Source organism: Dendrobates tinctorius, unplaced genomic scaffold, assembly GCF_039654945.1.
Source record: "Dendrobates tinctorius isolate UK_male_01 unplaced genomic scaffold, ASM3965494v1 ptg000223l, whole genome shotgun sequence".
NCBI classification, from domain to species: Eukaryota; Metazoa; Chordata; class Amphibia; order Anura; family Dendrobatidae; genus Dendrobates; species Dendrobates tinctorius.
The window spans coordinates 21,495,631-21,639,809 of NW_027361890.1; the positions used below are offsets into that span (position 1 = coordinate 21,495,631).

Sequence of the window (144,179 nt, forward strand, 5' to 3'; positions counted from 1 at the left end):
AGAGTCCGCATGGAAAGCCGGAACCCGATGGGTTGGGGAACAGTAATAATAATAATAAATAATAATAAATTTTATTTTTATAGCGCCGACATATTCCGCAGCACTTTACATTTCAGAGGGGATTTGTACAGACAATAGACATTACAGCATAACAATAATCACATACAGTAGATTATAACAAATACCAAGAGGAGTGAGGGCCCTGCTCGCAAGCTTACAGTCTATGAGGAAAGAGGTAGACACGAAAGGTGGGTGGTAACAGTTGCCCTGATTGTATGGACCAGCCATAATGTTAAGTGTGTAACAGTACAGACACAGAGGGCTAATGGATGCATAAAGCATGTGGGAACATGATGCTGGAAACCTGGTTATGGTAAAACTTTTGGCTCTGCCACACAGGGATAGGTTAGGTTAATGTGTTGAGGCGATAGGCCAGTCTGAATAAATGCGTTTTCAGGACACGCTTAAAATTGTGGGGATTGGGGACTAATCATATTGACCTGGGAAGTGCATTCCAAAGAATTGGCGCGGCACGTGTAAAGTCTTGGAGACGGGAGTGGGAGGTTCTGACTATTGAGGATACTAACCTCAGGTCATCAGCAGAACGGAGGGCGCGGGTAGGGTGGTATACTGAAACAAGGGAGGAGATGTAGGGTGGTGCTGAGCCATGGAGGGCTTTGTGGGTGAGGGTAATAAGTTTATACTGAATTCTGGAGTGGATGGGTAGCCAGTGTAATGACTGGCACAAGGTAGAGGCATCGGTGAAAAATAAGCATCGACCTAGAGAGAGGATGAGGTTTAATCCATGACTCGAACAACGCACCCGATCTATTTGTCAACCGGCGGGATGTGGAGTCCCATCTCATCAGGGGACAACCAGAACATGACCTCTTCCCGGGACAGCGCGTCTCTTTCACCAGGCACTATGGTGAGAGGGGATGGTACGCTCTTCACGTGCGCCGGATCATCGCGGAGCTGAAAGCCCATAAGGAAGACCAGGGGGCAGCAGTGGCCGTGGTACTACCATCCACCATTTTAACAACAACAGCAAAATCTCAATCGGCAGAATCTACCCAGGCTGCTACCACAGCAAAGTCACCAGTTGTGACCGCAGCACAAGATATCTCTTCCCAGTCAGGAAGACATCCCATCCAGCCAGAGTGAAACAACCTCCTACAAATATGACTATAAATAGTTAAAAGTTTAAAGTTAACCCAGGAGGGTTCTTCAAGTTTTTGCACAAGTTTCCCCAGTTATACAAACTATATGATCATGAACAATGAATGATCCAAAACTCTGTTTGTAAATAGTTTAGCACCTCTTTAGGTGCTTCCTCTTGGTTTTACATGTAACCTTTAGAGTCAAAGGTTTATCTGTTTTAAAATTACCACTGAACAAAAACCCATTTGGTGTGGCCGAATAGGTGGTCCAGGAAGGAGACCAGCTATGCCTTGCAGCACACCCAAGACCTACACTAGAGGTTTGGAACGGGTCCTCCATTTTGCACTTAGGACATAAGGACATAAGAAGACACCCCGGATGGGGATAGCAATTAAGAACTACCTCATTTTGATAACAGTTTGATTGTGTTCAATAAAGATATTTTACTGCACTTATTGCACTTAATGTATAGAATGTTTTCTATTATGATGCAAAAATGTATAAGTAATTGATGAAGGCTACTGATCTTTTATAAAGAAGAATGTTTTGATAGTGTGGTAGAGAACCTTGAACTAAGAGCGGTTTCTACCCATAGTTTTCCAAAAAAAAAAAATAGTGATAATATTTTATTGGAATTGATAGCACTTAAAGGTAAAAGTAAAGTGTAGGGTAGTGTAATGTTATAATAGAATATAGGATGTTTATTGACAATAGCGCTAATGATGTCTATTAAGGAGAATACCTGAAAACCTTATGCTAAATGTAAAAGTGTTATGTTTTGTAGGGAATAGCTTTATATCTTCTCATAGTGACTGTTACGTAACGTTGGAAGAAAAGGTGCCTCCCAGGAAGGGAAATCGTGTTTGAATATGTTTTATCTGCTGACATATGTCTAAAAATTGTTTTGAAAGTTCCAGTAACACCTATGTTTTATTCTGTTTCAGCATGAGGACATGCTGCATTTAACGGGAGGGGGGGTTTATGTGGCGCCCCTGAGGGTTCAGTCGCCACAGAGGTAATGCACCTCATCCAGAGGTGTGGTATCCCACTTCCCAGGTAAGGTGGGGGCACCTAACAGTACTCTTATACCTGGAACCAGCACACACCCTAGAGCAGCCGGGCTCCCTGAATGGACCTTACGGGAGGAGGATCTCAACACCTTCCTGGGTAGCAAAGGGTGTTGGGAGGTGGGTGGAGCTTGAGGGTTCAGAGCGGAAGAGTAGAGCTAGAGTTAGAACAGTCTTCCCGTAGGGGAAGAAGTGGACAGGCGTGTGTGGAGCAGCTCCTGGTCAGGAGGAGCTGCTGGAAAGGACAGAGACAGAAGGAAGCTCCCTGTGGAGGGAAGGGATCCTAGAGGCATGGTGCAGCGACCATATTGCCCGTGGGGCTCATTCCAGCTGACAGACGTCGGGTGGAGGGATCAGGTCGCAGTGGGATACCGGCCCCCTAGCCTAGTGGAGATATCATCTGACTCAACTAGCAAGAGGCACCTTTAGGTACCTTAGCTACAAGCTACAGTTATCTTCTCCGGAAAGGCAGCCATAAGGGAGCAAGGGAACGCAGTGAGGACATTACCCAACAAGGTCCGCGGCTGCTGGCCTGGGACACTGACTCTGAAGTGTTGGGAAAGAAGAGGAGTAGGAAAGCCAGCACAGTGAGACGGACAAGGAAAGGCACATATTGAAGGGAGTACTGGAAAGGTGTTCTCCATCTTCCTGGGAGTTGATTGAGCCCCTCACCTGGAGGACGCAGCACCAAGCGGGCATCTGTGCGCAAAATAACTGTGAGTAAAGCTTTGTAACTGCACCCAGCTGTGTCCTCTAATTCTTCCTGCATCACCTACTCAGCACTGCTACATCTCTTGCTAAATACTACATCTACCATCATCAAACATAACATCTTTACTACCACAACTGCCCTGGGACAAAGCTCTGCCTGTGAAGAGCTATACCAACTCTGCTGCATCATCATCAGTCCCAGAGGATCTGCACTGCAGCGCTGGTCGCCTCTGACCAGAAACCACAGGTGGCATCACGAACACTTTATATACTATTTATTTAATCCCTTGTAAATATCCCCTTTCATTGGACGCCCAGAGCCACGGACCGAGTCACTGCCGCTGTGACACTGCCCCTTTACGAAGCGGCACAGTACCGAGTATCCCCACTGCCCTGGCGGGCGATCCATTACCATGTAACGTACTGTTGCAAATAAAAGTCTATATATCTGCAAACTTTCTAACACAGATCTCCAATACCCACCACTATAGGTCGTTCTGGTGGATTTTTTCCATTTTTATGTATTTTGACATTAAGTAAAATGTGTGGACTATTGGTAATTCTGTGATTAGTCCTTCGAACATTTTTTACAGATATAATACCAGTCTGCAACCCTGCTTGTAAGAGTCTAGCTGTAACTTATAATTGTGAAGTTGGTTACAGTCTAATATTTTATAGCACTGAGTCGTATTTAATTGCCTAAACGCCTTGCATTTGTACATATCTGTTGTCGGCCACATCACCACATTCCCCCCTTTTTTAGTCAGTATTTTAAATCATGATTTGTGAGTAGTGTTAAGCATTCCGATACTGCAAATATCGGGTATCGGCCGATATTCGCTGTATCGGAATTCCGATACAGAGTACCGATATTTTTTCAATATCGGATACCGGAATCGGAAGTCCCCATAATGCAATGAACCACTGTTGTGGCTGTGATTGGCTGCTGGAATGATGTCATCATGATGTGCGGTCTGTGCCGACTGCCGGGGGTCTGTACAGGCCTGCCGGGGGCATGTGCCGGCTGCCGGGGGTCTGTACGGGCCTGCCGGGGGCCTGTGCCGGATGTCGGGGGCCTGTACGGGCCTGCCGGGGGTCTGTGCCGGCTGCCGGGGGTCTGTACGGGCCTGCCGGGGGCCTGTGCCGGCTGCCGGGGGTCTGTACGGGCCAGCCGGGGGTCTGTGCCGCCTGCCGGGGGTCTGTACGGTCCTGCCGGGGGCTTGTGCCGGCTGTCGGGGGTCTCTACGGGCCTGCCGGGGGCCTGTGCCGGCTGTCGGGGATCTGTATGGGCCTGCTGGGGGCCTGTGCCGGCTGCCGGGGGTCTGTGTGGGCCTGCCGGGGGTCTTGTGTGAGTGCAGGCATCGTCCGATGGGACTACAAGTCCCATCGGGCTATGCCTGCTACAATGACAGTGATTGACACATTAGCCAGTGATGGGACAGTAGTAGTCCCATCATCCGGCTAATGTGTTGAATGTAAAAAAAAAACAAACATACATACTACATACATACTACATATATACAACATTCACACAACATACAGTACATACATACTACATACTACATACATACTTCATATATACTACATTCATACAACATACATATTACATACATACTACATATATACTACATTCTTTCAACATACATACATACTACATACATACTACATATATACTACATTCATACTACATACATACTACATACATATATACTACATTCATACAACATACATACATACATACTACATACTACATACTTACTACATACATACAACATACATACAACATGCTACAGACATACATACATACTACATACATACTACATACAACATACATACTACAAACAATACATTCATACAATACATACATATAGACATACAGTACATATAACATAGAGTACATACTCACCATTACTTGTCACTTTGTTGCCCGAAGCCAGTGTCATCTGTGAAAAAATATGAAAATAACAAACCCATATACTTCCTGATCCGCAAAAATCCACGAGTGTCCCACGAACCACGACAATCTCCTGCACTGCATCACTGAGAGGTTACTATCGTTCACTGGTCTCACTTTATGGCAAAAGCTGCGTGGGAACTTTCTCACACAGCAATGCCAAAAGTGAGACTAGGGACTATTTTTTTACAGTGGTGGAGGAATACAGTGCGGAAGGATACCTACCTCCCGTCATTGTATTCCTGGAACCCCCTAGAGAGCGGTCGCATCAGCTGATGCTGCTGTTCTCCATGGGAGAACGGCGTGGGACACTCGTGGATTTCTGCGGATCAGGGAGTATATAGGTTGTTTGTTATTTTCATATTTTTTCACAGATGACACTGGCTTCGGGGATCAAAGTGACAAGTAATGGTGAGTATGTACTCTATGTTATATGTACTGTATGTCTATATGTATGTATTGTATGAATGTATGTACTGTAGTATGTATGTAGTATGTATGCTGTATGTCTGTAACATGTTTTATGTATGTAGTATGTATGTAGTATGTATGTTATATGTATGTTGTATGTATGCACTATGTATGTAGTATGTACTATGTATGTATGTTGTATGAATGTAGTATATATGTAGTATGTATGTATTGTATGAATGTATTGTATGTAGTATGTATGTTGTATGTATGTTGTATGTATGTTGTATGTCTGTAGCATGTTGTATGTATGTTGTATGTATGCAGTAAGTATGTGGTATGTATGTATGTTGTATGAATGTAGTATATATGTATGTATATTGTATGAATGTAGTATATATGTAGTATGTATGTATGTTGTATGAATGTACTATATATGTAGTATGTATGTTGTATGAATGTAGTATACAGTATATGTAGTTTGTATGTAGTATGTATGTTGTATGAATGTAGTATATATGAAGTATGTATGTAGTATGTAGTATGTATGTATGTTGTATGAATTTTGTATATATGTAGTATGTATGTATTATGTAGTATGTATGTATGTATGCTGCATGAATGTAGTATATATGTAGTATGTATGTATGTTGCATGAATGTAGTATATATGAAGTACAAGTGTTCAAAAGTCCTGCATAGGTGTGAAGAAAACTATATGTTTCATACTTCTGCATCTCTACAGTGAAACTGGTGGAACATATATGTTTTTGTAATCCCTCATTGTATGCTATACTCATTTTTGAATGTCCTAAGTGTATAAATTGTTACAGCATGCGCATTTTTGATAATTTTTTTTACAGCATAACCATACCTACACCAGTACAGTGTGTAGAATGGTGAACAGGTTTCTAAGTTGTGGGAATAGATAGCTCAGCTGGGATCTTTGCTTTGGCACAAGCATGTGGCTATGGAATCACTACAGCAGACTAGCAGGTTCCACAAGGATATGGACACGGCATATTTATTGTGCACACTTGTTATTCAATAAAAAAAGGAAAAAATGCCAGCTTACCCAGTTGGTTCAAACCATAAGCTGCTATACTGTATAGGCTCTCAGCAGCGGATAAATGACAGGAGCTCTTGCCAACAATAGATGCGAAAAGAAGATGAATCCAGCGAGCCAGGTTTGAAGTACATAAAAAATCTTTTTCTTTATTTCAAACGTAGATTAAAAATATTTATCCATAGCAGCATATTATAAATATAGGCAGAGATAGGAAAAATTACTGCTGTAAAGCGCACGGCAAGACACGTTTCGGCTAAACCTTTATCATTGCCATGATAAAGGTTTAGCCGAAACGCGTCTTGCCATGCGCTTTACAGCAGTAATTTTTCCTATCTCTACCTATATTTATAATATGCTGCTATGGATAAATATTTTTCATCTATGTTTGAAATAAAGAAAAAGATTTTTTATGTACTTCAAACCTGGCTCGCTGGATTCATCTTGTTATTCAATGTTACACATGCCAAACATGAAATAAAACATCTAAGGCCGTCTGGCCACTAACTAACAATAGCAGGCTAACTACAAAATAAACCTATATAACAGCAAAGAAGTCCATGTAATCTTACTGTGTCAGCTCCCAGATCAGCAGACGAGATAGACCAGAGATCCCAGCTCCTCCTGATTATATCAGCTGGACCAGCCAGGAAACCAAAACCTGGATTGAATTAGTGAAGGGGGAACTACCAGTCCTTTCCATGCTGATCACTAAGGAAACCAGGACTGAATTACAGTGAAATAAACTGGCTTCATCATCAGTACAGGGAGACATATGAAATGAAACGGGGAGAAATATACCTGTTTTCTAGTACCTCTCCTCTTGGCACCTCACACACCTCCCTCCTCTGTTCGAGCCCGTGGGGTCGGACACGACGAGTCACCAAGCAGTGCATTCTAGACAACGCATCTGCATTTCTGTGCGCTGTGCCCGCCCTGCGCTCAACGGAAAATGTAAACCCTTGTAATGCTAAGAACCAGTGTGTCACCCGCGCATTGCCTTCTTTTGCCCGGGACATCCACGTTAGGGGCGAATGGTCCGTCACTAGCCTAAACTGGCGACCTAGTAAATAATAGCGCAAGGTGCACAGGGCCCATTTCACAGCCAGGGCTTCCCGCTCAACTACACTGTAGTTCTTTTCTGCTCTCGTAAGCTTTCTGCTTAGATAGGCCACTGGGTGTTCCTCGCCATTTACTTCTTGAGACAAAACCGAGGCCCACCCCAGAGGCGTCCGTTTGGACAATAAACTCCCGTTTAAAGTCTGGTGCAACCAACACTGGTTGGTCACAGAGGACTGTTTTCAATCGCTGAAAGGCCTCCTCTGCTTCTGCGTTCCACTTTATTGTGACAGATTTTGACCCCTTAGTAAGATCTGTGAGAGGAGCTGCGATGGTCGCAAAATGTTTGATGAACCGCCTATAATAACCAATGATCCCTAAAAAAGCTCCAACCTGTTTTTTGGTTACCGGTCATGGCCAATTTTGAATAGTGTCCACTTTATTGGCTTGAGGCTTCACGACGCCTCTCCCTATGCTATATCCCAGATAGCGAGCCTCTTCCAATCCCAACGTACATTTCTTGGGATTGGCAGTCAACCCAGCTGTTTTTAGGGAGTCTAAGACGGCTTGTACTTTTGACAAATGCGTGTCCCAGTCATCGCTAAAGATAATGATGTCGTCCAAGTATGCGGACGCATACTGGCCATGGGGTTTTAAGACAATATCCATTAGACGTTGGAAGGTGGCTGCGGCACCATGCAACCCAAATGGCATATCTTGGTACTGGAATAATCCCTGGGGCGTAACAAAGGCAGTTTTCTCTTTGGCTGATTCCGTGAGGGGAATCTGCCAATAACCTTTTGTTAACTCAATAGTGGATATGTACCTGGCCGAACCCAGTCTCTCTATCAGTTCATCGACTCTTGGTATCGGGTAGGCATCGAATTTCGATAATTCATTTACTTTCCGAAAATCGTTACAAAATCGGATAGTCCCATCGGGTTTGGGCACCAGTACGATAGGGCTAGCCCAATCACTCCGGGACTCCTCAATGACCCCGAGCTCTAACATCTTCTTCATTTCCTGGGCAATGGCTTGTCTCCGAGCCTCCGGAATTCGATATGGTTTTAGCCATACCCGCGCCTGTGGATCAGTAACAATGTCATGTTTAATTAGGTGAGTCCGGCCAGGAAGTTCCGAGAAAACATCTGCGTTCCTCTGTATGAACTCCCTGGTCTCTCGTTTTTGGCTTTCGGATAGCGTGTCTGCAATACCCACTTCTGGCGGAGCTACCTAGGGGTCCTTTACCTTAGAAGGTGGTGCCCCTCGAGGCCCATCCTCAAGAGCAGCTCCTGCCACCAGACTCTCCCTGTCCCGCCAGGCCTTAAGCAAGTTTATGTGGTATATTTGTTCGGGCTTTCTCTTGTCTGGTTGGTGTATCTTATAATTTACTTAACCTATTCGTTCTAGTACTTCGTATGGTCCCTGCCATTTCGCAAGAAATTTATTTTCTACGGTAGGTACCAATACCAACACCCTGTCTCCGGGTTGAAAGACTCTTGTTTTAGCCGCTCGGTTGTATACCGTGCTTTGGGCATGTTGTGCGCCCTCTAAACACTCTTTAACTATTGGCATAACTGCTGCAATTCGGTCCTGCATAAGTGTTATGTGTTCAATTACACTGCGATAAGGAGTCACCTCTTGTTCCCAAGTCTCCTTGGCAATATCTAACAGACCTCTAGGACACCGCCCATAAACCAACTCGAAAGGTGAAAAGTCTGAGGAGGATTGGGGTACCTCACGTATAGCGAACAGGAGGTATGGTAGTAGGGCATCCCAATCTCTCCCGTCCTTATCCACCACCCTTTTCAACATTCCCTTTAGGGTTTTTTTTAAAGCGCTCCACCAAACCGTCAGTCTGAGGGTGATATACTGAGGTACGCAAATGGGAGATTTTTAGTAGTTTACATAAATCCTTAAGTATACGAGACATAAAGGGGGTCCCTTGATCCGTAAGTATCTCTTTCGGAATGCCGGTGTGGGAAAACATAATAACCAGCTCCTTTGAAATTGATTTCGCATTGGCATTCCGCAAGGGCACTGCTTCGGGATAACGCGTGGCATAATCCAATACTACCAAAATGTACTGATGACCCCTGGCAGATTTAACTAACGGACCGACTATAGCCATTGCTATCCTCTCGAAGGGCATCTCTATTATTGGTAAGGGCACTAAGGGGCTTCTAAAATGTGACATAGGTGCGGTCAATTGACACGTAGGACATGACCGACAGTACTGGGTCACGTCTCCCACTAGACCCGGCCAAAAGAAACGTTGCAGAATACAGTGTTTTGTCTTTTCTACCGCCAGGTGTCCTCCCACGGGATGTTTATGTGCCAACTCCAAAACTACCTGGCGAAAGGACTTAGGTACCACTAGTTGTTCTACCACCACTCCTCGCACCTTGTCTATGTGATACAGCATATCCTGCTGCACCGCGATGTGTGGGAACTCGTTTTGAGCCCCTGGGTACAATGGTCTTCCCTCGGAGACCTTTACGTTTTCCCACGCCCTTGCTAGAGTAGGATCCTGGTGCTGAGCAGTCCCGAACTTACCACGGGCCACCTCAAGATCAGGCATTTCTAAAACATCCTCTAGCTGGTCTGCCTCGCCTGCATACACAGCCAGAGGAGAGTCCACAGATTTTAGTACTTTCTCTGAGATGGGTTCTCCGTCGTCTTGCTGCAATGGTTCAGGGGCTAGCTCCGGAGTACCGTTTTCAACTAGAGGGTTCATGCCACTTTTGAAGATCCACAAGTCCCAAAATAAGGGAAAGTCTCTCCCCAGGATTACACTGTGTCCCATAGAATTTATGACTGCCGCCTGATGTCTTTTGGTCCCTACTGGCGTGGCAAGAGTAACCCAGGCAGTGGGGTAGTTCTTAGTATCCCCATGGATGCAACTAATGCCCATGGTTAAGTTCATTAGGGCGCTAGAGTCCACCAAACTGGCATGTACCAAAGTTACTTGACTGCCGGAATCCAAGACGGCATTCACACTATAACCGTCAACCTCGACGTGGCACACGTGTTGTTCATTTCCCGTGAGGGTCTCCGCCACACAGACTGACTGCACATATAACGAAAGACGCCTCATAGCGTTACAGTCCATTGGCTCTGTAGTCATTGGGCAGTTAGCTGCTACATGGCCAAGCCCGCGACATCGCCAACATTGTATAGGCCCTTGCCTCCTCAATGGAGATCCCAGATGAGGTCTGCTGGCTTGATGTGAGCCCGTACACCTCCATAGTCCTTTGTAGGTCTGCTACCCTTCATTGTGACGTTGTTTTCTTTTGAAGATGAAGTAGGTTTCGCAGGACTCTCCAGCGATTTCTTGGGGAGCCAGTGGGGTGCTAACGTCCCTTGGAGTAGGCTTTCAGAAGCATTGTAGCGTTCGACTATATTCACCAACTGGTCAGCGGTAGTTGGGTCACCCTGTCCAACCCACCTCTGGATCTTAGCGGGTAAGGACCGCAGGTACTTGTCTAGAACAACACGCTCCACCATCTGTGCGGACGTCAAAGCCTCTGGTTGCAGCCATTTTTTTACTAGATGGATGAGATCATGCATTTGTGAGCGGGCTGGCTGATGCTCCACAAAAGTCCATAAATGCACCCTCTGTGCCCGTACATACGTGTTTACTCCCAGCCTTGCCAGGATTTCGCCTTTGAGTTTGATATAGTCCATAGCATCCGCTCCACTCAGATCATAATAGGCCTTTTGTGGATCTCCGCTCAGAAATGGAGCCCATCTGTCCAGCGGTAAGTGCTCACGTTCTGCAATACGTTCGAACACAGTGAGGTATGCTTCCACATCATCGTCTGCGGTCATTTTAAGCAAAGTTTTCTGTATGGCTTTCTGCGCACTAGCAGCGCTTTGTGCACGGTCTACCTCATCTCGGGGTTGCCGAACCAAGGCCTGTTTTATTGCCTCCAACTGCTCTTGCTGCATCTGGTGTTGCTGCTCCAGAGCCTTCTGGAAGCAAGTATTAGTCTGCTGTTGTTGCACATTTGCTTGCAATAACTGCTTCACTAGTTCCTCCATATTACTGGACTCTTGGCTCTTCAAAATGCAGAAGCTTTCAGCCAGGACATACACATCGTTTTCTCTGCAGTCACAGTCCAGCATCCACAGATGCCCGCATTCGAAACACCATTTGTGGGAATAGATAGCTCAGCTGGGATCTTTGCTTTGGCACAAGCGTGTGGCTATGGAATCACTACAGCAAACTATCAGGTTCCACATGGATATGGACACGGCATATTTATCATGCACACTTGTTATTCAATGTTACACATGCCAAACATGAAATAAAACATCTAAGGCCGTCTGGCCACTAACTAACAATAGCAGGCTAACTACAAAATAAACCTATATAACAGCAAAGAAGTCCATGTAATCTTACTGTGTCAGCTCCCAGCTCAGCAGACGAGATAGACCGAGAGATCCCAGCTCCTCCTGATTATATCAGCTGGACCAGTCAGGAAACCAAAACCTGGATTGAATTAATGGAGGGGGAACTGCCAGTCCTTTCCATGCTGATCACTAAGGAAACCAGGACTGGATTACAGTCAAATAAACTGGCTTCATCATCAGTATAGGGAGACATATGAAATGAAACAGGGATAAATATACCTGTTTTCTAGTACCTCTCCCCTTGGCACCTCACAAAGTTCATTAACTTCCAATGCAAGTTCACACAGACTTAAATTTTACTTTTTAAGATTTATTATTTTTTATTTAATTCAGAGTCCTGAAAAGGGCCTTTTGAGTGCATCTTTAGCTTCTAATACTTTATTGGCCAGCCTTTGCTCTTGAGCACCAGCTTGCATCTCTGTGGCATTGAATGAACAAGTTTCTGCAGATGTTCACGAGTGATGATGTGGTTCAAGGCCTGTATCAGAGCTTCAATCAACTCACTCTTGGTCCTTGGCTGTTTTCTAGATATCTCTAATGATAACTTGTGCCACAAGTTTTCAATTGGATTGAGGTCTGGGGACTGAGCTGGCCAGTCAGTAGTAGCCACCTTGTTCTTTTTTTTCCATTCCGTTACTGTCTTAGCTCTGTGACAAGGAGCATTATCATCCTGGAAGATATAATCCCCTGAAAACAGGTGTTGAGCAGAAGGCAGCATTTTCTTATTAAGGATGTCTATGTATTTTTTTGCATTAACCATACCCTCCACAATATGAAGCCTTCCAACACCATTGGCTGCCATACAGCCCCAGACCATTACTTTCATCGGATGTTTCACAGAGAAGCTCAAACACTCTGGCTTGTACTCTTCATGTGGGAACCTTCTCACATAAGACTTGCCATCATTTCCTAAAATGCAAAAAGTGCTTTCATCACTAAATAGCACTTTTTCCCATTCCTCCTTCCTCCATTTTAAAAATTCCAATGCCCACAGTTTTCACCTTTGTCTTTTTATGGCTGTCATCAATGGCTTCTTTCGCGCCTTGCACCCTCTCAATTCTGCTTCCAAACATCTCTTCCTAACAGTTGATGTTGCTACCTCAATATTGCACTTTTCTTGCCATTCTCGCAGAAGCTGAGGAGAGGTGAGCTTTCGATTGGCAAGGGATGTTCTTATCAGTACTCTATCCTCCCTTTTAGTTGACTTTCTGGGCCGACCAGATCTGGGCCTGTCCTAGGTAATTCCAAGCTGCTTATGTTTCTGCAAAATTCTTACGACTGTACTCTGATTACAGACGACCTTCCTTGCGATCTGGGTGCAAGTATAACCCTCTTCATGTAGCACCACAACTCGCACACGATCCTCCGCTGACAAAAATCTGAAGGCTCCCATCATAAAACTCTACAGTATGATTCACTAGATAGACCAACAGATAAAACAAACAAACAAAGCAGCAGATGTGATGCAATGTAATTGGCTGCCATATCAAGGTTATAATTGGTCACAAGAACCTCATCTGTGATTGGCTAATTTTGGATCTGAAGCTGTACAATATTTAGTTGTGCTTTCAATTCCCATATTGTTGCAATAATTTCAGGCAAAACTGCTTCAAAAGCTAAACATATTACAGGGAGAGAATGCAAAATTGTATTCTGAACAAAACCATATATAATATGTCATATTAGCATCGAAGATATTCGACAGAAAACGTTTAAAACTTGAAAAATCAATTTATCCTATGCCTATGCAGGACTTTTGAACACCATTGTATGTATTGATACACCAAAAAGGTCCTTGATAATCAAAAATTCATTAGTCCACTCTAAACAGCTTAATTTACAATGTCACAAACTTCTTTTGAAGAAAAAAGAGTCAGACTTTTTATAAAAAATATAAATGTACAACTTTATTAGTTCATTAATCAGACATTTCTTAAAGCAAAAAAGGTGTAGAAACAAAACAAGAGGGACAATGGGTTTCAGATATTAATCATATGCTACTTAGTAAGTGACCATGTTCAAAAAACAATTATAAGAGCCCTTACTTATAATATATAAACAGTGATGATGGAACACAATGCCGCAAAGAAAACCATTCACCATATTGTAATCCATTATATTATATTAGATCAACCAATTAGATATTTCCCTGCTGCAAAATTACTTCAGAATAAAGGAAAAAAACAAATATTTAATTTAATCTGCACCATCACAAAACTGTTTATGGGTCATTGTTTTTTATATATATATATATATATATATATATATATATTTTAGAGGTCCATGTGCAAATGAATTGTATCAATCTAGCTCAAAGAGAGCCAGTGTATTACCACATATGAAACCCATATGGACACCATTTAACAAAAATAATCATGGACACATTACCTGGATCCTGGAAGCTAAATCGCTGTAATGGAGAACCCAGTCCCTCTGCCCTGACGCGCACGTTTCGCCCAGCTTCTTTGGGGGGCATGTCAGGGCAGAGGGTGAACAACCTTTAAATAACAACCAGAGCCACCTAATTAATTACTTTAATTATTCATCGGGTGCCCGAGATATCCTGCGCGCAGGCGCCGATCACGCCACGCTCATATAAAAAGACACAGGCGCGCGGTCCCGATGGAGCACCCATAATCCACCTCACCTGTCAGGCGATCAGTGGGCGGGCACGCCAGCGTTCTTGGCCGCACGTCTTGTATCAGGAGCGAGCTTGAATCGGCGCATGCGCACTCAATCACAGCACCCGGGGAACAATACTAAGAGGAAGTGTCCAGAGGGAAATTTCATTTTAAATTTTCAATCACTGCTCACAAAATCAAACGAAAAGAAACTACCTATAATTCTATAATAAAGTGATGAAGTGCTGATGATGTATTATAATATTATACTTATATGATGGCAAAACCACAGATTTTGCATCATATTTTCTGTGCACTATAAAACAGCATTATCATTACATGGTAACATATATAATACTTATACAAAACTAAACATCATATTTTTTGTGCATTATACAACAGTATTAAAATTACATTATTTAAAAATAAAAAACATATCAAAAACCACTAATAATCCTAAAAAAGTGATATATGCAAAAGTGACATAGTATCATATTGTGTACTAAATTCACTTATAATACAATATAGTATCAAAAATTTACATTTAATATATTAAAGTGCATAGTGATACGATATTACATATTATGTTATCATAAAACCATTGTATGTATGTAGTATGTAGTATGTATGCATGTTCTATGAATTTTGTATATATGTAGTATGTATGTAGTATATACACTCACTGGCCACTTTATTAGGTACACCTGTCCAACTGTGTGTTAAGACTTAATTTCTAATCAGCCAATCACATGGCGGCAACTCAGTGCATTTAGGCATGTAGACATGGTCAAGACAATCTCCTGCAGTTCAAACCGAGCATCAGTATGGGGAAGAAAGGTGATTTGAGTGCCTTTGAACGTGGCATGATTGTTGGTGCCAGAAGGGCTGGTCTGAGAATTTCAGAAACTACTGATCTACTGGGATTTTCACGCACAACCATCTCTAGGGTTTACAGAGAATGGTCCGAAAAAGAAAAAAAATCCAGTGAGCGGCAGTTCTGTGGCCGGAAATGCCATGTTGATGCCAGAGGTCAGAGGAGAATGGGCAGACTGGTTCGAGCTGATAGAAAGGCAACAGTGACTCAAATTGCCACCCGTTACAACCAAGGTAGGCAGAAGAGCATCTCTGAACGCACAGTGCGTCGAACTTTGAGGCAGATGGGCTACAGCAGCAGAAGACCACACTGGGTACCACTCCTCTCAGCTAAGAACAGGAAACTGAGGCTACAATTTGCACAAGCTCATCGAAATTGGACAGTAGAAGATTGGAAAAACGTTGCCTGGTCTGATGAGTCTCGATTTCTGCTGCGACATTCGGATGGTAGGGTCAGAATTTGGCGTAAACAACATGAAAGCATGGATCCATCCTGCCTTGTATCAACGGTTCAGGCTGGTGGTGGTGGTGTCATGGTGTGGGGAATTTTTTCTGGGCACTCTTTGGGCCCCTTGGTACCAATTGAGCATCGTTGCAACGCCACAGCCTACCTGAGTATTGTTGCTGACCATGTCCATCCCTTTATGACCACAATGTACCCAACATCTGATGGCTACTTTCAGCAGGATAATGCGCCATGTCATAAAGCTCGAATCATCTCAGATTGGTTTCTTGAACATGACAATGAGTTTACTGTACTCAAATTGCCTCCTCAGTCACCAGATCTCAATCCAATAGAGCATCTTTGGGATGTGGTGGAACGGGAGATTCGCATCAGGGATGTGCAGCCGACAAATCTGCGCCAACTGTGTGATGCCATCATGTCAATATGGTCCAAAATCTCTGAGGAATGCTTCCAGCACCTTGTTGAATCTCTGCCACGAAGAATTGAGGCAGTTCTGAAGGCAAAAGGGGGTCCAACCCCTTACTAGCATGGTGTACCTAATAAAGTGGCCAGTGAGTGTATGTATGTATGTTGTATGAATGTTGTATATATGTAGTATGTATGTTGTATGAATGTTGTATATATGTAGTATGTATGTAGTATGTATGTTTTTTTTTTTTACATTCAACACATTAGCCGGATGATGGGACTACTACTGTCCCATCATTGGCTAATGTGTCAATCACTGTCATTGTAGCAGGCATAGCCTGATGGGACTTGTAGTCCCATCGGACGATGCCTGCACACACATAAGACCCCCAGTAGGCCCGTACAGACCCCCAGCAGCCGGCACAGACCCCTGGCAGGCCCGTACAGACCCCTGGCAGCCGGCACAGGCCCCCGGCAGGCCCGTACAGACCCCCGGCAGCCGGCACAGACCCCCGGCAGGCCCGTACAGGCCCCCGACAGCCAGAACAGACCCCCGGCAGCCGGCACAGACCCCCGGCAGGCCCGTACAGGCCCCCGACAGCCAGAACAGACCCCCGGCAGGCCCGTACAGACCCCCGACAGCTGGCACAGGCCCCCGGCAGGCCCGTACAGATCCCCGGCAGCTGGCACAGGCCCCTGGCAGGCCCGTAAAGACCCCTGACAGCCGGCACAGGCCCCCGGCAGGCCCGTACAGACCCCCGACAGCCGGCACAGGCCCCCGGCAGGCCCGTACAGACCCCCGGCAGTCGGCACAGACCCCCAGCAGCCGGCACAGACCCCCGGCAGGCCCGTACAGACCCCCGGCAGGCCTGTACAGACCCCCCCGCACACACAGACACGCACAGTGTCCGCCCACGCACCTCACTATTTGTGAGGCAATACCAGGAGTGGGTGAAAAATTCAGAAGTGGTTTATAAAAACAGGCTTCATAAACCAGTACAAACAAAATAAATGGACATATCCAGTCTTCTTGACATAATCAAAAACAATGGCACTCACTATAGTCCTTATAACTGTGGGGTTCACCCGTACAGGATACAGGTTTCAGGTCTGTTTACCAAGAGCCCAGCTCTGGAGGTCCCAATTCCTCCAGAATACACAAACACTGAATAAGCCCAAAAGCTCCACCTTTACCTTCTGCATCTCACCCTAGGGAAGGAAATATGGTGAACAGCCTCCAACCCACTCTTCAGATGTTCACAAAAAAAACCTGCCCTTAACATGGCTGATTAACCCCTCTCAGCACTTAGCATGCTGTAGCATCTTTCCAGGTTCATATCACTGAGGTTAACATCCTGAGTGACACATATCTCCCCTCCAGTATTTTACCAGTGATCTTTTCTTAGTGTGAACTTGGCCTTATTGAGTTTTTGCTCCTTTTTATGCCTTTTCCCTCTTACTTGATGCATTATTGGTGCAAATTTGAGGAAGCACTTTTAACACTTTTTTTTAATACTACATGCATCTTACGGTATGTTGCCACATAGAAAGTTATGGAGAAAAAATGCACCCAAACTGCACAGGTTCATCAGTGTCTTTAGATGCACTATTATCAGGAGCTTTCATGAAATTACATCCAATTTGCTTGGCAAATGAGGTTGTGTTCACATGCCGCTTTAATGCACATATAGAAAATGAAGCTGGGGGCATACACCCAGCTTCAATGAGCATGCCTGGGGAGCTGGTTGTCTGCTCACAGGCAAGGTAATTCCTTGGAGATTGGCATGATGTTGGGGCAGTCTGGCCCATTAATCACATTCCGTTGGGCACGACTACTGTCTATGACTAAATTTACAGCGCCACACATATGACTGAAAGCCTGTGTCTTGTAGGCAATTGAGAAAAGATTGAGTTTTTTTATTTGTATTCTGGGATGTTTAGCTTGAGAACAACATGTTGGTGGTGCACATTACATGATCTGTAAGACATTGGGGGCAGTTTAGTAGGGATAAATGACATGACCAATTCCCTTTAAGGCCAAGTTCACACATTCAGTATTTGGTCAGTATTTTACCTCAGTATTTATAAGCCAAAACCAGGAGTGGGTGATAAATACAAAAGTGGTGATGTGTTTCTTGCGCCCCTGAGGCTCAGTAACCAAAGAGGTACTGCACCTTCTCCTAAGGTGTAGTGCCCCACCATCCAGGTAAGGTGGGAAATCCTGACCACGCTCCAACACTCGCATCCCACACAATAGAGTAGTTCAGCAAAGCCACATTGCGGCTCTTTTCCTCACTCCTAAGTAGCAGTGCACCTTTGGTGGCTCCCTGCTTGGAACACTAAACGTGCAGGGAGGCGGGTGGAGTTAGAACATATAAAAGAGCGGGGAGGTATAGAATTACAGTTCAGTCTGGAGTAGGAGGCTGAGGAAGGAAGCCACTCAGAGAGGAGTGGGGATCCCTGGAAGAAGGGATGGAGGAAGGAGTGCTGCAGCTGCCTCAGTGACCTGAGCCAGCTGGCACGGGAAAGGAAAGAAGGAGAAAGACATTGAACTGTAACCTAAGCTTCCATAAGAGAGAAAGACAAGTATGGAGCGAAGGAGTATAAGAGAACAGAAAGGACGTGGGTTAGAGCAGGGGTCCCCAACCGCCGGTCCGCGGCCCAGCACCGGGCCGCTGCAGTGCCATTGCCGGTCCGCGGACACAAGGGGAGCCAGGGGCGGTCAGTGGCGTAGCGGGGGCTGGGGCGGCGCGCAGCAGTTCTTAGCGGCAGCCAGGGAGCAATCCAAGCAGCTCCGCTGCCTGCAAGAGAGAATAGCAGGAGCGGAGCTGCAAGGACCCGTCCAGCTTCCTGCGCCCGCCGCCCGCGCTTCCTGTCTCTGACTGACACAGAGAGGAGAGCGCGGCCGCTGCTGTGTCAGAGCGAGGAAGCGCAGGCGGCGGGCAGGTGAGAGGAGAGCGGTGGTGTCTGTGTGTATGTATAATGTGTGTGTGTGTGTGTGTTGGTCTGTGTTTGTGTAGCCTGGCCCTGGAGGAGATGGGGACATGAGGAGAAGGCCATGAGGGGAGAGATGGAGAGACGGCAGTGATGGGGTGAAGGCAATGATGGGGAGAGGGGAGTGATGGGGTGAAGGCAATGATGGAGAGACGGCAGTGATGGGGTGAAGGCAATGATGGGGAGAGGGGAGTGATGGGGTGAAGGCAATGATGGGGAGACAGCAGTGATGGGGTGAAGGCAATGATGGGGAGACAGCAGTGATGGGGTGAAGGCAATGATGGGGAGACAGCAGTGATGGGGTGAAGGCAATGATGGGAGACAGCAGTGATGGGGTGAAGGCAATGATGGGGAGAAGGGAGTGATGGGGTGAAGGCAATGTTGGGGAGACAGCAGTGATGGGGTGAAGGCAATGATGGGGAGAGGGGAGTGATGGGGTGAAGGCAATGATGGGGAGAAGGGAGTGATGGGGTGAAGGCAATGATGGAGAGATGGCAGTGATGGGGTGAAGGCAATGATGGGGAGAAGGGAGTGATGGGGTGAAGGCAATGATGGAGAGATGGCAGTGATGGGATGAAGGCAATGATGGGGTGATGGAGCAGGCAAGGATGGGGTGATGGAGCACTTATTCAAAACCTATGGTGAGTTGAGTCACATTATAAATGTTATTTAATTATAAGTATGCACTGCTACACTACAACCGTGTCCATAGCCCCGCCCCTTATGACCAAAGCCCCGCCCCTGCCACACCTCCATCCCCGCCCTGCCGGGCCATGGAAGAATGGTCTTGCTTGAAACCGGTCCCTGGTGCAAAAAAGGTTGGGGACCACTGGGTTAGAGGAAGAACCCTGCCTATAGGTTCTAAGCGCAAGGCCGGGGCCCGGTCCCCGAGGTTGTATGGACACTTATGGTTCTGCTGCAAACACCGGTGGAGTAGTCGGCTGTAAATGCACTACTCCCATCTAAGACTTGAGGGCACAACAGCAACTTGGATAGTGAGCCGGGACTCAGGAGAAGGGAGTCCCCGAAGCAGGCTACAGCTGTCTGCCATACAAGTAGAGTTCTTGGGAACATCAGTCAGGAGGAACTCCAGTGTAACTCAGTACTAGGAGATCTTCACACTTAAAGGCGCATTAGAGGAGACGTTCAGAAAGGTACATGTTGGCGGAGTGTTGGAGGGGAGCATTCAATCTTGCCTGGAGGTTGACTGAGTCTCTGAACCGGAGGACACGGCATGGAGGCAGGCACCTGTGTGTACTACAGACTGTGAGTAAAGCTTTGGATCTACAAGCCCCTGTCTCCTCCATTCATTCTTGCGCTAACACACTCAGCACTGCTACATCTGGGTACCATCCTCTACACCGCCTGCGCCTCTCCTCATCCATTACACCTACAGTGGGGAAAAAAAGTATTTAGTCAGTCAGCAATAGTGCAAGTTCCACCACTTAAAAAGATGAGAGGCGTCTGTAATTTACATCATAGGTAGACCTCAACTATGGGAGACAAACTGAGAAAAAAAAATCCAGAAAATCACATTGTCTGTTTTTTTTTCATTTTATTTGCATATTATGGTGGAAAATAAGTATTTGGTCAGAAACAAGCAATCAAGATTTCTGGCTCTCACAGACCTGTAACTTCTTCTTTAAGAGTCTCCTCTTTCCTCCACTCATTACCTGTAGTAATGGCACCTGTTTAAACTTGTTATCAGTATAAAAAGACACCTGTGCACACCCTCAAACAGTCTGACTCCAAACTCCACTATGGTGAAGACCAAAGAGCTGTCAAAGGACACCAGAAACAAAATTGTAGCCCTGCACCAGACTGGGAAGACTCAATCTGCAATAGCCAACCAGCTTGGAGTGAAGAAATCAACTGTGGGAGCAATAATTAGAAAATGGAAGACATACAAGACCACTGATAATCTCCCTTGATCTGGTGCTCCACGCAAAATCCCACCCCGTGGGGTCAGAATGATCACAAGAACGGTGAGCAAAAATCCCAGAACCACACGGGGGGACCTAGTGAATGAACTGCAGAGAGCTGGGACCAATGTAACAAGGCCTACCATAAGTAACACACTACGCCACCATGGACTCAGATCCTGCAGTGCCAGACGTGTCCCACTGCTTAAGCCTGTACATGTCCGGGCCCGTCTGAAGTTTGCTAGAGAGCATTTGGATGATCCAGAGGAGTTTTGGGAGAATGTCCTATGGTCTGATGAAACCAAACTGGAACTGTTTGGTAGAAACACAACTTGTCGTGTTTGGAGGAAAAAGAATACTGAGTTGCATCCATCAAACACCATACCTACTGTAAAGCATGGTGGTGGAAACATCATGCTTTGGGGCTATTTCTCTGCAAAGGGGCCAGGACGACTGATCCGGGTACATGAAAGAATGAATGGGGCCATGTATCGTGAGATTTTGAGTGCAAACCTCCTTCCATCAGCAAGGGCATTGAAGATGAAACGTGGCTGGGTCTTTCAACATGACAATGATCCAAAGCACACCGCCAGGGCAACGAAGGAGTGGCTTCGTAAGAAGCATTTCAAGGTGCTGGAGTGGCCTAGCCAGTCTCCAGATCTCAACCCTATATAAAACCTTTGGAGGGAGTTGAAAGTCCGTGTTGCCAAGCGAAAAGCCAAAAACATCACTGCTCTAGAGGAGATCTGCATGGAGGAATGGGCCAACATACCAACAACCGGGTGTGGCAACCTTGTGAAGACTTACAGAAAACGTTTGACCTCTGTCATTGCCAAAAAAGGATATATCACAAAGTATTGAGATGAAATTTTGTTTCTGACCAAATACTTATTTTCCACCATAATATGCAAATAAAATGAAAAAAAAAACAGACAATGTGATTTTCTGGATTTTTTTTTCTCAGTTTGTCTCCCATAGTTGAGGTCTACCTATGATGTAAATTACAGACGCCTCTCATCTTTTTAAGTGGTGGAACTTGCACTATTGCTGACTGACTAAATACTTTTTTTCCCCACTGTACACTGCCCTGGGGCTACAGCTCCACCTGTGGGGAGCTTCACCATCTTGGCTGCAACACACCACCAGCCCCACAGGATCTGTAAGCAGCGTCGGCCTAACACCTCACTTGCCGAGCACCACAGGTGGCGTCACAAACTATTCATTAAACTACATTACAAACCCCCCATTGATTTGGGCACCCAGGTCCACGGACCGGGTCACCGCTGCTGTGACACGTCCCGCTGACACCGGCCCGGCTCTGAGTACCCCACGGCCCTGGGAGGGCGACCCAACTTGGCGTCACGAACAGGATGAAGAGACCCGATGCCGTCGGGTTCTGTGCGCCTAAGATTTGTTGGACTTAAAAATTTTAAGAATGTGCAGAAGACCCAATTTAATAGACTGTGACATGAACATTAAAAATGGCCGCTGGCGCGGAGAAGAAGGGTGTGAAGATATAGGAGGTCCTAGGAAAAGACTGCGAAGAGTCTTGGGCCTCCCCTGCCTGAATTACTATGTGACAGCAACATGGCCCACCCCCGAGGGGTTTGTATACTGGCTTGGTATGGAGGCGCTGGAAGAAGACGCCACCCCAGGAAGGAGGGGCAGAAGCCAGTGGCGGGAAAGAGGCCAAGGCAGGAAGAAGAATGCCAGAACGCCATTATGGAGAGAGAAGGGAGGAGGCTTGTAGAGCGCGCGGAGGTTAAGTCAGATCTCCCCGGCGCCATGGCTGAAGGCTATGACCTCGTCTCTGAGATGAACCGCCAGCAGCTGGAGGATGAGATTGCCCGGCTGACGCACCGCCTGCAACTGAGGCAAGAAGCGCTATGGACATTGAATCTGCAGCGCGCCCAGGAGGGGCCTACACCTGCGGTACCCGCCACTGCTGCACCAGACCTCTTCCAGGCAGACCCTGCGGAGCCTGCAACCGCTGCCGGTAGCGTACCTTGCTCCCTCCCTGCCGCTACTACCAGAGGACTTGTACACAGCACCGGAAGCTGAAGCGGAGGAAGAGAAGCCCCCGTCCGGACCTGGCGCGGCTGCGCTGGTTCCTACAGAGACCCCCGCGGATCCAGAGCCGCCGGTAGCTCCACCGCCATCCCCTGTGTCCCACCGGACAGCGCCCACTGCCACTACGCCTGCACCAGAGCAGAGACCGCACCGCCGGGAGGCATCAGGGATATACCCCGGCCCTCCTAATGGGTTGCCCTCCGAATTTATGTTGTCAGAGGTGAGTTTGTGACAACTCGAAATGGGGCAGTTGGAGGAATTGGCTGGGGACACTGGGCTGTCAGAGATGGGGAGGTGGAGGAGGTCCCTACTGAGAAGGGTACGGCTGGAACAAGCGCGCACGATTCGACATCTTCGGGGATTGGAGGAATCTAGGTCGCTTTGGGACAGTGATCTCGGGATCCCTTGGCTGCCGAGTCCCCATGTAGTCACCTATCAGCGCCAGCAAGCTGCGGCATCTCTTGGTGCTAGGCCACGTACTGGAGCAACAGAGCCATCCACCCAGGAGGAACAGTTGATGGGCATTGAGCTGCATCATGGGTTCCCTTTACCACAGCTTCAGTGCCCTAGAGCAAGCAACCAACAACAGGATGAAGATACCCAAAGTATTACATCTGGTAGCAGTTCCCCATCGGCTTCCAGAACTCCAGGAGGGGATCACCATTAGTAAAGCTTCATAATAACTCTCGTTACCCAGGAGGGTATTTGCACTTGTTTTTCTATTTTTGCACCAGTTTCCCTGTTTTTGGTTATCATGTCCTAGTTTGTTTTCCCAGTGTTGCCCTGTTTTTGTTGGCAGCCTCTTCACTTGAACTGAGGAGATCATGAACGCTGTATGATCCAGAACTGCATTTGTAAATAGTTGCACCTCTTTAGGCGCCCTCTCTTGGTTTCACATAGGACACTTTTCGAAGATAGCGTCTACCTCATTTGGAGCGTGACTCCAATCAAAGGACACTGCAAGAGATCTCCGCTGGGAGCAGTGTCCAGCACTTACAAGAATTGTTGAAAGGTTTACTGTGAAGTATTTGATAATGATGTGTCTTATAACAGTATTAGTAACTGAGAAATTGCTTTTATAAAGAATTAAGAATGTTTTGATACAGAGATGAGAGATTTGAATAAAGAATTGAAAATGTAGATGATGAACCAGGTATTTAAGGTTATTACTTTAAGAAAGTAGAAAATGAGCACTAGAGATGGAAAGAAATGTGTTGATGAAGACTACTGAAGTGATAGAGAGTAACAGATGATAGCACATTGAATTAAGTATTGTATTAAAATTTGCACTTTTGGCTTAAGACTTTAGATAGGTAATTAAGAACTGTTTGCAACGTTCAAGAATGAGTGCCTCTCACATTGGGAAGTTTAGTATAAGAAATGTTTATTCAGCATTGCAAAAATTTGTATGTTCCTGTATTGTCAACTTTGTTTGCCTTGCAGCCCGCGGATGTGCTGTGTTTAACGGGGGGTATGTGGCGTCCCTGAGGCTCAGTCGCCACAGAGGTACTGCACCTTCTCCTAAGGTGTAGTGCCCCACCATCCAGGTAAGGTGGGAACTCCTGACCACGCTCCAACACTCGCATCCCACACAATAGAGTAGTTCAGCAAAGCCACATTGCGGCTCTTTTCCTCACTCCTAAGTAGCAGAGCACCTTTGGTGGCTCCCTGCTTGGAACACTAAACCTGCTGGGAGGCGGGTGGAGTTAGAACATATAAAAGAGCGGGGAGGTTAAGAATTACAGTTCAGTCCGGAGTAGGAGGCTGAGGAAGGAAGCCACTCAGAGAGGAGTGGGGATCCCTGGAAGAAGGGATGGAGAAAGGAGTGCTGCAGCTGCCTCAGTGACCTGAGCCAGCTGGCACAGGAAAGGAAAGAAGGAGAAAGACATTGAACTGTAACCTAAGCTTCCATAAGAGAGAAAGACAAGTACGGAACAAAGGAGTATAAGAGAACAGAGAGGATGTGGGTTAGAGGAAGAAACCTGCCTATAGGTTCTAAGCGCAAGGCCGGGGCCCGGTCCCCGAGGTTGTATGGACACTTATGGTTCTCCAGCAGACACCGGTGGAGTAGTTGGCTGTAAATGCCCTACTCCCATCTAAAACTTGGGGGCACAACAGCAACTTGGATAGTGATCCGGGACTCAGGAGAAGGGAGTCCCCGAAGCAGGCTACAGCTGTCTGCCATACAAGTAGAGTTCTTGGGAACATCAGTCAGGAGGAACTCCAGTGTAACTCAGTACTAGGAGATCTTCACACTTAAAGGCGCATTAGAGGAGACGTTCAGAAAGGTACATGTTGGCGGAGTGTTGGAAGGGAGCATTCCATCTTGCCTGGAGGTTGACTGAGTCTCTGACCCGGAGGACACGGCACGGAGGCAGGCACCTGTGTGTACTACAGACTGTGAGTAAAGCTTTGAAACTACAAGCCCCGGTGTCCTCCATTCATTCTTGCGCTAACACACTCAGCACCGCTACATCTGGGTACCATCCTCTACAACGCCTGCGTCTCTCCTCATCCATTACACCTAAAATGTCCTGGGGCTACAGCTCCACCTGTGGGGAGCTTCACCATCTTGGCTGCAACACACCACCAGCCCCAGAGGATCTGCAAGCAGTGTCGGCCTATCACCTCACTTGCCGAGCACCACAGGTGGCGTCACAAACTATTCATTAAGCTACATTACAAACCCCCCATTGATTTGGGGAACCAGGGCCACGGACCGGGTCACCGCTGCTGTGACACGTCCCGCTGACACTGGCCCGGCTCCGAGTACCCCACGGCCCTGGGAGGGCGACCCATGTTTCTATTATACTTTTCCTCTGATTGTTCCACTCCTGGTTTTGGGTTACAAATACTGAGGTAAAATACTGACCAAACAATCAACGTGTGCACATGTTCTTAGAGGCAGATGAAAGCTGAATAATTCAGCCATCATGAGACCCCCACGAAGGAGGGTTATGGTGGCACAGACCTCAGTTTTATAAGGCTGGGTGATTTGTGTTTTCATGGTATTATGCTTGGTTCCAGGTTATGGAATTAAGTTGCATGCTTGCACGGTAACAGGGTCGGCAACCAATGGTGGTGAAGCCTGCTGCCCTAGGATCCAGCTGATTGGAGAGAGAAAAAAGTGCGGGAAGGATGGGTTTATAAATAGCTCTATCAGACAGGTCAGCTGATTGTCTGACAGGAGTCAAAGAAGAGACGCCAGGGGCGAGCAGTGGCTTAGGAATTGTCTGTCTGCTCCCTATGCTACACAAGATACTGTGTCTGGTGAGGAGGATTCTGCCATGGAACAAGTTTTGTGTGGATGCTGTTCCTATCCTGTCAGAGATGCAGACCAGAGTGTATATTACGAGAAGTAAGAGGAAGATCAAGGTTTTACTCACCCCTTCCTGTAGTCCGAAGGCAGGACAGCCACTTATTACAAGGTAAGGAGAAGGCACCAAGAAATGATCTGCAAGTACAACTGCAGCCGGTGGCCTGTCCAGAGCGGTGCTGGCTGCCGAGAACCTGCGAGTTTTACAGGTCTCCTCACACAGTGCTCTCCTGATCGCACAAAAACTTGCAGCGGGACCAGGACCTCTCTCTGAGTCATGGAGGATGGGAACTGTCGAACATGGGAGCGGAAGAGGGGCACGGCCCTGAAGTTGCTGAAGTCAGATCCAGCCGCAGGTTACTAAAGCATCATCCCTCTTTGGAGCACCGTGGGATTGCTGCAGCATTGAGAGCGTGGAGGTCTCCGGGGCAGTCATCTGTGGAACTCCCGGAGGACCAGTGCCCAGGCACATCTGTCCCCTGACACGGGGCTCCAGCCCGGATGGACCAGTCCTTAGGAGGTTGTGAGCACACATGTAATGATACCGTTTTAGCTGATGTTATTTTGCATGGTTTGATTGTGCGTATTGTGTGAGAGGTGCTGAAGCAGGGAGAAGGGGTGCCTGCTGGTGTGTCTGCCCCTGGGGTGGACAGAGCGAAAGGGGTGCCTGAGTCTGGTCACAGGGAGGCATTGACTGGCAGGGTGGCACCTCTTGGGTTCACCTTGGTAAGTCAGTGATGGAGAGCATTTGGAGTGGGTAGTATGTGGATGTCTTTTCCCTGCTTCCTTCTGGCCGGGAACAGATGCTAAAAACTGTTTCAGACGAGCCTGAGGCTGAATGGGATAAGAATATTTTAAATTCTTTCATAACTGGCTGCAGGCATTCTCATTTTTGGCATCTGTCCTGGGAGAACGTTGCCATGAGTCTGTCAGTGGTTTCTTTTGGCATTTTAATGCTATCTTAGATTCACGTTGCAGATTTGGCGGGAATGCATGTCTGTTATATGACGAGTAGTGTTGAGCTTTCCGATACCACAAGTATCGGGTATCGGCCGATATTTGCCGTATCGGAATTCCGATACCGAGTACCGATACTTTTTTCGTATCGGATACCGGAATCGGAAGTCCAAAATGCAATGAGCCACTTTTGTGGCTCTGATTGGCTGCCGAAATGACGTCATCATGATGCGCTGTCTGTGCGCATCATGATGCGCCGTCAGTTCGGGCCTTTCGGGGGGGCTGTGCCGACTGTCCGGGGGTCTGTGCCGGCCTGCCGGTGGTCTGTGCAGGCTCCGGTGGTCTGTGCCGGCCTGCCGGGGGGCTGTGCCGGCCTGCCGGTGGTCTGTGCAGGCTCCGGGGGTCTGTGCAGGCATCGTCCGATGGGGCACCATCATTCCAGGTAGTAAGGACCTCCCACCTTCGGAATTTTTGACAGTATAACTCTGCAGAATCCCGACCCTGGCTCAATGCCACGCAGCAATGGCATAAAGTGAGACTAGGGACTTTTTTTTTTTTTTTAAAGTGGTGGAGGAATACAGTGCGGAAGGATACCTACCTTCCGTCATTGTATTCCTGGAGCTGGTAGAGAACGGTAGCATCAGCTGATGCTGCTGTTCTCCACGCAAGATGGACGTGGGACCCTCGTGGACTTCTGCGGATCGGGGTAAGTATATTGGTGTTTTTTTATTTTGATATTTATTCCTCAAGGGGACAATGGCTTCGGGGATCAAAGTGACAAGTGACGGTGAGTATGTACTCTATGTTATATGTATTGTATGTATGTATTGTATGTAGTATATATGTATGTTGCATGCATGTAGTATATATGCAGTATATATGTAGTATGCATGTTGCATGCATGTGGTATATATGTAGTATGTATGTAGCATGTAGTGTGTATGTATGTAGCATGTATGTAGTATGTATGTTGCATGTATGTAGCATGTAGTATATATGTAGTATGTATGTTACATGTAGTATATATGTAGTATGCATGTAGTATATATGTTGTATGTATGTTGCATGCATGTAGTATATATGTATTATGTATGTAGTATGTATGTTGCATGTATGTAGCATGTAGTATGTATGTTACATGTAGTATATATGTAGTATGCATGTTGCATGCATGTAGTATATACAGTGGGGCAAAAAAGTATTTAGTCAGTCAGCAATAGTGCAAGTTCCACCACTTAAAAAGATGAGAGGCGTCTGTAATTTACATCATAGGTAGACCTCAACTATGGGAGACAAACTGAGAAAAAAAAATCCAGAAAATCACATTGCCTGTTTTTTTTTTTCATTTTATTTGCATATTATGGTGGAAAATAAGTATTTGGTCAGAAACAAAATTTCATCTCAATACTTTGTGATATATCCTTTGTTGGCAATGACAGAGGTCAAACGTTTTCTGTAAGTCTTCACAAGGTTGCCACACACTGTTGTTGGTATGTTGGCCCATTCCTCCATGCAGATCTCCTCTAGAGCAGTGATGTTTTTGGCTTTTCGCTTGGCAACACGGACTTTCAACTCCCTCCAAAGGTTTTCTATAGGGTTGAGATCTGGAGACTGGCTAGGCGACTCCAGGACCTTGAAATGCTTCTTACGAAGCCACTCCTTCGTTGCCCTGGCGGTGTGCTTTGGATCATTGTCATGTTGAAAGACCCAGCCACGTTTCATCTTCAATGCCCTTGCTGATGGAAGGAGGTTTGCACTCAAAATCTCACGATACATGGCCCCATTCATTCTTTCATGTACCCGGATCAGTCGTCCTGGCCCCTTTGCAGAGAAATAGCCCCAAAGCATGATGTTTCCACCACCATGCTTTACAGTAGGTATGGTGTTTGATGGATGCAACTCAGTATTCTTTTTCCTCCAAACACGACAAGTTGTGTTTCTACCAAACAGTTCCAGTTTGGTTTCATCAGACCATAGGACATTCTCCCAAAACTCCTCTGGATCATCCAAATGCTCTCTAGCAAACTTCAGACGGGCCCGGACATGTACAGGCTTAAGCAGTGGGTCACGTCTGGCACTGCAGGATCTGAGTCCATGGTGGCGTAGTGTGTTACTTATGGTAGGCCTTGTTACATTGGTCCCAGCTCTCTGCAGTTCATTCACTAGGTCCCCCCGTGTGGTTCTGGGATTTTTGCTCACCGTTCTTGTGATCATTCTGACCCCACGGGGTGGGATTTTGCGTGGAGCACCAGATCGAGGGAGATTATCAGTGGTCTTGTATGTCTTCCATTTTCTAATTATTGCTCCCACAGTTGATTTCTTCACTCCAAGCTGGTTGGCTATTGCAGATTCAGTCTTCCCAGCCTGGTGCAGGGCTACAATTTTGTTTCTGGTGTCCTTTGACAGCTCTTTGGTCTTCACCATAGTGGAGTTTTGAGTCAGACTGTTTGAGGGTGTGCACAGGTGTCTTTTTATACTGATAACAAGTTTAAACAGGTGCCATTACTACAGGTAATGAGTGGAGGAAAGAGGAGACTCTTAAAGAAGAAGTTACAGGTCTGTGAGAGCCAGAAATCTTGATTGCTTGTTTCTGACCAAATACTTATTTTCCACCATAATATGCAAATAAAATGAAAAAAAAACAGACAATGTGATTTTCTGGATTTTTTTTTTCTCAGTTTGTCTCCCATAGTTGAGGTCTACCTATGATGTAAATTACAGACGCCTCTCATCTTTTTAAGTGGTGGAACTTGCACTATTGCTGACTGACTAAATACTTTTTTGCCCCACTGTATGTAGTATGCATGTTGCATGCATGTAGTATATATGTTGTATGTATGTTGCATGCATGTAGTATATATGTAGTATGTATGTTGCATGTATGTAGCATGTAGTATATATGTAGTAAGTATGTTACATGTAGTATGCATGTTGCATGCATGTAGTATATATGTTGTATGTATGTTACATGCATGTAGTATATATATATTATGTAGCATGTATGTAGTATGTAGCATGTATGTAGTATATATGTAGTATGTATGTTACATGTAGTATATATAGTATATATGTAGTATGCATGTTGCATGCATGTAGTATATATGTTGCATGCATGTAGTATATAGGTATGTAGTATGTATGTAGTATGTAGCATGTATGTAGCATGCATGTAGTATGTAGCATGTATGTAGTATGCATGTTGCATGTAGTATATATGTAGTATGCATGTTGTATGTATGTAGCATGTAAATTTTTTTTTACATTCAACACATTAGCTGGATGATGGGACTACTACTGTCCCATCATTGGCTAATGTGTCAATCACTGTCATGGTAGCAGGCATCGCCCCATGGGACTTGTAGTCCCATCGGACGATGCCTGCACAGACCCCCGGAGCCTGCACAGCCCACCGGCAGGCCGGCACAGCCCCCCGGCAGGCCGGCACAGACCACCGGAGCCTGCACAGCTCCCCGGCAGGCCGGCACAGACCCCCGGAGCCTGCACAGACCACCGGCAGGCCGGCACAGCCCCCCCGGCAGGCCGGCACAGACCCCCGGAGCCTGCACAGACCACCGGCAGGCCGGCACAGCCCCCCGGCAGGCCTGCACAGACCACCGGAGCCTGCACAGACCCCCCGGCAGGCCGGCACAGCCCCCGAAAGGCCCGTACAGACCCCAGAGAGGCTGTACAAGGCAAAAATAGGGTTTTTCTTATTCCGATACCGGAAGTCCCATAGACTTGAATGGGACTTCCGGTATCGGAATCGGCGATACCCGATATTTTTTTTAGATCGGCCGATACCATCCGATACGATACTTTTAAGTATCGGACGGTATCGCTCAACACTAATGACGAGGCTTTTAGTCAGAAGATGACCGTGCATTCTTCTGCCCAATGAGGGCTTTAAAAGATGTAGGCTTATGGCTTACCCTAATGTTACCTCAGCGCTCAGGCTTTGTTAAACTGGCGGGGAGTCAGTCTATGAGTAATGGGGCCTGTTTTGCCTACTATGACGGTTCATGTAAGTGGCAGGGGAATTGCCACTTTAAACACAAATGCTCCTTTTTTGGTGGCTGACAGGACATGGCGAAATGTTTTCAAGAAACATGGTCAGCTTTCCATGGCTAGGATGATACCCCGACAGTCGGATGGCCAATCTGCTCAGTAATGGTGTTGAGGTTGGTTTTTGGGTACCGAATTTTTAAGGCCAGGGTGTCAAGATGGTTGATAACTTGTCTTCTGTGACTCCTCCGGTAGAGGTGGTTTCTGCGTCATAATGTTAAAGAATTGGAGTTGGATAGGATTGCAGGACCATATTGTCAGCCTCTTTTCAGTGATTTTCGGATCTCTCCTTTAGGGGTAGTCCCCCCCCCCCCCCCCCCCCCCCCAAAAAAAAAGGCAGGTAGTTTTTTTCGTATTATCCATCACCTGTCTTTTCCATACGGACAATCTTTGAATGATGAAATTGGTGCAGATTTGGTCACAGTAAGTTATGCAGCATTTGATGGGGCTGCTGAGTTGTTGCGTTGGTTCGGTAATCGTGCCCTTATGGCGAAAGCCGATATTAAATCTGCCTTTCGATTGCTTTCGGTGAACCCTTCTGGTTTTTGATTCCCCATGGTTTTTCGTTTTCCTGTTTCTATTTTGAATCTTTTTCTGTTTTTACATTGGGTTGTGCAGGATTAATTTCCCATGGGAGGGGGGGGGGTGTTACATTATTTAGATGATTTTTTGTTTATGGATGTTGCTCATTCATCAGTTTGTAGTGTTATGTTGCATAAATTGTTGACCTTATGCCATTGTTTTATGTGCCTTTGGCTGCCGAGAAAACTGTTTTGTCGTGTGAGCGCTTAGAATTCTTGGGTATTATTATGGATTCCAGGACAATGGAATGTAGTCTTCCTTTGGATGAGGTGTCAAGATTGCAGAAGGGGATTATTAAAATTCTTGGTAAAGATAAATGTTTATTGCGTGAATTGCAATCTTTGTTGGAGTTTTTAAATTTTTGCGCTACGCATTATCCATTATCCTGATGGGGCATGTTATTCCCCGGCGACTGTACGATGCCACCAGGGGTATTCGGTCCCTCCGAGCCCACATCAGACTTTCTGCAGGCATTAAGGATGACCTTAGGGTTTGGCTGCATTTTTTGGTATTCGTTTAATGGTCGTTGTGTCATTCAGAAAGATTTTGTTTCCTCTGATGAGGTGATGCTTTTCATATTTGCTACTGGCAGCTTAGGTTACGGTGCTCAGCTGAGCTTTCATTGGTCGGCAGAGGCTTGGCATGTGGCCTGGCACAGGTCAGGCTTGAATAAAAAAATATAGTGCTACTGTGTTTGTTCCGGTCCTGTTGGCTTTGACACTGTGGGGTTAGGTATTGTTGATCAGGTTAATCCTTTTTTCAGATGCTATGTGGGTGGATTTTGTGTTGACTGTTTTATCTTATAAAATGCTCACGGGTCCCTGGTCTGCTCAGGAAATTGGCCCTCGTCTGTTTTGCAGTGCAACACTTGGCTGAGGGCGCGGCATATGCCGGGCGAATATAATGTATTAGCTGAGTGTCTTTCTCACCAGCAGGTGTGGGAGCTTCACCCAGACGCAGATCCAGAAGGCTCCCCTTGCCCACCACACCTGTGGGATGTAATGGGGATATAATAGAAAGGCTTATTAACAGTTCCTTGGCTCCGTCTACTTGGGTAGCTTATGCTTCAGCCTGGGGCCGTTTGGGTGGAGTTTTTATAGTGCGAGAAACTTTATTTTTAATAGTGGTAATTTAAGGGTGTCGCTTCTTTTTTGTGAAGTGGTCGGTTGCTAAGGGAGTGAGCCATGTCTCTTTGGCCAAAGCCTTGGCCGGAATTTCATTTTTTCTCAATACTGTGCTGTTATGCGGATTTGTTTGATTTTTTCCCCATTGAACAACGTCTTAAGGGACTTAAGTAAGCTACCTTTAAGCCAGACGTACGACGGCTGTTTTCCATTCCACTGCTTTTCAAGTGATGGGTTCCCTTAAGCTTGTTTGTATGAATGAATTTGAAGCCTATTTGTGCAAATCAGCCTTCGTTCTTGCATTTTTTTGCAGCTTTACGAGTCTGGGAACTTCTTTCTTACAGCAGGCAGCGTATTTCTGGTTTGCTTATAAAAGATATCTCTTTTTGTAAAAGCGCAGTCTTGCTTCAAATTTTTCTATCCAAGTTGGATCATTTGGCCAAGGGAACCTGGATTAGATTGTGTACCATTGAGGGGTTTTGTCTTGACCCAGTAGTGAACCTCAGGCGATGGTGCGTAGTAGGGCCTTTTGGTTTGGGCCTCCTTGTCATACACCAATACGGTGTTCCTGCTGTGGGGTTTGCAGGTACGCAGGATGCAGTGACGAGTCGCGAGACAGTTAGGTGCTTTTTATATTAACGTTTAAAAGACTAGAGGGAACTCTCCTCAGTCACGGCCTGACCAACAAAAGGGGACCTATGGGGACCCGACCGATGTGGGGGAACTGAGGACTCAGATGTTTAGACGCATGCAGAAAGGGGGAAACAGTGACCCAGTATATGAATGTTTTGCAGGAACTGTTTTTAGCCATTGAAAGGAAGGGTGGGGACCGTGGACATAACATTACATGACCTGTTAGTGACTGGGTTACGAGACACCTTGACAAGACAGGCTTTGCGAGAGCGGGTGCGAGTGGACCCACATCTGACCTTTTCCGAAATAGGGAAGGAGGCATGGGTTCGGGAACAGGAGCAAGAGGTAACGGTCCCCATGGGGATGGCTCGGAGTATCAAAGCATCCGTAAGCTCCCTGAGAAAACCCCACTGGGTACAAGAGGTGAAGCAAGAGATACAGAGTATTAAAGGTGAACTGGCCGAGGCCAAGAAAGCGGCCACAAGGAGTCGGCCAGGGCCAGGTGAAGGAGGCATTGAACCATCGCGGCCCTCGCCCAAGTTGTTCCCCGCGACCATTCGCCTGTTATGAGTGTGGAGAATTGGGGCACTCCGCCCGAGAGTGCCCGCGTTCCAGGGGGAACCCGCCCCGCTGGCTAAGAAGAGCAGAAAACCCTGAGCCGTGGAGGCCTCGCCCAGAGCTGGAGCCCACCACACGGGGTGGAGGGAGTCATGAAGACCTGGCCGCGCGGTGCCCAGTGGTATGGGCAGAGATCGAAGGCCGTGCTGTATGATGCCTAGTAGATACGGGATCGCAAGTAACAACCATGCCAGAGACTTACTTTCGGCAGCATTTTCCCGAGGCAGTGAGACAGTGTGGGACCATGATAAAGTTGGTAGCCGCCAACCAGCTACCAATTCCTGTCGTCGGAGTAGCCAGGATGCAGATTTCGATAAGCGGCAAATCACTCGGCCGCCGGAGAGTGGTCTTGACCCGGGGAGACACAAGCAGCAAACATCCGGTTACCCTGGGTATGAACATACTACAAGAGTTCGGCAACCTCCTCCTCAATGAGCCCACACAAGAGACTCTGAGCCACTGGGGTTCTCGCACGGCCCAAGGGCAGGTCTTCCAGCGGTTGGTGCGGGAGGCGCAAGTGCTCCAGGAGTGCCAGGAGGGTGAGGCACTGGGCAAAGTCGTCGCGCTGGCGGCTCCCCCTCTTATGCTTCCTCCAGGGCAGACGGTGGTGGCCCTGCCGATCCGCACCCCGATGCCACTGGAGGGCGTGGAGGTGCAGGTGGAACCCTGCTACTCAGAGCGTCTGCACCCTGGCATACTGGTAGCCCGCTCCCTGGCCACGGTGCGGGAGGGGACCGTCCTGGTGCATTGTGTCAACCTGGAAGAGCAAGATATCGCCCTGAAGCCGCAGGCCGAAATGGCCAAACTAGTGAGGCCTTTGGAGGAGATGTTGCCGGACCCCTCGGTCCAGTTGAAGGTGCAGCCCAAAGATCCTTGGGCAGTAACGGTACGAACCCAACAGACTGCCGTATCCTCGACCCAGGAGAAAGGTCGAGCCATCCTGGAGAGAATGCGGGCCGAACACTTCTTGGACAATATTACAGTGTCTTCACCAGTCATGAGGATGACTTTGGATGTACCACGGCGATATCGGCAAATACCAACGCAGCTATACCAGGAAGTGAAAACTCTATTAGCCCAAATGCTTCGGAAGGGGGTCATATGGGAAAGCCAGGGCCCCTGGGCAGCCCCCATTGTTCTGGTTCGTAAAAAAGATGGCACTCTGCGTTTTTGTGTGGATTATCGAAAGTTGAACGCCTGCACCATCAAGGATTCATATCCACTGCCCCGCATAGAAGAGTCTCTGTCCGCCTTGGGGAACGCGACATACTTTTCGACTCTAGACCTGGCCAGTGGGTACTGGCAGGTGCCGATGTCAGAGGAAGACAGAGCCAAGACGGCATTTATCCTTCCCATGGGACTGTTCGAGTTTAATCGGATGCCGTTCGGGCTGGCCAACGCCCCAGGAACCTTCCAGCGGCTGATGGAGAGGTGTCTAGGAGACCTCAACTTTGAAGCCACGTTGATATACCTGGACGATATCATTATCTATTCCGCCACGTTCGAGGACCACCTGCGGCGGTTGGGGCAGGTGCTCGGCCGGCTGCAGAAGTACGGGTTGAAGGTAAAGCCCCAGAAATGCCACCTGTTTTGCACTCAGATCGAATATCTGGGGCATACCGTCTCAGTGGAAGGTGTCAGACCATCCCTGGAAAAGGTTGCTGCCATCCAGGGGTGGCCTACCCCCGAAACGGTGAAAGACGTGTGGGCCTTCCTGGGGTTGGCAGGCTACTACCTTCCGGTTCGTGAAGAATTTTGCACGCCGAGCCCGAGCCCTGCAGGACCTGCTGAAGGGGGCTCCAGCTGGGGCGAATGAATGGAAGGTCCAGAGGCATCAACCGCAAGAGGATGCATTTCAAGATCTCAAAGTTGCACTCTCGGACGCCCCGGTATTGGCACATGCGGATTTCTCGCTACCGTTCATCCTGCATACCGACGGGAGCCTCCAGGGACTAGGAGCTGTGTTGTCACAGGTGCAGGACGGCCGAGAGAAAGTGATCGCCTATGGTAGCCAGTCGCTGCATGACTCCGAACAAAACCCGGACAATTACAGCTCCTTTAAGCTCGAGCTCCTCGCGGTAGTGTGGGCAGTGGCGGGCTCCGAGGTGGTGGTGCGGACTGATAACAGCTCATTAGCCCATTTGGAGAATGCCAAACTGGGAGCCCTAGAGCAGCGGTGGGTGGCTCGGATGGCCAAGTTCAACTACAAGATCATTTACAAACGGGGAGCTGAAAATGTGCACGCTGACGCACTCTCCAGAATCCGACACACCACCCCAGGGAGGAATCGAGACGACGAATTAGATGGGGAAGAGACGCCGTTCGCCCTCACCACCGCTGCGCTTACTGTTAACGCACAAGAAGCGCCTCCTACGGACCCGTAGGGGGAATATTAGAACAGCCACGCGACAAGTGGATTCAGCAGCAACAAGAGGATGGAGAGATTGGACTCCTGCGCCGATGCGTGGCCACCGGCAAATTGCCCACTGGCTCACAGAGACAGACTTTGACCCAGGATATGTTGCTGATGTTGCCAGTGGGAGAAACTAGTTATCAAAAAGGGACTTTTATATCAGAGAGCCGTGTCATGAACAACGTCGGTGACAGTATGGCAGGTGATCGTGCCCGGAACCCATCTCAGCCAACTGGCTTGGGAAGCCCACGAAAAGGGGGCTCACTTTGGAGCTCAAAAGACTTTGCAATGGTTGCAGCAGATAGTGTACCATCCACGCTTGCACGCTGCTGTGGAAGAAGTTTGCTGAACCTGCCACCCGTGCGAGCTCGCTAAGCCTCCCACGCAACGAGCCCCGGTGCAGACAATTGTAACATCAGCTCCTCACGGTGGACTATCTGACCATAGGTCCTGCCTACCAGGGGTATGAACATTGCCTCGTTATGGTGGATCATTTCACCAAGTTCGCCGTGGTCACCCCCACCCGAGACCAAACAGTGGAGTCGGCTGCCTATGCGATTTGCAAAAACTTTATCCAAGTGTACGGCTGCCCGCAATGAATACATTCGGACCAAGGAGCGTGCTTCCTAGGAAGAGTCATGGAAGAACTACATTGTCTCTACGGTATTGATAAGTCTCGGACTACACCATACCACCCGCAGGGGAACGGAGCCTGCGAACGATTTAATCGGACACTAATCCAAATGCTGCATACCCTAGAGAGTGACCGAAAGGCCCGCTGGCCTGAATGCGTCCCTGAGCTGGTGTGGGTATATAATAACCGGGTGCACTGGGTGACTAGTTACACCCCCTACTCATTGCTATTTGGACGGGAGGGCAAAGGAATCACGGAAGTGCATTTAAACCCGGAGGAAACCCAACCCTGGACCGGAGTATCCTTGTGGGTCGAAACCACCGGCACCGGCTGCAGACCCTCCACCGAATCATCCATACAAAGCTCCAGGATCTAGAACACCCGGGGTGAGCGCTGCCCCCACCAATTGACTTCCAGACTGGGGATCGGGTACTCGTACTAGATCAGCGCCCCAGAACAAGTTGGAACCACGGTGGGAGGAGAACCCGTACCGAGTGTTGTGCCTGATAAGCCCCGACGGGTCTGTGTATGAAATACAATCCGAAGGAAACGACGCACCTCTCACTCGTACTGTGCACCGAAATATGTTGCGCCCCTGTGCCCCCGGGGCCTCAACATTACAGTATCCCGGGCTTCCCCGTCTAACGCCATCAGGGCCACCTCTGCTTCTAGGCCAGGGGCAAGCGGATGCATCCTAAATAACCCACGCATACGCTCCGTCCAATTCCACGGCATCGTACTGCTGCCGGACAACCTGGGTAGATTACTTAGCATAGCCCCCAAAAACATACTGGGTGGGGGGCCTTCGTTGTCCGCGCTCGGAGACTGCATCCTGCTGACTACGCCAAATGTGGGGTTTGCAGGTACGCAGGATGCAGTGACGAGTCGCGAGACAGTTAGGTGCTTTTTATATTAATGTTTAAAAGGCTAGAGGGAACTCTCCTCAGTCACGGCCTGACCAACAAAAGGGGTAACACGGATTGCCATCGCAGGGGCTCTATACAAGCAAACACAAATGCGTAGAACACGACTACTTCCGGCAACAGCCGGTCACTATAGGGCCGCGGTATGGCCGACTACGGGTCCTTAATTATAAAGTCAACTTAGCCGTCCAGACGTCCCTCGCCATTCGGGTTGGTGGTCTTTCGGCATAGTAGTTGCTGGGCCCAGTTGCTGAGGCGATGACGAAGACTCGCTGATGACACTGGAGCCCCACAGGCTCCGGCGTAGTCCTTGGACGGTTGGGCCGCAGCCCCTGGACTGGGGCAAGCGGCCGCGATGTGTGATGGCGAATGACAGGCCTCCTGCGCAGCTAACGGCTGCGACGGGGAGTTCACGGTCAGCAGAGGCCCGGCCCCTGCTGCGGACCGGAGCGGGACAGAGGTGGCTGCCGGTGGTACTGTACTTGCCGCAGCCACTGGTGAGAACAGGGCGGCTGCAGGTGGTCGGGAACAGGCCGCAGCCGCGAGCTGGAGCGAGACGGCAGCGGCCGCAGGTGACCGCGGGTAGGCCGCAACCGCGGGCTGAGGGGAGGTGGCAGCTGCCGCGGGTTGAACTGGGGCCTGGCTGTGGGCTGGAGCGGGGCAGCAAGTCCTGGATATTCGTCTCGGTACCGTCCCTCTGGAGTCCTCGGTGAGCGTCCTCCCTGGCACTGGTGAGTCGCTCTCGCTTTCAGCCGCTCCCACGGTCTCCTGCTGACTCATCATCCTGGGAATTCCCCACCTCCTTTATATTGGTCCCTCCCCCAGCCCATCTGTCTGTCACAACGGTCCGTCCCCGAAATCTGTCCCCCGGGGACAGTTTCCCCCAGAACCTAGATGACGGCTCCCTTGGTTCCGGCCCGGACACTCGACGGGGGCCGTTCCTCCCACACTGCGTCCGATTTTCAGTTTAAGTCAGTGTTTGAAATGGTGTTTAATCCAATTGAATTTAGATTATGAAAGGATCACTTCTCACTCCTTTCGTATTGGGGCTGCGACGGTCGCAGCCAAGTTGGGCTTGAGTATCCAAAAAATTCAGGACTTAGGGAGGTGGAAGTCTGAATGTGTGTTGCTTTATATAAGACCTAACCTGTTAAGTGTTTATTTTCTTTTTGATGTTCTTTAGGCCAGAGGAGTATTTGGATTTTGGGACACTCGTACATCGGGCTCAGGTGAGAGATGCCCGAAGAGTTTACTCAGAGTCTCTTTCGTGTGATCTGTCACAGGTGTCAGTGGTACGGTATGGAATGTGATGGGAGGATTTGGTTCTTATTGTTAAGAAACTTTCTTTCTTTTACCCTTCTCCTGATTTACTCATAATCCTTTTTGAAATCTTTTTAACTTAACTGTTGTATTGTTTTTTCGGAGATCGTTCCGAGACTTTTTTTTGAAAACCGTTACTACAAAATTTATGGAAAAAATCTGGAGAAGGGTCAATAAGGCATTGGAAAGGTTATGAAGGATGTGGGTGATGGTTCATACCGGCACGTGGTCCTTTGAAGGTTTCCTGGACGGCCTGTATAGACAGGATGGGGGTCAATTATCGGTTGTCGGTTTAAACATTTTTAATTTGGGTTTTCAAAATATTTTGGAGAAAATGGCTGTGGCGTTTTGGGGTGGGGACCTAGCATATTCTATGCTAGTCCGTTTGGAAAAATCCCTCAACGTGCTTGGGGGGATTCTGGTTATGGTATATGGTAATTTAAAGTTGGTGGACTGGTATTTAATTTAAGTATGGATTAAAAGTGTTATTTAAGGTCATTTATTTATTCATGGTTATTAAAAATTTTGGTAACCCTTAATAAAAATGCCACGGCCATTTTATGCCAAAGAAATGTCAATGTGTGTTTATTTCAGGTTAATTAAAATTCAGTAGTTCATGTAGGTTTTGTGCTACCATGTGCCGGGATAGATGGAGCTCAGCGTACGTAGGACAATGGTGTAATTATGTACGCTGTGACCACAGGATTTATACAAACATTGATGTCAAATTATACAGGTCAAACATGCAAAAAAGCAGTCACCAAATAAATTGTAATATAAAAAAACTTACAATGATGTATATGTCCCATGCAGATCATGCAGCCAGGTATAATACACATGTGAAATTAAAAAGTAATGCGGCAGTTAATAATGCCGGGTATCAGTAACTATGGGTCTCCATAGAAAAACCTTTCAGTGGAGCAGTGTTCAAGTTTTTTTTTTTACCTTTCATCTATAGTCATCACTACAGTAATTGCACCCTTCTCCTAGGTGTAATTGGGTCCCCTCAGATGTAAGGCTCTAGAAAAAGGTGCCATATTTTCATCTTTGGTAGTTCCATCCATAAGGTGAAATTTGAATCATTAGCTATTGTCTGCCACTAGATGTCCCTCTGAGCCTTTACTAGCATATTACACTGTTGCATAAAATGCTGTATACCAGACTCCAAAAACTTTTACGTCTTTTTAGTGGATGTTTAGGACTGAGTCCACCAGATAGCGTACTCACCCTCATTATTGGATACTTGGAGCGCTATTCAACCCTTTGCCATTTTTACATGTTTGATTTTGTAGGCGGTACTATGCATTGCCAGCGCTTTGCCTGACAGTCCTATAGACAACCAGACAGTGCTCAGTGGCAGTGGTGTACTGCTAATAGCAACATACCACACGGCCACTATGGGGACTAAGAGTTCGGTGGGCCCAGTGCTAGCGTCGGGATCTTCCCCCTCCTGGATACAGATGCCGTTGAAAGCAATAATGTAACAGGGATCCAATCCTCCTCTATTGTGCACACTGTGCATCTGAGCTCTAATATCTCAGCGCAGAGGGCGCTAGGATGTAACTACATTGTGCCTGTTGTGCAGAGATTTAGATTGTGCCCTGCAGAGACTGGAGCAATGGGGAACGTGGAGAGGTGAGTATATATTTTTCAAATCAATAAGTGCTTTGTGGGGCTGCTATTCTGTTTGGATGGCTATGTGGGTGCCAATTATACTGTTTGGAGGGCTATGTGGGAGCCACTTTACTATTTGGAGGGCTATGTGGGGGCCATTATATGATTTGGAGGTCTGTGTGGGTGCCATCAAACTGTGTGGTAGCCATTTCACTGTTTGGAGGGCTATGTCAGGGTCATTATATTGTGTGGAGTCAATTATATTCTTTGGAGGGCTGTGTAGGGGCCAATTATACTGCATGAAGGGCTTTGTGGAGTCCAATTATACTGTTTGGAGAGCTATGTGGGCAGGGCCACCATCAGGGCATTACTGCCCTTACTGCTGCATGGGGCCCGTGAGCAGCAGTACAGAAGGGGGCCCGCACTTATTGGGCTCCAAGTGCTGTGTGCTGCGGGCCTGCGGTGCTAACCTTGACGGCTGCACAGCTCCTGCTCCCTCTGTGTTCTCTGTCAGGTGACGGTGCATCTGAACAAAGGATCTGAATAATAATAATAATCTTTATTTATAGAGGGCCAACATATTCCGCAGCGCTTTACAGTTTAACAGTTTCAAAACACAAGTCATAAGTAACAACGTTAACAATACAATAATTAAAGCAAAATAAGACGACCCTGCTCGTGAGAGCTTACAATCTACAATGAGGTGGGGGAGCTACAGAGTACAGGTGTGTATTTACAATTGTGTATTTACAATGAAGGTCCAGCCATCTTGAGGGAGTGTAGGATGGATGGAGATAGTGAATGGGCTACACACGCACACTTACACATAGAATAACTTTGATTAGTGAACGTGATAGGCCGCTCTGAACAAGTGTGTTTTGAGGGAGCGCCTAAAACTATGCAAATTGTGGATAGTCCTGATTTCTTGGGGTAGAGCATTCCAGAGGATAGGAGCAGCATGAGAGAAGTCTTGGAGTCGGGAGTGGGTGGTACGGATTAGTTCAGAGGTTAGTCGAAAGTCGTTTGCAGAGCGCAGCGATCGGCTAGGCCGATAGACAGAAATGAGGGAAGAGATGTAAGGGGGTGCCGCAGTGTGGAGAGCTTTGTGGGTGAGAACAAGTACTTTGAATTGGATCCTATAATGAATGGGCAGCCGATGTAAGGACAGGCGAAGAGCAGACGCGTCCGAGTACCGATTAGCCAGATGGACGATCCTGGCTGCTGCATTAAGTATGGACTGGAGAGGGGATAGTTGAGTGACGGGGAGACCATTATTAGAGCGTTGCAGTAATCCAGGCGGGAGTGGATCAATGCAACAGTGAGGGTTTTTGTTGTTTCCATAGTGAGAAAAGGGCGGATTCTAGAGATGTTCTTTAGGTGTAAGTGGCAAGAGCGGGCAAGAGATTGTATATGGGATGTGAAGGAGAGATTGGTGTCAAACATAACACCCAGACAGCGCGCCTGCTGCCGGGGTGTTATTGTGATACCACCCACGGAGAGGGAAATGTCAGATTTAGGGAGGTTAGTAGACGGCGGGAGGAGAAGAAGTTCAGTTTTAGAGAGGTTGAGTTTTAGATAGAGAGTGGACATTATATTGGAGACAGCGGACAGACAGTCACTGATGTTCTGTAGTACAGAGGGGGTAAGGTCGGGGAATGACGTGTACAGTTGTGTCATCAGCATAAAGATGGTACTGAAAGCAAAATCTGCTGATGGTCTGTCCAATTGGGGCCGTGCAGAGAGAAAAAAGAAAGGGGGCCAAGGACTGAGCCCTGAGGTACCCCAACAGCAAGAGGAAGAGGAGATGACGTGGGGCCAGAGAACAAAACACTGAAGGAGCGGTCAGAGAGATAGGAAGAGAACCAGGAGAGTGCAGTGTCCTTAATGCCTAGTGACTGGAGCCTAGAGAGTAGGAGATGGTGATCAACAGTATCGAAAGCTGCAGATAGGTTAAGAAGAATGAGCAGAGAGTGGTCACCGTTACGTTTTGCTGTCAGAAGGTCATAGGTCGAATGTAGGGGGCGGAAGCCGGACTGTGAAGGGTCTAGAAGGGAGTGAGTGTAGAGGTAACGGGTAAGGCGGGAGTAAACTAGGCGTTTCAAAAGTTTAGAGATGAATGGGAGATTGGAGACTGGTCTGTAGTTGTTTGTGCAGGATGGGTCGAGAGCGGGTTTCTTTAGTAATGGAGTAACAATGGCGTGTTTGAAGGAGGATGGGAAAATGCCCGAGGAGAGATTAAAGATTGTAGTTAGGTGGGTTGTGACGACTGGAGAAAGAGACTGGAGGAGATGTGAGGGCATGGGGTCGATAGTGTATGTAGTCGGACGAGAAGAAGAGAGGAGTCTGGAGACTTCTTCTTCTGTGATGGGATCAAATGTGGAAAGTGAGCCAGGGGAGATGCAGGAAGGGATGGGAGTCACAGCTCTTGGTGGTTGGGAGCAGATTTCTTGACCGATATTATCTATTTTTTCTGTAAAGTAGGAGGCCAGGTCATCAGCACAAATGTCTGTGATAGGGGCTTGTGCTTTTGGCCTGAGGAGGGAGTGAAAAGTGTCAAAAAGTTTCTTGGGGTTGTTGGCTAGTGAGGAGATCAGGGTGGTGAAGAAGGTCTGTTTGGCGAGGTGAAGGGCAGCGTTATAGGTTCTTAACATAAATTTGATGTGGATGAAGTCTTCTGGTGTGCGGGCTTTTCTCCATAGGCGTTCAGCACTCCTAGAGCATCGCTGGAGAAGCTAAGTTTACGATGTGAGCCAGGGCTGTTTTACTCTGTGTTTGGAGGTTCTGAACGTGAGGGGAGCTACTTGGTCAAGGGTGCTTCTAATAGTGTCATTGTAGTGATGACAACCTGATAAGGACAGGAAAAAGAGGAGATTGGGGACAGTGATGAGTGTAGGGAATCTGAAAGTGTCTGAGGGTTAATAGCTTTTAGATTTCTGACTGTGTGGTAGGTAGGAGTGAGCTGGGGTGTGCGAGGATTTGTGAGCATGAAGGAGAGAATGTTGTGGTCAGAGAGTGGAAGCGGTGCGCTATTTAGGTGGGAGATTGAACAGAGGCGGCCGAAGACCAGATCATTGGTGTTACCGTCCTTGTGTGTCTCAGAGGTTGAAAGCTGTGAGAGGCCTAGAGAGGTGGTTAGTGATAAAAGCTGGGATGCAGATGTGGAAGTAGGGCTGTTAATGGGGATGTTGTAGTCTCCCAGGATGAGGGTTGGAAGTTCTGAGGACATGAAGTGCGGCAGCCAGGCTGAAAAGTGGTCAAGGAAGTGGGTGGGTGAGCCTGGGAGCCGGTATATGACCGCTACCGTGAGGGAGAGGAGACGGAAGAGCCTGATGGTGTGGACCTCAAAAGAAGGGAATAAGAGTGATGGAACTGGGGGGATGACCTGGAAAGTGCATTGTGGGGACAGGAGTATGCCGACTCCACCACCATGTCTGTTTGTGGGTCTCGGGGAGTGAGAGAATTGTAAGCCACCGTAGGAAATGGCAGCAGGAGCGACAGGGTCAGAATCCTGAATCCAGGTTTCAGTGAGGGCCAACAGATTAAGAGAGTTGTTCAGAAAGTAGTTGTGTAGGAAAGGAAGCTTGTTACAAGCAGACCGTGGATTCCAGAGGGCACAATTAAAAGATGGCGATGAGGGAGTGCAAGTAATATTGATAAGATTATTATGGTTTCGATATGAGGTAGGGTAGGTGTTGAGGTTGGGGGATGGTGGACCAGGGTAGGGGGAGATGTCCCCTGAAATCAGTAGGAGTAGGAAGATAAAGAGTAAATAGTAGTTGGAATTGTAAGTAGTTTTTTTCTGCGATGTGTTTGGGCAAGATGGGCTGAGGTTTCTCAGGAAGGTGAGGAGTGCATGGGAGCTGTACAGTACATGAGAAAGGGAAGTATAGAGGGGCTGATGTGTATGAGTCGTGATGGAGGGGGGATAGGGTGGTGAATGTGGATGGCAAGGGAACACAGGAGGATAAAAATAAAGCACATGGTTAAAGGTGTGGGTATACGTGTAATACCTAGACCAGGTCACTTTAGGTGTGGGTATACGTGCAATACCTAGACCAGGTCACTTTAGGTGTGGGTATACGTGCAATACCTAGACCAGGTCACTTTAGGTGTGGGTATACGTGCAATACCTAAACCAGGTCACTTTAAGTGTGGGTATACGTGCAATACCTAAACCAGGTCACTTTAAGTGTGGGTATACGTGCAATACCTAAACCAGGTCACTTTAAGTGTGGGTATACGTGCAGTACCTAAACCAGGTCACTTTAAGTGTGGGTATATGTGCAATACCTAAACCAGGTCACTTTAAGTGTGGGTATACGTGTAATACCTAAACCAGGTCACTTTAAGTGTGGAATACTGTATGCTCACTGATAGATTCTCAGTTAACTCTGCAGCAGGGAATAACACACATGCAATACCAAAACCAGGCCACTTTAAGTGTGGGTATCATTGTAAAACCAGGTCACTTTAAGTGTGGGTATACCTGCAATACCAAAACCAGGTCACTTTGAAAGTGTGGGTATACATACAATACCAAGGTTTTTTGTTTTAAAGGGGAACACGAGGTGTAGGGTTGGGAAGGTTGCGCATTGCGCATATCAACATTCAATGTTAATCGTTAAATTAAACAGGAGGGGGAAACATTCAATTAGTTAATATTTTTCTGTGTTTTTGGCATAAATTTATTTGGGGTGCTTTTTCAATCAAAATATATCTGAACATACCTTTTTTTTTTGTTATTATATTTTGCATAGTAGCATTACAAGTGTGTTTATACTTGCAGATCCGTTCAGGAAGCACCGCCAGCAAGGCCGCAGCAGATACAAGCCAGCCAGGCCGCAGCAGAGACCTCTGAAAACACTTCAATTTTCCCAGTAAGTATAAGGCCTGAAAGCTTTTTTATCCTTTATATAGTAGCTTGACTAGAGTCTTTTTATACTTGCAGATCCGTTCAGGAAGCACTGCCAGCAAGGCCACAGCAGTTTCTTTATAATGTCTTCTTCTGGGAGCCCCTCTCACAGCATCAGCGAACTGAGGTAATATAAATTTTTTTTTTACTCTTATTTTACACTTTTTTTTTAACCCTATATGCATGTATTATGTTTTCACAGGAAGCCGAATCTTGGGAGCTTCCAGGAGGAGACATGCAGGGTGGAGAAATGCAAGGAGGGGGCGCGCAGAGTGTAAGTTTAGCAGACACAAATACTGACATACATAATGCTACACCCAACACAAACATTCATCACAGCACACACAATAACTACGCATCTATCCAAGCACATAATCATGTTTTTTTTTTATAGTCTTTTTTTTTATAGTCTTCACAATCCGGTGCCCGCACTAGAGCGACTCCCAGGACATCCCAGCGTTGTCGAAGTGATGCTTCCGGCGGTCAGCGAACAGTAAGTAACACTTTATTTGGGTAATTGATTAATGAACCTCATGTGTCTGAATTTAATATTCCATTTTTTTTTCACAGGTTTCACAGCGTGCTCCCAACAGACCATTTGAAGAGGGGATCATAGATGTGGACACCCTCATCGAGGCTGTGCAACAGCAGGAGCCGCTGTGGGACATGGCGGACCGCCACCATGCCGACCGACCAACCACCCGATGGCTTTGGGATGAAGTCTGCTTTGAGGTTATAGAGAACTAGGAGGAGCTCGATGCGAGGGACAAGGATTTAGTGCGTAAGTATTCCAATTTCAGTAAGTCATATTACAGCATGTGAAGTGTTGAATATTAACTATTTTGTTTGTTTTTTTTGCTTCACAGGTGACAGGGTTATCATACGGTGGCGGTCACTCAGGGATCGCTTCAAGAGGGACTTCAACAAGGAGATGCAGGCCCCGAGTGTATCGAGAGGACGCAGGAGCAGCCAGTATAAACTCTACAGAGCCCTGTTGTTCCTCCGGTTGACGATGGTGAGCAGAAGGTAAATATTCCACACACCATTTCTGTAGTACAAATGTTTACATGTTTAACCTAATTTTTTTTTCAGCAAGGTCAATGAAATATCAATAATATATATTTTTTTCTCTTTTATAGCACCATCTGCAGCACTTGGGAGCCTGCTTCTGAGTTGCCTCCCTCTGGAGGGATCCCTTCGGAGACCGCCACCGGGGACCACATCGAGGTATCCGACCCCTCTATACCTTCCCTCTTGTGTCATCCCTCTGTCCCATCCACCAGCACTTGAACAGCAGGGCAGACTTCATCACATGAAGCTGCAGGTGACGATTTACAGTACCCTTTACTCCACCCCTCTGACACTGCCGCAACATCTCGACCAACTTTTGGTTCAGGACGGCAGAGTCTGAGAGGTCAGGAAAGGATGTTTTTCTCTGACTGTTTGAATCTGAATCCATCCATCCAGAATGCATTCCGACTTTTAGGGCAACAGATAACTTCTGGGTTGAACATGATAATCAAAATATCATGGAACTCAGAAGTTATATGGAGAGGATGAATACTGAGTCAAACCAAGCGCCGAGACATATTTTTTTTTCAATCAGTTGTCCGGCACATGGAAGATTTAAATCCTCACCTGCAGATGAATGTGATGCAAAGCTGTCACAATGCTCTAGTGACTGCAATCTCCCAGGACTCCAAACCTACCCATGCACCTATTCCATCACCTTCTCATTCCACCGTCCATCCTACCACCGTCCATCCTACCACCGTCCATCCTACCACCGTCCATCCTACCACCGTCTATCCTCCCACCACTCCTTCTCTTTTCTCGAGTTCCCCATTCCATTCTTCCCAGTACCTTCCTTCCCCATTGCATTATACCCCAATGACCTCACCGTACCCACCCCCAGCCACACCTTCAATGTTCCCACAAACTTCCTCTGTCCATCAACTCCCGTCCCATTCCTCATGTTTTAAACCCCCCTTCCACTTCTGATCCTCACCAACTCAGTTCCCAGTCCCCCCCCCCCTCGATGTGGTCAGCCTTGTTAACTCCTCCAATGATATCTCCACCCAACAATACCGGCATCTGTAACTAATTTTTTAAAAATTGTTAAAAAAAATTAATTATTTTTTGGTTCAAAAGAATTTTATTGTGTCGTTTAATTTTTTTCTTTAGTGTTGTTAAAAAAAACACTGGTGGTGTCTCCCTCTGAAATACACAACATTTTTAGGTAAAGGTTCAAAAAGGTTCAAGTACAGGTAATACACAACACTTTTCGGTAAAGGTACAAAAAGGTTCAAGGTACACCGGTGGTGTACAGGTAATACACAACACTTTTCGGTAAAGGTACAAAAAGGTTCAAGGTACACCGGTGGTGTACAGGTAATACACAACACTTTTCGGTAAAGGTACAAAAAGGTTCAAGGTACACCGGTGGTGTACAGGTAATACACAACACTTTTTTACACAAAATTGGTGTAAAGGTACCAAAACTCTGAAACAAAAAAAGGAAAATTTACAAAAGTTTTTGTTATACAAAAAAGCAACCTTGGTATAAAATTAAAAAAAAAAAATATTATACCTTGTCATCTTGCCAGTCTACTCTTCCTTCCGGTGATCAAAATAATCAGCAAATGTGTCCCTCATTTGTGTCACTGACACAGTACTCCGAACACTTGTCTGGTGATAATGCAACAAGGTGGTTTCACAAACATTTCCTTCAATGGAAACAGGTTCCATTGAAATTACAAAATTGTGCAGGATCACACATGCCTTCACCACCTCATCCGCAGTCTCAGTTTTCATTTTTATGGCAGTTAACAGCACTCTCCATGACTTCCATATGGCTTCGAAAGATGTTTAGACAGTTGAAATGCGTCGTCACCAACACACACAAATGGCATTGGTGGGCCTGTGGTTCCAGGGAGTGGTCTTGGAGATGGGAATTCAAAATTTTCTCCATACAAACGACGGCCCATTGCGGACATCTTGAATACCTGAGAATAATTGGATCGACCATACGCACCTGTCATGATCTGCTTAGTTCATGGGATTAGGTAGTTCAGAGGTTAATCTGGACGGCCTCACTCTGAGATTCTGGGAGGCTTTTTATAGCCTCATTGTGGACTCATTCCTCGTCGCTTATACTCAGATCCTTGGCCGAGTGTTTGTGACCCAGGTGTGCTTTGTGACTGTGATACTTTATGCTTGTTTGGTTTTGCCCCTGTTCTGTCCCTGTTTCGAGTTCTGCCTGTTCCTTTTGTACTGCTATGCTATTCCTGTGTATGACTCTTTTGCCTTGGACCTGACTACTCTCTGACTGCCTCCCTTGTATTGCGTTGCTATCTCTGTGTATGACTCATTGCTTATGTTCTGACTATTCTCTGCTTGCTCCTCTGGTACCACGCTGCCCTCTCTATGTATGACCCCCCCACTTGCCTGACCTGAGTTTCCCTAATCTTTACGCCAGGATTCCTGTAATAGAATCCTACAGTCATCTACTGCAGCAGGACGCTAAGCCACGCCCCCTGTGGTCACATGATCGTAGGTCCTTGTACTCTTTACTACCTTTAGTGTCGCAGGTCCTGTTCTTTCCCTGCAGTTTCGGACCCCAGGCCCTCCCGTAGTCTGGGTGAGTGACCCTGCTCACCCGCGGCAGTCTGCCGGTGCTGACAGGATTCTGATACACCAATGTCGACTGCAATAAATTTGCATTTTGAGTCTGCAATGGCCATCAGTACAATTGAGAAGAATTTCTTATAGTTGGAATATTTAGATCTGGATCCAATTGGTTTCACAATCCTTATGTGCTTCCCATCCACTGCACCAACACAATTAGAAAACTGACATATTTCTTGAAATCTCAAGCCACCTTTCCTGTGTTGGCTGTGGGATGTACTCCTCCTTTAGACAATCCCACAATGCCCGGCAGGTCAGTTGGACTATTCCAGAGATTGTAGATATCCCAAGCCGGATCAGGTAATGGAGGGAGGTAAAGGATTCTCCAGTTGCAAGGACTCTGTTAAAAAAAGAGGAAAAATAAATTTAATACAAAATACAAGCAAGAACATGACAATAAGGCTAAGTGCACACGTACCGGAACTCTCGCGGAAATTACCGCGAGAATTCCGGAATTCCAGTCCGCGGGAAAATCGCATTTTAAATTCCCACGATTTTCCCGCGGAAAAACTAGCATTTTGCAAGCGTAATTAGCTTGCAAAATGCTAGCGTTTTCCAAGCAATCTGTAGCATCGCTTGGAGAACTGATTGACAGGTTGGTCACACTCGTCAAACATAGTGTTTGACGAGTGTGACCAACTTTTTACTACTGAGGCTGCCTATGCGGCATCAGTAGTAAAATATAGAATGTAAAAAAAAAATAAAAAACGGAGTTAATCTCACCCTCCGACGTCCCGCGCATCCGTTCCCAGTAATCCTTTGCGAAAATGCCCGCGATGACGTCAGTTCTCGCGGGATCGCGACGTCTCGCGGTAATTCGCGATGACGTCGCGCGAATGACCGCGAGACTTCGCGATCCCGCGAGAACGGACGTCATCGCGAGCATTTTCGCAAAGGACTACTGGGAACGAGAGCGTGAAGAGAAGCGGGAAGGCTGCGCGGGACGTCGGAGGGTGAGAATAACAATATTTTTTATTTTAAATTCTATTTTTTACAGGGATATGGTACCCAAAGCCCGGAGGACAGTCTCCTCTCGTCCGGACCATGGGTACCATCCGCAATTGTTCTGCTTACTTTCCGCATGGTGTGCACAGCCACATGCGGGAAATAAGCGGAACAATGCATTCCTATGGGTGCGGGATCGCCGCGATTCCGCAAATTAATGAGCATGCTGCGGTTTTTACCGCAAAGCGATTCCGCCGCAGTAAAAACCGCAGCATTAGCACAGCATTGCGGAATCCCATAGGAATGCATGGGATGCTTATTTTTCGCGTTTTCGCGGCAAAATCGCGAGGTTAAAACCGCCGCGGAAACGCGAAAAAAACGCCACGTGTGAACTCAGCCTTAAAGTCTGCAGAATCAGAAAACTTTTTTAAAAAAAGATAACTTACTGAAGGGTCACCATAAAACGCTCAACCGGTGACATCGAAAAGCGCGCGTAGGTGTCCCTTCTCTGGATTTGCGCTCCGACACGCTCCACCAAAATCTCAAACAGGTCTTGTCTCATCTGCACATAATTGAAGAACTTCTCTGGGTTATCCCTCAATTCCAGATAGTGTTGAAAACAAGCCAAGGGTAAATCTCTGTGCATTTATAGGATGAATCCACCGCCGTCTCTTCCTTCTCTGATGCAGGATTCGCTGTCTTGTCTCCTCCTTCTGCCGAGCAATAATTGCCAAACTATTGCACTCAAAATCAAAATCCACACAGATGCTATTATTAGCTATTACTCCTTCCATCTCTGCCACTAGCTCTACAACCTTTCAAAGATATTGTGTTAAAACACCCTAGATATAGTTTTCCCCTAGTTTCCAGGATCCAATCACGTTTGGGAGCAGTTTCCAAGAGCAAATCATATTTGGGAGCATCCCATTTTGGAGGTGTGGAAAAACGGATCCGTCAAAAAACAGATCCAACGGATGACAAAAATGGATGCAAACGGATGATACGGATCCATTTTTTGACGGATCCGTATAAAAATCCATGCAGCGGATCCGTCAAAAAACAGATCCGTAGCATCCGCTTGCATCCGTTTTGCCACATTTATAGCGGATCCGTCAATCCGCCGCAATGTCGGATCTTGACTGACGTCGAAAAACTGAAGTGTGAAACAGGCCTAACTAAGCACTGTATATTATTTTCATGCACTATGCTGTTTATTTATTTACTGCAGGGTATTCAATCATGTTTCTGTCTTTATAAGAACTGATTGTGGTTAGAAATCATTTACAAGACTTACTGGTTGAACAATTAAGACAACTTAGCAACTGCAGCTGATGACCTAAATAATCACAATCACAATTAATCCAGGTGGCGTACTGCACACAGACACACCAGGTTACTGTTCACACCTTTTACACATAAATTGATGTCATTCCAGGAGACTTATTAAACATATACATCTGGAGTGACTCAGTAGAGGAGTCGGATACTGAAGACTGCGTGTACCGAATCATATGATCAGAAATAACACGTGCTTCTATTATCCACCCGCTTATACCACATCTCTACAATTCATGGTGGGGGCGGTTCTAGTCATCGCTGTCCATAGGCCTTCTATATCTAGTGTTCCTGGAATCGTGAATGTAATAATAAAGGAAACATTAGCAGATATACAACTAAAAAGTGAACTCAGGTGACTCCAGGACAGGTGTACTTTGACATTCCTACATGATAACATCCAAATAAACCACACCATGCTTGACCTTTTAAAGACACACATTATAATTAACCAAGGGCTATAACGAGGGCTAGAACATACTATTAACTTATGTAAAGGGTATGAACACCCAAAGGATAGTTTTCTAGATTATAACCCAACCCATATTAATATCTTAATATCTAAAACCCACAGAACCCAGTCATTTCTACTCATTCCTGTACATGAACTATGTGATGTATGCTCAAAATCCAGAGAAAAAGTAGTTGATTTGGTGGACAACTAGCAATATTTTTTGTCTACAGTATATGCTTATGGGTAAGTAATACCTTTCTTCCAACCCACGGCTGTGTAGACAGTCCTAAAATGTAGAAAACCCAAGAACAAATAGACCAACAAGGCCTTAATAGATTTAGAACCATAATAAATAATAGACCCCTAAAAATGTACTTTTATTATACAATTAAACTGTTGTAGCTGTTTTTGCTCTGACCCGAAGTCAGGTATGCCGAATCACCAGTGAAGCCGAATTAAGAGACTAGGCTCTGAACTAACGAGAGCTCAGAGAAGAGGAAGCACACTTGTGAGCAAGTCACTTTTCTCTTTATTCACACAAGAATGCTGTCTCTTATACAATTTACAGCAATGTAACCAATGTAGCTCATGTAGCCTCCGTTACCCAGATCATGATGACTTTATGTACCATGCACCCATAAGATGTTTTTGCAGAATCTTAAAAATATTCCATATGAGATAAGAAGTATCAAATCCTTAACGTTTTGTCACAGGGTCAGTTGGTGTCCACAAAGGAGCTACTGTCTCATGGGTCTAGTACCCATAAGGGGGCTTCCTACCTGCTTCGCCCATCCACCCTTAGTGTGGACACTCACTATGGAAGGTTCAGCATTAGATTCTTTTTTTTACATATACTGTACAATATTCATTCATATACATGTATCAGCGATTTTATGGATAAATAGACCAATAAACAAAACAATAAAATCTGCATGCAAGTCTGTACAATACCAGAAATCCAATCCGCTAGGATACTAAACCAGTTGGCTGGATTTATAAAGGATAATGTATTCCCTCACCAGGAGTCTGTTTGCACTGTGTTCCTATAACCATTTGTCAACAGAGTAAATATCTATATATAAAAATAAGTGAATGTGTGTGTGTGTATGTATGTGTGCATCAAGCCCCGCCCACTCCACATAGCCCCGCCCACTCCACATAGCCACACTCACTCCACACGTCTATATATAAAAATGAGTATGTGTGTGAGTATGTATGTGTGTATCAAGTCACGCCCACTCCACATAGCCCCACTCACTTCACAAAGCCACACTCACCACACACAATGAGTGTATGTGTGTTTATAAAGCCACGCCCACTCCACATAGCCCCACCCACTCCACATAGCCACACTCACTCCACACACAAAGCCCTATATAAGCACTGGACTATGAGATGGAGGATATGTATGATGGGTATATGGGCTATGGGCACAGGACTATGGGATGGAGGATAAGAATGATGGAAATATGGGCACAGGACTATGGGATGGAGGAAATGCATGATGGGTATATGGGCACGGGACTATGGGATGGAGGATATGTATGATGGGTATATGGGCACGGAACTATGGGATGGAGAATGTGTGATGGGTATATGGGCACTGGACTATGGGATGGAGGATATGTATGATGGGTACATGGGCACGGGACTATGGGATGGCGGATATGTTTGATAGGTATATGGGCACGGGACTATGGGATGGAGAATATGTATGATGGGTATATGGGCACAGGACTATGGGATGGAGGATATATATGAAGGGTATATGGGCATGGGACTATGGGATGGAGTATATGTATGATGGGTATATGGGCACGGGACTATGGGATGGAGGATGTGTGATGGGTGTATGGGCACGGGACTATGGGATGGCGGATATGTTTGATAGGTATATGGGCATGGGACTATGGGATGGAGAAAATGTATGATGGGTATATGGGCACTGGACTATGGGATGGAGGATAATTATTATAGTTTGTTATAACCACAGTTAGTTACTATGCCAGGGCAACGCTGGGCTCTTCAGCTAGTATTTATATCATTGCAATTATTTGACACATTCCTCCTTCTTTTGCTATCAGGTAAGCTAGTACTATAGTATGTTCATTAGTAACTACGATTAATGGTCTCTGTATTGTATTTGTCTCATTAAGAACCTCAAAAATGTGATCATCCAGGTAGTCGGTAGCTTCCATTAACTTATCCCGAATTTGCTTTATGAAGGGGTACATTAACATACTACTGAATATTTTGTTTGTTATCTCCATTTCTACTAAGGCTAAGTGCACACGCTGCGGATTGGTCTGCAGATTTTTTATCTGCGGAACCACAGGTAAAACCGCATGACCTGCGGTTTTCCCTGCGGTTTATCATCTCTACAATGGAGGAGATGGTAAACCGCAGCAGAATCTGCAGAAAAGAATTGACATGTTAATTCTTTCTGCAGATTCAAAACCGCAGCTTTTCCGCAGTTAAAAATCTGCAGCATGTGCACAGCAGAATGTAAATCCCATAGGATAACATGCTACTGTACACTGTCTGCAGAACTGCTGCAGCCAAAACTGCAGCAGAACCGCAGCAAAAACCGCAGCGTGTGCACATAGCCTTAGGGACTATGAAAGTGATCTGTGTTAGTTTGGCAAAAGTGCAAACCCCTCTTATGTCTGGGCTAACCCACCTGTAGGCACGATGTACCCAAACTAAAGGGGGCTTTACACATAGCGATATCGCTAGCAATATCGCTAAAGCATCGCCTATTTTGTGACGCAGCAGCGATATTGCTAGCGATATCGCTACATGGCATTATTACCTCCGACCGGCTCCCCCGCTGGCTATCGCTGATCACGCGAGATGGGCCTGGTCCATTTCTCGTCGTCTGCTTCCTGCTGGCGCCGATGAGCAAGCCATGGAGGCGGGTGGGAGGACGTCTTCATCGTCGCGTCTGAAAGGTGAGTATGACCGCCGACCGCTGCTGCATCGCTAATGAGATCTGCCTGTTTGGCAGCTCACTAGTGACCATTTAGTGATGTGTGGGGAAGGTGACTTAATGGATGGACTTGACTGAAGGAAGAAGGGACGGTTTGTGCACTGTAGATGGATATTGGCAATGACAGAAGGGAAACAGTTGGGGGAAGATGGAAAAGGAGTGCAGTACCTAGATTTGACCACAAGATGGCAGGGGGGAGCGTAGTTCAGGACTTGACAGCAGCTTAGGGCTTTAGAAACTGCTTAGTCATGGGGGGCGGGGAGATAGGAACCCAGGAGGGAAATTCCCAAGGAGGGGGATAAATAGGACAGGACAGGGTTCCAGGCTAGGCTAGTCCCAGGAGGAGCTCAGGAGGAGAAGACTCAGTACGGAGGACTGACGATGGTGGAGAGCTCAACCAGGGGACTGATAGGAAGAGACAGTCAGGGGGGTGGCCCTGACACAAAGAACCGCAGGACAGACGAGGCCTCGGGGGTACCAATTGGACGACGACCTCGGACTGGTGAAGCGCTGGCAGTAGATAGGCCTAGGGCAGCCCTAGCGAAAGATCCGCGAGGAACGTCACTATGAGAGAAGGAAAGGTGAAGGTACCCGGGCCTGAATACGGAGAGCTGTAAAGTAGCTGCAGTGTATGGCTATGGCCGTCAGGAGGACGGCCAATAAACTCGGACCTGTTGTAACTGAAATCTGCCTCCGTCTCGTGTCTGTGTCTTCTGGTTGCGGTAAGCAGTGGACCACCCCCCAATCTGGGCCACTACTACATTTGGCGTAGTCGGTAGGATCGCTGCCACCAATACTACAACTTCAGCGGCAAGCCTGTGATAGAAGAAATCAAAAGGACTTGAATTGCTTTTCCTGTGGATTACAAATTTGAGACTTTGTTCCGGATCATTCGCTGTCATCAGAAGATCCGGGGCGGTACAAAAGCCGGACAACATGGCTGTGGTACCCCAACGCCAGGAAGAGGCACGGGCGTTTGCAGCTGTACTGGACGATCTGGGGCTAAATCAAATCCGCCCCCTCATGCTGGACCCTGGAAGATGGGTGGAGAGGCCGACCACCGCCCCACCCAAGAACGGGAGTGGCCTAGGTGGGAAGACCGGCTGCGGCTGTTTGGTGCTGTTCGACTGCTGTACATCGGACGGGATGCGACGTTGCAGCTGCCGCGGTCTCGGACGCCTGGAATGGCGGTGGCGTCAGGAAGTCAAATCTCGTCGGGAGACCTTCCCCTGGGAGCTACTGACAGCACCCCAGACATCGGTCGGAGAAGAGGAGCGACTGCGGGCCCTGCTGGAGCAGCCACTGAAGAAATCTCCTGGGAGCCTCCCCGTGGGACCAACAAGCCTGGTGGCTAGCCCGGCCGAATGGCGGGGTGAAGATTGGAGGCTGTGGGAGGAGCTCCGGGGTGGCCTGCAGGAGGCTGCGGCGCCGGGGAAGGTGAGAGGCCCAGCTGGCGGCTCCGCAGCCGGCCCCCGCCACGCGGCCTCCCGCTTTCCCATGGACCCGGCTGCGGAGGGCTTTGTGGCCTCCGCCGGGCCGAACGACGCCTCTGCCCATGTCCCCGAGCCACCCCGCCAGGTGGCACCATGTCCTGTGTTGCCGATGCGGAAACCATCCTTGGCCGTCCCTGCCACGCTCCACCTTGAGGCGGCGGCCTACCCACCGAAGCCTGACGCCACTTCGGTCCCACTCCAGGTCCCCACGGTGGCCAGACCACCAGCCCCGACGGCCTATCCACGGGCAGCCGCGGCCATCGCTGCTCCATCTTCGGCTGCGGCCTGTTTGCCGGAACCCCACGTCTGCGACTCCGGTTGCGACCTGCCCCGCGGCCGCGTCTACTTCGTACCCAGAGCCGGCTGTGGCCCACTTGTTGGGCTCTGCGGCCTACCCACTGGGACCCGCGGCTGCCCGTCGCCCGGCCCCAGCGACTGCTGGGCCACCGGAATCTGTGGCCGCCTCTGCCCCGCTCGACCCCGGCCGCATCCCGCCCACCAGACTCCGCGGCCTACACCGGACCCTTCCTTTGGGTTGCGGAGGTCATACAGAAGAAGAAGGCCAGAGAGCGGGAGATCTGGGTCTGCTCCACTGAAAAGGAGAGGCTGGCATGGCGGCTCCACGATCCACCGGGCAGCTCGTGTACACCAACCTGGAGAAGGGATACGGGTTCATTCGGGACCTCGCAACCGGCCAAAAGGTATACCTGAATGTGACCTCCATCCATCATGGCTGAGCTCTGTGGGAGGGAGACCTGGTCTCCTGCTACAAGGAGTACTGCCCCCATGGCTACTACGCTGTAGCAGTGGTCGCCTATCCCGAAGGCTACGAGCCCCCGTAAAATGGACCCCAAAGACACTCCCAGCATCCCGGGAGCTCCACGGCTGTGGAGCCCCTTGCAACTGGCGGGACACCGGCTATCAGGAGATGGCCCGGACTACCGGGATTTCAATGCACCGTTGTGCAGGCCAGAGGACAGTTCGACGTCCAAGATAAGGGACATGTTTGTTGTTTATTACTTGCTCCTGACATAGCGGGGATGCGGGGGAAGAAGTGCTTATGGTAAAGGAAGGGGGAGTACTTGTGTTCTGTTTTGAAATGTTACGGTTAAAGCAAAATGGGTAACTCCTGTTGAGTTACTCCTAGTGTAATTAAAACAAAAGTAGCTGTATATACGGTACACCAAAAGTTGGTTTAATGTGTAGTATGTATAAGAATGTGCAACAGGTCCCGGGTACAGGGTAGGATAAAAACGCTGACCGTGACTCTTTTTAAAAATTGAAGGACAATAAGAGGGAAGAGAGTGAACCAGACAGTAGTCCGTCAGCCAGGTCCCCGACACTACGGACACCCCAAAGTGATAGGCGGGCGCTAACGATGACCTGGTAGGCGAAAGTCCTCGGTAATGGCGTTCTGGACAGTTGAGGGTAACAGAAGGGGAGAATAGTGGGAGGTACATGCCGTAGAGTAGTCCGGGTGGACCTAGCCAACCTGAAAGAAGTCACGTGGCGTGCGTGTCGGCGAGTAGCCCTAGGCTGCTCGTAGCATGGTGCTCCCGGTTTGGTTCAGCCTCCCGTGTGTGGCAGGTTTGGCCCAACAACCGGTCCGACAACAGACAGTGGGTAAGCTTTAGGAAGACGAAGGTAGGGAGTACGATTGTCAAGGGCAACAATAGACAAAGGAAGGCGGAGTGCGGGGAAGGTGACTTGATGGACAGACTTGACTGAAGGAAGAATGGACGGTTTGTGCACAGTAGACGGATATTTGCAATGGCAGAAGGGAAACAGCTGGGGAAGATGGAAAAGGAGTGCAGTACCTAGATTTGACCAAAAGATGGCAGGGGGGAGCGTAGTTCAGGACTTGACAGCAGCTTAGGGCTTTAGAAAGCGCTTAGTCATGGGGGGCGGGGAGATAGGAACCCAGGAGGGAAATTCCCGAGGAGGGGGATAAATAGGACAGGACAGGGTTCCAGGCTAGGCTAGTCCCGGGAGGAGCTCAGGAGGAGAAGACTCAGTATAGAGGACTGATGATGGTGGAGAGCTCGACCAGGGGACTGATAGGAAGAGACAGTCAGGGGGGTGGCCCTGACACAAAGAACTGCAGGACAGACGAGGCCCCGGGGGTACCGATTGGACGACGACCTCGGACTGGTGAAGCGCTGGCAGTAGATAGGCCTAGGGCAGCCCCAGCGAAAGATCCGCGAGGAGCGTCACTACGAGAGAAGGAAAGGTGAAGGTACCCGGGCCTGAATACGGAGAGCTGTATAGGAGCTGCGGTGTATGGCTATGGTCGTCAGGAGGACGGCCAATAAACTCGGACCTGTTGTAACTGAAATCTGCCTCCGTCTCGTGTCTGTGTCATCTGGTTGTGGTAAGCAGTGTGTGAGGCTGTGAAGACTCCAAAGGTGAACCCACAGGACCGCGATGACGAACCTGCCCCCCGGGCGAGCAGGCCAGGTGTACCACCCCCTATACAGGGAGTGTTAGGGGCTGGCCTGGAGACTATCGCCGCGGAAGCTGGTACTTGGGGACAACTGGAGGAGTAGACAGGCAGACACCGGGCTGGAAGGCAGGCTGGCGAACAAAGGAGGGACGGCTGCAGGACTGAACGGAGAGCAGGCAGGAGGAACCGGAGTAGGCAGGAGGAACCGGAGTAGGCAGGAGAGGATCAGGAAGGCACACACGGGTGATGACAGGAACAGACAGGAATGGCGGACTCTGGAAGGAAATACAAAGACGGAGAGAGGTCAACTGAATAGACAAGGCAGGTTACAGGCACAGGGCTGGATACTAGTGAGTGAAACGCAGGAGACGGTGGACCCAAGAATCTGTCGTGGGACACAATAGATAATCAGGCATGGGTCTGAAGGGGCAGCTCCCTTTTATAGGAGCAGGACTTCCAGGTCAGGCCTCCAGGGTCACGGGGCGGAGAGATGGGCTGAGCCAGTGTGTGCTGACGTCTGGGGTGAGAGGAGCGCATGCGCCCCGGGCTGATCACAGAGGCTGACCGCGGGGCAGGATGCAGGAGAGCTGGCAGACGCGCGCCTGCTGCAGGAGCGCGCGGGGAGTGGCGGATGCGCCCGGAGGCCGTGGACAGCGCGGGCCCAAGAATGGAAGCAGTGGCAGGAGCCGTGGGCATGAAGGAGGCGGCGGGCGCGGGACCAGCGGGAGCAGCGGTAAGCATGACAGTACCCCCCTTCTTACGCCCCCCCTCTTAAGGCCGGAAAGGAACTTTGCCAAAATCTGAGGAGCCTGAATGTTCTCCCGGGGCTCCCAAGATCTCTCCTCTGGGCCAAAACCTTTCCAATCAATTAAAAAATAGGTTTTACCTCTAGATCTCTTCATGGCAAGAATGTCCTTAACTTCAAAGACATCTTGCGCTGAAACGGGCGCTGGAGAGCGGCCAGCAGAAGCATGGAAGTGGTTAAGCACGACAGATTTCAAGAGGGAAACGTGGAACGAATTAGGAATTCGTAGCGAGGCCGGGAGTTTTAACTTGTAGGCCACATCGTTGATACGAGCTAAAATCTCAAAGGGTCCGATGTATCGGGGGCCCAGTTTGTACAAGGGAACTTTGAGGCGGACAAATTTTGAGGATAGCCAGACTTTATCTCCAGGGTGGTACAACGGGGCATCCAAGCATCTTTTATCGGCATGTTTCTTAAAACTGTCACGTGCCCGTTCAAGTGCGGTTTTGGTCTCCTGCCAGACCCTGGAGAACTCCTCGGTCAGAAGATCGGCCGCCGGCACACCCGAAGTCAGAAGTACCGGCAGAGGTACACCAGGATGTTGTCCATAGACAATAAAGAAGGGTGACTTGGCAGAGGATTCACTGGTATGATTGTTGTAGGCGAATTCGTCCCACGGGAGCAAGCTGGACCAATCGTTCTGGTGGGCATTAGAAAAATGTCGGAGGTACGTTACGAGAATTTGGTTCATACGTTCTGCTTGACCGTTAGATTGAGGATGGTAGGCGGAGGAAAAGTCCAATGTTACCTCCATCAGCTTGCATAGGGCCCTCCAGAATCGCGAGATAAACTGAACCCCTCTATCCGAGACAATATGCTTGGGGAAGCCATGAATCTGAAAGACATGAGAGATGAAAATTCGCGCCAGCTCGGGGGTGGAAGGTAGTCCGGGCAGAGGGATGAAATGGGCCATCTTGGAGAAGCGGTCTACGACCACCAAAATGACTGTGTGGCCCTCAGACTGAGGCAGATCCGTAATAAAGTCCATCGCGATATGCTGCCACGGAGCAGAGGGCACCGGAAGTGGATGCAAGAGACCGGAGGGTTGGTGCCGCGGGACCTTGTTCTTGGAACAAGATGGGCATGAAGCGATGAAGTTTCGGACATCTTGAGGCAGGGAGGGCCACCAATAAAAATGAGAGATGAAGGAAAGTGTTTTCTTGAGGCCAACATGACCTGCTAGCTTGGAGGCATGACCCCAGTAGAGGACTCGCTTCCTGTCGTCGTCGGAGTGACTACGATGAGCTTGCTAGGCTCCACTATGTGTGAAGGTTCCTCTTCGTTATCGGTGACCAGAAATGACCGGGATAAGGCATCCGCTTTGAGGTTTTTGTCACCAGGATGGAAATGAAGCTCAAAGTCGAATCGGGTAAAGAACAGGGACCACCTAGCTTGCCGGGGATTAAGCCTTTGTGCTGACTGGATATACGCTAAATTCTTGTGGTCAGTGTAGATCTGGAGTGGATGTACAGCGCCCTCCAGAAGATACCGCCACTCCTCCAAGGCTAGTTTGATGGCGAGCAACTCTCTGTCCCCAATGGTATAGTTCCTCTCCGAGGGGGAGAATGTTTTGGAGAAGAAGCCCCAGGTAACCAGCTGTCCGGAGGAGGATCTTTGAGAGAGGACCACTCCTGCTCCTGTGGCGGAGGCATCCACCTCAAGTTGAAGGGCTTTTTAGCCTCTGGACGGTGAAGTACGGGAGCTGTTGTAAAGGCTTGCCTCAGGGTTTGGAAGGCGTTCTCGGCTTCCCGAGACCAGCGTTGGGGTTTAGCTCCTTTGCGGATCAAAGCGGAGATAGGAGCGGTCAAAGAGGAAAAGTGTGGGATAAACTGCCGGTAATAGTTGGCAAACCCCAGGAACTGCTGGATTGCCTTAATTCCCTGGGGATGCGACCAGTTGAGTACCGCGGACACTTTTCCCGGGTCCATGCGCAAGCCAGAATCAGAAATGATGTACCCCAAGAACGGCAGTGACGACTGTTCAAAGGCGCATTTTTCAAACTTGGCATAGAGACGATGTTCTCTCAGACGAAGTAAGACTTGGCGGACGTCTTTTCGGTGCGTAGACAGATCCGGGGAAAACACCAGGATGTCTTCCAAGTATACCACCACGCAGGAGTAGAGTAGATCTCGGCATATGTCATTGACTAACTCCTGGAACACTGCGGGAGCATTGCACAACCCGAAGGGCATAAAGAGGTACTGATAGTGGCCGTCACGGGTGTTGAAAGCGGTCTTCCATTCATCACCAGAGCGAATCCGGACCAGATTATAGGCCCCCCGAAGATCTAACTTAGTGAAGATCCGTGCTCCCCGTAGACGGTCAAATAACTCTGGAATGAGAGGAAGGGGGTATTTGTTCTTAATGGTGATATCGTTAAGACCTCTGTAGTCAATACAGGGACGAAGGGACCCATCCTTCTTCTTGACAAAAAAGAACCCGGCCCCAGCGGGCGAGGAAGACTTGCGAATAAAGCCTCTGGCCAGGTTCTCCTGAACATATTCGGACATAGCCTGAGTCTCGGAGGGAGAAAGCGGATAGATCCGACCTCGGGGCGGAGTGGAACTGGAGACAAGGTCGATGGGGCAATCATATGGCCGATGTGGAGGCAGGCTCTCGGCCTCCTTCTTGTCAAAGACGTCCAAAAAAACCCAGTAGGCGGAAGGTAACTCTGTTGACGTTCATGTTGAATGTGAAAAACTCTGCGGCTGTACGGTGAGCAGACACTTATTTTGGCAAGGCTGGCCCCATCGCAGAACGTCACCAGAACGCCAGTCAAGAGTAGGCTCATGTGTTCTTAGCCAAGGAAGACCCAAAAGGATGGTATGAGATAATGAAGGCAGTACGTAGAAAACAATCTTCTCCCGGTGCAAGGCTCCAATCTGAAGTGACCTGAGTAACGGACACCCGGAGGGGTTGGCCGTCGACCGACGCAATCTGCCGAGGGGTCTCCAGGGATCTGACAGGAATCCGAAGCCTGCTAACCGCCTCAAGTTGAATAAAGTTACCAACCGCCCCAGAATCAATATAAGCCCATTCGGAAAAACGTTTAGAACCTAGATGCAAAAGGACGGAAAGAGTCAAGGGTAGAGAGGAGTCAAAATTACCTAGGAAGGCCTCTCTTACCTGTCCTAGGCGGAGGCGTTTTTCCCGGACGAATAGGACAGGAACGAAGGAAATGGGCAGCACTCCCACAATAGAAGCAGAGCCTCTGTTCGACCCTCTCTCTACGGCGCTCCTCCACCGGCTTGAGACGATCCACTTGCATGGGTTCCGGTATCGGGGCCGCAGATGCTGTCACTTGGCGGGAGCGGGGTGGACTACGGGCGGCCGAAGGAGGGCGAGAAGGTCTTCTCTCTCTAGCAACCTCTCGGGATCGTTCCTGAAAGCGTAGGTCGATGCGGGTGGCCAAAGAGATCAGGTCCTCCAGGGAGGTGGGAGTATCCCGACCCACCAACTCATCCTTGATTCAACTAGAAAGACCCCGCCAAAAGGCTCCCACCAAGGCCTCATTATTCCAACCCAATTCCGAGGACAGGGTGCGAAACCGAATGGCGTACTGACCTACCGAAAGCGTGCCCTGGTACAGATTGAATAGAGATTCAGTGGTGGAGGCCAAACTACCCGGCTCATCAAACACCTTACGGAAGGTATCCAGGAAAAAGGAGAGTTGGGCGACTAAGGGGTCATCTCGCTCCCAGAGGGGGTTAACCCAAGCCAGAGCCTCTCCTTCTAAATGGGACACGATAAAGGCCACCTTGGCTCGATCGGTGGGATACTGTTGTGGCAGCAACTCGAAGTGTAGTTGGCATTGATTTAAGAAGCCCCTACACAACTTGGGGTCGCCACCGTATCGCGGGGGCTTCGCCAAACGAGGACTGGGAAGCGGGGCCGTGGGCTGAACCGGAGTTGCGGCTGCGGTCTGGAGAGCTAGCAGGCGGTTATCCACCAAGGCCATGTAGTTCAAAATGTGGGCCTGAGTGTCGTGCTGCTGGGCGAGCTCCTGTTGGAGACCGGAGATCTGGGAGGCACTCCCCGGATCCGAGGCCTGCAGAGATGACAAATGGGACTCCATGGATTTGAGGAAAATCACGATCCTCACCTGATTTTCCCGTAGGAACAAAAGTTCCTTTTGGGTCGGGGTCGGGGTACCAGCGGGGTCCATGGCCTGATTATTCTGTGAGGCTGTGAAGACTCCAAAGGTGAACCCACAGGACCGCGACGACGAACCTGCCCCCGGGCGAGCAGGCCAGGTGTAGCACCCCCTCTACAGGGAGTGTTAGGGGCAGGCCCGGAGGAGACTATAGCCGCGGAAGCTGGTACTTGGGGACAACTGGAGGAGTAGACAGGCAGACACCGGGCTGGAAGGCAGGCTGGCGAACACAGGAGGGATGGCTGCAAGACTGAACGGAGAGCAGGCAAGAGGAACCGGTGTAGGCAGGAGAGGATCAGGAAGACCCACACAGGTGACAACAGGAACGGACAGGAATGGCGGACTCTGGAAGGAAATACAAAGACGGAGAGAGGTCAACTGAATAGATAAGGCGGGCTACAGGCACAGGGCTGGATACTAGCGAGTGAAACGCAGGAGACGGTGGACCCGAGAATCTGTCGTGGGACACAATAGATAATCAGGCATGGGTCTGAAGGGGCAGCTCCCTTTTATAAGAGCAGGACTTCCAGGTCAGGCCTCCAGGGTCACGGGGGCGGAGAGATGGGCTGAGCCAGTGTGTGCTGACGTCTGGGGTGAGAGGAGCGCATGCGCCCCGGGCTGATCACAGAGGCTGACCGCGGGGCAGGATGCAGGAGAGCTGGCAGACGCGCGCCTGCTGCAGGAGCGCGCGGGGAGTGGCGGATGCGCCCGGAGGCCGTGGACAGCGCGGGCCCAAGAATGGAAGCAGTGGCAGGAGCCGTGGGCATGAAGGAGGCGGCGGGCGCGGGACCAGCGGGAGCAGCGGTAAGCATGACAGTACCCCCCTTCTTACGCCCCCCCTCTTAAGGCCGGAAAGGAACTTTGCCAAAATCTGAGGAGCCTGAATGTTCTCCCGGGGCTCCCAAGATCTCTCCTCTGGGCCAAAACCTTTCCAATCAATTAAAAAATAGGTTTTACCTCTAGATCTCTTCATGGCAAGAATGTCCTTAACTTCAAAGACATCTTGCGCTGAAACGGGCGCTGGAGAGCGGCCAGCAGAAGCATGGAAGTGGTTAAGCACGACAGATTTCAAGAGGGAAACGTGGAACGAATTAGGAATTCGTAGCGAGGCCGGGAGTTTTAACTTGTAGGCCACATCGTTGATACGAGCTAAAATCTCAAAGGGTCCGATGTACCGGGGGCCCAGTTTGTACGAGGGAACTTTGAGGCGGACAAATTTTGAGGATAGCCAGACTTTATCTCCAGGGTGGTACAACGGGGCATCCAAGCATCTTTTATCGGCATGTTTCTTAAAACTGTCACGTGCCCGTTCAAGTGCGGTTTTGGTCTCCTGCCAGACCCTGGAGAACTCCTCGGTCAGAAGATCGGCCGCCGGCACACCCGAAGTCAGAAGTACCGGCAGAGGTACACCAGGATGTTGTCCATAGACAATAAAGAAGGGTGACTTGGCAGAGGATTCACTGGTATGATTGTTGTAGGCGAATTCGTCCCACGGGAGCAAGCTGGACCAATCGTTCTGGTGGGCATTAGAAAAATGTCGGAGGTACGTTACGAGAATTTGGTTCATACGTTCTGCTTGACCGTTAGATTGAGGATGGTAGGCGGAGGAAAAGTCCAATGTTACCTCCATCAGCTTGCATAGGGCCCTCCAGAATCGCGAGGTAAACTGAACCCCTCTATCCGAGACAATATGCTTGGGGAAGCCATGAATCTGAAAGACATGAGAGATGAAAATTCGCGCCAGCTCGGGGGTGGAAGGTAGTCCGGGCAGAGGGATGAAATGGGCCATCTTGGAGAAGCGGTCTACGACCACCAAAATGACTGTGTGGCCCGCAGACTGAGGCAGATCTGTAATAAAGTCCATCGCGATATGCTGCCACGGAGCAGAGGGCACCGGAAGTGGATGCAAGAGACCGGAGGGTTGGTGCCGCGGGACCTTGTTCTTGGAACAAGATGGGCATGAAGCGATGAAGTTTCGGACATCTTGAGGCAGGGAGGGCCACCAATAAAAATGAGAGATGAAGGAAAGTGTTTTCTTGAGGCCAACATGACCTGCTAGCTTGGAGGCATGACCCCAGTAGAGGACTCGCTTCCTGTCGTCGTCGGAGTGACTACGATGAGCTTGCTAGGCTCCACTATGTGTGAAGGTTCCTCTTCGTTATCGGTGACCAGAAATGACCGGGATAAGGCATCCGCTTTGAGGTTTTTGTCACCAGGATGGAAATGAAGCTCAAAGTCAAATCGGGTAAAGAACAGGGACCACCTAGCTTGCCGGGGATTAAGCCTTTGTGCTGACTGGATATACGCTAAATTCTTGTGGTCAGTGTAGATCTGGAGTGGATGTACAGCGCCCTCCAGAAGATACCGCCACTCCTCCAAGGCTAGTTTGATGGCGAGCAACTCTCTGTCCCCAATGGTATAGTTCCTCTCCGAGGGGGAGAATGTTTTGGAGAAGAAGCCCCAGGTAACCAGCCGTCCGGAGGAGGATCTTTGAGAGAGGACCACTCCTGCTCCTGTGGCGGAGGCATCCACCTCAAGGTGAAGGGCTTTTTAGCCTCTGGACGGTGAAGTACGGGAGCTGTGGCAAAGGCTTGCCTCAGGGTTTGGAAGGCGTTCTCGGCTTCAGGAGACCAGCGTTGGGGTTTAGCTCCTTTGCGGATCAAAGCGGAGATAGGAGCGGTCAAAGAGGAAAAGTGTGGGATAAACTGCCGGTAATAGTTGGCAAACCCCAGGAACTGCTGGATTGCCTTAATTCCCTGGGGATGCGACCAGTTGAGTACCGCGGACACTTTTCCCGGGTCCATGCGCAAGCCAGAATCAGAAATGATGTACCCCAAGAACGGCAGTGACGACTGTTCAAAGGCGCATTTTTCAAACTTGGCATAGAGACGATGTTCTCTCAGACGAAGTAAGACTTGGCGGACGTCTTTTCGGTGCGTAGACAGATCCGGGGAAAACACCAGGTTGTCTTCCAAGTATACCACCACGCAGGAGTAGAGTAGATCTCGGCATATGTCATTGACTAACTCCTGGAACACTGCGGGAGCATTGCACAACCCGAAGGGCATAAAGAGGTACTGATAGTGGCCGTCACGGGTGTTGAAAGCGGTCTTCCATTCATCACCAGAGCGAATCCGGACCAGATTATAGGCCCCCCGAAGATCTAACTTAGTGAAGATCCGTGCTCCCCGTAGACGGTCAAATAACTCTGGAATGAGAGGAAGGGGGTATTTGTTCTTAATGGTGATATCGTTAAGACCTCTGTAGTCAATACAGGGACGAAGGGACCCATCCTTCTTCTTGACAAAAAAGAACCCGGCCCCAGCGGGCGAGGAAGACTTGCGAATAAAGCCTCTGGCCAGGTTCTCCTGAACATATTCGGACATAGCCTGAGTCTCGGAGGGAGAAAGCGGATAGATCCGACCTCGGCGCGGAGTGGAACTGGAGACAAGGTCGATGGGGCAATCATATGGCCGATGTGGAGGCAGGCTCTCGGCCTCCTTCTTGTCAAAGACGTCCAAAAAAGCCCAGTAGGCGGAAGGTAACTCTGTTGACGTTCATGTTGAATGTGAAAAACTCTGCGGCTGTACGGTGAGCAGACACTTATTTTGGCAAGGCTGGCCCCATCGCAGAACGTCACCAGAACGCCAGTCAAGAGTAGGCTCATGTGTTCTTAGCCAAGGAAGACCCAAAAGGATGGTATGAGATAATGAAGGCAGTACGTAGAAAACAATCTTCTCCCGGTGCAAGGCTCCAATTTGAAGTGACCTGAGTAACGGACACCCGGAGGGGTTGGCCGTCGACCGACGCAATCTGCCGAGGGGTCTCCAGGGATCTGACAGGAATCCGAAGCCTCCTAACCGCCTCAAGTTGAATAAAGTTACCAACCGCCCCAGAATCAATATAAGCCCATTCGGAAAAACGTTTAGAACCTAGATGCAAAAGGACGGAAAGAGTCAAGGGTAGAGAGGAGTCAAAATTACCTAGGAAGGCCTCTCTTACCTGTCCTAGGCGGAGGCGTTTTTCCCGGACGAATAGGACAGGAACGAAGGAAATGGGCAGCACTCCCACAATAGAAGCAGAGCCTCTGTTCGACCCTCTCTCTACGGCGCTCCTCCACCGGCTTGAGACGATCCACTTGCATGGGTTCCGGTATCGGGGCCGCAGATGCTGTCACTTGGCGGGAGCGGGGTGGACTACGGGCGGCCGAAGGAGGGCGAGAAGGTCTTCTCTCTCTAGCGACCTCTCGGGATCGTTCCTGAAAGCGTAGGTCGATGCGGGTGGCCAAAGAGATCAGGTCCTCCAGGGAGGTGGGAGTATCCCGACCCACCAACTCATCCTTGATTCAACGAGAAAGACCCCGCCAAAAGGCTCCCACCAAGGCCTCATTGTTCCAACCCAATTCCGAGGACAGGGTCCGAAACCGAATGGCGTACTGACCTACCGAAAGCGTGCCCTGGTACAGATTGAATAGAGATTCGGTGGTGGAGGCCAAACTACCCGGCTCATCAAACACCTTACAGAAGGTATCCAGGAAAAAGGAGAGTTGGGCGACTAAGGGGTCATCTCGCTCCCAGAGGGGGTTAACCCAAGCCAGAGCCTCTCCTTCTAAATGGGACACGATAAAGGCCACCTTGGCTCGATCGGTGGGATACTGTTGTGGCAGCAACTCGAAGTGTAGTTGGCATTGATTTAAGAAGCCCCTACACAACTTGGGGTCGCCACCGTATCGCGGGGGCTTCGCCAAACGAGGACTGGGAAGCGGGGCCGTGGGCTGAACCGGAGTTGCGGCTGTGGTCTGGAGAGCTAGCAGGCGGTTATCCACCAAGGCCTTGTAGTTCAAAATGTGGGCCTGAGTGTCGTGCTGCTGGGCGAGCTCCTGTTGGAGACTGGAGATCTGGGAGGCACTCCCCGGATCCGAGGCCTGCAGAGATGACAAATGGGACTCCATGAATTTGAGGAAAATCACGATCCTCACCTGATTTTCCCGTAGGAACAAAAGTTCCTTTTGGGTCGGGGTACCAGCGGGGTCCATGGCCTGATTATTCTGTGAGGCTGTGAAGACTCCAAAGGTGAACCCACAGGACCGCGACGACGAACCTGCCCCCGGGCGAGCAGGCCAGGTGTAGCACCCCCTCTACAGGGAGTGTTAGGGGCAGGCCCGGAGGAGACTATAGCCGCGGAAGCTGGTACTTGGGGACAACTGGAGGAGTAGACAGGCAGACACCGGGCTGGAAGGCAGGCTGGCGAACACAGGAGGGACGGCTGCAAGACTGAACGGAGAGCAGGCAAGAGGAACCGGAGTAGGCAGGAGAGGATCAGGAAGACCCACACAGGTGACAACAGGAACGGACAGGAATGGCGGACTCTGGAAGGAAATACAAAGACGGAGAGAGGTCAACTGAATAGATAAGGCGGGTTACAGGCACAGGGCTGGATACTAGCGAGTGAAACGCAGGAGACGGTGGACCCGAGAATCTGTCGTGGGACACAATAGATAATCAGGCATGGGTCTGAAGGGGCAGCTCCCTTTTATAGGAGCAGGACTTCCAGGTCAGGCCTCCAGGGTCACGGGGGCGGAGAGATGGGCTGAGCCAGTCTGTGCTGAGGTCTGGGGTGAGAGGAGCGCATGCGCCTCGGGCTGATCACAGAGACTGACTGCGGGGCAGGACGCAGGAGAGCTGGCGGGCGCGCGCCTGCTACAGAAGCGTGCCGGTAGCGGCGGGCTGACCGCAAGGCAGGATGCAGGAGAGCCGGCGGATGCGCGCCTGCTGCAGGAGCGCGCGGGGAGCGGCAGTCGCGCCCGGAGGCCGTGGACAGCACGGGCCCAAGAATGGAAGCAGCGGCAGGAGCCGTGGGTGTGAAGGAGACGGCGGGCACGGGACCAGCGGGAGCAGCGGTAAGCATGACACAGTGTACCACCCCCGGGTCGTATCGTGGTCAGGATTGCTGGTGCATCACTAAATGTAAAGGGACCTTAAGAATACTCCTTCAGGGAGAACATAAAAGTGACCAGGGATATGTATACATTGGTATAAATTCAAAACTCCCAACATAGGTTTATGGGCACACCAAGTATTGTTCATTTGTTTTCCATTTATACCAAATGTAAATTTACCCCTTTCTTTCCTTACTATTTTACCAATAGATGATGTTTTAAAGCCTTCAACACCATCTTGGTACACTGTCTAATTAATCTGGGTTCGATCATGAGTGTATATACAGAAGCAATTATTGCCCTCACCACAGGTATTTGCTCCAATGTGTTGAAGACTGAATCATATTTCATCAATGGGAATGGGGTCTGAATGAGGGATCTCAGTCCTCTTCTTGGTGATCACACTTCCAACTTCTGAGTCATAATCCCACCATCATATTTGTCCCTTAGGTCATGTTATATTTAACTGGAACCAGGGATTAATGACCCATCCAACCACAGTCAATGAGATAGATATGTCACGGGGCATTTTTTTTTTCCCAAAAATTAGATTGAGTCCAGGTTTCATTGTGTATGCAGGGTCCAGAGGTAAGGCTAAGTACAGTATAGTCCTTGCAGATACTGGGCTGTGTGTACAGTTCCAACAGTCCTTTGGTTTTTCTCCTTCCATGTCCTTTATAAGAAAAGCATGATGTTGAATAAGTTTGTTGTCCCAGTCCATATTTAAAAGTTTATCCAGTGTCTCTGTAGGGTGCAATAATCCTGCTACTCCCAGCAAGGTGATTAGTAGATCTGTCATACTGATGGTGAAGTGACCTTTTTGCAGTTACCGGCATGGATCCAGGTGGGCTTTCCCTCAAGTTTCACTGAGGTGGATGTGGTCAGCAGGACTCGGAACAGGCCATCGAACCGTGGATCTAGGCTCCTTCTCAGGTGTCTGTGTATGACCACCCAATACTTTTAATCTATATTACATAAAAATGAATGTGTGTGTGTATGTATGTGTGTATCAAGCCATGTCCACTCCACATAGCCCCGCCCACTCCGCATAGCCACACTCACGCCACACGTCTATGTATATAAAAATGAGTGTATGTGTGTGTGTGTATGTATGTGTGTATCAAGCCATGCCCACTCCACATAGCCCTTCCCATGCCAAATAGCACTGGAATATGAGATGGAGGATATGTATGATGGGTATATGGACATGGGACTATGGGATGGAGGATAGGTATGGTGGGTATATGGGCACGGGACTATGGGATGGAGGATGTGTGATTGGTATATGGGCACTGGACTATGGGATGGAGGATATGTATGATGGGTATATGGGCACGGAACTATGGGATGGAGGATGTGTGATGGATATATGGGCACGGGACTATCGGATGGAGGACTTGTGATGGTTATATGGGCACTGGACTATGGGATGGAGGATATGTACGATGGGTATATGGTCACGGAACTATGGGATGGAGGATGTGTGATGGGTATATGGGCATAGGACTATGGGATGGAGGATAAATATGATGGGAATATAGGCACAGGACTATGGGATGGAGGATATGTATGATGGATATATGGGCATGGGACTATGGGATGGAGGATGTGTGATGGGTATATGGGCAATGGACTACGGGATGGAGGATATGTATGATGGGTATTTGGGCACGCGACTATGGGATGGCGAATATGTATGATGGGTATATGGGCACGGGACTATGGGATGGAGGATAATCATTATAATTTGTTATTACTAACCACAGTTAGTTACTATACCCGGGCAACACTGGGCTCTTCAGTTAGTTGTATAGTAAAAGTTAATTTTTAGGGGTCTATTATTTATTGGGATTCTAGTCCTAAAACGTAAAAAGAACCTACCTGCCTGGAAATACCATGCAATTTGTTACGGAGAAGGAGAAACATATACAGGTTTGTGAGAAAAGCTTCAGCCTTGGGGCTCATGTATAACACTGTATTTGTGGTCTGAGTGTGACCCAACAAAACATTGAATTGCACTTGGACCTGTGTTATTCTATGGGGCCATGCACATGTCTAATTTTTTCCTCGGACAGAGCCAATCCATCAAACAAATCAGCATGCCCGAGTTTTATCTGTTATTTGCATTACACTCAGCCATGCAAGTCAATGAATCCACGGAAACCATTGGACTGAACTAGGATAACATCTGAGTAGAGATGGGTGAACCCAAAAAGTAAAGTTTGGCGTCCGTACCGAACACCTACTGTACGGGCACGGACACTGAACACGGACTTCACCATGAAGTCCGTGTTACTGTTCAGGTTCAGCTGCCCGAACCCCGTGTGTTTATTGCGCTTTCATGTGCATGGCAGCACGGCAAATGCCACTTCTGATTGGTGGTGAAATCATCTCCGCCAGTCAGTGAGCCGCGGTTCCCACGCTGTCAAAAGACAGCGTGAGAGCGCAGCTGTGATTGGAGGTATAAAGCTTACCTCCGGTCACCGGTGTTAGCTGATGGGACCCCTCTATTCTTGCTATCTAGCCTTGTTGAAGATGACAGCTGAGTCATGCATATGACAGCAGAGCAAACACTGGATGTTTGAGCCCCCCATTCAAGTGAATGGGGGTCCGGTTTCGGGTTCGGGTACTGTTCTGGCACCCAAACCCGAACTTTTTGTAACTGTTTGGCTGGAACAGCTGGACCTGAACATCAAGGTGTCCGCTCATCTCTGCATCTGAGTGCAGTCTAATTTCCATGGACTGACTCAATGGAGAAGATGGAGACTTTTTTTCTCCATCTTCTCCTCATCCAGGAGAATTGCCTTACACTATGCTCACAATCTGATCAAACTGATTAGAGTTTGATCAGAGTGTGATTTGCATATTTGACCTGATTCTCTTGAAAGAGAGGATATAAGCTTGTGTGACCCCAGCCTTACTTGTATATTTTTCCCTTAGCATTCAAGTAGGTGGTCCTGATCAGTGATTGTCAGCCTTCCCTGTATAATGGGGCCTTTACACTTAGCGATATCGCTAAAGCGTCACCAATTTTGTGACGTTATAGCGATATTGCTAGCGATATCGCTATGTGTGATACTTACCTCCGACCGGCTCCCCCGCTGTCTGTCGCTGATCCTGCGATATAGTGCAGCTCCATTTTTCGTCGGGCGCTTCCTGCTGGGCTTCCTGCTGGTGCCGACGAGTGACGCGTGGACGCGGGCGGGAGGACGTCAGGATCTCCGCGTCTGAAAGGTAAGTATCGACCGCTGCTGCGTCGCTACATCGCTGTGAGATCTGCCTGTGTGGCAGCTCACTAGCGACCATTTAGCGATGCACCAGCGATCCTGACCGGGTCGTATCGTTGTCGGGATCGCTGGTGCATCGCTAAATGTAAAAGGGCCTTAAGTGTACATACACAGAAAACTGTCAGCCACTACGGAGAACCGCCCACTAGACTTCTAGGCCCCAAATGGGTTGGAATTTCAATGAAGAAAATGCAATTTATACAGAATACTTTTCAACAATCCTCCATTCATCCTTTGCTGCTTTAAATGATGCTACTCATAGATATCAAAACATTTACAGTCAGACAACTTTATTTAACTTTTATTCCATTGCATAAAATTATGTGACCACTTCTACAAAGAATCAACATTAAAATAGCTGTAGTTTCTATAAAAACTCAATAGTGCATCTGACATGTAGTAAAAACAGTCAACTGCCCACTTGCTACAAATAGCTGTTAAAGGGGTATTCCCATCGCCAAGATCATATCCTATTATATAGTAGGTGTAATAATAATATTAGCCAATACCTCCAATATCTTGCATACTGTATAAAGCTCAATGTGTGTGTGTATGCATGTATGTCCGGGATAGGCATCCGCACTGTCGCAGCTACAGCCACAAAATTTGGCACAGTCACACGTCTGGACCCCGAGAGCGTCATAGGCTATGTTGTGAGGCGAAATTTTAACCCCGCGCGTTCCAATTCACCAAACAATTTTGCCCCTATCTACATAATGGGGAAAAAGTAAAAGGAAAAGTGTTGGAGGCAAATTGACAACTGCCAGATGGGAACAAGGGGGACTTAAAGAATGAGAGCGATGGCGCCAGAGTATATACCGTACAGTTGCTAAGGTGGGGCCCTGACATGGGATACTCACCACACACGGGGATATGAACACACACACAGAATGCGCCACACACTACCACGTGCTTCACCACATATACCACCCTCAGCACACATTTCACCACACATACACCAACCTCGTCACATAAAAGCCGAAACACAAAACTCGCCACTCAAAACTCACCACGCTGTCCCAGAGCTGTTTAAAAGATGAAAAATGAGCTGTGATTGGTTGCTATCAGCAACAGTTTTCTTTGTAGACAGTTGTGGTAACTGAGGCCTATTATTCTTATCATTCCTATGGTGTTATCGTCCTTCTGTAAAGCTGGAAATAACACAATTTATTACCGTGCCAACACAGACCACCCTCTGACACAGACTGCAGGGGGAGCCCAGTATCTCACAGGATAGGATTAGATACACGGCTCAGCTGTCAGTATCACACAGGATAGGATTAGATACACGGCTCAGCAGTCAGTATCACACAGGAGAGGATTAGATACACAGCTCAGCAGTCAGTATCACACAGGAGAGGATTAGATACACGGCTCAGCAGTCAGTATCACACAGGAGAGGATTAGATACACAGCTCAGCAGTCAGTATCACACAGGAGAGGATTAGATACACGGCTCAGCAGTCAGTATCACACAGGAGAGGATTAGATACACGGCTCAGCAGTCAGTATCACACAGGAGAGGATTAGATACACAGCTCAGCAGTCAGTATCACACAAGATAGGATTAGATACGCAGCTCAGCAGAGAGTATCACACAGGATAGGATTACATACACGGCTCAGCAGTCAGTATCACACAGGAGAGGATTAGACACATGGCTCAGCAGGCAGTATCACACAGGAGAGGATTAGATACTCGGCTCAGCAGTCAGTATCACACAGGAGAGGATTAGATACACAGCTCAGTAGTCAGTATCACACAGGAGAGGATTAGATACACGGCTCAGCAGTCAGTATCACACAGGAGAGGATTAGATACACAGCTCAGCAGTCAGTATCACACAAGATAGGATTAGATACGCAGCTCAGCAGACAGTATCACACAGGATAGGATTAGATACACGGCTCAGCAGTCAGTATCACACAGGAGAGGATTAGATACACGGCTCAGCAGTCAGTATCACACAGGAGAGAATTAGATACACAGCTCAGCAGTCAGTATCACACAGGATAGGATTAGATACACGGCTCAGCAGTCAGTATCACACAGGATAGGATTAGATACACAGCTCAGCAGTCAGTATCACACAGGATAGGATTAGACACATGGCTCAGCAGTCAGTATCACACAGGATAGGATTAGATACACAGCTCTGCAGTCAGTATTACACAGGAGAGGATTAGATACACGGCTCAGCAGACAGCATCACACACGGTAGGATTAGATACGCAGCTCAGCACACAGTATCACACAGAATAGTATTAGATACATGGCTCAGCAGTCAGTATCACACAGAATAGGATTAGATACACAGCTCAGCAGTCAGTATCACACAGGATAGGATTAGATGCACAGCTCAGCCGTCAGTATCACACAGGATAGGATTAGATGCACAGCTCAGCAGTCAGTATCACACAGGATAGGATTAGATGCACGGTTTTTATGTGCAATATAATCATTATAATTTGTTATAACTAACCACAGTTGGTTACTATGCCCAGGCAACGCCAGGCTCTTCCGCTAGTATATATATAGTGACAGTTAGGGTATGTGCACACGTTGCGGATTTGGCTGAAGATTTTTCCGCACAGATTTTGCTGAATCCGCAGGTAAAATGACCTGCGTTTTACCTGCAGATTTAGTGCAGATTTCCTGCTGATTTTGTGCGGATTTCCCTTGCGTTTTTACACCTGTGGATTCCTATGTAAGAGCTGTAAAAATGCTGCGGAATCCACACAAAGAATTTACATGGTGCGGAAAATAAACCGCAGCAAATCTGCATGGAATTTTCCGCAGCATGTGCACAGTGGATTTGGTTTTCCATAGGATAACATGGTACTGTACACCGCATGGAAAACTGCTGCGGATCCGCAGGGCCAAATCCGCTGCTGATGCGCAGCCAAATCCGCAACGTGTGCACATACCCTTAGTTAGCTAGTTGCTAGTGGTGGTAACCATGGATACCCAAGATCCTGCATAACCTACACATGAGTAAAAGACATAGCAAATCAGAAAAAACTATACTACATTTCTAATTGGAGGTTTTTGCTAATTTTATTATTATACTTACTACATATTGGGATAAGATCTTGGATATGGGAATACCCCTTTAACAGCTATTTGCCGGACATGAGGTTTATACTTCTGCGGTATGTGGCATCGTGCACGCACATCTCATTTGGCATCTATTAGCAACCATACTTCTTATAGGTTGAGAAGCATCGATACGCACGTCATAAGGGATCCTTCAGCAGTAACATTATCATGTGTAAACTTTTTGGATTTGTTATGATGCAATCTTATTTGGGGTATGTCGTAGTGAGCGCTAGGATATTTATATACGGTACTTAAGAGACCGATTTGTCCATTGATTTTTTCATATATGTTCTCAAACTTCACATCTATGTAGTATTATTTAGTCTATAGTGTAAAGAGTACTGGATAATAATTATAGTGATTTATTTCATGTATCTAATCAACTACTATCTAATCCTGTATACACAGCAAAGCCCTATTATACAAATTCTATATATTAAATGTCATTATTCTGCCTTCATACCATTGGACTGCATGGTGGTCTAGCCTTTTTTCTTCACCTCACATTGAATGTTTATTCTATATTTTTATAAATTGTATTTTATTAAAAAAGTACTCCAGTTGTTCTTTGTAGGCTGTATACTTCTTGTTGGAGGCTGGAACCACTCACTGCACACAAGAGACATCAGGCAGCAGCCTTACGCATGATAGAAGAGGAGATGGAGGCTGTGGTAGATGGGAAACTGGTTTAGGTGAGTATAAGCTTTCTTAATTTTTTTTTCAATTTTTCTTATATTATTTGGCCACTGTGTGGTAGTCTGTGGAAGCCATAATATTTTATGGAGACTGTGGGAGCCATACTGTATGGGGGGGGGGGGTGCTATGGGGACATTATGCTGTACATTTGGTTTTAAATAAGGTGTTCAGCATTTTATATCCCTAGTGTCATGATCCAGACTGGGTTTTGAGTCCTGTCTTTCCATGTTCCCAATCTCGTCATTTCAGGGGTTAACTTTTCTCAGCCTCAGTCTGGTCTCAGGTTTGCTATTTAACTCCGCTGCATCCTGCGGGCAGTGTCAGCTATAGTTCTGCCTTCGGCATGTGTTTCTGATTCTGATATATCCTGATTTACCCTGCTGGGATCCCTGACTTGCCCCGTATCTGTTTATTCCCTATGTCTGTCCTGACTCAGTGTTTCCCTGTAAGTTTGTTGACTTCCTGGTTTTGACTTGGCTTGCATTCGGACCTGCTTCTGTCTTTTGGTTTTAGTCTTTTCCACTTCCGACCGTTGCTGACCCCCTGGCTTGTTTTTGACCTCTGGTGCTTCTGCTCCTGACTGTTTGTGACTCGGCTTGTCTGACCACTCTTTTGCCACCTGGTAGCGCTTGTGCTGCTGCTCAGTGTTGCTACGCTGTGTGTGCAACCTCTCTTCCCTCACCACCACCCCCTAGTGGAGGCTGCACTATACTGCACTGATGCAGCATGACACCTAGGGATGACAAAATAAATATCGCTATTGATTTATAGTAATATGTAAACAGTCAACAAACAATATTCATTCACATATCTAACAAAGTAATTGCACCTCCTGTTAAAATACATCCCTAAAGTACACAACTCTTTTACTTTTGATCCTTGTGAATCTCCACCAAATTTTTGAATGAGCTTTTGATAACAATCCTTTCAAGGCTGCGGTTATACCGGTTGCATATGCATTTTTTTCTACCACACTTTTACCTTCCACTCAACTTTCCATTAATATGCTTGGATACAACACTCTGTGAACAGCCAGCTTCTTTATGTCACGATTCCACCCCTCAGGGTGTCTGGGAGGCAGTTACTGACAGCTTGGCCTTTCAATCCGGTACAGGGGCATGCTGAAGCTGTCAGTACTTTGACAGCATGGCCATCCAATCTGGTTCAGGTGCGTGCTAAGCTGTCAGTGTGTTTATTGACTAGCCAATCTGTGTCTGGTTGGCGTCGACTGTCTCAGGTGTTCACTATCCCAGGTAATTGCCATGCCTACTTAACTGAGCAGCTTCTCCCAGACCACTGCTAGACGTACATTCATCTTGTGAGGTTTGTGCTTTGTGCTTTCCTGTGCCTTGAGTTCTATATGCTTGATCTGTTGCCTGACGTTGGACTTCATTCTAACCATGCTCCTGTTTAACCCCTTCAGCTCTGAACCTTTATCCTCCCATTACTCTGACCTCGGAACATTACCTGACTACGCTTTTGTCTCTTCCTTCTGTTTATGACGTATCCTCCTGGCTTCTGACCTTGGACTCCTTGACCACTCTGACTCACGGCTTGGCCGTGAGAAGTGACTAGCGTCACACTTTAGCAAAGACCTTTTGTGGTTTACCCTCCTTGTGGAGTATGTCAATAACTGCCTTCTGGACACCTGTTAAGTCAGCAGTCTTCGCCATGATTGTGGAGCCTACTGAAGCAGACTAAGGGACCTTTTTAAATGCTTAAGAAGCCTTTGCAGGTGTTTTGTTAATTATTCTAATTTACTGAGAAAATGACTTTTGGGTTTTCATTGGCTTTAAGCCAAAATCATCAACATTAACAGAAATAAACACTTAGGCTGTGTGCCCATGATGCGATTTTTAAGCGCTTTTGCCGCGATTTTCGGCGCGAAAACGCTGCGAAAACGTTTAAAAATCGTGTACAGAACGCACCCCATGCATTCCTATGGCATTCCGCACATGCTGTGCTAATGCTGCGCTTTTTTCCGCGGCGGAATCGCATCACGGAAAAAAATCGCAGCATGGTCATTCTTTTGTGCGGAATCGCAAAGAATTGACGCGATTCTGCTCCCATAGGAATGCATGAGAACCGCTTACTTCCCGCATGTGGCTATGCCCACCATGCGGGAAGTTAAGCGTCTCATGTGCGGTTGGTACCCACGGTGTGGAGGAGAGGAGACTGTCCTCCAGGCCCTGGGTACCATGCCCCTGTAAAAAAAGAATAAAAAATCAAAAATCGGGGAATATTTACCTTCCAACGTCCCGCGCTGCACTCCCGGCCTAAGCGTTCCCAGTAATGCCTTGCGGCAAGGTCCTGTGATGACATAATCTCGCGTGACTCTAGCGGTCTTTCGAGATCGCTATAGTATCGCGAGACCAACGTCATCACAGGTCTCGCAAGGCATTACTGGGAACGCTGTGGCCCGGGATGGCAGCGCGGGACGTTGGAAGGAATATATATTCCCCCGATTTTTTATTTTTTTATCATTTTTAACATTTTATCTTTTACTATTGATGCCGCATAGGCGGCCTCAATAGTAAAAAGCTGGTCACACTTTTCAAACACTATGTTTGACGAGTGTGACCAACCTGTCAATCACTTTCCAAGCGATGCTTCAAATCGCTTGGAAAGTGCTTGAGAAAATCGCAGCAAAATCGCGAACAGAATCGCGGTGAAATCGTGTGGAAAAAACGCGCGATTTCTGGGAAGGAGTCTGGTTTTTAGTGTGCGTTTTAGCACGCAACGTGGGCACATAGCCTTATATAGATCACTCACTGGAAGACATCTCTGGTGGTGGATTATCTCAGAAAAAATAAAAGGAAATGCAGTCCAAAATCTGATATGCTGGATTGTTAACTCCTCCAACATTCATGTGTGGTATGCCCTCATACACATTAGAAAAGTTTGGCCAATGTTAATATAACGTGAATAGTAATCACTATCATAACAAGATGAAGTGGGTTTATTGTCCAGTTTCTTATTCACCAGTTTGTTTTGTTTTATAACTGAATTTTTATTAATTTTTTTTATTAATTTTTCATATATTATTATATACAAAGAAGATAAAGTCGCACAATCAGAGCAATTAAAATAAAACAATTAGAATGTGCACCATCTCTAGCCAATAAAGAGATCATCATTTAACAAAAAAGAAGTCTTCTCATCAGATCTTATTCTTAAAATATTGCATAAACTGATATAAGGACACGACAGGATAGTGACACACAAGAATGAGAAGGGAAAGGGTAGATCAAGATCTATAAATAATTCAACTATTTGACCACTGTCACCTCCCACTACCATAGACTTTCAGATTCTCTTTGAACCCAACATGCACCCCTTAGAGTCCACACCAACCGGTAACATTCCAATGTGTTATTCAATTAGGCCATAAGATACTCCATACCTCTAATATCTTGTATTCTGAATTGAAGTTTGTCAAATGAATAGGACTGAGTTGACCTCCATTTGCAAGCTATGAGACATCTAACAGCCAACGTCATCTGTAATAGAAGTTATTTAATTTTACTACCCATCTGGAATGGTGAGATATTCATTAAAAATTTTGGATCCAAAGGGATCTTAAGGTCAGTAACTTTTAAAATAAGAAACATAATATTTTCCCAAAACCCCTGGAGGACTGGACATAACCAAAACATATGGGGTAAGTCACCTACTGATGTTCCACACCTCCAACAAAGATCAGGAACTGTGGGATTAAGTTTGTGTAAGAGAGAAGGAATATGGTACCAAAACATAAGCAGTTTACACTGGTTTTCCCTGTAGGAATAACATGTAGATGTCTTGGATGCATTTCTCCATATCTGTTGCCAGACCTAAGAGGAAAGATAAACCCCCAGAAAATGTTCCCACTTAATCATGTAAGGGTAGTTTGAACGATCATCTGGGTTAGGATTAAGTAAATTCTGATAAATGTCTGCTATCAGGCCATTAGTTGAGACACCAGCCCTGCATAGTCTTTTGAAAGGAGTGAAGAACGAGACCCTATGAGTTGAGAAAAGAGAGTGCATAAAGTGTCTAATTTGTAAATATTGGTAGTAAGAATTGGCGTGATGCTTATGATTAGTGTACAAACTATTAAAAGCCAGAAGAATCCTGGAATGTCTAGCCACTATGTCCATGAAGCAAAAGAGTTGTTTATTAAACCATGGTTCGGTCTGATTATTATTCAGGCTGTCAGGCAACCTGGGATAAAACAGAAAAAATGTCAGAGGAGAATGTCAGGAGATAAGTAGAAATCCTTTAGATTGTCTTGGTAAATATGTGGATCAAGTTTGTTAGAAGAAATACCCCAGAGGATAGAATTAGGGTGTAGTGGAGCTAGCCACAGTTTTTCTACTACCATCCACCTAGAAACTTTTCTGAGGTTAGACCATGCTGGGATATGACGTAAGTGGGTTGCCCAATAATACTTAACAGCATAAGGTATCCCCAAATCACCACTTGATTTGCTCGCAAGTAAACCCTCACTGGGAGGGTTTCAAACAGGTAGAGGACAGTATAGTCATTTTGACAGCTGAAATTCTTTCAAACCACAATATCTACTGCACATACCCAGTAATCTTTTAAGTTCCATGAACAGATGAGGATAATTATGCTGGTATATTGTTTTGTAACTGGTTGTCAGTCGTATCCCCAGTTATGTTAAAGAGGTATGTTTCCACTTATAGTTATAATTTTCTTTTAATTGGCTTACCAAACTAGTTGGTATATTGCTAGGAAGAGCTTCTGTTTTATTGTTATTAACTTTGTAGTCTGATAGATGACCAAAACAGCCCAGTAAAATGTGAAAATTAGGACGGGTAATATGTAGTTGTGATAATGTCAATAAAACATCATCGGCAAATAATTTCAAGGTATATGGCTGGTGGTTCTATACATAAAACAAACAGCAGGGGGAATAAAGGACATCCTTTGCAGGTGTCATTATGGATGGAAAAAGGTTGAGAAAGTGCATGCGGAAGTTTGATCTATGCTGAAGGCTGGGAATACAAACATCTCAAAGCTTTAACAAATGGTCCTGATAGTCCAAGTCGACTCAAGGTTTCAAGCATGAATGGCCAACCTAGACAGTCAAAGGCTTGTCCTGCATGTAAACTATGTAAAAGTGCCGTTTCGTTTACTAGTTCTATACGTCTATGACCAGCCATCAAATAAAAAATAATTGCATAGCTATATATATTGCCTGATCACCCGTGCTCTCTATCTGTGATTTCTAATATCAGCCTCTGAATAGTTTGGACTTTGGACATTTATTCTTTCTATTGAAGCTTTCATTACTTTGGACACACTGTGACAGCACAGGATGAGTGGTCGGGAATGATATGAAGCACTGGCACTTTACTTGTAACGCTGCTATTCCCATCGGTTTCCCATTCACCTTATATAAATCTTTCTCTTTCGTCTCATTGGGGGACACAGAAGCCTTGGGTGTGTGCTGCTGTCACTAGGAGGTTGACACTATGCATGAAAAAATGTTAACTCCGCCTCCGCAGTATACACCCCTCCGACAGGCTGTAGGACAATCAGTTTTGCTTAGTGTCAGCAGGAGGTGGACAGGGGTCTCTCACAGACCCATGCCTACCTCAATGTGCGTCGTTCGTTTTCAGGTAACCCTGGAGGGATACAGAGTAGATATGCTACATCTGTATTCCCACACCGGGATCATGAGTACGGCGTGTACTGCCACCCCGTATCCTCATGAATCCCACAGGCAGGACCCTATCCCCTAACACAGGACTCGTGTTCAGGTGGCAGCTCCTGGTCCTGACCTTCGTCTCCCATCACTCGCCCACCAGAGCCTGATGATCGAGAGAGACGCCCTGCAGAAAAGGTTTGGGACAGCAATCTTTTCATGCAGATAACCGACCCCTGTTACGGGGTGAACCGGAGGTAAGAGGCTGCAGCGTTGTATGATCTGCTCACCAGCCGCTCTGGCTGAATGTGACCGCTGTAATCAGCACTCAGGCTTACAGCCCATGGCTCTATACTTATGTTAAGAGCCAACACTTACTTTCAAGCATGCAGTGCAGCGCGGTTCCAGCCTCCTCCCGTGGCGGAGTTATGGCCCTGGGCTCCAGCAGGAGCCCAGCAAGGCCGATGCTAGATTCCGGCTTCCGGCAGGCTCCACCCCCCCAGCTTCCTCTTCCTGTATCAGCGCCATCTTGGTGGACCAGGAGGCCAGAGCAGGGCCCCGCCCACCGCTTCCGGGTGGAGATTTCGTAAGGCTTCTAGGCAGCGGCAGAGCTGTTCACCTCGCTCTCTCTCACCCACATCAGCCTTCGGGCAGCAGCTGCGGTGGGCACACAGGTCGTGGGTATGTGAGTACTACACTACAGGTTGCTCCCTCACTCTGCTTTCTAGCCCTGACGGTCGGCACCAGGTAAAACCTGTCAGTATGCCCAAGGGAGAGCAGTCCTGCTCCTCATCCGCTTCAGTGACCTTGGTCAAATATTTTGTATGTACCAAATGCAATGTCAGGCCTCCTTCAGGTCTGTCCTCGCCACTCTGCTCAGATTGCAGCAGACCTACGGTGTCACCTGCGATAGCGAGCAGGTGCAGCCCCCCATTTTGCCTGTCAGAGCTCCCACATTACCCCTGGAGCAGGAGGAAGTCACCTTGCCTGCCGCCCAGGGGCCATCCATTGCCACGGGAGACAGCGAGTGCCTAGGATGGGCCTCTTTCTTATCCAAGTCCGCGGCCAACCTTACCAGGGTATCACTGACCTTGGTAATGGCGCTTAACAGATTGCCACTTCAGACTCCAGTGGACATAGGAGCACCAAAGGAGCCTCCTTTTGGGCCTTCTAGAGGCCGTAAAAGCTTTAGACAGGACCATCAACCGAGGTCCCCTTCTCACTCCATCTCAATGCCAGAATTCCTCTGGCCGTCTGCCTCCTCCCGGTCCTCATCCCCGGAATCAGGCAAGGCATTATCCGAGATACACTCAGAGGAGGGTTCTGAGGACAGGCCAGAACAGTCCCAGGTCAAGGATATGGTTCAGGCCCTCATTGCTGCAGTCAATATGACCTTTTAACATTGGGGACACCAAATCAAAACCTAATGATCAGGTTTTTTTCATTTAAGCTTCATAAGTCCCCCTCTAGGGTCTTCGCCTCCCACAAGGATTTTGAGGAAGTGTTAGCTAGGGAAAGGGAAAACCCAACCAGGCGATGTCAGAGAGAAAGTCGTTTTAGGATTCTATATCCCTTCCCTCCAGATCTCACCACCAACTGGACCGCCTCCCCTTCGGTGGATCCACCAGTGTCCAGACTGGCTACCAATACAGTCCTCCCACTCGCCAGTGGAGCAGCCCTAAAAGATCCCAATGATAGGAGGATTGAATCCCTGACAAAATCCGCCTTTGAGGCAGCAGCCGCCACATTGTGTCCAGCCTTCGCCTCAGCTTGGGTAGCTAAGTCTGTTACAGAATGGGCCAAACAGCTTAGGCAGGGCATATTGGCTGGGGCACCACCGGGAGAACTGGCGGAATTCGCAGATCAAATCTCCCATGCCGGGAGGTATATGGTATCAGCAGCCCTGGATGCCGCGTCTTGCGCAGCTCAAGCATCCAGTAACATGGTAGCCGTCCGGCGGACGGTCTGGCTAGGGGCATGGCAGGCTGATTTGTCCTCAAAGAAATCACTGACCAATCTGCTCCTTCAGGGCACCCGGCTCTTTGGGTCAATGCTAGATCAAATCATTAAGGATGCAATGTGGGGTCCACGCTTCCTTCTCCCCCAGGCCAAGCCTCGTCAATATGCTCAGCCCTTTCGCCGTACCCCAGCGACAGGCACTTATGCTCAGGGCCCGCAGAGGTCGCAAGCACCGAGAGATAGGAGGAAGGTATCCTTTGGGGCCACCCCTTCATGGCATTCCCACAGTTCCAACAGCAGAACTACCAGGTCAGGGCCGGGCAGAGCCACTTCAGACTGACGCCAGCAGGAAGTCCAAATCCCTTTCCAGTACCTCTCCCTGACTAGGAGGCCGCCTTCTCCTCTTCAGAGATGTCTGGCAGAGTTCAGTAGAGGATATTTGGGTAAAGGAGGTAGTATCGACAGGATGCAAGATAGACTTCAACGCGCTTCCGCGAGATCTCTTCTTTCTATCACAACCAAAAGACGCTGCTAGGGCTCTAGTTTTTTCTGCGCCAATCAACTCTCTCCTCAACGCAGGAGTAATCATCCTCGTTCCCGAGCAGGAACGTCTTGCCGGCTTTTACTCAAACCTGTTTGTGATACCCAAAAAGGATGGCTCAGTTCATCCCATAGTAGACCTCAAAAGGCTAAACAGATGGGTCCGCTTACGCCATTTCAGGATGGAATCGATTCGGTTGGTAATTACGTCTATAGAGGATCAGGAATTCCTATGTTCCATAGACATCTGGGATGCCTACCTACATGTCCCCAATTTTTAGGGGCAGCAAAGGTTTCTGCATTTTACTGTCCAAAAGCAGCATTTCCAGTTTGTGGCTCTGCCATTTGGGCAGGCAACAGCCCCCAGAATTTTCACAAAGATTGTGGCAGCGATGGTAGCTATATTAAGAGTCAGAGGCATAATATTGGTGCCATATCTCGACGATATTCTTGTCAAAGCGCCCTCCTTCGCTCAGGCCCAGGAAAATCTAGCAGTAGTTTTAAACACGCTGTCCCGGTTTGGTTGGATCATAAACAGGGAGAAATCTCACCTAACGCCAACACAACGCCTAGAATTCTTAGGAATGGTAATCAACACCCGCCACTCGAAAGTCTTTCTCCCAGAAAGAAAGTGGATTACCCTCCAGCAGGGAATTCGCTATCAGTTGAAATTCCGGCGTCTATCCTTTCGCGCTGCCATGAGAGTCCTGGGAAGGATGGTGACAGCTTCAGAGGTAATATCCTTTGCCTTGTTCCGTTCCAGGATACTACAGAGGAACATCCTCCTTCATTGGGACAGGTCCATTTCTTCGCTGGTTCGCCCCTTCCTCCCTTCCATTCAGACCAGAGAATCTCTCAAGTGGTGGCTGACCTCCCCCTCGTTCATCTGGGATGGCCTTTTCCCCCTGTCCACTGGCAGGTAGTAAGTACAGATGCCAGTCCCCCGGGCTGGGGTGCGGTATTCCATCACCTGACAGTCCAGGCATGATGGTCAAGGCAAGAATCCTCACTATCAATCAACATTCAAAAACTGAGGGCGGTCTTCCTAGCACTTGTACATTGGGGAAAGATACCTCAACAACCAGCCAGTACAGATTCAAATTGACAATGCCATGGCAGTGGCATACATCAATCACCAAGGGGGAACCAGAAGTTCCCGGGCACTGGCCGAGGTATCCAGAATCTTCAACTGGGCAGAAACCGCAATTCCAGCAATGTTGGCAGTTTTCATTTCAGGCACAGACAACACGGCCGCCGACTTCCTCAGTCGGGAGGGGCTCACTGTAGGAGAATGGTCCTTACACCAGGACATGTTCCGTCGCATATGCCAGCTATGGGGGACTCCAGACGTGGACCTCCTGGCATCGCGACAGAACAGAAGGGTCCAAGAGTTTGTGCCAAGGTACCGCGATCCTCTAGCGATAGGGGTCGATGCACTGGTCATTCCCTGGACACAGTTCAGACTCCCTTACCTGTTCCCTCCCCTTGCTTTCCTGCTCAGTCTGCTAAAGATCAGGGCGGAAGGGTTACCGGTCATATTGATCGCCCCGTACTGGCCCATGAGGGCCTGGTTCGCAGATATTATCAATCCTCCCACAGGCACCCCCTGGAGACTCCCCGACAGACCAGATCTTCTGGCTCAGGGGCCGTTTTACCACACAAATTCTCGGTTGCTCAATTGGATGGCATGGCTGTTGAAACCACAATACTGAGAGCAGCGGGATTTTTCGGACTATTAATCCCGGGATTTTCGGACCATTTCGGAGTCATTAATACAATGATCCAGGCTAGGAAGTCATCCTCTTCCAGGGTCTATTATCGTGCCTGGAAGGCCTATTTTGGCTGATGTGAGTCTAATCACATCACACCTATGCTCTGTTCCCTACCATCTGTCCTAGCTTTTCTCCAGGCAGGGTTAGATGGCGGTCTGGCCCTAAGTTCCTTGAAAGGCCAGGTATCTGCTCTCTCTATTCTTTTTCAAAGAAATTTGGCCTCCCGCTTACAGGTTAGGACCTTTCTGCAAGGAGTGGCACATGCGGCTCCTCCTTACAGATCCTCTGTGACTCCAGGGGATCTTAACTTGGTCTTGGAAGCCTTGATGGGTTCAGCCTTCGAACCCCTCCAGAAAGCTCCCATGTCTTTGTTGTCCTGGAAGGTGGTATTTCTCATAGCCATCACCTCTATTAGGCAGGTTTCAGAATTAGCGACATTGTCCTGTCACCCTCCATTCCTAATTATGCACCAGAACAAGGTTGTTTTGCGGCCTCCTCCTAACTTTCTTCTGAAGGTGGTATCGGCCTTCCACCTGAACGAGGATGTGATCCTTCTGTCATTTTGTCCCACTCCAACCCATCCTCTGGAGCGTTCTTTGAATAAGCTAGACCTGGTCAGGGCGATAAGGGTCTATCTGGCCAGGACCGCTCCCTTCAGGAAGGTGGACTTGCTCTTTGCTACCCCCAATGGGATGAGAAGAGGCCTGCCAGCCTCTAAGGCAACAATTGCCCGCTGGATCAGAATGGCAATTCTGGAAGCCTACCGGGTGAAGGACAGGGTGTCCCCTGCTGGGGTCAAGGCCCATTCAACCCGGGTGGTGGGCGCCTCTTGGGCGGTACACAACAGGGTATCAGCCATGCAGTTGTGCAAGGCTGCCACATGGTCATTCCTGCATACCTTTTCAAAGTTCTATAAGGTCCATACCTATGCTTCAGCGGACACCAGCCTAGGCAGAAGAATCTTGCAGGCGGCAGTGGTGAGTTCTCCGACCTGAAGGAAGTTTCTGTCTTTCCCCACCCCAGGGACTGCTTTTGGACATCCCACGGTTTCTGTGTCCCCCAATGAGACGAAAGAGAAAACAGGATTTTGGTTGCTTACCGTAAAATCGGTTTCGCAGAGTCTTCATTGGGGGACACAGCGCCCTCCCATGATTTTGTTATCTGTAATGATTATATGATTGACTTACATGATAATGTCTCCTCCTACTGCTTTTTCACTAACTGATTGTCCTACAGCCTGTCGGAGGGGTGTATACTGCGGAGGCGGAGTTAACATTTTTTTCATGCATAATGTCGACCTCCTAGTGACAGCAGCACACACCCACAGCTTCTGTGTCCCCCAATGAAGACTCTGAGAAACAGATTTTACGGTAAGCAACCAAAATCCTGTTTTTTGGGTCTGTGTGCTTTTTGCACCTTTGTTCCATGCTGTCCGTCTCTGTCATTTTCATTGTACCTGTGTGTTTAAACTGTTTTTAAACTATATGTCTAACAAAATTGGTTACGTTTTATTTTGGACTTTCCCACTCTTTTTTTTCCTTGTTGTATTTCTACCCTATAATTAATGTACAAATATGGGGCATGTGTACTGTATATCATGTGAATAATAATGCAGAAACCAAAATGAGCTCTGTGGACCAACTGACCTTTGGGTAACTGTGTGACCCTGGTAAGGGGATAACAAAATTTTCTGAAAACAGCATTTTGGTATTCATTATTTTTTGGTCCTAAACACAATAGCTTCCCCCTCATACAAGAACATAGTAACAAGCAGATTGTTATGTATGCAGGGATCATGACGCTGTGTACAGGAGGATTACAGCACAGACAAATAATAGAAAATCATAAACACGCATTCACTGATGTTGGCTTTGAGACTATTGGGTGTAGGCCAGATCACAGAAACTATAGAACTACTAGGTGTCAAGACCTGATTTTCTATTGTTTTATTTGTTATTTTGAGATTATCAGAAACAGTTAGATAATAAGTATGGCTTCCAAGTGTCAGGGAAAATCATTTACATTTTTTAACCATTTAGACATTACTCCTGTCATCAATATACAGTGGAAAGGCTGTGTCTTGAGGTTAGGCAGTACATACACACGTGGTCAATATTGTGGGTACTCCTCATTTAGTGAAAGAAAAACCCACAATGGTCACAGAAATAACTTGAATCTGACAAAAGTAATAATAAATAAAAAATTTTTTATGAAAATGGACAAATGAAAGTCAGACGTTGCTTTTCAACCATGCTTCCACAGAATAAAAAACAAACAAATAAAACTCATGAAATAGGTCTGGACAGAAATAACTTAATATTTTGTTGCACAAGCTTTTGAGGCAGTCACTGCAATCAAACTATTCCTGTAATTGTTAACAAAACTTCTGCACCTTTTGACAGGTATTTTGGCCCCCTCCTCAAGAGCAAACTGCTCCAGTTGTCTATTGTGTGAAGGTTGCCTTTTCCAGATGGCATGTTTCAGCTCTTTCCAAAGATGCTCAATAGGATTTAGGTCAGGGCTCATAGAAGACCACTTCAGAATAGTTCATTATTTTCCTCTTAGCCATTCTTGGGTGTTTTTAGCTGTGTGTTTTGGGTCATTATCCTGTTGCAAGACCCATGACCTGCAACTGAGACCAAGCTTTCTGACACTGGACAGCACATCTCTCTCTAGAATACCTTGATAGTCTTGAGATTTCATTGTACCATGCACAGATTCTAGACACCCTGTGCCAGATGCAGCAAAGCAGCCCCAGAACATAACAGAGCCTCCTTCATGTTTCACAGTAGGGACAGTGTTCTTTTCTTGATATGCTTCATTTTTCTGTATGTGAACATAGAGCTGATGTGCCTTGCCAAAAAGGTCCATTTTGGACATTCTCCTAGAAGCTTTGTGGCTTGTTAACATGTAGTTTGGCAAATTCCAGTCAGGCTTTTTTATGATTTTTTTTTTCAACAATGGTGTCCTCCTTACTCGTCTCCCATGAAGTCCACTTTGGCTCATACAACGACGGATGGTACAATCTGACATTGATGTTCCTTGAGCTTGAAGTTCACCTTTAATCTGTTTAGAAGTTTTTCTGGGCTTTTTTGTTACCATTCGTATCATTCTTCTCTTTGATTTGTCATCAGTTTTCCTCCTGTGGCCACGTCCAGAGAGATTGGCTACAGTCTCATGGAGCTTAAATTTCTGAATAATATGTGCAATTGTAGTCACAGGAACATTAACCTGCTTAGAGATGATCTTATAACTTTTACCTTTAACATGTTTGTCTACAATTTTCTTTCTAATCTCCTGAGACAACTCTTTCCTTCGCTTCCTGTGGCCCATGTTGAGTGTGATACACACCGTGTCACCAAACAGCACAGTGAGTATCTGTAGCCCTCTATAAAGGCCCACTCACTGATTCCAAGATTGTTGACACCTGTGATGCTAATTAGTGGACACTCCTTGATTTAACATGTTCCTTTTGTCATATTATTTTCAGGGGTACCATCATTTCTGTCCAGGTCTATTTCATGAGTTTTATTTTTTTAAAAATCCTGTGGAAGCATGGTTGAAAAGCAATGTCTGACTTTCATTTGTTCATTTTCATAGATTTTTGATTTGTTTGTCAGATTCAAGTTATTTCTGTGACCACTGTGGGTTTTTCTGTCATTAAATCAGGGGTACCAACAATTTTGACGACGTGTATCAGCCACATGTTGTACACATTGGTGTCTTGTATTCACACACAAAATCTCCAAACACTGGTACTGGAGAAATATAGAGGCTAAAGGTCCCGTTACATTCAGCGATGCACCAGCGATCCCGACAACGATACGACCCAGTCAGGATTGCTGGTGCATCAATAAATGGTCGCTAGTGAGCTGCCACACAGGCAGATCTTACCAGTGATGCAGCAATGCTCGGCGGTCGTTACTTACCTGTCAGACAGCAGCGATGATGAAGTCTTCCGCCTGCGTCCATGTGTCGCTCGTCCGCGCCTTCGGGACTCCAGCGATAAGAAAATGGCCCAGGACGTTCTCGCGCGATCAGTGATATCCAGCGGAGGGCCGGGTCTCAGGTACGTGTCACACGTAGCGAGATCGCTAGCGATATCACTGTTGCGTCACAAAATCGGTGATGCTTTAGCGAGATCGCTATGTGTAAAAGGCCCTTTAGATGTGAAATAAAATACAACTATTTTATTGTAATTATATTTAAAAAGGGTGTTGCTTATAAAATTCAAACATAGGGATTACAATGAGGTAGAAGGGTAACAATTTTTAATAAAACCAGGGACTTAACAGCACTGAGCAAAATAGTTTTTTAAAAGTGAGCAATGTGCCTGAGTATAAGGAACCTGTGCTAAGTGTAGCCTGAAAGTAAAGTGCAATGTGCTGTGCTATAAAGGCAAATGCCTATATATATGAAAGAATGCTGCAAAGCAATCACATGGGTATCAACGTACTTACAACAGTGTGCACCCGACTTATGGTACCGTAGCTACCACCCCGACAGTGCCATTTCGCCAAGACTGACTTCTTCCAATGGGGGCATGTGTGTGAGTCCGCAGTGTGTGGTTTAAATATGATCTCTCCCAGCTGTTAGGTATATCAGTGATTCAGTTATGTATTGCGCATGCGCAAATTGCTGAACCGCCTCTCTTTGAAGAAGTGACTTCCAGATCCCTGCACTTGGAACGCAAGCGTGAAACGCTCATGTCACCAGATGTGCAGGGCCAGAAGTCTCAAGGCAGTCCCGAAATGAGCATGCGTCAGACTGAATACCGACGATAGTGCGTAAGTCTCTCTATCCAGGCAAGACTGAATATCAGTATAAGTGAAAAAGCAAGGGGGCATGCACATTAAGTAAATGGAGCCTGACACTTGACTATTCAATGAAGGTGTGTAACCATATAAATACATTGATAGGGGATCAAGAGTCTGTGACGAGACAAGCAGCGGAAACCGTGTCCAGCATGACGCCCATCACCATTGACCTCCTATGCCTCATAAGGACCTGCTATACTACCACACGGCATAATAAAATTTTCTTTTATGGACCCTTAGTTTGACTGCCAAGTTACTTTTCAATATTGAGCTTTGGTTTGTGTAACCTACTTGCGCACCCTGCAGTAGTGCCATGCTATATTATACAAGGAAAACCCAAAGGACATGGTTAGTGAAAAAGGGGGATGGAGCACATAGGAATAATAATAAATATTAAACTAAGTGACTCCTAAAAAATAAATAAACTATTGTAAAAAGGAGTGTGGCAAATAAGACAAGACTGTCCAAACTAAGTGAAGTGTCTAGGGTAGAAAGGACACTGATATCCAGTTAGTGGAAAATGCTGGTTTAAAAATTATTAGAGGGAAAAAATGAAAAAGGTTAGGCTAGTGTGAAAACATAAATGTTAATAAATAAGCACTGGAAAATCAAAAAATGTAATGTTAGGCCTCTTTCACACATCAGGTTTTCGCCGTCAGGCGCGATCCGGCGCTTTTGACAGAAACCGGATCCGGCGAAATGCAATGCCGGATCCGGTTTCCCCCCCATTGACTTGCATTTGCGCCGGATCGCGCCGGATGGCCATGCGTTTCATCCGGTTTTCGCCGGATCCGGCAATGTGTCGCGATCTGGCGTCTGGAAAAAACGGCTACTGTAACGTTTTTTGTCTCCGGCGAAAAAGCCGGACACGCTGGATCCGGCGCGTCCGGCTTTTTCACACAATGAAAGCCTATGAGCGCCGCAATGCGCCTGATCCGGCGAAAGTCGGATCCGGTGGCCGGATCCGGTTTTTTGGTCTGAGCATGCTCAGTAGCTCTGCCCACAAGACATATATAAAAGCAAGACAGTGGGACCCACAGCCACACCCAACATGCCACCCAAGAAAGCAACCAAGTGCAGCAGGAGAAGGCAGGAGACCACTGCAGCACCATCAGCACCACCACCACCCCAAATGGAGCAGCAAATGGAACATGCTGAGGAGGGGAGGCCAGCAGCAGATGAGAGACGGAAATTATCAAATCCCCCATTCCTCCAAACTAGGGCTATTGAATATCAAGATATTCATTGGCCCTTTGTTTCTCTTTATTCAACAGCCGCCCAATAGATGCAGCAGCAGCAGCAGCAATGGCAGCAGCTGGAACACCACCCACAGGCATGGAGTGTGGCCACCAGGAAGACAGCACATCATCTTCTGGGAGCCCTCCATCGCATCGTCAGCGTTTGACGGTAAGTTTTTATTTCCAAAATCCATCATCTCTGTAATATATGTCTATTCATTGCCTTTTATTTCAAAACAGGATTCACAAGATGAAGAGGAGCTCCCAGAAGAAGAAGGAAGGGGTGGACAGACACTTGGAGTGGGCTCACAATTGGTAAGTTTTTTGCATCAAATGCAGAAACACAACATCACACTACACACAACACATAGAAAACAATGTTCTGCAGACCACACACAGCAAACAAATGCCTACATCCAAAGACATAACATTTTTTGTTTTCTTCTCTAGTCTTCCCAATCTGGTGCTCGGCCAAGAGGTCCTCGCAGTGCCTCCCAGGGTCGTCGGCGACAGCAACGCGGCGGTCACCAGCGTGTAAGTATAAATATTTTTGCTTTGTTTTTTTGCACTTTTTATTTCATTTCTTTTGTGGAGGCTAATTATGTTATTTTTGTCTTTTTCTTTAACAGCCTTCACAGCGTGCTCCCGACTCTGACGGTGAGGATGGAGGACTCGATGTGGACCACCTCATCGATCTCGTCAGAGAAAGGGAGCCGCTCTGGAATATGGCTGACCGCCACCACGCTGACCTTATCGTTACCCGATGACTCTGGGAGGAAATCTGTTCGCTCCTTGTGGGCCGCTGGGAGGACCTCGATGTTCGGGCCCAGATTAAAAAGCCTAAGTATATACAGTACCGGTTGCTTGATGTAAACCAGTGTTTCCCAAACTCCAGTCCTCGTGGTCCCCACGGATCATGTGTTCAGGATTTCTATTTACTATGGAAATCCTGAAAACATGACCCCTGGGGACCATGAGGACTGGAGTTTGTGAAACACTGATGTTGTATACTAACCACTCCTTTCTCGTTTCTGGGAACAGAATTGTGAATCGGTGGCGGTCTGTGAGGGATCGTTTCAAGAAGGAGTTCAATAAAGAGATGCGGGCCCCGAGTGGATCTGGAGGACGCAGGAGCAAGTACAAGTACGCACAAGCCCTGTCGTTCCTCCGGGAAACAATGGTCACTAGAAGGTAAATATTACACACCACATGTGAAAAAAAATGTTAGATGTAACTTTTTTTTTTCAGCCAGGGCCATACCATGTCAGTATTTTAATTGTTTTTTTTTCTCTTTATTCCACAGCACGGTGAGCAGCACTCGGGAGCCTGCACGATTGGACCCTTCTGAGGCGATCCCTGAGGAGACTGGCACCGAGGGACACTTCGACCGCCCCGGTACATCTGCACCTTCCCAGCCTTCCCACACATTCGACCCATCTGTCCCATCCACCAGCACAGGAGCATCGTGGCCGCCTACATTACATGAAGCTGCTGGTGAGGAGATCGCTTTCCCTTTACCCCACACTTCTGCCCCTGCCACCTCTAGTACACCTGCGGGTACAGGGCGGCAGCGGCAGAGGGGTCAGGAAAAGAGTTATGCGCCAGAGTTCTTGCATCTGAATGCATCTTTCCAGAACTGTCTAAAAGTCTTGTCAGAGCAAATCTCCGCAGGCTTTCAGCAGATCAACTCCAGCATTCTGGAGGTGAAGACACTTCTGCAAACCATGCATTCAGAAGCAAGATCTTCGCCAAACCACACCTTTTTCAGGTCTGTTGTGGAGCGCATGGCAACACTATCTCCTACCCAGCAGATGCATGTAATGCATTCGTGCCACGGTGCTCTACAGCAGGTTACCTCCCAACCTCCACCTCCCACCACTGTAGTTCCTCCACCTGCACCCCCTCCAGCCACTTTCCATCCTCCCCCTCCTATTACATCTGCACCCCCTCCAGCCACTTTCCATCCTCCCCCTCCTATTACATCTGCACCCCCTCCAGCCACTTTCCATCCTCCCCCTCCTATTACATACCAGCAACCTCACCAGTACCAGCAACCTTCCCAGTACCAGCAACCTCCCCAGTACCAGACATCTCCCCACTTCCAGCAACCTGCCCCGTACCAAACTCCTTCCCCGTACCAAACTCCTTCCCCGTACCAAACTCCTTCCCCATACAACTTTCCATCAACATCATCTGCTCCTACAGTCCCTGCCCAACCCTCCACTCCACCGCCCACCACCTCTTCTGCCTCCCACATGTCCACCCATTCTGTAGCTTTTTCCACACCATCACCTCTAACTGTTCCTTCCCCACCACGATCCCAGTCCTCTCTCCACACTCCCATTGTCGAAGTGTCCCGCAGCCCCTCCAGCAGTATTTCCACCCCACACTACACCGAGTTATAATGTTTTTTTTGTAATAAAAATGCCCATTTGGTTGGTTTCAAACCTTTATTAAAAAAGTTTTTTTAACTTTAAAAACAGTTTACACAAAAAAAAATATTTTAAATAAAAGTTGAATTATTGTTTACACTGGTTGTCTGTCATTTCTTTCTGCGGCGAAATATGTTTAAAAAAAAGGTTAAATACAGGGTATTTAAAAGGTAAAAAGGTATTCAAAACCAGGTATATAACTGTGGGTAAATTTTAGCTTTTTGCCACAGTTGTGTTCCTGGTTGTGTTTGAAGCAAAGTATTTCACCTGAAAAGTTGTGTTTATTGTTGGTGATTTCCTAACAATGTACACAACTTTTGTTAAAAGGTGAAATACTTTGCATAAAACACAACCAGGTACACACCTGTGGCCTAAAGCTAAAAATAGTAAGACCATGACAAGATAGCCAACTTTGGTTGGCAAAGGTATATACTGTTGGTCCAGAAGGTACACAAGTTTGGTTAGGGCACAAATCTTTCACACTCTGTCATCCTGCCAGTGTACTCTGCCTTGAGGTGACATAAAGTATAGTGCAAAATTGTCCCTCATTAATGAAACCGTCACAGAACTTCTAGTGGTAATATTTCCAATGACAACATCCATCTTCGCCAGTAACTTGCTCTTCTCTCCAACCTGCACTTTCTCCTCTACAACCTGTCAAAGAAGGGCTGTAGGAACATGCTATATATAGTTTTCCAGTAGCCAATCCCGTTCGGAAGGCCACAAGGGTCAATTTTAAAAACCAGATTCGGCGTAATCCGTCGAAAAACGGATAGAAAAACGGATGAACCGGATGAGACGGATCCGGTTTTGTCTGTCAAGAACAAGACGGATCTGGCAGAAAACCGGATCCGGCACATCAGGTTTTACAAAACATTTGCCGGATCCGGCATTCCGGCACGACGCCGGATCGCGCCTGACGCCGAAAACCTGATGTGTGAAAGTAGCCTAACACTGACTTTTTAGAAACTTGAAATAGACGACCCTGAACAAGAACACCGACAATCTTGGATACCAACAGAGACAATGAGGTGCGTATGATAAAATATAGTTTTCTTGTTGTTAGTTCAATGAACCTAACTTATGATAGTCCAATGGCAACTTAGTTCTAGAGCAATCTCAACATCCGACTTTCTATGGGCAGAAATTTATTTTTCCTTTATGGAGCTTTGTGATACTGGAGTTATAGTAAATTGCTTCAAAGTTTCAATATCTTCTTAATGGGAACAAATACTGCCCAGACATCTTCATGGTATAGATGGTGAATGGATGAAGATAACGTAGATAAATATGGCTAATACATGGTAAGAGAGATCTAAGGAAGCAAAATACAAACAATAAAATCAAACATAAAAGGACAAAAACAAACATATTAAAATCATCAACACGATATAAAGGAGAACAGATAGGTTGTAAAGGAATAAATATTTGTTACAAAAAGGCTTACCTAAGGTTTCATTCAGACCTTGTGGGGTCATGGTTCCCAACTGATAGATCCACCTACTTTCTTTTTGATCTAGTACTTTCCCTAAATCTTGTATAATGGCCCTATACAAGTAAGCATAATAAATAAATACTGAATAGTCTACTTAGCATAAAAGACTTCTTCAAATGTTCGGGCAGCAGATGTGCATTGTGGTGCATAGTCATATAATGTAAGAACTTTAGTTCATCCTTTCAATAATGCTCTTTATTAACTGCAATACTACTCACATACTTTCTGTAGGGGAATCTATTATATTATCTACATTACATGGAATGTACCTCCTGCAACTGGAAGGTTAGATAGCGGAACATGTGGCAATGAGTGGCCAGTCTGCTTCCTTTACTTCTACATGTAATAAGAAGAGATGTTCTAGTTCCAAAATTTCAAAACATTTTTGTGACGTACACAATAGTGATATTGAAGACTTAAGGGTTTATGGAATTGAAGGGTCGATAAACTAAGAAGAGGCAGCGACTGGTTTGCCAAACTCCTATCATAAGAAGCCTTTTGGATTTTAAAGTTGGACACATATACCACATGATTTAAATAATAATAATATTCTTTATTTATACAGTGCCAACATATTCCGCAATTCAACAGTTCATATGCAAGTTGTAAGTACTGATGAGCTAATTTGTTTGGAAAACAATCGCCAAATATAAATTCGGCAAGAATATGGCACATTTGGATTCGTGATTGGAAACACAAACAAAATTTTATAAAATCGGAAAAAATTGGTAACACTTGGTAAAAAGTGCGGGAAAATATTTGCGTTGCCACTAAAGTATTTTCAGCACTTTGGCTAGAATAATGGTGGTGTATGATGAGCGTGGGGCACATGTTTGATGAGGGTAGGGGGTTGGCAGAGCTCAGAGGAGCGACGTGCTTGCAAACTTTTTTTCTTCTAAATTTATGTGTGCACATTGCAGCTAGCCAATCAGGGCGCAGGAAACATCCACAAGGTCCTGACACAACGGTTTGTGCTCCATGCAAATCTTAATTTTTCACTTGCTAAATGTGATACAGCAAGGCATATGTCACTTTGTTATTTAGTGGTGGTGACTTTGTTCTGTGATTTGAGCTGTTGACCAGGAAAAAATATTTTTTTTGGCAGTTGCCACCATGATTCAGCATGCCATATGTCACCTTTTCATTTAGTGGTGGTGAAATTCAGCTGTCTGCATAATTCAGTAAAAGATTTAAAAAAATAATTTTTGTTGCTAAACGTGATGCAGCCCATCCTATCCCTCGTTTTAATTTTGTGGCGGTGAAATTGTTCTCTGTGTAGACCTGTTACACAGTTAAAAATTATTTTTTTTTGCTGTTGCTAACTTGATTCAGTACTCTTATACCATGTTGTAATTTTGTGGCAGTGAAAATAAGCTGTCTGCAGAGCTCATGCACATTACAAAAAAAATTCAGTTAATAAATGTGATACAATCCGACATATCCCACATTGTAACTTTGTGGGGGTGAAATTGTTCTGTCTATAGAGTTGTTGCACAGTAAAAAATATTTTTTTGGCTGTTGCTATCGTGATTCAGCATGCCATATCCATGTAATTTTGTGGTGGTGAAATTAAGCTGTCAGCAGAGCTCATGCACATTACAAAAAATTTTCTGTTGCTAAATGTGATACAGCCCGCCATATTCCACATTGTAATTTTGTGGTGGTGAAATTAAGCTGTCAGGAGAGCTCATGCACATTACAAAAAATTTTCTGTTGCTAAATGTGATACAGCCCGCCATATTCCACATTCTAAATTTGTGGCGGTGAAATTATTCTGTGTGTAAAACTGTTGCCCAGTAAAAAAAATTTGGGGGGAGGGGAGACAGTTGCTAACGTGATTTAACACGCCATATCCCATGTAATTTTGTGGCAGTGAAATTAAGCAGTCTGCAGGGCTCATGCACATAAAAAAAATTCTGTTGCTAAATGTGATACAGCGTGCCATATCCCACATTGTAATTTTGTGGTGGTGAAATTAAGCTGTCAGGAGAGCTCATGCACATTACAAAAAAAAATTCTGTTGCTAAATGTGATACAGCCCGCCATATTCCACATTCTAAATTTGTGGCGGTGAAATTGTTCTGTGTGTAAAACTGTTGCCCAGTAAAAAAAATTTGGGGGGGACAGTTGCTAACGTGATTCAGCATGCTATATCCCACGTAATTTTGTAGCAGTGAAATTAAGCAGTCTGCAGGGCTCATGTATATTAAAAAAAAAATCTGTTGCTAAATGTGATACAGCGTACCATATCCTACGCTGTAATTTTGTGGTGGCCAAATTGTTCTGTGTGTAGAGCCATTGCACAGTAAAAAATTATTTTTTTGACAATTGCTAATGTGATTCAGCATGTCATATATTATCTTGTCATTTAGCAGCGGTGAAATTCAACTGTCTGCATACCTCATGCAGATTAAAAAAAAGTTTTCTGTTTGCTAAACATAGTACAGCCAACCATATTCCACTTTGGAATTTTGTGGTGTTGAAATTGTTCTGTATGTAGAGCTGTTGACCAGTAAAAAAAAAATATTTTTGGGGCAGTTGCTAATGTGATTCAACATGCCGTATATCACCTTGTCATTTAGTGGTGGAGAAATTCAACTGTCTGCATAGCTCATGCATATTAACACAAAATATTCTGTTGCTAAATGTGATAAAACGTGACATATTCCACGTTGTAATTTTGTGGCGGTGAAATTGTTCTGTGTGTGGAGCTGTTGCACAGTAAAAAATTATTTTTTGGCTGTTGCTAACGTGATTCAGCACGTCGTATCCCACGTTGTAATTTTGTGGCAGTGAAATTAAGCTGTTTGCAGAGCTCATGCACATTTAAAAAAAATTCTGTCGCTAAATGTGATACAGCGTGCCAAATTCCACGTCGTAATTTTGTGGAGGCCAAATTGTTCTGTGTGTAGAGCTGTTGCACAGTAAAAAATTATTTTTTTTGACTTATGACAATGTGATTCAACACACCATGTATTACTTTGTCATTTAGCAGCAGTGTAATTCAACTGTCAACTGTCTGCAAGCTCATGCAGATTAAAAAAAAATGTTTTCTGTTGCTAAACATGATACAGTCCACCTTATCCCACTTTGCAATTTTGTGGTGTTTAAATTGTTCTGTATGTAGAACTGTTGACCAGTAAAAAATGTTTTTTTGGTAGTTGCTAATGTGATTCAGCACACCATATATCTGTGACGAGACAAGCGGCGGAAACCGTGTCCAGCCTGACGCCCATCACCATTGACCTCCCATGCCCCATAAGGACCTGCTGTACTACCACATGGCATCTAATATAACTACAGAGAAACTGGTAACAAGCCTTATTTTCAATGTAACAGGTTCTTCCTACAACTATTCTGAATTAATATACGATACTAAGGAGCCAGACAGCTCACCTGCAAGTTTTCCATTACAGTAGGAACTCACGCTTGTTCCCCATTTCTCCACAATACTTTTAAGCAGGTGGACTGATGAAGGCCATGTAGGCCGAAACGTTTTGCAGACTGCATAATAAAATTTTCTTTTATGGACCCTTAATTTGAGTGCCAAGTTACTTTTCAATATTGAGCTTTGGTTTGTGTAACCTACTTGCGCACCCTGCAGTAGTGCCATGCTATATTATACAAGGAAAACCCAAAGGACATGGTTAGTGAAAAAGGGGGATGGATCACATAGGAATAATAATAAATATTAAACTAAGTGACTCCTAAAAAATAAACTACTGTAAAAAGGAGTGTGGCAAATAAGACAAGTCTCTGTCCAAACTAAGTGAAGTGTCTAGGGTAGAAAGGACACTGAAATCCAGTTAGTGGAAAATGCTGGTTTAAAAATTATTAGAGGGAAAAAAATGAAAAAGGTTAGGCTAGTGTGAAAACATAAATGTTAATAAATAAGCACTGGAAAATCAAAAAATGTAATGTTACACTGACTTTTTAGAAACTTGAAATAGACGACCCTGAACAAGAACACCGACAATCTTGGATACCAACAGAGACAATGAGGTGCGTATGATAAAATATAGTGTTCTTGTTGTTAGTTCAATGAACCTAACTTATGATAGTCCAATGGCAACTTAGTTCTAGAGCAATCTCAACATCCAACTTTCTATGGGCAGTAATTTATTTTTCCTTTATGGAGCTTTGTGATTCTTGAGTTATAGTAAATTGCTTCAAAGTTTCAATATCTTCTTAATGGGAACAAATACTGTCCAGACATCTTCATGGTATAGATGGTGAATGGATGAAGATAACATAGATAAATATGGCTAATACATGGTAAGAGAGATCTAAGGAAGCAAATTACAAACAATAAAATCAAACATTAAAGGACAAAAACAAACATATTAAAATCATCAACACGATATAAAGGAGAACAGATAGGTTGTAAAGGAATAAATATTTGTTACAAAAAGGCTAACCTAAGGTTTCATTCAGACCTTGTGGGGTCATGGTTCCCAACTGATAGATCCACCTACTTTCTTTTTGATCTAGTACTTTCCCTAAATCTTGTATAATGGCCCTATACAAGTAAGCATAATAAATAAATACTGAATAGTAGAGTTGAGCGACTTTTGTTTTTTTATGGTCGAGTTTCGTTTCGTGAAACCCGACTTTTCCAAAAGTCGGGTCGAGCAAGATCGGCCGATTATAGGGAAAAGTCGAAACCCAATGTAAGTCAATGGGGAATAAAAGTCGGCAGTGAGAGGAGGACAGGAAACACACCTACAGTGCTCATTTGAATGCCAAAAGCATCAATTCTTCTTACTTAAGCTGGTCAACCTTAATTAACTTCATAATACAAGTTACGCACTGAAAAATGGGGGTTATTTGGCTAAAGTTGTGGGGGGGTAGGGCTGGCTCCAGGTTTTCATGTGCCCTGGGCGAAAGAGCGCCCCTTTAACACATAATACCACAACTCATCATGCTCCGATACGGCAGAGAAATAGCGGTATAGTACAATGAAAAATACTTCACTTTTTACATCTCATGACGAGGCCCATCTATTTCTCCTTACAGAATCATTGGTCCCATATAATGTTTGAAACAGTATATGATGAGCTCCACATAATGCTACAGTATATGTTGGTTCCCATGGATGAAGCTCCACTGTCTTATGGGCCCAAATAATGCTCCAAACATAATGGGCCCCATTTCTAATGCTCTAGTGTATAATGGGCCCTGTAAATGCTGCTCCAGTGTCTGATGTCCACCTTTGGAATGTTCCAGTGTATGGTGGGCCCCATCTATCATTCTCCAGAATATAGTGCTCCCCAAAAATTGCTGTCCCAACATTGAAAACATTGAAATAAGTCTCCTCGCTAGGGAATCCCTGTACTAGTCTGGACTCCTCGTCGTCCACATCTTCCATCTCACTGCACAGTATTTCAACCTTGTGTGATACAAATGGGATATGCATGAGTGAGAGACTGGTATAGATAGGCATCCAGTCAATAAGATAGAGATTGCAGTACATTGAAACATCCATTTGGATACTATGGATTGTGACCGGAATCTGAACTTTTCCTACCATGAGGAGAGCACACACTCAGGAATGTGAAAAGCAACCACCTGCTCAGGCATTGTTGTGGGAGTTGGAAGGGAGGAATGTGAGAACCAAACCAACTGAGATAAAGGAGGAATGTGAAAAAAAACAAGTTACTGCGCATGACAGCGCGTGATCATTCCAATTAATATTATAAAAAGTACTGACCTCCTCAGCGGGTGGGGACTTTCCAGACGATTCAAGTGGACGCACTTAGTCTGTGATGCTTACCGAGGAAAACCCCTTCCCGCTGATCGAGGTCCCCCGATGTGAAGGGTGATGCTACAATAACTCGGTAATTATTATTGATGCTGAAGTCTTTCATGTCATAACTGTCATTTTTCTTAAATCTTGAGACTATTCATGTGCTATGTAAAACAAAATGATTGCTTGCTAAAATAAAAGATTGTCAATAATCTTTGCCTGGCTGGGATGTCAGTGAGCGCTACGTAAGTTAAGGTAAATAACCTAATTTGGGAGAAAATTTAGCAAGACATAAATTGGCGTAGTCGGCAGGATTTTTCAAATTTCAGGCTTTTGAGTAAAAAGATTTTTGTAGTTGTAACTAGGAAGGTTTTTGGTATGTTCTATAGTCTGGAGAAGTGATAATTGTAAAGTTGTGATAGGTTGCGACTATTTGGCAGAAAGCCAATTTTGGAAAATCCTAAATAACTTTTTGCCTGAATATAATTTTGAAATTCTATTTTTGTCAAAATAAGGTTTCTTTGTGCAAAAAATCAGCATTTGGCATTTTGCCAAATTTTTGTTACAATGTTCAGGCGAAGTAATAAAGAAAAGTTGAGGAAAAAACGGAGGTTCCTGGCTGGACCGAAGCTCTGTATGATATAATAGCGCAGGAATTGGGGAGTAGTGGACTTGCAGAGGCATAGGATAATAAGCTCAAGGGCTCAGAGCCCCATGATGTTGTTAGTGTACTCATGGGGATCCCTGCAAAGGCAGGTGATGCAGATAACCCCTCAATGTTTAGTTACTCGAGGTTTTAACTGCAAAGGCTGGTGATGCAGTTAACCCATGATGTTGTTGGTTTACTCATGGGGATCCCGCAAAGGCAGGTGATGCAGATAACCCCTCGATGTTGTTTAGTTACTCGAGGTTTTACCTGCAAAGGCAGGTGATGCAGTTAACCCATGATGTTGTTGGTTTACTCATGGGGATCCCTGCAAAGGCAGGTGATGCAGATAACCCCTCGATGTTGTTTAGTTACTCGAGGTTTTCCCTGCAAAGGCAGGTGATGCAGTTAACCCATGATGTTGTTGGTTTACTCATGGGGATCCCTGCAAAGGCAGGTGATGCAGATAACCCCTCGATGTTGTTTAGTTACTTGAGGTTTTCCCTGCAAAGGCAGGTGATGCAGTTAACCCATGATGTTGTTGGTTTACTCATGGGGATCCCTGCAAAGGCAGGTGAGGCAGATAACCCCTCGATGTTGTTTAGTTACTCGAGGTTTTCCCTGCAAAGGCAGGTGATGCAGTTAACCCATGATGTTGTTAATGTACTCATGGGTGTCCCCGCCAAGGCGGGTGATGTTGTGTCGCTTGGGCGACGAACTTGGATTCTGCTCAGTGCATATCGTGCGATGCATGAGCGGAATCAACAAATGCAGAGGAAGTGCTCTCAATTGGAACAAAAAGTTGCAGAGCTAGGAGGGCAGAAAGTGGTGTTAGAATGTAACACCTGGTTGTAAAAAGACAAGTGAGAACATTATCAGAATGTAGCTGGAAAAAAAAACTGCAGTAAAAGTTCCTGGAATACTGGAAAAGAAAATGGAAAAGCAGTCAATATGCTGAATTATATGGGTTTTTTTTTTTTTGGCTTTGAAACATGAACAAGTTTCAGAATGTTATCTGTACACTGATTCATGGTCAGTGGCTAATGGATTAGCTACTTGGATCATGGGATGGAAAAAGCATAATTGGATGATTCATGGTAAAGAAATTTAGGGTAGGGAAGTGTGGCAATATTTGGAGGAAATGGTGCAAGAGACACCTACCACTGTCTTTCATGTTGATGCTCATATGCCAATTGACTCACCTGAATGTTTGTTTAACTCTGAAGCAGATAAAGCAGCTGCTATTCGACAAAATACTACTGAGATTGATGCTGGAGAAAAAGAAGCATGGCTGCAAGGTACAGCCGTTTGGGCTCATCAGAAAAGCGGACATCTTGGAGAAAAAGCCACTTACAGGTGGGCCCAGGAGAGAGGTGTGCCTCTGACACTTGACATAATAAAACAAACTATACAACATTGCCCAATATGTCAACATTCACAAAAACGAGAGGTACCACACACCGTAATGGGACACATAGGCAGAGGCCAGTTACCTGCTCAGATATGGCAAATGGATTTCATCGGCCCTTTGTCAGAGAGTAGGGGGTGTAAGTATGTCTGTACTGCGGTAGATACATATTCAGGACTGATGGTGGGCTTTCCGTGTAAAGCAGCCACCCAATGGAGCACAGAGCGGACCTTAGAGATAATAACATAGTATTATGGGGTCCCCTTACAAATTCAAACTGATAATGGATCTCATTTCACTGGAGATGCCATTAAAAAAATATGCTCAGGACAACAATATACAATGGGTATATCATATACCTTACTATCCACAAGCAGCAGGTTTGGTGGAAAGAATGAATGGATTATTAAAATCCATATTGAGAAAACTTAATCAATCTGATACACAGTATGGACAATGGAGAGACAATTTGAGTGAGGCTTTACAGATAATTAACAACAGGCCTATCACAGACTCCATGACTCCTCTCATGAGGATGCTTACACCCAATCTCACCATATATGAGGCACACCTGATAAGGTCCGTCATATGGTGGAAAACTGATCAAGAAGCACGAATACCAGAACGAGCAACTCCACATTCAGCAGGTTTGGATTTGAGTGCATTGGAAACTGTTGTGATCCCACAGGGGAAAGTAAAACCAATAGCTACAGGATTGGGGTGTCAGATTCCAAAGGACCACTATGGACAGATAGCCACTAGGTCTAGTTTGGCATTAAAGCGGGCCATGGTGGTGGGAGGAGTCATAGATGCAGATTATCAAGGAGAAATCAAAGTATTAATGATAAATTTGGGGAATGAGCCTCTAATTTTGGAGAAAGGACAGCGTATTGCGCAAATGCTTTTGATTCCAATAAATTTGTCAGATGTGCAAGAGGGAACAGCCCCTTCAGAATTAACGATCAGAGGCTCAAAAGGTTTTGGCTCTTCTAACATCACTAATGTGGGAGCCAAAATCTGGGTTCAAAATACCCAAGGACCGCCTTCAGAGGCTGAAGTGATAGCAATAGGCAAAGACCATACCCTGTTAATTATGAGGCCAGGAGTAGAAAAATGGGAATATATCCCACAAGAAAAATGTTATTTGAGAGAATAATGTTGATTATTGATTTTATAGATTCCAAATCTTCAAATATGGTTAAGTGGAATCCTTGGGCTCGCGTGTTTGGACAGCATCGGTGCCTGGACTCCTGGAAGCTGTCTGACTACAAAATTCAGGAAGGAATACGTTCCGAGGCCAGGAGTGGAAGTGTGATTTGCGGGAATAATACTGTTTTAGTTTTATTTTAGAATCAAAAACTGTTGACAACCCTTGGAATCCTTGGTATCGTGAATTTGGCAGTTCCTTAAAGTGACGCTCGGATGTCGGGGAAAAAGGTGACGAATACCAGAAAAGGAATGATGGGATGGGGATGGGTCAATTCGACCAAATCCAGGAATCAAGATAATTTTATTTGTGAAGCAAATCAAAGGTGTTACGTTCTAAATATTGCATTTGATGGAACTTTCTGGGCTGGGGCCCTGAAATCAAAGGAGATACCGATCTATATATGCGGTGCACAAGAATACTGGAAAGGTTGAAATAAATAATGTTGAAGATGTTTTGACTTTGCAAGATAAGCGGATGCCTACAATATGGCAGCCAGTTAGCATGCAGGTTGGAATAGACACTATTATGCTGAATTTACAGAATGTTACTAACAAATTTAATTTAATGAACAAGCGTGGAGGACCGTGATCAATACAATCCTCCAAAATGGTTTGCAATGATACATATTGTACTGGAGTAATTTATGTATGTAATGTTACCAAATCAGATGTAATGTGTAGATATGTAGTGGCCCCATTGATATTGGAGGTACCAGAAAATTTGTATTATTGAATGCCTCGATTTAATGGTCCATATATAGCTTACAAAATGTGTTGCAAGAAACCACAAGTGCTCATGGTGTCCTATAAAGATGGTGTTTAAAAGACTGCAATCAAGGACCGATTGTGATACAAATGGGATATGCATGAGTGAGAGACTGGTATAGATAGGCATCCAGTCAATAAGATAGAGATTGCAGTACATTGAAACATCCATTTGGATACTATGGATTGTGACCGGAATCTGAACTTTTCCTACCATGAGGAGAGCACACACTCAGGAATGTGAAAAGCAACCACCTGCTCAGGCATTGTTGTGGGAGTTGGAAGGGAGGAATGTGAGAACCAAACCAACTGAGATAAAGGAGGAATGTGAAAAAAAACAAGTTACTGCGCATGACAGCGCGTGATCATTCCAATTAATATTATAAAAAGTACTGACCTCCTCAGCGGGTGGGGACTTTCCAGACGATTCAAGTGGACGCACTTAGTCTGTGATGCTTACCGAGGAAAACCCCTTCCCGCTGATCGAGGTCCCCCGATGTGAAGGGTGATGCTACAATAACTCGGTAATTATTATTGATGCTGAAGTCTTTCATGTCATAACTGTCATTTTTCTTAAATCTTGAGACTATTCATGTGCTATGTAAAACAAAATGATTGCTTGCTAAAATAAAAGATTGTCAATAATCTTTGCCTGGCTGGGATGTCAGTGAGCGCTACGTAAGTTAAGGTAAATAACCTAATTTGGGAGAAAATTTAGCAAGACACCTTGCAAGTGCTGTGATCCTGAGCAAGCAGGGGGGGCCCACTCGTTGGCGACGGCACTGGCACAGGGCCCCTGATAGTACGGTGGTGTGTCTGATGGCGGGTGGGCCGAACCTGCACTTTCATCTGCAGCTTCCTCTTTGTCACCGCGTAAGATGGAACTGTATATGGGAAGGGTAACCTGAGTTTCATCAGGGTCAGATTCAGGCCGGGTAGCGTGCGAGGGGAATGTAGTGGTCTGGGTCAATGTACCAGCAGATTCATCGAGCAGTGGCTGGGCATCAGTGCACTTGTGTCGCCCCCAGGAGTACGGTCGCCACAGTGGCATTACCGTCCTCCTAGGGAGTGTGATGTCATGCTTGGGAGCAACGAAGGATCTCTCTAGCAGGTTAACTGATTGGGCGGCGTTATTCCCACGAGTCATGACCCTCCAAACAGCGTTCATGAAGGCAAAGTGTTTGTTTTACGTGGGCAGTATGGTTGCAAAGCTGAACCTTAAAGGAATGTCCAGAAGGGCACCACCAGGAGTGGAGCCTACGGCGTAATTTGACTCAACATGGGCAACCTCAACCATGCCAGCTACAGAACAGATGCACACATTGCAAGCTTAATTCCGTTAACGAACGAGACTCCGTCATGCCCCGCGGTCCGAGTCCGGCTTACTAGAGGGACACGTGAGGCTCTGGCACATGAGATTGGCCAATAACTGGTGTGTCATGCCCTTACATGTCCGTGGCTGCATGTGCGCTACACTGAAAAGGCCAGCGTTTGTCGCTTACAGGTGCAGATAACCCGCTGAACAACGTTAGTGATGGGGATCACTGATTACAATTATTACTCGCGAACGATGATTTCCCAGTAAGTGCAGGTCAACCGCAGTTCCGGAATTAGGCCTAACCGTCATTCCTGAAAAAAATTAAAAACTTACGTGTGCAAACCACAGGTGCTGTAGCTTGCTTAACAGCTCGCCAGCCGTTCTCACGCCCAGTATGGGTTACACGTGATTGCACAAAGGTGAGAAAGGGTACCGTATCCCCGGATAACATGTATGGATAGCGTACACATTCAAAAGATATGTCTATACATCAGGAGGCAGGCTCAGACGGTGTAAGGCCCAGTATGGCTTGCAAGTGATTGCACAAAGGTGAGAAAGGGTACCGTATCCCCGGATAACATGTATGGATAGCGTACACATTCAAAAGATATGTCTATACATCAGGAGGCAGGCTCAGACGGTGTAAGGCCCAGTATGGCTTGCAAGTGATTGCACAAAGGTGAGAAAGGGTACCGTATCCCCGGATAACATGTATGGATAGCGTACACATTCAAAAGATATGTCTATACATCAGGAGGCAGGCTCAGATGGTGTAAGGCCCAGTATGGCTTGCAAGTGATTGCACAAAGGTGAGAAAAGGTACCGTATCCCGGGATAACATGTATGGATAGCGTACACATTCAAAAGATATGTCTATACATCAGGAGGCAGGCTCAGACAGTGTAAGGCCCAGTATGGCTTGCAAGTGATTGCACAAAGGTGAGAAAGGGTACCGTATCCCCGGATAACATGTATGGATAGCGTACACATACAAAAGATATGTCTATACATCAGGAGGCAGGCTCAGACGGTGTTAGGCCCAGTATGGCTTGCACGTGATTGCACAAAGGTGAGAAAGGGTACCGTATCCCCGGATAACATGTATAGATAGCGTACACATTCAAAAGATATGTCTATACATCAGGAGGCAGGCTCAGACGGTGTAAGGCCCAGTATGGCTTGCAAGTGATTGCACAAAGGTGAGAAAGGGTACCGTATCCCCGGATAACATGTATGGATAGCGTACACATTCAAAAGATATGTCTATACATCAAGAGGCAGGCTCAGACGGTGTAAGGCCCAGTATGGCTTGCAAGTGATTGCACAAAGGTGAGAAAGGGTACCGTATCCCCGGATAACATGTATGGATAGCGTACACATTCAAAAGATATGTCTATACATCAGGAGGCAGGCTCAGACGGTGTCAGGCACAGTATGGATTTGACGGCCCAGACTACACAGCGGTGGAGCAGGGAGAGGTAAAGATTGCAAATGCTGGGGCCCTGTCCAGGGAAGCAGGGGGGCCCACTCGTGGGCGTCGGTACTGGCACTGGGCCCCTCATAGTACGGCGGTGTGTCTGACGGTGGGTGTGCACCACCACCGTCAGAGACACTTGATTGCACTATGAGGGACCCTGTGCCAGTGCCCACGCCCAAGAGTCGGCCTACCCACCTGTCCAGGGCAACGGCACTCGCACGGTGTCATGTGCTAGGTGGTGACCCCAGCCATGGGAGGGGAGGCAGCACAGTTAGGGAGTTTTAGAAAGTGGCATATGTTGATGTTGGACATTCAGCTGATGCAAAAGGCGAAATAGGTCAAGTCCCAGGAAGGGGTGGACCAAAGCAAGCCATTTTTCTGTCACCCTATGTGTCATCAGGGGAAGGTGGGACAAAATCCTTGGAAACCCATGCATGGTTCATTTTAATGAAGGTTAGATCATCCACATTTTGGGTTGACAGACGGGTTCTTTTTTCTGTCAGGATTGATCCAGCTGCACTGAAGATTCTTTCCGATAGCACACTTGCAGCTGGGCAAGCGAGCTCCTGTAAGGCATATTGTGCCAATTCAGGCCAGGTGTCCAGTTTAGCAGCCCAATAGTCAAAGGGGAATGACCTGTGTGGGAGAACATCGATATGGGAGGAAAAGTAGTTTGTAACCATAGTTGACAACTGCTGTCTCCTGTCACTTTCCATCGATGCTGTATTACCAGTTGTGTGAGCGTACTTGAAAAATCAGTCCACAACATTGTCATGAAACCCCTGTCTCCAACGCCACTTCTGCTGTGTGCGCCATGAACACCTCTGCCAAGCTGCCCCCGGCCCGTACGGCTCGTGTGAGAACCATCACCGCTGCTGTGTGCTGGGAATGCCTCAAGCAACCGATTTACCAGAGTTGCTTGTTTATTAGCCAATATTAGGTCAAGGTTCTCCTGTGGCATGATGTTTTGTAATTTGCCTTTATAGCGTGGATCCAGGATGCTGGCCAACCAGTAGTCGTCATCGTTCATCATTTTGGCAATGCGGGGGTCCCTTTTTAGGATCCGCAAGGCATAATCTGACATGTGGGCCAATGTTCCCGGTGTCAATGATGCACTGCGAGTGCTGGTTGGAGGAGCACTTTCTGGCGAATCCACATCCCTCCAGTCACGCACAAACCCTGTACCAGACCTTGCCACGCCAACATTTTCACTTGCCCCACGAGATGCATCCTCCTCCCCTAAGTAATCATCCCCATCATCATCCTCCTCCTCCTCTTCTTCCTCCAACTCGTCCAGGAGAGGTCCCTGAGCAGACAATGGCTGAATGTCATCAAGGATTCCCTCCACCTCTTCCTCCTCGTCAACATTGGCTGCAGACGCCTGCTCCTTAAGGTGCGTCAAAGTTTGCATGAGCAGACGCATAAGTGGGATGCTCATGCTTAGGATGGCGTCGTTTGCGCTTACCAGCCGTGTGCATTCCTCAAAACACTGAAGGACTTTACAGAGGTCTTTCAGCTTCGACCACTGCACACCTGTCAACTCCATGTCTGCTCTCAAAGTGCCTGGCCGTGTATCCTCCCACAAATGCATTATGGCCTGCCTCTGCTCGCACAGCCGCTCCACCATGTGCAGGGTGGAGTTCCACCTTGTTGCAATGTCGATGATGAGGCGGTGGTTGGGAAGGTGGAGCAATCGCTGCAGCTTCTGCATACGAACGGAGTGTACAGGCGACCGGCGGATGTGCGTGCACAGTCTTCGCACCTTATGGAGCAGGGCTGTTAACTCCGGATAATTTTTGAGGAAGCACTGCACCACCAGGTTCAAGGTGTGAGCCAAGCAAGGTATGTGGCTGAGTTTTGAAAGGGCTATGGCTGCCACAAAATTACGGCCGTTATCACTAACTACCTTGCCTGCCTCAAGATGTACACTGCCCAGCCATGACTCAGTTTGTCGCTTCAAGTACTCGGCCAGCACCTCGGCGGTGTGTCTGTCGCCCAAACACATCATCTGCAACACAGCCTGCTGACGCTTTCCACCAGCTGCTCGATAGGGGGACACCTCGTGTGCAACAGTGAGAGCTGCAGATGGAGTGCTCGTACGACTGCGCTCTGTGGACGAGCTTTCGCTTCTGGAGGAGGAGGAGGAGGAGGGTGGAACGCCTACAGCCAACTGTTTCCTATACCGTGGGCTAGGCAGCACTGTCCCACCACCGCTGTCCCCTGTGGACCCTGCATCCACCACATTAACCCAGTGCGCAGTGATGGACACGTAACGGCCCTGGCCATGCCGACTGGACCATGCATCAGTTGTGAGGTGCACCTTTCCACTCACTGACTGCTTGAGTGCATGGACAATGCGGTCTTTCACATGATGGTGGAGGGCTGGGATTGCTTTGCGAGAGAAGTGGCGACTGGGTAGGTCATAGCGTGGTACTGCATAGGCCATGAGTTCGCGGAAAGCTGCGCTTTCCACCAACCGATAGGGCATCATCTCAAACTAGATTAGTTTGGCAATGTGGGCGTTCAAACCCAGTGTACGCGGATGAGAGACTGAGTACTTTCTTGACCTACTCATAGTGTCTGGGAGGGTGAGCTGGACTTGAGAGCTGCATATGGTGGAAGTAGCGGTGGACAGGGCGGACTGAGAGAGGGTTGATGATGGTGATGGAGTTGGTGTTCTTTCTGATGGCCTAGATTCAGTATTTCGTTGATATAACAGTGGGATTCCCTGACTGCTGTGGCCTTGCAACGACACCTCAACATTTGCTGCTGTGCTAACTGGTGGGCTTACAGTGGGGGAAACAATGTAGCGTTGCTGACTACCTTCTTTGTGATCAGTTGCACATGTGGCACTTGAGGTTTGGTGTTGTGTCCACGCTTGCAAGTGCATGCTGGTTAAATGTCTAAGCATGCAACTGGTATTCAAATTTTTCAGATTTTTCCCTCGGCTAAAGGTCTTTGCGCACTTCTTACAGATAACCTTGGCCTGATCATGAGGATTTTGTTCAAAAAAGTGCCACACTGCACTCTTCCTACTTTGGCAGACATTTTGCGGCCTAGCACGCTGTGATGTTTTGACCCTCTGGACAAGCTGTCCAGCAACTCTTTTGATTTTTGGAACCTGTCTTTGGAGTGCTCCGGGCCTGCCAGATAACAGCTGTTGCGATGTTGATGTCTGCTGTGGATGCTCCTCATCTGAGCTATTGGAAGCAGCACCCTCTTCCCCCAATGGATGCCAATCTGGGTCAACAACTGGGTCATCCATCACCTCCTCTTCAATGTCATGTGCACCTTCCTCTGTGTCACCGTGTATGTTGGTATAGTGTGCGGGAAGGGGCACCTGAGTCTCATCAGGGTCAGAATCTGGCTCTGTACACTGCGAGGACAATGTAGTGCTCTGAGTGAATGTACCAGCAGAATCATCTATCAGCGGCTGTGCATCAGTGCACTCCATGTCAGATTCATTTTGGCCTGGGTAATTCACCATTTCACTTGATAATCCAGGCATGGTATGTGAAAACAGCTCCATGGAGTAATCAGTAGTATGGCCTGCGTCATCCTTCAATCTTGGTTGGGGTGAAGGACACAAGGAAAGGTGTGGTTCATGAACATGAGCCTCCAATGACGACTCAGTGCTTTTACTTTTTACAACTGAAGAAGAGGAGGCGATAGAGCTGGAGGCTGAGTCAGCAATGTAAGACAAAACTTTTTCCTGATGCTCTGGCGTTAAAAGCGGTTTGCCAACTCCTAGAAAACTAAGCCTTCGAAGCCTTATGGAGCCAGATGATGACGCAGGCTCAACACCTCCTGCATTCGGTCCTATTTTGCTTTTGCCACTACCATCAGATCCACCACCAACACCATCATTACCAGCTGCCAACCCCCGCCCAATTCCACGGCCTCTTCCACCAGCCTTCCTCATTTTTGGTAGAAATGTAGACAAAATCCTACAAACTATATAGTAATGTAAAACAAGGTACAAGGTGTCTATAGGACAGGGGAGATTTAGATTTTCTGCAGACACTTGTGGACACTGGACACTTGGATTGTGTGAGGCCCACTGAATATCACAGCGCTATGTCACAGGCTCGATGGCACAGGTGTGAAAAAAGTGACTACAGGATAAGGGAGATTTTGAATTTCTGGGAGATTTTGAATTTCTGCAGACACTTGTGGACACTGGACACTTGGATTGTGTGAGGCCCACTGAATATCACAGCGCTATGTCACAGGCTCGATGGCACAGGTGTGAAAAAAGTGACTACAGGATAAGGGAGATTTTGAATTTCTGGGAGATTTTGAATTTCTGCAGACACTTGTGGACACTGAACACTTGGATTGTGTGAGGCCCACTGAATATCACAGCGCTATGTCACAGGCTCGATGGCACAGGTGTGAAAAAAGTGACTACAGGATAAGGGAGATTTTGAATTTCTGGGAGATTTTGAATTTCTGCAGACACTTGTGGACACTGGACACTTGGATTGTGTGAGGCCCACTGAATATCACAGCACTATGTCACAGGCTCGATGGCACAGGTGTGAAAAGAGTGACTACAGGATAAGGGAGATTTTGAATTTCTGGGAGATCTTGAATTTCTGCAGACAATTGTGGACACTGGACACTTGGATTGTGTGAGGCCCACTGAATATCACAGCGCTATGTCACAGGCTCGATGGCACAGGTGTGAAAAAAGTGACTACAGGATAAGGGAGATTTTGAATTTCTGCAGAAACTTGTGGACACTGGACACTTGGATTGTGTGAGGCCCACTGAATATCACAGCGCTATGTCACAGGCTCGATGGCACAGGTGTGAAAAAAGTGACTACAGGATAAGGGAGATTTTTAATTTCTGGGAGATTTTGAATTTCTGCAGACACTTGTGGACACTGGACACTTGGATTGTGTGAGGCCCACTGAATATCACAGCGCTATGTCACAGGCTCGATGGCACAGGTGTGAAAAAAGTGACTACAGGATAAGGGAGATTTTAAATTTCTGCAGACACTTGTGGACACTGGACACTTGGATTGTGTGAGGTCCACTGAATATCACAGCGCTATGTCACAGGCTCGATGGCACAGGTGTGAAAAAAGTGACTACAGGATAAGGGAGATTTTGAATTTCTGCAGACACTTGTGGACACTGGACACTTTTGGATTGTGTGAGGCCCAATGAATATCAGAGCGCTATGTCACAGGCTCGATGCAGCAGGTGTGAAAAAAGTGACTACAGCATAAGGGAGATTTTGAATTTCTGCAGACACTGGACACTTTTGGATTGTGTGAGGCCCAATGAATATCAGAGCGCTATGTCACAGGCTCGATGCAGCAGGTGTGAAAAAAGTGACTACAGGATAAGGGAGATTTTGAATTTCTGCAGACACTTGTGGACACTGGACACTTTTGCATTGTGTGAGGCCCACTGAATATCAGAGCGCTATGTCACAGGCTCGATGGCACAGGTGTGAAAAAAGTGAATTGTAGAATTGGGCAGAATAGGAATCTCCCTAGAGTGTAGGTCTGTAAGAACGGAACAAGTCCTCCACTTATCCTTCCACAGTGACACACAGATAGCTTCACTGTGGCTGTGATAACAGCCGTTACACGGTACTGTGTGAGGAGCGTACACCACTGTATGGTGTGAATAAATGCACGCTCAGTACCTTAGCAGGACAAAAAAAAAATTGGGATTGCAGAGCAGTGGGGAAACAGCAATGCAGCTGTCAGGAAGCCTTAGAAGGCAGCCTAACAACCAACACCGCTGATCCACCACAATATAGCCTCCCCTTGCACTGCACACACAGTGACTGGTGTGTTGCACAGGCAAAATCGCTAGCAGCAGAAGCAGTTTTTTTGTCTTCTTCCCTGCCTAACGCTCTCCCTACAGAATCAGCAACCTCTCCCTATGCTAAGATCGGCAGAAGTAAGATGGCGGTCGGCGTGCACGCCCTTTTATAACCCCTGTGACGCCCACCAAAGCAAGCCAATCACTTGCATGCCCTTCTGAAAGATGGTGGCGACCCCTGCCTATGTCATCACGTTGCCGACAGTGTCCGTGGATCCTGATTGGCTGAAAAAGAGCGCTAAACAAACTTTTGAAACGCGACTTTGGCGCGTAAGTTGCCGACCTCGTGGCCGACCTCATCCTAGGGTCGGGTTTCGTTTCATGAAACGCGACTTTGCCAAAAGTCGGCGACTTTTGAAATTGTTCGAACCATTTCGCTCAACTCTACTGAATAGTCTACTTAGCATAAAAGACTTCTTAAAATGTTCGGTCAGCAGATGAGCAGTGTGGTCTATAGTCGTATAATGTAAGAACTTTAGTTCATCCTTTCAATAATGCTCTTCATTAACTGCAATACTACTCACATACTTTTTGTAGGGGACAATGGCGGATCTTCATAGGGGCGGTTGGGGCGGTCGCCCCGGACCCAAGGTTTTTAGGGGGCCCAGGGCAGGGGCCAATCCGGTCGGTCGGCATCGCATCTGTGTGAGCCGCCCACCGCCGCCCAGTGGCGTAGGAACTTGGAAAGGGGGCGGGCAGTCCCAGGCAGCACGTGTGTGGGGGCGGCGCAGCACGGCAGGAGCAGAAGTTCCTCCTCTCTCTGTGCTGTGGGCGGCCGGGACTCGGGAGAGAAGCGTGGAGGTGGCGGCCGGCCGACTGGCACAGTGAGGACTCGGAGAGAAGAGACTAGAGACATCAGGCTCAGCCCAGGAGATTTTGGCAGCGGCTAGCGCAGGGCAGGTGGGTCACTGACACTCACCGTCACCATTTGGGAGGAGGATGCTCTGCCTCTCCCCAGCCTCCCTGGCTGCTCCCTCCAATCCAATGCATTATGCAATTTATGCGGCTGCCTCCATGCTCTGCCTCTCCCCAGCCTCCCTGGCTGCTCCCTCCAATGCATTATGCCGCATAATGCATTGGAGGGAGCAGCCAGGGAGGCTGGGGAGAGGCAGAGCATGGAGGCAGCCGCATAATGCATTGGAGCCGGGAGCAGCCAGGGAGGCTGGGGAGAGGCAGAGCATGGAGGCAGCCGCATAATGCATTGGAGGGAGCAGCCAGGGAGGCTGGGGAGAGGCAGAGCATGGAGGCAGCCGCATAAATTATGCGGCTGCCTCCATGCTCTGCCAGGTCTGCCTCTCCCCAGCCTCCCTGGCTACTCCCTCCAATGCATTATGCGGCTGCCTCCATGCTCTGCCTCTCCCCAGCCTCCCTGGCTGCTCCCGGCTCCAATGCATTATGCGGCTGCCTCCATGCTCTGCCAGGTCTGCCTCTCCCCAGCCTCCCTGGCTGCTCCCTCCAATGCATTATGCGGCTGCCTCCATGCTCTGCCTCTCCCCAGCCTCCCTGGCTGCTCCCGGCTCCAATGCATTATGCGGCTGCCTCCATGCTCTGCCTCTCCCCAGCCTCCCTGGCTGCTCCCTCCAATGCATTATGCGGCTGACTCCATGCTCAGTCATCTGCTGAGCTCTCCCTGCGGGCAGCTTCCTTCCACACAGTGTCACTCACAACTTAAGTCACACTCACACACACAGCAGCCAGGCAGCCGCAGGCAGGCAGCCTGTGTAAGGCTGTGTGCACACACTGCGGATTTTGCTGCGGTTCCGCAGTGGTTTTTGACATCCGCAGGTAAAACCACAGGTATTTTGACCTGCGGTTTCACCTGCGGATTTTACAAAATCCGCGTGGATGAATCCGCACCTAATCCGTAGCGTGTGCACACAGCCTAAGTGTAACTTATATGTTAACACAAAAAAATGGAGTGAAAGTCCAAAATATTTTAGAAACGTAAGAAATTTATTTGAGGAACAACCCCGTTATCCCATGCTAAAGTGCTTACCCATCATGTGCTCCAGGACAAGTGCAGCGCCGCCACCAGCGCAAGGGGAGTACAGGGGCCCAGGTTTTATGAACAGCCCCGGGCCCATAGTCCACTTAATCAGCCACTGGTAGGGGAATCTATTATATTATCTACATTACATGGAATGTACCTCCTGCAACTGGAAGATTAGATAGCGGAACATGTGGCAATGAGTGGCCAGTCTGCTTCCTTTACTTCTACATGTAATAAGAAGAGATGTTCTAGTTCCAAAATTTCAAAACATTTTTGTGACGTACACAATAGTGATATTGAAGACTTAAGGGTTTATGGAATTGAAGGGTCGATAAACTAAGAAGAGGCGGCGACTGGTTTGCCAAACTCCTATCATAAGAAGCCTTTTGGATTTTAAAGTTGTACACATATACCACATGATTTAAATAATAATAATATTCTTTATTTATACAGTACCAACATATTCCGCAGTGCTTGAAAATTCAACAGTTCATATGCAAGTTGTAAGTACTGATGAGCGAATTTGTTTGGAAAACAATCGCCAAATATAAATTCGCAAGATTATGGCACATTTGGATTCGTGATTGGAAACACAAACAAAATTTTATAAAATCGGAAAAAATTGGTAACACTTGGTAAAAAGTGCGGGAAAATATTTGCGTTGCCACTAAAGTATTTTCAGCACTTTGGCTAGGATAATGGTGGTGTATGATGAGCGTGGGGCACATGTTTGATGAGGGTAGGGGGTTGGCAGAGCTCAGAGGAGCGACGTGCTTGCAAACTTTTTCTTCTTCTAAATTTATGTGTGCACATTGCAGCTAGCCAATTAGGGCGCAGGAAACATCCACAAGGTCCTGACACAACGGTTTGTGCTCCATGCAAATCTTAATTTTTCACTTGCTAAATGTGATACAGCAAGGCATATGTCACTTTGTTATTTAGTGGTGGTGACTTTGTTCTGTGATTTGAGCTGTTGACCAGGAAAAAATATTTTTTTTGGCAGTTGCCACCATGATTCAGCATGCCATATGTCACCTTAACATTTAGTGGTGGTGAAATTCAACTGTCTGCATAATTCAGTAAAAGATTTAAAAAAATAATTTTTGTTGCTAAACGTGATGCAGCCCATCCTATCCCTCGTTTTAATTTTGTGGCGGTGAAATTGTTCTCTGTGTAGACCTGTTACACAGTTAAAAATTATTTTTTTTTGCTGTTGCTAACTTGATTCAGTACTCTTATACCATGTTGTAATTTTGTGGCAGTGAAAATAAGCTGTCTGCAGAGCTCATGCACATTACAAAAAAAATTCAGTTAATAAATGTGATACAATCCGACATATCCCACATTGTAATTTTGAGGGAGTGTAATTGTTCTGTCTATAGAGTTGTTGCACAGTAAAAAATATTTTTTGGCTGTTGCTATCGTGATTCAGCATGCCATATCCGTGTAATTTTGTGGTGGTGAAATTAAGCTGTCAGCAGAACTCACGCACATTACAAAAAATTTTCTGTTGCTAAATGTGATACAGCCCGCCATATTCCACATTGTAATTTTGTGGCGGTGAAATTGTTCTGTGTGTAGAGCTGCTGCCCAGTGAAAAAATTTTGGGGGGAGGGGGGACAGTTGCTAACGTGATTTAGCACGCCATATCCCATGTAATTTTGTGGCAGTGAAATTAAGCAGTCTGCAGGGCTCATGCACATAAAAAAAATTCTGTTGCTAAATGTGATACAGCGTGCCATATCCCACATTGTAATTTTGTGGTGGTGAAATTAAGCTGTCAGGAGAGCTCATGCACATTACAAAAAAAAATTCTGTTGCTAAATGTGATACAGCTAGCCATATTCCACATTGTAAATTTGTGGCGGTGAAATTGTTCTGTGTGTAAAACTGTTGCCCAGTAAAAAAAATTGGGGAGCCATTGCACAGTAAAAAATTATTTTTTTGACAATTGCTAACGTGATTCAGCATGTCATATATTATCTTGTCATTTAGCAGCGGTGAAATTCAACTGTCTGCATACCTCATGCAGATTAAAAAAAAGTTTTCTGTTGCTAAACGTAATACAGCCAACCATATTCCACTTTGGAGTTTTGTGGTGTTGAAACTGTTCTGTATGTAGAGCTGTTGACTAGTAAAAAAAAATATTTTTTGGGCAGTTGCTAATGTGATTCAACATGCCGTATATCACCTTGTCATTTAGTGGTGGAGAAATTCAACTGTCTGCATAACTCATGCATATTCACACAAAATATTCTGTTGCTAAATATGATAAAACGCGACATATCCCATGTTGTAATTTTGTGGCAGTGAAATTGTTCTGTGTGTGGAGCTGTTGCACAGTAAAAAATTATTTTTTGGCTGTTGCTAACGTGATTCAGCACGTCGTATCCCACGTTGTAATTTTGTGGCAGTGAAATTAAGCTGTTTGCAGAGCTCATGCACATTTAAAAAAAATTCTGTTGCTAAATGTGATACAGCGTGCCAAATTCCACGTCGTAATTTTGTGGTGGACAAATTGTTCTGTGTGTAGAGCTGTTGCACAGTAAAAAATTATTTTTTTTTACTTATGCCAATGTGATTCAGCACACCATGTATTAGGCTAGTTTCACACTAGCGTTTAAACGACGCGCGCACGGCGCCGCTAAGCCACGCCCCCTGCCGGCTCCCTGCCCGCCCCTTCCTGTTATTGCCTCCTCCGAGCGCAGAGGGCTGCATGCGTTATGCGCACCCTATCTTTAGCATAGGGTGCGCAGGCCATGCGCAACTATGAATATAGCGTGCGCTGCGCATTTTTGGAGGTGCGCCGTGCGCGGCAAAATGCAACATGCTGCGTTCGGCGTGCACGGCGCACCTCCAAAAATGCGCAGCGCACGCTATATTCATAGTTGCGCACAGCCTGCGCACCCTATGCTAAAGATAGGGTGCGCATAACGCATGCAGCCCTCTGCGCTCGGAGGAGGCGATAACAGGAAGGGGCGGGCAGGGAGCCGGCAGGGGGCGTGGCTTAGCGGCGCCGTGCGCGCGTCGTTTAAACGCTAGTGTGAAACTAGCCTCACTTTGTCATTTAGCAGCGGTATAATTCAACTGTCTGCAAGCTCATGCAGATTAAAAAAAATGTTTTCTGTTGCTAAGCATGATACAGCCAACCATATCCCACTTTGCAATTTTGTGGTGTTGAAATTGTTCTGTATGCAGAACTGTTGACCAGTAAAAAAAATATATTTTTGACAGTTGCTAAAGGGATTCAGAATGCCGTATCCCACGTTGTAATTTTGTGGTGGTGAAATTGTTCTGTGTGTAGAGCTGTTGCACAGTAAAAAATATTTTTTTTGGCAGTTGATAACGTGATTCAGCACACCATATATCACCTTGTCATTTAGTGGCTGTGAAATTAAACTGTCTGCATATCTCGTGCATGTTAAAAAAAAATTCTGTTGCCAAATGTGATACAGGCCGCCATATCCCACAATGTAATTTTGTGGTGATAAAATTGTTCTGTGTGTGTAGCTGTTGCACAGTAAAAAACTATTTTTTTGGCTGTTGCTAACGTTATTCAGCACGCCATATCCCATGTTGTAATTTTGTGGCGGTGAAACTAAGCTGTCTGCAGAACTCATGCGCAATAAAAAAAAATTCTGTTGCTAAATGTGATACAGCCTGCCATATTCCACATCGTAATTTTGTGGCGGTGAAATTGCTCTTTGTGTAGAGCTGTTGCAGTAAAAAAAAAATTTTTTTTTTTAGTTGCTAACATGATTCAGCACACCAAATATCACTTTGTCATTTAGCGCCGGTGAAGTTCAGCTGTCTGCATAGCTCATGCAGATAAAAAAAACATTTTTTTTCTGTTACAAATGTGATACAGCACGCCATATCCCACCTTCTCATTTCGTGGCGGTGAAATTCAGCTGTGTACAGAGCTCATGCAGAGTATGATAAACGTGATACAGGAAGATAGATTTTAGCTTGAAATTGTTTGGAGCCTCATCCACACTAAAAAAATACTTTCTTCTGTTACTAATGTTTTACAGTAGTAGAGATCTCACTCTGAAATTGTTTAGAGCATATCTTCTATGTTATACAGGCCTCATCCACAGTAAGAAAAATATGTTCCTCTGTTACTAACGTGATACAATAGGGGAGATCTCACTTTGAAATTGTTTGGAGAAAATAGTTTGCTATACTTTGTTCTGTTAGTAACATTATACAGTAGGCTAGATGTCAGTTTGAAATTTTGGGGTGCTGATATTGTTCTCCTTACAGCGGTACACATGCTAGAAACAAAATTGTTTTTTTCACTATCGTGCTACCTAAAGCAAGCTACATTTCATCTTTTCATTCTTTGGTGCAGATATTATTCTCCATACAGGGGTACACATGTTAAAATATTAATTTGCTCTGTTACCACTGTGCTCCAAAACGTCGGCCACATCTGCGGTTTTTATTCTTTTGTGCTGAGATTTTGCTGTATCCAAGGCTTGGCCACAGTAACATATCTAATATTTTCGTTTACTACCGTGATACATTACGCAGGCCATATTTTGTCATGATCCATTTTTGGATCTGTGGCAGATTTGGCATTTCATATTAAAACTTTTTTCCTTTCAGACCAACGGGGGTTAATGTCAGTTTTCCCCCGATGGCCGCTGGTGTAATTACATTGCTGCTGAGTTTGCTGATGAAGATGGTGAACACTCCAAGTCGTGGATGATATACATCTGCACATAGGGACTCATCATGAAGAGTCCCTGTCATGCTACGTCTTGGGGGGAATGTCATCACCCATCGTTTTAGGACTCCCTTGGTTCAAAAGACACAACTGGGTCATAGATTGGCGGTCCAGGGAAGTAGTCAGCTAGGATCAGTCATGTGAGGGCTGCTGCCCGAGGGCTGCTGTCTCTGCCGTCTTTCTACAACCGTCCCCTTCTTTTGCCATTTTCTGACACCTGTAGCGCCTCCATTTTTCGTGATATGGGGCTGGATGAGGGTTTATTTTTTTTGCGTGCTGAGATGACATTTTCATTAACACCATTTTGGTGTACATACGATTTTTTGATTGCATTTTATTGCAATGTGGCGGCGACCAAAAAAACGTAATTCTGTCATTTTGAATTTTTTCTTGTTATGCCGTTTAGCGATTGGGTTAATTTTTTTTATAATAATATATCGGGTGATTGTGAACTCGGCGATACCAAATATGGGTATATTTTACATAAGTCTTTAGAAGATAAGGATCCACCATTTCACAAAAATTGACAGACCTGAAAAAAAACCTGTTGGGTGTGGCCGAAGACAGGGTCTAAGCGGGGAGACCAGCATGTCCTGCAGCCCACACAGGACTACCGTTGGAGGTTTAGAGCGGGTCCTCCACAAGTACAAGGACATTAGAAGATACCAGGACTTGGAGAGTATCTGTCATTTTTCATTTCATCATTGCAATATTTGTATAATAAAAGTGATAATATAACTGTAATGTATATATATATTGAGAGTGTAGAATGTTTTGTAAGAGTAGGATTTATGATAGCTTATTGATAACCAAATGTCTTTTACAGTAGGTTGGAACAAACCTAAGCACTTTTTGATAAATAGCTAACTGGTTAAATAGGAACTAGAAATGTTTGAAGCAGTGACGAACCTTAGTTGGCGGTTGTCACCCAAGAAGTTAGAGAAAAGCACTTTTTAGTAAGATAGGAATGTTTTGATATATTTGTAAGGTATATATGTATGATAAGATTGATGTGGTAACAAAGAAGTATATTGTTACAGGGACTAGGAATGTCCAGATCTGGTGGCGAACCTGATAGACGGAAGCAGTTTCCCCAGTAGCACTTTAAGACAATGTGATAGAATTAGATAGCACTTAGGACATAGTATGTTATAATTAAAATGTTCAGTAACGTTCAAGCTATAGTCCTCTCCTTAAGAGAAGTGTTTTTACCCAGTTAATTTAAAAAGCAAAATTTTGTATGTTCCAGTAACATCTTGTATTCTCATTTGTTTACAGCCCGCGGACGTGCTGCGGTTAACGGGGGGGGGTATGTGGCGCTCCTGAGGGTTCAGTCACCACAGAGGTACTGCACCTCCTCCTGAAGTGTAGTATCCCACTTCCCAGGTAAGATGGAACACCTGACCAGCCTCCATCACCTACATCCAGCACAGACACATTAGACCAACAGAGCACCCTTTATGACAGCTGCTTTGGGTCATGAAGGGTGCTGGGTGGTGGGTGGAGCTTAGAGACACTAAGAGAGGAAAGCTGATAGGAAGTTAGGAGCAGAATCCCAGAACTGGGGAGGAAGGCAGAAGTTCCCCGCAGGGGGGAGCAGAGAGGAGAACTTTCGACTGGGATAATCCACGGAGGGTGGATGGAGAGAAGGTCATAGATGCAGCCGCCTCTCGTGAGCTGGAGCTGGTTGCAAGGGAAGAGGAAAGAAGGATCAGTTCAGAAGGAAGATAAGCACGGAACGTAAGGAGAAGAGAGACTGGGGACGAGTGCTAGAGTAGAGCCTTTCCCTAAGTTCATTGCACCAAGGCCGGGCGCCGGTATCCAGGGCTGTTTGTGAAACTAACGTTCCTGCAGCAGAAACCGGAGGAATACAAGTTGTGACCGCTCTATTACCACCAAATACTCGAAGACACAGTGGCAACCTATGTGTGACCCGGGACATGAGTGATGAAGTCCCCGAAGCAGGCTGCAGCCACCTGTCATACGAGTGGAGTTTAAGTAACATCAAGGCGGAGGCACTTGAGTGTAATTCAGAACTGCAAGTACTTCAGATTAGCGCTAGAAAGGAGATGATAAGAACAGGCACACGAAGGGGAGTGCTGGAAGGGTGTATTCCATCTGCCTGGGAGTTGGCTGAGTCCCTGACCTGGAAGCTGCAGCATTTAAGTTGGCACCTGTCTGTGCCAGAACTGTGAGTAAACGAATTGGAACTGCATTCAGCTGTGTCATTGCCTTTCTCCTGCGCCAACCCACTCAGCACTGCTACATCTCTGTACCTAACACTACATCATCTACCTCAACACCTATTGCTACTGCCCTGGGACTACAGCTCTACCTGTGGAGAGCTATTACATCTTTGCTGCGCCCCACCACCTGTCCCAGAGGATCTGCACCGCAGCGACGGCTTAACACCTTCTTTGCCGAGCACTACAGCTGGCGTCACGAACTATCTACCTATAAACTTTATTCATCTACTATTTCACCTATTTTACATTGGATGCCCAGGGCCACGGACCGGGTCACCGCCACCGTGCCACGTCCCTCTGAGACACTGGCCCGATACCGAGTGATCCCACAGCCCTGGGAGTGATCCACATCTATAGAAATATGATCATAGATAAGTGCAACTTGGAAAAGGAAACATTTTAATAAAATAATTTGAAAATGTCAAAATTATGATTGTAGATGTACAACCAGATGTTGAAATCTTGTAAGCAGATGATGAAATATTAATCACCAAGGCCAAAGAGAATCCTTGGAAATATAAGTATTGCATTCTGTTTTTAGGCGCATACTGTCCAATTTGAAGATTAAAAAAAACTTTCAGTTGTATCATAGAGACCCCATCTTAAGTAGAAGCTGGTCCAGCGATCAGCTGATTGCAGTGGACTTGTTTCTCTTACTTTTCAGTGTATAATTGTTATACCACTGGAAAAACCAAGCTTGAATACATTTTTCCCCAGTCATTGGGTAACAGTATAAATGATGGAGCCAGAAGCAGAGCTAAATGAGCCAGCAAAATTACAGATACATAAAGGGATGGGCAGCCGGCCCTGTGTAGAAACTTGTAGGAGGGGATGAAAAATTCTGTGTATGTAAGAGGGTGTTATTAAGTGTATAAATTAAGGGGTTGCTCAGGATTAGAAAAACATGGCTGATTTCTTGCAAAAACTGTGCCACCCATGTCTACTGGTTGAGCATAGCATTATAGCTCAGCTCAAATGAAGGGACAATACCATACCCAACTTGTAGACAGGTGTGGACCTGTTTTTGAAAGAGAGTGGACATATTTTTTATATTTCTTGACAACTCCTTTTAACTATCAGGCAGAAACCAAGTATAATGAGGTCATTCTGAAATGTTTATCAGGGCAGAAGGGTTCCTACAAGCCACACGTTAAACTCTGGCCTGTGGGCCAAATCTGGTCCTCGGAGTGATTCTATTTGTACCGCGTTGCCGGAATATGTGGAGCAATTATACTGTATGAAGGACTATGTGGGGGCCATTATACTGTATGGATGATTATGCGTGGGCCAATATACTGTATGGAGGACTATGTTGGGCCTATTATACCATATAGAGGACTATGTGGGGCCCATTATAGTGTATGGAGGACTATGTGGGACCCATTATACCATACGGAGGACTATCTGGGGCCCAATATACTGTATAGAGCACTATGTATTGCCCATTATTCTGTAAAAAAGACTGTGGGGCCCATTATTTTGTATGGAGAACTATGTGGGGCCCATTTTATGATTTTTTTATTGCATTTTATTGCAATGTAGCAGCGACCAAAAAAACGTAATTCTGTCATTTTGAATTTTTTCTTGTTACGCTGTTTAGCGATTGGGTTAATTATTTTTTATGTTAATATTCTGAACTCGGCGATACCAAATATGGGTATATTTGATTTTTTTATTGTGTTATTTTGAATGGGGCGAAAGGGGGTGATTTGAACTTTTTAAATTTTTTAATATTTTCAAAAACTATTTTTTTTTACTTTCTGCATGCTTCAATTGTCTCCATGGAAGACTAGAAGCTGCAGAACTCTGATCTCCTCTGATACTCACAGACAATGATCAGATCGCCTGTGTGTAGCAGAAATGTTCACTTGTTATTAGTGCCAACCACTGGGCGGCGCTCATAACAATATAGCAATTACAACCTTAGAGGTCTGCTGGAACCTCTGGTTGTCATGCCAACCCATCGGTGACCTCCGTTAATGTGATGGGGTCACTGATGGTCGGGATTTATGACATGCTTCAGGTAAGCACGAGTTAAATGCTGCTGTCAGAGATTGACAGTGGCATTCAACTAGTTAACAGCCAGGGGTGGATCGTGATTCCATCCGTAGCTGTTGCAGGCACATGACAGCTGTCATGTGCCCGGAAAGGAGCAGGTTCAGCGCCAGAGCCCGCAAAAAACAGCGGGAGTCCAACATCGGTGTTGTGACGTGGGTGAAATCCAAGGTAATTGGGGTGCCACCTCTGAGGACTGTACTGTGTGTGATATTAAGGTGGAGGAAGAGGAGCAGAGGCCAATTGATGTAGCGCTTGCCATCTACTAGAGCACATCTTCTTTCTGGTCCTCATCTACAAATGAAAGGAAGAACAGGTGAGAGGTCTTGATGTAAGGTAAACACGTGATATTACATTAGTAACGATTGTGATGATGATGATGATGCTTGTCCTTCGTAGTCAAAGATGATCATGGCTTCAGGATAAGAAGAGAATTAATAGTTATGGGTCCGGAGGTGGCTAAAGAGGCCAATCCGGGCCCTGAAGGTTCGCCCACATATTTGACATAAGGAAGTAGATGTGGTCAGTACACCAGATTCTGCTTGTGCCTTGCGGACAGCACGCTTTCTTTTTGCGCCCAAGATTTTCCTGTCTTCAGCTGCACGTGCTCCTGAGGTGATTCTGCCTAACATTTCTGCAACCAACAGAAAGGACATAGGTATATCACATAGGCTGGTTTCACATTTGCGTTTTTTAGCGCTGGAAAAAAACGCATACGTGCGCATGCGATTTTTCCCCTATATTTAACATGGGTGCGCATACCTGCGCACTTGTAAGCGCATGTATGCGATTTTCATGCGCTGCGTTTTTTTGGGGTGTGCGTTGGTATTTTCCAGACGCTGCATGTTGCATTTTTTGGCCCTTGAAAAAATCGCATGCGCACGTATGCGCACGTTTTGCGCTAAAAATGGCCATTATAGCCTATGGATGCGCATACGTGCGCACTGGCATGCGCAGGTATGCGCTTTTTTAGCGCAGCGTTTTTTGGGTGGTGTCCACTTTTTATCCTAGTTAGAATCTTCTAAAGTCCAAAAAAAAAAGGCTATATAAAGGAGGTGCCTGCCAAAACTCTGCCACTACTACACTAGACAGATTGAAGAGCAGACATTCAACCAAGAACACATTATATCAGCGAAGAATGTGAGTATATTACATTATATGCCTGTCCTTTTAAATTATGTATGTACTAATGATTTTTATTATTTTTACATGCAGTATGTCTTCAGAATCGGAGTATTCCCCATCGCGGCAGGAATTGGCGCAAGCAGACCGTGAGGTGATTATTTTCGTGCATCTGGTAAGTATATCTGCTGCTTCTCCAAATCTCTTACGTTTTTTTCAACTTTCAGACATCGTCATCATCATCTGCGGACGGGAATAGTGAGGGCGAACAGCAGGAGCAGCGAAGCCAAGTCCCGGTGGTGATACGTAATGTAAGTATCAAATGATTTGTAATGTTTTTTTTTTTTTTTTATCTTCTATTTTTACTCTTTTTTTTTTTTCTTTTTTTGTAACTTTTTAGTCAATTTAAATTTGATTATTCTAATGAATGTGTTTTGTCTAGGTTCCACAACGGGATGAAGACGTCTACCTGGATAATGAGCAGCTCATCAGCCTGGTCCAGGAGCGTTCGCCGTTGTGGGACAGCCGTGACCGGCTGTACAAGGACAATGTGGTGACACGGCGGCTATGGAATGAGGTGGCCGCAGCGTTGATGGATGGCTGGGACAGCGCCACAGCATCCGCCAAAAAGGCGTTTAGTGAGTATTTCCCTGCTCTGTATTGTGCCGCAGTGACTGTTGTCCTTGACGGCACTGTTGGGTTTCGTGCTAGGCGTATTCGAGCAGGAAACCCAACAGTGTCATCGGGGTCTACAGTGACTGCTTTGAGTATTGTATTGCTACATTGTGCCGCAGTGACTGTTGTCCTTGACGGCACTGTTGGGTTTCGTGCTAGGCGTATTCTAGCAGGAAACCCAACAGTGTCATCGTGGTCTACAGTGACTGCTTTGAGTATTGTATTGCTACATTGTGCCGCAGTGACTGTTGTCCTTGACGGCACTGTTGGGTTTCGTGCTAGGCGTATTCTAGCAGGAAACCCAACAGTGTCATCGTGGTCTACAGTGACTGCTTTGAGTATTGTATTGCTACATTGTGCCGCAGTGACTGTTGTCCTTGACGGCACTGTTGGGTTTCGTGCTAGGCGTATTCTAGCAGGAAACCCAACAGTGTCATCGTGGTCTACAGTGACTGCTTTGAGTATTGTATTGCTACATTGTGCCGCAGTGACTGTTGTCCTTGACGGCACTGTTGGGTTTCGTGCTAGGCGTATTCTAGCAGGAAACCCAACAGTGTCATCGTGGTCTACAGTGACTGCTTTGAGTATTGTATTGCTACATTGTGCCGCAGTGACTGTTGTCCTTGACGGCACTGTTGGGTTTCGTGCTAGGTGTATTCTAGCAGGAAACCCAACAGTGTCATCGGGGTGTACAGTGACTGCTTTGAGTATTGTATTGCTAAATTGTGAAGCAGTGACTGTTGTACTTGACGGCACTGTTTTTTTTTATCAACAGTGGACAAAGTCCGAACACGTTGGCGTTCGATCAAGGACCGCTTCAACAGTGATGTTCGTGCTGAGGGCCAGGTTCGCAGTGGATCTGCGTCAAGGACCAGAACTAGATACCGTCACTATCACGCGTTGCAGTTCCTAAGACCGGTCCTTGCCACAAGATCGTAAGTATTATACATTTTGGGTTTTTATTTTTATTAATCTGTGTTTTTCTAATCCACAGCTGATGCTTCTTGTAAAGGCATGGTAGTAATGATTTTCCTTTCTTCCACAGCACCTGGAGCAGCACCCTGCAACCTGGCCCTGGAGCGGTCCTTCGTCGGACGTCCTCTGACCCGTCCCAGCCATCCGACAGCCAGGAAGCACCTTGCAGGTCCCACACACACACAGCTGGTGACCAGGAAGCTGGGCCATCAGGTGTTCCCCTGTCCCAGGTCTCTGCCACTGGTTATGCGGGCACTACCCGCCAGCGGCAGAGGGCCTTGGACAGGAATGTCTTGCCCGAGTTTATGCATTTGAGCGAGACATTTAATTCCAGCCTCAAGTCACTGTCCGACAGAGTTGAAAGCGGTTTTGCACTGATGGAACGTGGTTTTAACCACTTTGAACACCGCTTCAATTCTGTAGAACAGCGCCTTGACCGTCTGGAGGCCGACCTCAACAGACCAGCACACCATTTTTTTAGTAAGATTGAAAAGGGCATGGCGGAACACCTTAGTCCTGATCAACAGCTGAATGTGCTGCAGGCCTGCAACAATGCTTTCTTGCAGGCTATGCAGCATAATCGGTACGGTCAGCAGTCAGTGGTGTCCTTTCCACCTGTGCCACCATTGACTCGCTTCACCTCACTACCGACTTGTGCTGCATACCACTGCACGGACACCTCTCTTCAAAGGCTGGACACCCACCGTTACACCACCACAAGTCTGAGTGCAGCTGGTCACTTCACCGACACCACCATGGCAAGCGCTGCTCCTGTCTGGAGCACCACCGCCAATCCCATGCATGCGTGGAGCTCAGCCACCACTAGGCAAACATGGAACAGCCCTGCCGCTACAACAACATGTAGTAGCCCTGCCACCACCACTCTGCAAACCTGGGCCATCACTGCCGCCACCAGTCCTCCTGCAAGGACGAGCACTGACCAAGAAGAGCAGCATCAGCCACCTCAGCAGCAGCAGCCAACTCAGCAGACGCCACCTCAGCAGCAGCAGCCACCTCAGCAGCAGCCGCCACCTCAGCAGCAGCAGCAACCACCTCAGCAGCAGCCGCCACCTCAGCAGCAGCAGCAACCACCTCAGCAGCAGCAACCACCTCAGCAGCAGCTGCCACCTCAGCAGCAGCCGCCACCTCAGCAGCAGCCGCCACCTCAGCAGCAGCCGCAACCTCTGCAGCAGCAGCCGCCACCTCAGCAGCAGCCATACCAGCAGACGGGGGACCTACATTCCATATTTGCCCCTACTTCAAGGCGAAATCAATCAAGGCGGGCATTGGGCCAAAGTCGGTCCAGGCACACAAGCCTACGGCGACATGCCATTACAACTAATGTAACTGAACAGATTTCCTCTCCTACAAGTGTTCCAAGTTTAATTCCCTTAACTGGACTACCTTCCCCCACAAGTTTTGTTGCCCCTTCCCCTCAAACACCGTCTTCAACTGCAAGTGTTGCATATTCCCTGCACACCCCCAAATTGAAACCATCTGCCCCCAAACGCCGTAAAAAATAATTTTTAAATTTTTTTTTTGTGATAAAAAATAAATTTACATTTGTGGTTCACCATTAATAAGTTTCATTAATGTTGTTTGCGCCGCTCACACACACTGATGGGTAAATACATGTTAAAAACCAACCCAAGGGCTAGTATAGTCATATGTGAAATAACATGGACTAGTATAGTCATTCAAAGGCCTAGTGTAATAACTCTAGTTTTACCAAATAGAATCTGGTTTCATGAAAAACAAATTGTTGAAACTTGTCTAAAAAATAAAGTTTCTTTCTAGTTTCACCACTTTGTTTTTGGTGAAACAAGATGCTAGTTGTTTAAAATGCTAGTTGTTAAAAATCGAGTTATTACAGTAGGCCTTGGTATTTCACATATTACTATACTACTAGCCCCAAGGCCTAGTATACTCATATTTGAAATACCACGGCCTAGTATAGTCATTCCAAGGCCTAGTGTAATAACTCTAGTTTTACAAAATAGAATCTGGTTTCATGAAAAACAAACTGTTGAAACTTGTCTAAAAAATAAGTTTCTTTCTAGTTTCACCAGTTTGTTTTTGGTGAAACAAGATGCTAGTTGTTAAAAATCGAGTTATTACAGTAGGCCTTGGTATGACTATACTAGGCCGTGGTATTTCACATATACTACTAGCCCCAAGGCCTAGTATACTCATATTTGAAATACCACGGCCTAGTATAGTCATTCCAAGGCCTAGTGTAATAACTCTAGTTTTACAAAATAGAATCTGGTTTCATGAAAAACAAACTGTTGAAACTTGTCTAAAAAATAAGTTTCTTTCTAGTTTCACCAGTTTGTTTTTGGTGAAACAAGATGCTAGTTGTTAAAAATCGAGTTATTACAGTAGGCCTTGGTATGACTATACTAGGCCGTGGTATTTCACATATACTACTAGCCCCAAGGCCTAGTATACTCATATTTGAAATACCACGGCCTAGTATAGTCATTCCAAGGCCTAGTGTAATAACTCTAGTTTTACAAAATAGAATCTGGTTTCATGAAAAACAAACTGTTGAAACTTGTCTAAAAAATAAGTTTCTTTCTAGTTTCACCAGTTTGTTTTTGGTGAAACAAGATGCTAGTTGTTAAAAATCGAGTTATTACAGTAGGCCTTGGTATGACTATACTAGGCCGTGGTATTTCACATATACTACTAGCCCCAAGGCCTAGTATACTCATATTTGAAATACCACGGCCTAGTATAGTCATTCCAAGGCCTAGTGTAATAACTCTAGTTTTACAAAATAGAATCTGGTTTCATGAAAAACAAACTGTTGAAACTTGTCTAAAAAATAAGTTTCTTTCTAGTTTCACCAGTTTGTTTTTGGTGAAACAAGATGCTAGTTGTTAAAAATCGAGTTATTACAGTAGGCCTTGGTATGACTATACTAGGCCGTGGTATTTCACATATTACTATACTACTAGCCCCAAGGCCTAGTATACTCATATTTGAAATACCACGGCCTAGTATAGTCATTCAAAGGCCTAGTGTAATAACTTTTAATGGAGCAGATTACATTCATCCACTCAATGCTGACTTGTATTCCCCATGGACTTTCATTGGGGTTGGGTTTTGAGTGTTGTGTTTTGAGAAAATCACATACTTTGTTTTAAACTATTTGCACAATTTTATCTTGAAAAAAAATGGTTTCCTGATTCATGGCCTGCAGCTTTGCTCATTCCAATATATTTAACGCAGACTAGCAATGCTGCATTTTAACTCGTATGTGTATTTACCTGCCCAGGTGTGTGAACATAATAAAATTCAGTTATACATGGGAAGTTTTTTAATTAATCGGAGTTTAAAAAATATAGTGCACTCAGTAATGGTATCAAATAAGGATTTTTATTACCATAAACAACAACATTACACCATTTCATCTTGCCAGTGCACCCGTCCTACATCAGAAATAAAGTAGGCCGCAAATTTGTCCCTCATTTGGCCAACTTCAACGGATGACCTGAGAGTGTGCTGAGTGAATTCAGGCAATGGGTTAGGAGCATCATCGTCCAGTTCAAAGGTCGGGTGCTCTTTAGCCATCACAAAGTTATGTAGAACCACACAGGCCTTCACCACCTCATCGACTGTTTCAAGTTTAAGATTAATGGCCGTGCCCAGAATTCGCCATCTGGAAACAAGAATCCCAAAAGCACACTCGACAGTTCTTCTGGCCCTGGTCAGCCTGTAATTAAAAATTTTTTTGGTGTGGTCCAAGTCCCGGCTGGAGTAGGGTTTCAGTAAGTTTCCGCACATTTGAAAAGCCTCATCGCCAACCATTACAAAGGGCAGTGGCGGAGCTTCAGTGTGAGGAAGAGGCCGTGGCATAGGGAAATTAAATTGGTTGCCATACAACCTCCGGCCCATGTCTGAGTTTTTAAAAGCCTGCGAGTCATTACCACGGCCAAATGCTCCAATGTCCACTGCTACAAACATACATCCGGCATCCGCAATTGCAATGAGTACTATTGAAAAGTACTTTTTGTAATTATAGTACTCAGATCCCGTTCTTTGGGGTTTGATGATCCGTATGTGTTTCCCATCAACAGCTCCCAAACAGTTGGGAAAATTGCATACTGTCCAGAATTTGTCAGCAATTTCCATCCACTTTTCAGCGGTGGGCAGGGGCATAAATTCTGGGCAAAGAACATTCCAGAGAGCCCGGCAGGTGTCAGCAACAATTCCAGACAAGGTAGAGATTCCAATACGGTACTGGAAGTGTAGTGAGGATAGGGTTTCTCCAGTCGCCAGGAATCTGTGAACAGACAAAGAAGTAAAATTAATATTTATGTATATTATTTTTAAAAACTATAAAAAAAATATTAGTACATTCACGAAAACTAATTACCCAAGGTTTTGAATACTAAATTTACAAAAAAAAACATCAGACCACACCCCTTTGTTTTTAAAACATACCGTAATGTCACCAGTAGCCGTTCCTCAGGAGGAATCGCACGACGGAGCTGTGTGTCCTGTCTCCGGATGGATTGTTGGACACGAGCAAGCAAATCCATGAAACTTTCGTGGGACATCCGGATATAATCAGTAAATTTCTCCGGGTTTGCACGTAGCTCGCTGTAGAGGGTGTGGTATGCCCCACGGCTCTCCCGGAGTTCAACAATCGGATGTATCCACAAACGCCGCCGTCTTCGCTGCCTCTCTCTCTTCCTTTGTTCATGGCAAGCAACTGCATACGCCTGAGCCATCGCGATGTCCAAATCCAAGTTGAAGTGAAAACTCTTCCAGCGCAGATCCATGGTCACGAGAAGAATCAAGCAAATGTGAAGAATACTGTAGACAGGGTGTATATATATTAACATACCACACCCACAATGAAGTCCCATTGGTCTTGTGTGTTGTTGAATGGTTGTTTTTTCTTTTTTGTGGGGTTTTTCCAAAATCTGTAAAAAAACGCAAACGCACAAAAAACGCATACAAACGCGCAAAAACGCTGCGTTTTTTTCCTGCATGCGCATTAAAATGCTGGAAAAAAACGCAGCGTTTGTATGCATTTGTATGCGTTTTTTTAATGCGTTTTTTTGCGGGAAAAACGCGCTGCAAAAAAAAGCAAGTGTGAAACTAGCCATAGACAGTCGGAAAAAAGACAATGAGAGGGGGGAGGAAAAGAACCCAACCATGATGTCCATATACACAGTAAGGTGAATAAGTAATGATTTTATTTAATACAGCAGGTGACAACAATTGAATGCAAAGCAATGTAAAACGAAATGTTTTAAAAACTATGCAAAAAACAGGACAGCACACCCAGGTATACAAAAGACTGTAGTCAAGAGGGAGCAGAAAAACAATGTACTTTGGGTGAATAAAAAATCAGAGCACTGAGAGCTATTTAGTAGAATTGGTAATAAATAAAGTTGAGGTAGTAGAAATAGCTTATAAAGTGCTGTGCAAAATAGTTATAGTAAATGTCTCTACTATTACACCTTGTATCTACAACCTCAACTTTGTTTTCACATCAACCCACATGTATGACTGACATATTTATTACCAATTCTACTATATAGCTCTCAGTGCTCTGATTTATTAGTCACCCTAGTACATTGTTTTTCTGCTCCCTCTTGACTACAGTCCTTTGTATACCTGGTTGGGCGGCGCTGTTTTTTTTAGCAGTTTTTAAAACATTTCTTTTTACATTGCTTTGTATTCAATTGTTGTCATCTGATGTACTAAATAAAATCGTTACTTATTCCCCTTATTGTGTATATGGACTTCATTGTCAAGTTCTTTTCCTCCCCCTCATCTACAAAGCATACCGCAATGCGACTGCCAAAGACAGAGGGGATGGAGTAGCCATCCAGTAATAGTAGTAGTAAAATGTTCCGAAATTGCTTACTTCAGCAAAATAAACCTACTTCTCATCTCTCATATCATACCTGTCTCGCAACCCTAAACAGCTATTCAGTACTTTCAATTCTCTACTCTGCCACCAGCTCCCTCTCTCTCCTCTCTGCCACCAGCTCCCTCTCTCCCTCTCCCCTGACGAAGGATTCATTCCGAAACGTACGTCGGGCCTGTGTAGCTCATCCAGCAGCGTTCCTCTAAGGTATATACCCTCTATTCTTCCCTCCTTTTCCCCATATTCACCTCCTTATTTTTGGATTTAGCACTTTTTGCACTTTATACCATCATATTGGTTTCTCTTTCATTGTTGACTGTTTAATTGCATCACCACATGGTTCTATGCACAGACACTTGTTTGAGCCTATATGGGCTCTGTATATTTTATGTCACTCCATTAAGGAGCCAATGTATAGAGGGATAAAATATAGCCGTTTATTAATGGGGAACGCTGTGCTTCATTAACCTATATAGGTGTATATATAATCTAAAAATTCTTTTGAGCACACATCTTTTTTATATGTATTTGTATTACAATTACTCAATAAAGGTATTTTAATCTTTTATATGTTTCATGACTTTTTTATTATTTATACATATTTTATTTAATTTTTACATTTTTTGACCAAAAATTTGGGTCTTTCTTCTGATTCGGTTCACAAATCTTTTCTCGAATGGTCTACCATTCTTCCAGCGGCATACACTTATACACGTTGAAAATGGTATATTAATGGAATTATAACCATTCTATTATTTATTGTTATATATTTTTTTACGTGTTTTTTGTGGTATTGCTTCAAAATCAGGTCAATCTGAGTTATTCCCCTTATTGTGTATATGGACTTCATTGTCAAGTTCTTTTCCTCCCCCTCATCTACAAAGCATACCGCAATGCGACTGCCAAAGACAGAGGGGATGGAGTAGCCATCCAGTAATAGTAGTGGTAAAATGCTCCGAAATTGCTTACTTCAGCAAAATAAACCTACTTCTCATCTCTCATATCATACCTGTCTCGCAACCCTAAACAGCTATTCAGTACTTTCAATTCTCTACTCTGCCACCAGCTCCCTCTCTCTCCTCTCATCTAAGCGGAAGACTTTGCCTCATTCTTCAAGCAGAAGATTGACAACATAATGCAAAGTTTTTGCTTAAAGTCCCCACAGCCCTTCCTCATAAGTACTCAACTCTCCTCCTCCAAAACCCACCTCATTCCAAACCTTACCACAGTCTTCATCCCAAGCCAAACCCACCTCTTCATCCTGTCGCTAACAACTGGTGTCTTCCTCTCATGATTCAAACATACCTCAATCACACCCATCCTCAAAAAGCCCTCACCTTGACCCATCCTCTGTGTCTAGCTATAGCTCAGTCTCACTTTTCCCCTATGCCTCCAAACTACTGGAACAACAGATCCATTTTGAACTTTGTGCCTACCTCTCCTCTTGCTCCCTCTTTGACCGCTTACAATCTGGCTTCCGACTGCACCATTCCACTGAAACTGCTTTGACTAAAATCACTAACGACATACTAACCGCCAAATCCAACCGACTCTAGTTTGTTCTCCTCCTCCTGGACCTGGCATCTGACTTTGACACAGTAGACCAGTCCCTCTTACTACAGATTTCTGATCTCTTGGTATTACAGACTTGGCCCTTTGCTGGATTTCCTCATACCTGACAGACAGGACATTCAGTGTCTCCCACTCACACACCACCTCCTTATCTCGCCCCCTATGTGTCAGTGTTCCCCAATGTTCAGTTGTAGACCTGTGCACCATGCTTAGGGTGCGCACACGTTCCCTCCCTCTTAAAGGTACTGTGCACTTTGCCCTAAGGTGTCCCCATCCAATAGCTGGGCGATACCTTCTATTTAAGGCTCCTCCTCCAATATGGAGGTGCCTGAGCAATGTTGTTAGTTTGTCTTGCATGCTTGCTAGTTGTCAGGTTCCTCAGGTCTGCCTATCTGCTTGTCTTCACTGCACCATCTGCTCATACCTGTCTTTGCTCATCTGTCCATCACCCGGTCCAGTCCGTACCTGTCAGTGTTCATGTGTCTAACAACCGGTCCAGTCGGCACCTGCCAATACTTTTGTGTTCCTCAGCTGGTTCCATCTACTGTACACCTGTGGTTCCAGTGTCCCTACAGTGCCTGCCTGCATTCTTTGTCCCTCCTTCAGGCGGTACCAGCCTACCTGCACTAGGGGGTAGGCTGCCACCCTCAATAGGTCAGCCCTGGAGTGGCACATAGTGCCACCTCCTTGTCCCTTCTTGGGTTGTATTGTCGCCTATTGTCGCTTATCCAAGGTCAGATTTGGTAGGCCACCTAGTTACGCCCCTCCAGGCTTTCCGAGGGACATGGCACAGTGGTTCCACCAGCTTGTCCGTTACAGTCTCCAACTGCTGGGTTGGTTGTAGTGAAAGAAGTGACGGTCCCCGCTATACTATTTATACTCTATTGCAATTGCTGCCACTTTGGTGGTGTCTGCCACTAATTTTTGTAAAAGTGTAGACACCTGGTTGAGTCTCCTTCATGTGTGTTGCCTGTAGCAGCAAGCTCCCAAATCCGGCAGGCCTCCATTACTTTTGAGTCTAATACCAATGTTACTATCCTTACATTTTTCTGACAATAGTAGACTACGAAACTGATATTTGTGTCACCTGAGTGTGGCTGAGCAACAAAGCAGGTTGAGCTGTTGTATGTGGTATCAGGAACCCCAGCACAGCAGGCCTACACTGATCCCTCACACACCTCGTCTTAATTTTAAGTTCAATTCAAAGCTGTAAATGCTGGCCTAGACCCTGATACCACATGCATGATTGATTACTGCCATGTCATTATAAAATTTGCACTGTTCGTGAATTGAGGGCAATTTCCTAGTGACTGCCCCTAATTTCATGTGTTTTGGCAGCTTTTTGGCTTGTTTTAAGGTGTTGTGTATGCATTTGTTTTTGCCTCCCATTGACTCCAATTAAGTTCGGCGAATATTTGACGAATTAATCGGCGAATATTGCAAATTCGGCAGTCGTAATCAGAACCGAACATTGAAATATTCACTCATCTGTAGTCATAAGTAACAAAGATAATACAATAAATAAAACAAAGATAATGCCGAACCTGCTTATAAGAACTTACAATCTACAATGGGATGGGGGAAACACAAAGTACAGGTGTGTATTTTCAATGATGGTCCCAGCCATGTTGAGGAAATGGGGATAGATAAATGTTGCATGAGCTAGTCGCCAGCCAGTATTTGTAGTGCTTTTTAGTGTGATGGAGTTTGATGGAGAATTATGTTCAGAAATATAGTGAATGGGCTATATAAAATGACTTTGATTAGGGAAGGTGATAGGCTGCCCTAAACAGATGTGTTTATGTGTTTTTAGGGAGCGCCGAAAACTGTGTAAGTTGTGGTTAGTCCTAATTTCTTAGGGTAGGGCATTCCATAGTGCAACTTGGGAGAAGTCTTATAGTCGGGAGTGGGAGATACGGATTAGTGCGGATGTTAGTCGAAAGTCGCTAACGAGCTTTAAATGACATACAGTGGGTACGGAAAGTATTCAGACCCCTTTAAATTTTTTCACTCTTTGTTTCATTGCAGCCATTTGGTAAATTCAAAAAAGTTCATTATTTTCTCATTAATGTACGCTCTGCATCCCATCTTGACTGAAAAAAAAACAAATGTAGAAATTTTTGCAAATCTATTTAAAAAGAAAAACTGAAATATCACATGGTCATAAGTATTCAGACCCTTTGCCCAGACATTCATATTTAAGTCACATGCTGTCCATTTCCTTGTGATCCTCGTTGAGATGGTTCTACTCCTTCATTGGAGTCCAGCTGTGTTTAACCCCTTCACCCCCAAGGGTGGTTTGCACGTTCATGACCGGGCCAATTTTTACAATTCTGACCACTGTCCCTTTATGAGGTTATAACTCTGGAACGCTTCAACGGATCTAGGCGATTCTGAGATTGTTTTCTCATGACATATTGTACTTCACTTTAGTGGTAAAAAATTTTTGCTATAACTTGCATTTATTTATGAAAAAAACAGAAATATGGCAAAAATTTTGAAAATTTTGCAATTTTCAAACTTTGAATTTGTATGCCCTTAAAACAGAGAAATATGTGACACAAAATAGTTACTAAATAACATTTCCCACATGTCTACTTTACATCAGCACAATTTGGGAAACAACATTTTTTTTTGTTAGGAAGTTATAAGGGTTAAAATTTGACAAGCGATTTCTAATTTTTACAACAAAACTTACAAAACCATTTTTTTTAGGGACCACCTCACATTTGAAGTCACTTTGAGGGGTCTATATGGCAGAAAATACCCAAAAGTGACACCATTCTAAAAACTGCACCCCTGAAGCTACTCAAAACTACATTCAAGAAGATTATTAACCCTTCAGGTGCTTCACAGGAGCAGAAGCAACGTGGAAGGAAAAAATGAACATTTAACTTTTTAGTCACAAAAATAAGATTTTAGCAACAATTTTTTTTATTTTCCCAAGGGTAACAGGAGAAATTGGACCCCAAAAGTTGTTGTCAAATTTGTCCTGAGTATGCTGATACCCAATATATGGGGGGGAACCACTGTTTGGGCACAAGGCAGGGCTCAGAAGGGAAGGAGCCCCGTTTGACTTTTTCAACCTAAAATTGGCTGGAATTGAGATCGGACGCCATGTCGCGTTTGACGAGTGTCTGATGTGCCTAAACAGTGGAAACCCCCCACAAGTGACCCCATTTTGGAAACTAGACCCCCTAAGGAACTTATCTAGATGTGTGGTGACCACTTTGAACCCCCAAGGGCTTCACAGAAGTTTATAACACCCGGGCGTGAAAATAAAAAATCATATTTTTTCCACAAACATGATCATTTAGTCCCCAATATTTTGTTTTCCCAAGGGTAACAGGAGAAATTGGACCCCAAAGGTTCTTGTCAAATTTGTCCTGAGTATGCTGATACCCAATATGTGGGGGGGAACCACTGTTTAGGCACATGGCAGGGCTCACAAGGGAAGGAGCCCCGTTTGACTTTTTCAAGCTAAAATTGGCTGGAATTGAGATCGGACGCCATGTCACGTTTGACGAGCGTCTGATGTGCCTAAACAGTGGAAACCCCCCACAAGTGACCCCATTTTGGAAACTAGACCACCTAAGGAACTTATCTAGATGTGTGGTGAGCACTTTGAACCCCCAAGGGCTTCACAGAAGTTTATAACACCCGGGCGTGAAAATAAAAAATCATATTTTTTCCACAAACATGATCATTTAGTCCCCAATATTTTGTTTTCCCAAGGGTAACAGGAGAAATTGGACCCCAAAGGTTGTTGTCAAATTTGTCCTGAGTACGCTGATACCCAATATGTGGGGGGGAACCACTGTTTAGGCACATGGCAGGGCTCAGAAGGGAAGGAGCCCCGTTTGACTTTTTCAACCTAAAATTGGCTGGAATTGAGATTGGACGCCATGTCACGTTTGACGAGCGTCTGATGTGCCTAAACAGTGGAAACCCCCCACAAGTGACCCCATTTTGGAAACTAGACCCCCTAAGGAACTTATCTAGATGTGTGGTGACCACTTTGAACCCCCAAGGGCTTCACAGAAGTTTATAACACCCGGGCGTGAAAATAAAAAATCATATTTTTTCCACAAACATAATCATTTAGTCCCCAATATTTTGTTTTCCCAAGGGTAACAGGAGAAATTGGACCCCAAAGGTTCTTGTCAAATTTGTCCTGAGTATGCTGATACCCAATATGTGGGGGGGAACCACTGTTTAGGCACATGGCAGGGCTCACAAGGGAAGGAGCCCCGTTTGACTTTTTCAACCTAAAATTGGCTGGAATTGAGATCGGACGCCATGTCACGTTTGACGAGCGTCTGATGTGCCTAAACAGTGGAAACCCCCCACAAGTGACCCCATTTTGGAAACTAGACCACCTAAGGAACTTATCTAGATGTGTGGTGAGCACTTTGAACCCCCAAGGGCTTCACAGAAGTTTATAACACCCGGGCGTGAAAATAAAAAATCATATTTTTTCCACAAACATGATCATTTAGTCCCCAATATTTTGTTTTCCCAAGGGTAACAGGAGAAATTGGACCCCAAAGGTTGTTGTCAAATTTGTCCTGAGTACGCTGATACCCAATATGTGGGGGGGAACCACTGTTTAGGCACATGGCAGGGCTCAGAAGGGAAGGAGCCCCGTTTGACTTTTTCAACCTAAAATTGGCTGGAATTGAGATTGGACGCCATGTCACGTTTGACGAGCGTCTGATGTGCCTAAACAGTGGAAACCCCCCACAAGTGACCCCATTTTGGAAACTAGACCCCCTAAGGAACTTATCTAGATGTGTGGTGACCACTTTGAACCCCCAAGGGCTTCACAGAAGTTTATAACACCCGGGCGTGAAAATAAAAAATCATATTTTTTCCACAAACATGATCATTTAGTCCCCAATATTTTGTTTTCCCAAGGGTAACAGGAGAAATTGGACCCCAAAGGTTGTTGTCAAATTTGTCCTGAGTACGCTGATACCCAATATGTGGGGGGGAACCACTGTTTAGGCACATGGCAGGGCTCAGAAGGGAAGGAGCCCCGTTTGACTTTTTCAACCTAAAATTGGCTGGAATTGAGATCGGACGCCATGTCACGTTTGACGAGCGTCTGATGTGCCTAAACAGTGGAAACCCCCCACAAGTGACCCCATTTTGGAAACTAGACCCCCTAAGGAACTTATCTAGATGTGTGGTGACCACTTTGAACCCCCAAGGGCTTCACAGAAGTTTATAACACCCGGGCGTGAAAATAAAAAATCATATTTTTTCCACAAACATGATCATTTAGTCCCCAATATTTTGTTTTCCCAAGGGTAACAGGAGAAATTGGACCCCAAAGGTTGTTGTCAAATTTGTCCTGAGTACGCTGATACCCAATATGTGGGGGGTACCACTGTTTAGGCACATGGCAGGGCTCAGAAGGGAAGGAGCCCCGTTTGACTTTTTCAACCTAAAATTGGCTGGAATTGAGATTGGACGCCATGTCACGTTTGACGAGCGTCTGATGTGCCTAAACAGTGGAAACCCCCCACAAGTGACCCCATTTTGGAAACTAGACCCCCTAAGGAACTTATCTAGATGTGTGGTGACCACTTTGAACCCCCAAGGGCTTCACAGAAGTTTATAACACCCGGGCGTGAAAATAAAAAATCATATTTTTTCCACAAACATGATCATTTAGTCCCCAATATTTTGTTTTCCCAAGGGTAACAGGAGAAATTGGACCCCAAAGGTTGTTGTCAAATTTGTCCTGAGTACGCTGATACCCAATATGTGGGGGGGAACCACTGTTTAGGCACATGGCAGGGCTCAGAAGGGAAGGAGCCCCGTTTGACTTTTTCAACCTAAAATTGGCTGGAATTGAGATCGGACGCCATGTCACGTTTGACGAGCGTCTGATGTGCCTAAACAGTGGAAACCCCCCACAAGTGACCCCATTTTGGAAACTAGACCCCCTAAGGAACTTATCTAGATGTGTGGTGAGCACTTTGAACCCCCAAGGGCTTCACAGAAGTTTATAACACCCGGGCGTGAAAATATAAAATCCTGTTTTGTTCCCACATAAATGATCATTTAGTCCCCAATTTTTAATTTTCCCAAGAGTAACAGGAGAAATTGGACCCCAAAAGTTGTTGTTCAATTTGTCCTGAGTACCCTGATACCCCACATGTGGGAGAAAACTACTGTTTGGGCACACGTCAGGGCTCGAAAGGGAAGTAATGACGTTTTGGAAAGCAGACTTTGATGGAATGGTCTGCGGGCGTCATGTTCCATTTGCAGAGCCCTTGATGTTCCTAAACAGTAGAAACCCCCAATAAGTGACCCCATTTTGGAAACTAGACCCCCTAAGGAACTTATCTAGATGTGTGGTGAGCACTTTGAACCCCCAAGTGTTTCACTAAAGATTATAATGCCCAGGCGTGAAAATATAAAATCCTGTTTTGTTCCCACATAAATGATCATTTAGTCCCCAATTTTTAATTTTCCCAAGAGTAACAGGAGAAATTGGACCCCAAAAGTTGTTGTCCAATTTGTCCTGAGTACCCTGATACCCCACATGTGGGAGAAAACTACTGTTTGGGCACACGTCAGGGCTCGAAAGGGAAGTAATGACGTTTTGGAAAGCAGACTTTGATGGAATGATCTGCGGGCGTCATGTTCCATTTGCAGAGCCCTTGATGTTCCTAAACAGTAGAAACCCCCAATAAGTGACCCCATTTTGGAAACTAGACCCCCTAAGGAACTTATCTAGATGTGTGGTGAGCACTTTGAACCCCCAAGTGTTTCACTAAAGATTATAATGCCCAGGCGTGAAAATATAAAATCCTGTTTTGTTCCCACATAAATGATCATTTAGTCCCCAATTTTTAATTTTCCCAAGAGTAACAGGAGAAATTGGACCCCAAAAGTTGTTGTCCAATTTGTCCTGAGTACCCTGATACCCCACATGTGGGAGAAAACTACTG

General features: G+C 46.4%; 1 long non-coding RNA gene across 1 annotated transcript; it reads left to right on the forward strand.

The window, feature by feature from the left end:
* Positions 1–46,241: 46,241 nt before the first annotated feature.
* LOC141059123 (uncharacterized) lies at positions 46,242–48,421 on the forward strand. The gene is made up of 3 exons (XR_012222386.1): positions 46,242–46,799; positions 46,877–47,332; positions 47,446–48,421. It is a non-coding gene; the product is annotated as an uncharacterized lncRNA (long non-coding RNA).
* Positions 48,422–144,179: the final 95,758 nt, after the last annotated feature.